This window comes from Protopterus annectens, chromosome 15.part0 (assembly GCF_019279795.1).
Source record: "Protopterus annectens isolate FY-2018-M chromosome 15.part0, PAN1.0, whole genome shotgun sequence".
NCBI classification, from domain to species: domain Eukaryota; kingdom Metazoa; phylum Chordata; order Ceratodontiformes; family Protopteridae; genus Protopterus; species Protopterus annectens.
In genome coordinates, this window is record NC_056749.1 from 310,316,581 (window position 1) to 310,460,759 (window position 144,179).

Below are 144,179 nucleotides of genomic sequence, written 5' to 3' on the forward strand. Positions count from 1 at the left end.
AAATTCCTTGTTTCCAAAATCCATTCTACAAAAGTTTTTTTCAACGACTTGACTACATTATAATTTCACAATTTAAACTGAAAACTGTATATGAATGCTTTGGCTACAACAATAATGAAAAAAATGCTAGATTCCTAATTTGTCAAACATATCTAATAAACTGGCAGAATATGTGCTATCCTAGTCCATAAACCTCTGTATCTATTCAAACATACTCTTCCATAGCTACTGAAACACTGAGTCCTCTCCAAAGCTGGTTTGTCAGTTTGATTAATCAGGGATGTACTTCATTAAAATAAAGTGATTCCAAATGTGTATGTGAATTTAAATAACAAGCCTTGTTTTGGAAGGGATATTTATTATACTTTGGGGATTTTCTGCAACTGCACGTTAAGGCTAAACTTTATTCCAAACATGTTATGCTTTACACTGTTTGCATTAAAGAGATATAATGCTTTGTTTCTGTTAGCTGTATATCAGAGCAGCTTACTGCTGTGTTATGATAAAAAGGTAATGAGGACTGACCTTGCTTTAATATGTCATACCTTTTTTTCTGATGTGTGCTTCTTATTTGGCTGATTGCTAGTACATTATGTACTTTGGCATTTCAGTGTTAATATCACCTGCGTTTATATTCAATGAATAATCTTCATTGATCAGTTTACATTTATATTATAACAATGTAGAACTAGCAGTATTTAGATGAACCATAGTTAAAATATATTCTCTCTGGAGGTACTTATTCTCCATCTACACTGATTGCTTATGAGATTACAGAACAGCTGTCCTTAGCTTACCTCCAGCAACTGGTAAAACTGCATTGATGAACTCCAATATGTAGCATCGTAGCAATAAAATGAAATGATCTGTTTATCATTACATAAATCTGATGCAGAATAAGTGAATGGTTTGTTCAGTTCGATGCTGCATGATGAAAATAGTTTGCACTGAGTTAGCTGTTCCCTGTGTGGGTATTTAACTAGGCTTAAAACAGATCTCATAGTTTTGTTATTTTTGTCTGTATTTATGTGCAGTGCTGTGAATTTCTGAGTCTGTGCGAGGATGGGTCATCATTATAGTTGTACACATGCAGTACCAAGTTACAGAAATCTGCCTTTAGTACATTTTGGCCGAATTTTCCCTGAAAATGAAAAAAATACTCAGTAGAATACAGTCTTGTAGTAGTGCTATTGAAATTAACAAGATTAGTCTGGCATATTCACCTTCAGGCTTTTGGTGGACTTCTACTCGGGTAACAGATTGTTGAAATGGTTTGATCATTTGCCTCTTCCTTTTTTTCATGCTTTTGTAGATAAGCATCTAGCCATCTCCCTTTTCTATCTTGTCTCAAATGAATGGCTCAACTGAAAGTTGGTTCTGTAGTTTGTTGTAATTTTTCTTATAAAAGTCACCAACACAGATTTGGTTTCTGGTGTGGCCTCCATTACAATATTATTGATGGCTATTTTTTGCATTAGAGAGATTTCGTTTTATTTTTGTTGTACACCTGAACTTGAATTTGTTACAAATCCCTTTGTTATATGCTGCCATTTTTATACGACATCTAGGCTGGCAAGTTTTCTTCAGTTAGGACTTTTCGGACTTCAAGGTAAAAACTCAGACTAGTGCCATTTAGATGTAAAATAGAAAAGTGATGCACCAAACCCGATATGCTAACTCTCAATGAGATATAGATTGCTTTCTTCGGCCTCTGCTGAAAGCTTCACCATGACTTACTGTCCTAATACATCATTGCACTGTATATAAAATATAAGCTACAGCATAGAACCAGTTACATTTGTACTCCATTTAGATATTTCCTGAGATTATGTCTCAATTAATTCTCTGTCCCACGTTCTACTTCTTTTGCTGCATTTACTTATTGATTTAATAACTTGCTTTCATTCCTTCTTGTCCTAACTTGCACTGGGTCCTTCACTCTCAGGAGAAACATAATTCCACTATAGAGACTTCATTTGTTCTATTATTTTTCAATAATTTTTATGTTTATGTTTACATTAATAAATGTCAGAGATAAAAAATACATCTTACAACATGACCATATATATATATATATATATATATATATATATATATATATATATATATATATATATATGTGTTATACATTGATGTCAATACCACAGGATATAGGTCGTACAACATATCTATTTACACTATGTACATAGATGGTTTTACTGTTAATTCCACAGTTGTACAGATAGTATATACATTTGTAATATCTGAACTTGTATGTGTTCTTCGGTTACATTAGAGTGTAGTTCTATGTTGCTGTGTGATGAATTATGCTAACATGACATTAAAGGTTTGTTCCCAAATTTCTCTAGATTTCATGTTTTTGTTTCTTTTATCTGTTACTATTTTATGAGCTAAAAGGTGTTGTATAGCTTGTTTAAAACCCTCCCAATAGATATTTATAGTATCTAGCTATTTAAAAGCTATATACAGTTTCATTAGTAGGAAGATTGTTAAAAGTGTATTTGCTTGTTTTCTTGGTATGTTGGATGGGAGAATGTGTAATAGAGTGAATTCCCAAGTTAATGTTGATGTTTGATAACCCATTTTTTGTAATTGTACCTTGAGAGAGTTCCAGAGTTTATAGATACATTTACAGCTCCAAAATACATGGATTAAGTCAGCTATCTGGTTCTTACAGTGTGGGCAGAAAGGTGATTTTGATGTGTTAAATTTGTGTAGTATTGCAGGTGTAAAATAAGTATTATTACTGATCATGAGCTGAGTGTATGCTAACTTTTTGAGGGGTATAATCTTCAGTGTTAGATTGATTGCCTGACTTATTTGCCAATCATCTATGGATGGTTTAATTTTTCTCCAGTCGTTAGAGAAGAGGAAGTCTTTCTGGTATTTGATTTCATTTATCATTTTATATGAATTAGTAAAAGTTTTGTTTGTTGTGATTATAGTTTTCCAAAACATGCTACAAGTTTCTATGTCATTTTTGGTCATAGCATCATTTTGGAGGCAACTGGAACACAGTTCTTTGATTTGTCTTAGGATTATTATGTGTGTTTTAGGGAGGTTTAAGTTGGTCCTCATTTCTTGTATTGAACAATTAAGGTAAGGATAAATATCTAGGTAGATATGAATTTGTTTGAAGAATTTATTATGTATTATTGTCTGTGATGTCATGAATATATACATTAGTCTAGGTAAAATGTTCATTTTGATTATTGATACTTTGGCCAAGAATGGTAGTTTTAGGTTGTTCCATCTTTTGCAGTCTTGCATTATATTTTGCCATTTAAGGTTTACATTGTGTTGGTAGAAGTCTTTGTTACTCTGGAAAAAGGTGATTCCAAGGTATTTAGTTTCTTCTTTTATTTTTATTGTGTTTAACAATGGTATTAGTGAGATGAGTTTTGGTGTTTTTAGGGGGAAAATATTAGTTTTACTGAGGTTTAGTTTGTACTTAGACATAGTCAAGAAATGTTCAGTTGCAGCTATTATTTTGTTTATATCTGAATTTGGTGTAGTACAGTATATGTTCAGATCATCCGCAAATGCTGTGAGGTATATTTTAAAGTTGTGTGCTGATGGAGGATTGTGGTGTGTATTTTGTTTAATGTATAGAAAGAGTGTTTCTAGGTATAGGTTAAACAGGACGGGTGATAATGGGCATCCTTGTCTTGTTCCATTTTTTATTAGAATCCTATTTGACCAAGTTTTATTTATATATAGAGATGTGTATGAGTTGCTATAGAGAGTTTGGATGATCTGAATGAAGTTATTGGGTATATTAAAGTAGGGTAGTCTTTGGAGTAAGAATTCTAGGTTCATCATCATCTTTCGGCTTTTCCCGTTAGGGGTCACCACAGCAGATCATCTCTTTCCATTTCTTCCTATCCTCTGCATCTTGCTCTGTCACACCAACCGCCTGCATGTCCTCTCTCACCACGTCCATAAACCTTATCTTAGGCTTTCCTCTTTTCCTCTTACCTGGCAGCTCCATCCTTAGCATCTTTTTTCCAATATACCCATCATCCCTCCTCAGCACATGTCCAAACCAATCTCGTCTCTCTTGCTTTGTCTCCAAACTATCCAACATGAGCTGACCCTCTAATATACTGATTCCTAATCCTATCCATCCTAGTCACACCGAGTGCAAATCTTAACATCTTTAACTCTGCCACATCCAGCTCTGACTCCTGCCTTTTTGTCAATGCCACTGTCTCCAACCCATATAACATAGCTGGTCTCACTACCCTCTTGTAGACCTTCCCTTTCACTCTTACAGGTACCCGTCTGTCACAAATCACTCCTGACAGTCTTCTCCACCCATTCCACCCTGCCTGTACTCTCTTCTTCACCTCTCTTCCACATTCACCATTACTCTGAACTGTTGATCCCAAGTACTTAAACTCGCCCACCTTTACCAACTCTACTCCCTGCATCTTCACCATTCCTATACCCTCCCTCTCATTTACACACATATATTCTGTCTTAGCCCTGCTGACCTTCATTCCTCTGCTCTCTAGAGCATATCTCCATCTCTCCAAAGTCTCCTCAACCTGATTCATACTCTCACTACAGATCACAATGTCATCTGCAAACATCATAGTCCATGGGGCCTCCTGTCTGATCTCATCTGTCAACCTGTCCATCACCACTGCAAATAAGAAAGGACTCAGAGCTGATCCTTGATGTAGTCCCATCTCCACCTTAAACGGGTCTGTCACTCCCACTGCAGTCCTCACCACTGTCACACTACCCTCGTACATATCCTGTACCACTCTTATACTTCTCTGCCACTCCCGACTTCCTCATACAATACCACAACTCATCTCTAGGCACCCTGTCATATGCTTTCTCCAAGTCTACAAAGACACAATGCAACTCCTTCTGACCTTCTCTGTATTTCTCCAATAACACTCTCAGAGCAAACATTGCATCTGTAGTGCTCTTTCCTGGCATGAAACCATACTGCTAATCTTATTGGCATTTAGTGGTCCATGTCAGACAGTTTAGTTTCATCCACCAATGAAAAAGTCCAAAGTAACCATACTCTGCAAGTTACATTAATTGTCTGTTCAAAATCATCAGCAACAATCTGACCTGCATTTTTTCAGTAGATCTTTATAAAGCATTTAACACTGCTGGTGGATAAAATGCATTTAATCTTAAAGATCCAGTATATATTATAATAGAATAGATAGTAAATCTCATTTCTGTGCGACAGCCTCCACTGCATCTAAATTAAATTTTTCCTGAATGTTACATGGGACCTCAGTTTGTAGATACAGCTAATATATCTTTTCTTTAAATCACCTGTATGTTCCTCTCAGTGTACTGTACCCATGACTTAAACTTACCGCTGATTAATGCATTCTGTTTTACAACTCCTGATCATGCATGTCTCCTACAATCATTGCAACAATATCATCTACTGTTTTGTCCCTTATCAAAGGTCATGCAAAGAGTGATGGGCTAAACACTTTTGAAATTTCACAAAAAATAGTTTTGTTATTAGGGCCAGCCTCAACACATCATCATCAGTTCTTTTAGAAACAAGGCAAAAATAAAGGAGGTTGGATGATGTTATTTGCCAGAATGGATAACCCCCATTCTTATTAAATCTTGATTTGTGGTAGCACATATCTCTTTCTGGTAATAGTAATTAACTTACAAATAATGCAGAGGCTTACAACATTTGAGAATATTCCATAAAGCTGCATATATATTATATATGATGCAGACACATAAGCGGGTGGAAATAAGTAAGCATATTTGCTGACATCTCCCTTACGTGCAGATGAAATTGATATGTTTACTTCTTAAAGCATACAGTCACAAGTAAATCTTAAATTCACACAAGTGTTACTCTTTGGAGATAGCAGACTTGTTTTGTTAATTTAGATAAAACCAAGAATAAAAAAAAATCCAAAAAAAAGTATAAAAAATCTAAAAGTATAAAAGAAAGCTGATCCATGATAGTACCACAAAGTTTAATCTACAAGTTAAGCAGTTTCACTCCATAATATAAGGAACTCCTTCAAAACCGAAAGCTATGTAGTCTTCCTGGGCTTTAAAACTACTTCCTGTTAGATAAAAGATGACATCATCATGCATACAAAATGAATCCGTCATTTGGCATTATCCTTAAGAGTTACAGAACCATTTTAAACCCTTATATTAAAAATACTTGCTTTAGTAAATATAAATTTGAAATATAAATGTACAATTATATATATATATATATATATATATATATATATATATATATATATATGTCCAAAAAACACTTTAAAAGTTAAAAAAATCTAGAATCAGGTTGTGTTGTGAATATAAAACATACATATGGCATTACCAGTAATCAAATCAATACATAAAGTAAATTAAATATGCATGAAGTTCTTTAAAGTGTTTCCCCTCAATGTATTTGATGTGCTTGCCTGTTTCAAATTTGTTTAACTAAGGTGTTCATAATTTTGTTTATATCATTGTTCCCTTTGTTTTATGGAATAATCAGAGCTTTGGAGTAGTCTTTTGAATCTACCTTACTATTTGTGTCAACTACTCTAGGCTCTTTAAGAATGGACTGAAACATTGACTCCCTATATTTGACCACCACTTCAATAATGTCAGTTAGCAATTCACTGGGGTAGCCTTTGTCAAAAAACCTTTATAAGTTTAATCTTTCTGAAATGTAAAATCATTAGAGACCAGTCTAGACAACTTTACCATCTGTTCTTTGACCAAGTTATATTTTTGACAAAATGAATGATTGCTGGTGAAGTAAAAGTATTTGTTTGAGTAGGTGGGCTTTCTATATATATATTTGATTCACACTTCTGGTAGCTGTGATTCTTAACTAAGGCAACACCCAAGTAGATGATAAAATCTGAACCCTATTTACTGGTAAATTGGATCAGTTCAGTATTGTTAACATACCTTAAAATTCCAAACAACTTTTGCTGTTTTGCCCATCCAAATCATAAAAAATATCATCTAAAAATGTAGTTAGATCTTAATATATGATTTATACATAATATTCAAAACATATTTAGTCTCAGAGTATGAAACGATTATATTAACAAACACCTGGAGCTGAATCTGCAATCATTGCAACATTTATGGTTGGTTCACATATTAACCATCAAAAAAAGTTTTTCTTCAGTACCATCTCCATACACCCAACAATAATATTAATGTATTTTTTAGTTAGGATGGGGTTAAGGTAATATGATTCTTGGAACCATTCCAGTCCTAGTTCATGTGGAGTCACTAAAAACAAATCTATCACATCAAATCACAAAAATGAGTCTGTTAAAAATTCTCATCCAGCCACTAAGGTTAAAAACTTTAAGAGTCCTTAAGCCCATGGGTGTGTTACAGAAAAAAGATATGAACTCTCTGCCTTCAGCAGTTATGCAAGAGGCTCAGTTTTCAAGTCCACATAAATAACTATTGGGAGCAGTGCAGGATCCAAGATACTTTTTTGAGTATTGAGGATACAAAATATAGAAGGAATAACTTTTTTTCACATTTAAATATTCACATTTGGTCACAGGGAACATGTTGGTCAAACATAAGTCTTAAATTCAGTTAGCAAACCTTGGACAGGCTATATTGATTTCCTTTTTAGATTGGAGTCTATAAAATCTGCATTCAATCAAATATCCCACAATGTTGCTTAAGTATTTGAAATAATCCAATAGAACAATCCTGCCCCTGTACTCACCTTGATCAGGTTTCATTAACTTGATAAATTTCTCATGTTGGAAGTCAGTTAATAACTTTTTACTCCTTACGTAGATTGTAGTATTTAAGCATTATGTTGTGAGCAACAACTGTTATAATATCATTCTCACACAGCATGTCAAACAAATATATTGGAGGGACCAAAGGGGGTTTAAGGGGTTAAAGCCACCTTTTCATCTCAGCTGATCAGTACCCCTGCCAAAATAATTGAATAACAAATTTTAAGTTTACTGGAATACAATTTTAGCTCAATTAGCAAATCTACTAAATGTATGTTGACAGCAAGGAGAAAGGTGAACTCATTCAAATGTAAGTCACTATAATGTTCTGTTATCTCAAGATGACTACAGTTGAGAATGATAAGCCAATTAAATTATATCACAGTACCTGAGTTTTATGAAGGGCTCACCGAGAATGACCTCTCCATCCTTGTCTCCTCCTATTGCTGTACTCACTGTTCTGCCTGAGAACTGTACCAGGGTCATCTTCACTGGTGTGTTCATCTGATTCCTCTGTGCTATTTTTGGGAACCTCTGGGGGAGATTGCTGGGAAGGCATAAGAAATCATCCTTCTGAATGATATTGTCATACTTCTCCTCACTGGCTTCACCATCATTTGTTTTAGGCAAGGGTGTATTGCAGTTTGAGAACATAACCTTTTTAACCAAAGAGAATAAGCTTTCTTGTTGTTATAATCATTTTTGTCTCTTAAAAGTTTCTTCTGTTTTCTTTTTTTTACAATTTCATAATGGTTGTCAACATGATGGTATACTTCCTGAAATTCAGCCTCATAGGTGTGAAACAGTAAGTCAGAGATAATGTCATCACAAGACACAATAATTTTCTATGGTAGCTTTGTCCAATTCCTTGTCATTGTGCCTTCTGGAATCTTCATATACTTGACTCCCATCTTGTCAAGTAGGTCCAAAATGTCTTGTTGGAGTACTGAACTATTTTGTAATCCATTCGGATACCTCCAGAGTCTGAGTGTCATTGGGACCATATGTACTTGAATACAGTCTAAAAATGAAAATTGACCATTATTTATTTATTGAACATTTAAAAAAAAATTGCCAGTCTACAACTGGATAATGCAGTTTTTCAAAGTTTCTTGTCTATTACCACATCCAGCTTCTGTTATAATATGAAACTCTGCAAACAACTACCAACCACTGAATCTCAGTCAGCATAACAATAACATTAAAGACAAATAAGTAAACACATTAGCTTGACTATTTTTTTTTCAAAAGGGTCAATGCATCCAATTAAACCTTTACAGATATAAAAAATGTAGAAAGGAGGACAGTGGAGAAATATCAAAAATGCCATTGTTTAGCTGGCAAGTCAAACTAATGTGGAATTAAAGGCAACTATGATTTCAAAACCTATGATATTCAGACTTAAAAAATATCTTAATTTAGGGATGAAAGAAACCAAGAGGCGACTCACTGGGCACTATGCAGAGGGAGAGAGATGTGCAAGATAAAATAGAAGTGAGTGCAAAATAAACTTTCAAAATCACAATGGTGTAAAGGAAGAATTTGATAGTCCTTTTAATAACTGCAGTATGTAAATATATTACACAGAGTAGTAAGCAATAGATGATGGGGGGAATAGTACGCTTAATAAAGTAAGTGGTTGATTGAAAAGGAGTGCAACTTCAAAGGAAAATGATAATCATGCATTAATGCACATAATATTAATACAACAGTGAATTTAATATATTTAATTAATAGAAGAATCAAGGAGGTAATATGTTATCAGTATGGGATTTGCAGAATATAGCTAGTGAGATGATGTCTGTGGCAATATTAGGTTTGGATACAGACACATTTTCATTCTCCATCAGGCACGAACAGTTCTATTAACTGCAAGATACATTGAGTTCACAGTTAGTATAGTTACATGGGGACGTATGATATCTTGTCAAAGAATTGAAAAAAACAGCTTACTGCGATGTTGTCGTGTAACTATTTTTACGGCTAAAGTTTCAGCGGCATGATCAGTAGGAGTTCTAAAAGTGGCTATGGAAATTGCTTCCTTTGCTACTGCTTTCATAGAGAAATGACATGAAGTCATTCCTAAAAATAACACCAAATAATACAGTGTTGTCTTATGCAAGAGGCTCTAATTCTAGAAACCTAAGGAAGGACATAGTAACATGTCTGATTAATAACTGTAACTAGTTTGGACAATACAGTTGCATACCTGCAGGCAGAGAGAGTAATGATGATTTCTGTTTACAAGAAAGTGCCACAGCAGAGTCAGTGAAGTTAGTAACAGAGCAGTAGTTCAGTTAATCATTCTGTGTGTGTAGCATTAACAAACGTATACATATATACTGTAATGTTGTAGAAAAAACTTAGTTGGCTATAATGGCTGTTTTTCCCCAAATTACCAAGTTAAAAAGAATTTGTTAGGGTACACCAATACCTTAGACAATCATATATCAGTAGACCTATACATCAGCTGTGTAAATTTCTTGTGATATAGTAGACAAAATTTCAGCAATGATATGGATACATTGGGTGTAAATATTCAAATGGGAAAACAACTTTAATGTCCAGTGATTCTTTCAAGGTATAAATGTTTGCATGAGGGAGACTAAATATAATCGGGTAACCATGATCTATGTAATGCAAGCTCTACATTACCCCAGATGAGGACTTTAGGAATTTTTTTGTTGAGAACAATGATTAGAAACTTGTAGATGTTCAACATAAGGAAATGCATACATTTTTAATTAATTTAATTTCATCTATGAATCAATTAATAAATATATTAATGCCATAAATTGTGCAAGGAGCATATATAGCAATCAGTAAAAAAAGGAATGCAATATATTTCAAAGTGAAATGTGTTATCTATTTGCTATTTACATTCCTCTGAAAAAGAAATAACCGTGAAAGATCATAATCCAATTTGTGAGAGTAAGTTTTCTTGTGGTGACAGATGAAAGGCTTATATACAATCAGGAGGATTCAATAAATCCTACATGGTCTGTGAAGACCATAAGATGCACATGATGGCACACCTTTTTGTATTCAGTAAGCAGCTCTACACAGCTGCACAACCATGGTAAACCCTGGGCATGCTAATTACAGCATAAGTAGCTGAATTGCATGATAATCAACCGATCCAAGATGCAGGAGCTATTCAACAAGCTATAAGAAACCACATAGACCCAATGCTGGATTTCCCTGCAAATTCTAAAACCTACTGGAATACAACCACGGAAAGGAGTCTGCACAGAAAGAATGTTAGGGGCTGCTGTTGCTTTAATCCATGTATATGTGCAACAGGCTGACATCTATGCCGCTTCTGCTTCTAACTGATCATGGCCAAGAAGGAGAAGAGTTTTCAGACCACAGATAACTCACCACAATCTGCATGAGGTAGAAATTGTAGAGCACAACAGGGTAGATAAAGGTACACTGCAGGAACTCTGCAAACTCTGTAATCATCAAGTCAGACTTGGAGCAAACCGAGGGGAGCCAATACCGGTGGAAAAAAAGGTATATTTAACACTTAGAATTTTAGCTGCACAAGCCATTTGGAGACCAACAGGAGACATGCTGGCATCGACATCCAGGATCCTGCAATTACTGAATGCTATACTACAATATACCAGTGACCACAAATATTTTCCCCACACCCCTGAGGACAGGGCCACAGATATGCAACAGTTCTTCCCTGTAGCACACTAACCTGAAGTACTGCATGCCATACATTGTACACATATAAAAATCAAGGCAGCACCACCCAGGGAACAGGGAAGGGTCTACATAAATAGAAAGGTTTTCCACTCCATTAACTGCCAAGTCATGTGTAATGCTAATGGATTCATCTTCAATGTGTGTGCTGGCAAACAAGGAGGTTACCATGACTCACATATCTAGCACACCTCCCACCTGTATCTGATGTTCATTAAGGGTATTATCCCACAAGGTCATTTACTGACAGATGCAGGTTATACACTGGAACCGTGGTTGATGATGCCCATAAGAAATGCACACACACCTGTATGTTTGGGGTGCTGAAGTCACGGTTGTTGTACCTAGATACATCTGGTGGAGCCCTGCAGTACAATCCACATACATATACTGAAATCTTCCATCTGTGCCATCATCCCAACAAAACAGCTACAGCAGGATCAACAGGGGGGAAGGGTCACACATTCAATGTCACCACAGCCATATGCAGATGAGGAGTCAAGGGGGAAACAGCAGCTGCTATGGATGTAGGCATACATAGGCATGGGCAATATGCCCTTACACTAGCTAAGAGACAATGCACAGCACATTCACTCAAACCTAAGGGGCTAAAACCTTCATTCTATACCCATACATATAGTAACACTGGTGCCAGGCAATGCTCACAACTTTTACCTACCCATTTAATGGCTTTGTAATCTTAGTATCAGACAGACTCAGCCCCTGAAATAAAACTGGAGCAACTGCTGTATTTAAAAAGTAAGAGTTGAACCTGGAATGTTAAAAAAGAATTGTGTAATAATACAAATGAATGGCATATCCTTGCATGTTGTTCCTTGGTAATGTAAGTAAGTAAAAGGTGGATGATTTGTACAGCAATGATTTTAACATGTGACAGCAGAGACGTATGTGGATGCATGTGTCCTCTATCAAGTAATATGACTCAGGTATGAATGATTCACACATTCATACGTCTCAAAAGTACTGATGATCACTAAATGTCCTCAGTTTGGCCTCCTACTTTTGTACTTGAAAATTATTAGAGAGAAGTTAGAAAGTAATGAGAGACATTTCAATTTCTGACTTCACAGCCCTGAGAAAATTCTTAAAAATACTGATGCAAAAAACTGTTTTGATTCATTCAACTGTCTACCTTTCTATGACCAAAATATGTAAAAAATATAACCAGCAAAACAACATCACCGACACACGCATACTAAGCTCTAAGTCAGCTATGCACCCTGTGCATCAGACACAAAGCTTATGTATTTCTGAATCCAAAAGTTAGAAAACGGCACAGTTATCATCACTTGCACAGGGCATTTTGTGTGTGGGGTGGGGGTGGGGGGGCAGGAAGCCTAGGCTGACACAAAAGGTAAATGAGTTCATGTGAGGAAGAATGAGAAACAAGCAGACATTTGGTTAAAGTAACAAATGGCCAGTGAGTCAGATGAGCTTTAAGCTTCTTGGATTCACCATCTAATGCTGTGTGTGTCTATGTGGGCCCTCTAGGTGTGTGAGTGTCTGCAAGAACACAGCCACGTTCTGTGCTAGCTGTATGTTTTGGTGTGTTTGACAGGTATGAGCCATGCAAGGAAGGAGTTGAACTGGCATATCCATGTCCCCAGTCAGATGGAATGTGCCTGCACCTCCACGATAACTCTAAATATGTTAAGTGGCATGGGAAGACACACCTGGATCAGGTGGAGGATGGACAGCAGGCCTCCTGTGAGCACCCCTTAAAAACCCCTTGTGGCACATCACCCCCAATTTGGCTATGGTCAGAATCAACAGGCACAGAAGTCACAGAAACCACACTGTCCTGATTGAGTTTCTCACCCTTCACCTGTCCAATATCTGAGGGCTCACTGGAATGGGTTGTCAGAGGCCTACTGGCTATGTTGGATGGAATTATAGGGGGTGGCTGAATGTCACCATCAGTTTCAGGTTCAACCTCTGCATCCCATAACTGTGCCTCTGTTTTACCATCATCATCAGAGTCTGTTGATACTTTGACATCAGGTGGCAGAGTCCCACACTTCCACAGTCAGGATCACCTGTGACAATAAGCAACAAACACTACTATAGTCCAATATATGCTAACAAACTATCAGTGACATCATTATTACAGACAATACAGCAATATTCAGCACAGTTCTGACACCCACATCACAAACTAAATATTTCTTTGAACTGCTGATCAGTACTGACATAAAAATGTTTGGCTTACCATGTGCAGATGATTGTAGGCTCCCTATACTGGATGGTCCTAGCAGAAGTTAGGCAAAAGATATGGACACCATCATTAAAATGAATAGTGACACAGGAGGTTAAATCTTTTTGCCCTTTATATGTCCATTAATGATACTTTTAGCAAGAACGTAGATTACATGTCCACAAGAAGCCCATGTGTAATCAACCAGAATGTGTTATTAACTGTATTAATCTACAACTATACCCTCCCAAAATAAATTTAATGTTAAACATAATTGAAGTATTGCTGTCAATATTTTACTATGCAAGAAGTATTTAATAACTGAGATACGTAGGCCTACCTATAAGGTCCTCCTGGAACATACTTGTCTTCCATGAAACAGCAGCACCAACATCCATGGCATGCTGTTGTGCACTTTCCAGTGAGCTGTCTTGATCCTTGACAGTGGACATGAATTCTTCATTTGGTGTCCGTGGTATCTCTGAAGCAGGCCCCCAGCAGGTAGCCATCCATTCATGGGCCACTGCTCCTGCTCTGCTCTGGGCCAATGAAATCATGTCAGTGACCCTATGGCGCACCTGATCATATGTCCTACTCTGGCCAGCTACTGCATTCACATCAGCCACTATCTGCTGTTAAATTTTTATTCTTTCAGACATATTTCCATGTCACTTTCTCAAGCAGAAAGGCACCAAGTTGCTTAAATACTTCCACAATTACTTCTTTCTCAGTGTTACTGAGAGGGGGTTGGCAGGGACTGGGATGCCTGAGTGCCATAGTTATAGGTGACATAGAACACAAAAAAGGATAATACAAATAAATATCACATAAATAAAAGTCATACTTTGATACGACACATAAAAGGTAGTATTTCACTATTACCCACAGGAGAAACATAAACAGTCAAGATATTCAAATATAAAAAAAAGGAGTTGTGTGGTTGTAAAGTGTGATTGTAAAATATTACAATCACACACAAAGCAAGGTTGGAACCAAGACAAAGGAGTGCACCAATAGTAAAACTTGTTTCTGCCAAAACAGAAATGCAACTTGGCTCCCCTTCACCAAAACAGGTAAATGACACATTTTACTAACAAACCATCAGTGAAATACTCAAAGTGCTATCAAATAAACTATCCCTGAAACGTGTACACATTTACCACAGAATATTCCACTTTATGCCATTGCCAGTAAGGTCTACATGTGGCCAGCCCTTCCATTGAGGTGTGTAAGGGCCATCCTAGAAGGCTAACACCCTTGTATCATTAACAATGTAGAACATTTGCATTTCATAGAAATAACAATAGAAGAGTGTAAAGAAAAAACAGTTGTACCATTAGCACTCAGGATGACAGTTAATAAGGCTGTGCATCTGAAAATGTAAAATGCCCTGACAAACAAGCCTATGCCATCAGTACACTTCTAAGAAATGCATACAGATAAAAGTAAAATTTGTTCATATATATATATATATATATATATATATATATATATATATATATATATAAACATATTTTTCTTACTGAAATTTCAGCATATCCGGTATATAAACAAAAAAATGCAAGCATACTTATACCTTATCAAGATCAGTAGTCTTCTGTGCAGACAAATCCCAAAGAAATATTTTCTTCTCTTATCCACATAAACAAGCCTCCTGATCTTTGTGTTCCCTAGTTGCATAGTTCCCTTTTTAAAGTGTATATTCAGGGCTGTGAGCATGTTGATGATGCAAATGAGGTGTGAACTCATTAGAATTGCTGAATACCAAATACTTTGTTCTGTGTGGTAGATGTAAACATAGTGCAAGCACTTCCAGTGTTTGTTGCTAATGGATTGCAACTGTGAATGATTACTGGTAGGGTGATGGAAAACACAACAGTAATTCAGACTCCCCTACATTCAGTGGGTGTGTCAGTCAGGTTAGACTTCCAAAGTTTAGAAGTAATTGTATCAAGGTTTTAATTAAAAGTAAACAACAAGCATTTCACAGTTTCTGTTCATTAACATCTGACATCCCCTTCATTCCTTGACAACTGTATATTATTGCCATTTAATAATCTCACACATTTGAAGGACAATGATACACAATAACTTACAGACTCCATGTCTCAGGTTACTGATAAGATAAAACAAGAATAAGCAACAAACAGAGAGAAAGGACAGAGCTGCATTTATGCAATCAATAGTCATAAATTGTTGTGTGATCACTGAAAGTAACACATGTACAAACTCTCATATGTTTTGTTAGTACTGTGGATGATGTTGCAGTTGGTTGTACGTATGATGATTTTAGTTCTTTGATGCAAGGCTGTTTGTGTGCCAAGGAAGGATAAAACACCCTTATTGTGTTTTGAAGGTTCCTTAGAGGGCAAGTTCAAATCCAGACCTGTGTATAAATATTTCATGTGTACCAACATACATTTTGTAGTGTTGTTTCTTTAATAGATTTATTTTCTTCATTATATCTCATTTTCCTTTTTGTTATCTTTTTAATGCCAGTGTTTGCATGATGCTTGGCTTAGCACAAAAAGGGGAAATGGAGGAACACAACAAATATCAGGTTTAGCTGTATTTATCTCATTTGTGTGATGCTCAGCAGTGCGCAAACCTGGACTAGTGGGCCACACAGGAAGAAGCAGAACACCTGCAGACAAGGAGCAGACAGAATAAAGGTAAAAAAGGATACATTGTTGCATTCTATGTTTTCCATCCCACACCACCACTAAGTGACATTGCACAGTGGTTAGTAAGCTTTCCCAGCACCTGCAGCCATTGCACACCTGCAAACAGAATTCAGACAGCAACTATTTAAAATGGATACATGCTATTAATCCTGTTGGGCACTGCACAAACACTCTAAGCAGTGTTGCTTGGCAGTTATTACACAAAACGTAAGAATGAATAGAGAATTATACAACTGTTATGTAACAATTTCTGTGGTAGCAAGTATAAGTGTAGGGTTGTAATACAGATGGTCTTGGGCTCTAATACCAGAATTGTAACATACTTTTACTCCTGTGGCAGTCCAGTTTATACTAATTAACAGGAAAATATACAAGTGTTATTTCAATATTCCTGTGGTAACAGGTGTAAGTGTAGGGCTGCCATACACATGGCCCTAGGTTCTAATACAGGAAATTTCAGATGTTTTTACTGTTGTTCCATTTCACATTATATTAAATATCAATTATAACACTTTCCACATAATTATAAATAGTGCAGCTGAGATGAATCATATGTATGAGGGATAAGATACCCTTATCGTGTTTTGAAGGTTTAGATGCATGACTGAGAATATACTATCTACTATGTTTCTGTAAGTATAATTCTGCAATTTGGACTTGGATGGCCACAGCACATACACAAATGAACCTATATACAAGAACCTTGTCAGGTCAAACACATACATGGTTAACACCTCAGTCTGTCATCTGTATATACAAATGATTCATTACTATGTCCAAAAAGCACTTCTTCTGTGGCAAAGATGATAAATCACTGCAGTGGAAGGTAATGCTTTGTCCCTTATGCATAGATTTGGATCCCATACTGTAAAAATCAATTTTAGCAGTGTATAAAGCCAAACATGTTAGGTCAGGACATTCATGCCACCATTGCATGTCAGCAATGTTAAATAACCTAACAGCTACAACAGCAGACACCCCCAAACTAATGTCAAGTGTTAAATTAACCTTCCAGTTTTAAAAATTGCTTTCCTCCCTGCTTACCATTACACAAACATGGTTGGCATAATTTCTTGGGTTTGCACACTTCCAGTAAATACAATAACAGAAACTGGCAGGAAATAATTATTTTCTATTTCTTTAATTTTGGGATTAGACCTGTCTGGCATTAGAGGAGAAGCTGCCCAATGGAAGGTGCAGATGGAGGGTGTTCAGGAGTCCTGAATATTTATTGTACTCCTGGTAAAGCACCACAGCCAAAGGCTTCTGCAGGGGGGACTATTCTGGCTCCCAGTACAAGTCTGAGGCTTAGAATTGTCTGGCCAAGGCTGTATCCAGTATGACTGGCATCACATGCACTGGAGAACACTGTATGCACCACTTCAATGACCTAAAATGCCACAAAAGGGATACACTCAACCAGTGATTGGATGAGTCTTAAACTAGCGACATCCCACCGTTGTGTAAGTATGCTAATAAAGAGAATTTATAATATTTAAGTAAGCTGAATACAGGCAAGACTGGTATGCATAATGGTTTTCTGCTCTTTTTGTTTCACAGCTAATCCTGAAATTGTGACAAATAGGCAAGCTTATGCTGATAGTCTGGAGAGACTGAGGAAAGCAAGTGGTATGTATACAGCACAACTGAAGTATTATTGTAGATTTAAACTTAAAGAAAAATGTTTTTGTTTTCAATGCAGTAGTAGCAAAGTTAGCATGCATATACTAACTGTAAAAGCAAGTATGCATGCATAAGTGTGTAGCACAAACCAAATTTAGGAGTCAAGTGCAAGACTGTTGTCAGGGTTTGTTGGTTCAAATACCACGAGTAACAACTATATGATACTGCAATTCTTTAATAGTAATACATTGTGCACAAATGGCATAAATGCCCTGCTGTTAACTGAGATCTGTACAACTGGACTAAACATATGTACAATATCTGCACATTGCAAGGATTACTTTCAGCAATCAGTAATTATAGTTTGTAGTTGTTAGCAAGTATACTTAAATGTAAAACATCAGATAAAATAGTTGTATTATTGTGATAATGTATTGTATGTCACATGTGATGGTATTATGTTTATTGCTTTACCCCAAACCTTCTCTCTTTTTTTTATTACGTGTTATCAAATGTCTCCATGTCATACATCTGTAACACATCACTAAATGTTTCACAGCACAGTGAAGTGGGCCAACCCCAATGTGTCAGTCTGCCCCCTCATCCACCAGCTTCAGCACAGATGCCCAGCACACCTGTAGTACTGCCTCTGCCGCCCCTGCACTACCTGCACCCCCAGGTAGCAAAACACTGACCACTGGTGCTGTAGTACCCTCTGCAAGTACTGGCAGAGGTAGGGATTTCATCACACAGCAGGAGATGCCAGGGTCCATGCATAGAGTCATACACAGCAACACTGATGTATGTCTATGTCAGATGGAGAGGCTGCTCTACCTCATTGTCTACAGGAGAAGACAGCAAGCACTCCAGCAGCCAGTAGAGTAAGGGGATAGTGATGGCAATCCTGCAGCTGAGGACTAGATTCTCACTGTCCCCATGTTTGATGGGCATGAGCTTGCATTGTCCCTTCCCTCACTCCAGTCAAGGTGTCTCTCAAATGTTTGTGTTCCTCACCATCCCTGTGTCTTGTCTTGTTTGTCTTGGATGTTTGCATTTGCCTCTTTACCTACTCAACACATTTTGCCAAGAAATAGCAACATACCTTGACAAGCATTCCTCTCTCACTGAAGTGAAAACAATGGGCACCTGTCCCACAAAAAATATATATATATATATCCCATACATAGCTATCCATTTCACACACACCTTGACACACGGACACACTTGATTTGTTACAATTGATTATACAACATGATTGTGTTGTTGTCACCCTTCTTTGTGGAGGTAACAGTCCAAATTCAGCTAATATTCTGTACATATTTTCATATTACATTGTTGAAGAAATGGATAGCTATGGTTCTTTCCAAGCTCCCTCTTGCACATTCCTATACTGCTTTCCCTTTGTTCTTCCCTGTGCTTGCCCCCTATTTTACCACATTCCTATCTACCCCATTTGAACTCCTATAATCTGGTCGAAAAATAAACTCACACACAATACACAAATACCAAAAAAATAAAACTAAAAAAACAATGGAGCCCTTCATTTTTTAACCTTTATGTTTGCATGGAGTTTGGCATTGTGCATCAATGCCAAGTGCCTGTGCACGTCTCTTTCGTGGTATGGTTACCTCTGTGCAATGCTACTTAAACAAGCTGTACTTCATCAGCACACAGTAACATATGATGAAGGCAGTGTAAAGTATAATTTCAATGCATTATCACTACTTACTTAAAAGCATTACATACACCTAGATTTGAACACTATATCATCTAGGCTGAAATAGAAATGTGTCATTGCATTTACAACTGTTATCACAGAGTCAGCTAAGCAGTAGGTGTGTCTCATACTCTCAAGTACTGGGAACTCATAGAATTATAGCATTGAGGCTCACTTATGTACACTGCTCAGCTATGTACAAAGAGGGAAATTGGCAGAAATGTGTATCTTGCTTATGCAAAGACTTTCTCAGCCATTGCACAAACGAGCTGCTAGGTGGTGCTCTATGCAATGTGGACAATAGCATGCATTACTTTTATTTACTGTCCATTTAGTGTTCATGACATGAAACAGCATTTGAAAACAGAAAAAATATGTGAATGCTCTAAGACGATGTCACATTTATTTTATTTTACATTTGACTGAGCCAAAAAGGTCCTTTATCAGCAGAGGCTCGGGGAGAAAAGCTCCACACAGAAAAATAATTACAGATACATTTAGATATTTAGATATGATCAGTATACACACAAATTACAATAGACATGTTTTTACAGTGGTATGTAGCACATCAACAGTTACAGTGTAGAGAAGAAACAAGAAAATATTCATTTAAAAATAAAGGTAATTAATAGATTTGTGGTATACAGCAGAAATTTGGAACATAAGTAGAATACATACATAGTACATAGGTACAGTACATACATTGTACATTAGCCCATGTTTGTAAGAGTGAAAATTATCAAGTACTCTAGGCTTAGTATGTGTACCTTATCCGCTTTCTCGAGCCTGGGGAGTAGTCATTGCACTGCCAACTTTACTTGAGATTTTGACTAATGAGGTTTTTAAAGGAGACTATGGATGATGTGTTTTGTATGCTCTTGGGGAGAGAGCTGCATTTTTAGCCATATTTAGAATGCGGACAACTGTTACCTAACCCCCATACACTGCTACCCTAGTCTCTCGGTAATTGTTCACAAATTATCAACTACACTATATAAATTAATTACAAATGTTGTAGTATACACCATGCACATTTTTAGAATGGCATTACACATTATGATTTCCCAATACTTGCAGTAATGTGAACACCTGTTTGCATAAAATTTATAAAGCTGTCTTAAAGTATATCTACACATTGGAACATAACCACCAAATACTTCATATTTCACACTTATCAATCTGATAACATGTATAACTTGAAATATCTTGACAGCTGAACATGCCTACACATTCAGTTCATGCAGGCCTCTCAGCAACATCCAGTGCAGATGTCATCCACTATAAGTTGTCCTGCAACTTTGTAAAAGTCAGACATGTGCCATGGTGCTTACACAAAGTACTGAGTTCTCTAGTCTGTGTCCTTAGATAAGTAGGGGTTTTGTTCTCTATTCACTCAACTGGGAGGAGTGTGTCTTTTCTTGTCAGAGGAGCATAAGTGTGTAACCGACAGTTACCACTCCAGTTCCATGGATTGCCAATATATTGACACTTGCACATGCCTACATTTCCATTTCATAGGTTCATAGGTAGGTACTAGGATATTGGCCCTAGGGGCTATATAAGCCTAGCCAAAGGTACCCTGGCTTTCGCCACGCAAGAAAATTATTTTCCTGTGCCACTGTTGAGCAGAGCCACATAAGTGATCTCCGTGGTGAATTTCCTATCTCCCATCAAATCATCAAGATTTTTCTTGAACAGTGCTAATGAGGAGCTTTGTTTGATATAGATAGGTAGTTTGTTCCAGAATATGGGAAGCCTCTGGGACAGGAATCTATCCCTCAAGCATGAACAATGCAGGTCTCGAACCCAGGACTCTATACACCATAGTCACAGTAGTTAACCACCAAGCCATCACAGAAGTACATTTCATTCAGACCTCCCAACATCTTCTCTCCAACATTCAGTGCTAATGTCATCCACTATAAGTTGTCCTGCAGTATTGTAAAAGTCAAACATGTGTCGTAGTTGCCGTTGTTCTCTAGTCTGTGTACTTAGGTAGGAGTTCTGTTCTCACTACAGTCAATGGGGAGGTGTGTGTGTGTGTATGCATGTGCACTGGTTTGACATTAGGGAGAACATTTTACACCAGCATGTGGGACACTGTTATTACCATTTTCTCCTCAATAGACACTGCTGACCTATAAACTGTTTTCTGACACTCTCCTAGTCAGACTTGAGCTCTGGCACTTTCCTTAAATACAGTGTTCTCCAGGCATTGTACTTAGATGGATTCTCATTGATGCCAATTGGTGTGTGTGTGTGTGTGTGTGTGTGTGTACGTGTGCAGTTGCTTGACATTAGAGAAAGCATTTTATTCCTGCATGTGGGACATTGCTATGAGCAAGTAGGTGAAGAATTTGTAATAAATGGACACAAATTTAAAATGAAAGATAAATGTAATTGTACATCAAAAGAAGTGGTATATGTGAGCCTCTGCCTGGTTTGTGTTTCATTTTATATATGTAAGACTGAACGCACCCTTTAAAAGTGGATGAATGAACATATTTATGATGGGAAAAGGAGCAAAAATACTAATGCTCTAGCCAAACACATTAATGACTGCCCAGGCCATAATTTTAAATTCAGTATTTCAGAACAGGTTAAACATAGTGGGAGGGAGACCATGGACACTGAGACCTGAAGCCAGAAAATTATTCTAGCAACTGCATTTTAATGTCTTATATAGATCTAGTTTAAATGAACACTGCTCTATTTCATATTTATTGAAATTAAAAGCTTTAGAAACCTAGTATGTTTGATTTTTTAGGGGAGACATATATTTATATTATATAATGATGTAAAGAGGTATGTTTGTAAAAATAGTTTATAAAGTAGACAGAGTGCTAATCATTTATGCTTAGTCTTTGAACTGTACTAGCATTGCATAACCAGTTACTTAGCAACCATAATTGTCTGTGTGTTTATTGGTTGGGGTGGCCTAGGGGAACAGCCTAATTGTATTTAGTTCATGGTGTTTTAGTTGTTGAATATGATCTGAAGAAGCAAAAGTGGTTTTGTGAAAGCACTCAACATTTTTATTAGAGTATTGGCTGGTTTTATCCACTCGCTTTGTTTCTGTTGCACTTTTTGTTGTTTTTTTCCATTGAATTTTTAGAACTGAGCAATTTATTGAAGAGGATTTACTTTTTCTTTTCTGATGCTGCTATTATCTTTGGTAATAATGCACTGACAAATGTTGGTTTGCTTGTCATCATTGGTGGACTCTGTGATTGCTCCCAATATGGAAGAATCAACAAAATTGGCAAGCCAAAAGTCGGATACTTTAGCCTTGAGTGCTGAGAAACAGATTCCAAACAGTAAAGAGCCCAACACAGATCCTTGGGTTATGCTAATGGTGACAGCTCTTCTGGTAGAGTTTGATTCACCAACTTTCGCATAATGTGTTCTGTCAGTAAGCCAATTGGTTAATCATCTAGTGATGTAAGAGTTGATCCCCATTTTTTTTAATGTCTCCAAATCTTTGGGGTTTCAAATATCATGATGGGAATGGACCCCATTCCTAAGTCAAAGTATGATAAGAGTTCATGAAATTAGTATTGCTTCACTCTTGTCAGCCAAAAGCTCTTGTTGCAGCACCTGCAGTGTGTCCAGTAATGACTCCTTCTGCAATTCGTATGGAGTTACATGTATTGGTAGCAAATTTAAATAGAATTATAGACTCTTTTTTATAAGACCCATTGCTCCTACCTCTATTGGAACTATTTGGGTATCTTTCTTCCACACTGATCTCGTTTCTGTTTGCAAATCCTGTTATTTTATGACTTTGTGGCTCTCTGTACACAGGACACTGTAGTCACTAGATGTGGTGATTTCAATGATCAATGCTACTTTTGTCTTCTTTTCCTGGATGACTATAGCTGGTTTTCAAGTATCTATCTTTTGAACTGTTGGTAATGGCTGATTCCATGTGATGTAGACCATCGTTTTCTATGATGCTGTGTGGCTCATATTTCCAGTGTTGTTCAGCAACTTCAGTAACATAATGTTTGCACAATGCCCAGTGCAACAGTCTTGCCATGTTATTTTGCCTTTCAGTATAGAGTCCTTCTGCCATTAGTATGTCACAATCAGCAATGAGGTGTGCAACTGTTTCCAGTTCTGTTTTACAAAATCTACATTTGTCTGTTTCTCCCACAAGTTCAATGGACTTTGTAAACCAACATGTATGTAAGCCCACTATCTTGGGCCACCAATATTAACCTTTTATCTCTTGGTTTAAATTCACCTGTCCTTAACCATTCCTGCATTCATTCCTGATCAAAATGAGTTTCTACCAGAACCTTTCTATACTTGTGACTATTTTTATGCTTTTTCCACATCTTGCCCTCTCATCTGGTCTTTCACTTTATAGTCTTTCTTTTGTTTTTTGTCACATTCAGTTGTTGCCTGTTTTTATTTATTTGTGGTTTGATTTCAATTCTTGCTTGACGCCGATATGTTTCTGCTAGCCAAAGCAGGGAAGTAATTTTAGATTTATTTTCCTCATGTTTCAACACTTTCACTATGTTTGAGTCTTATGAGGTCAGCAGAGTTGTGTGGAGTTCCACAACTGAATATCTATACATGCAATCAATTTCAAGGAGGTCCATCCCTCCTTCAGAACAGGGAACATATAATCTTGGTATGCACTGATTTTTAAAAATCATTTGGTGAGCATGAAGCATCCATCTTGTTTTCCTATCTAATCTGTTCAGCACATGTTAGGGCCAGTCAATCATTCCAAAACTGTAAGTTAGGACAGGAAGAGCAAATTGGTTTATAGCCTGGATTTTGTTCCTAGATGTAAAAGCTATTTTCAGGATTGATTTAAGTCTTCTGAAGTGCTCCTTACTAAGTTTAACTTGCATTTGTTCATGTATTTTTTTGTTGATCCTTCATCAATTCCGAAATATTTATACACTCCTTGCTCAAGTTCTTTTATATCACATTCTTGTCCCAAACTGATGTTTTCTTGGTGTTGCTGTTTTCCTGCTTTAAAGATTACTTTTGCACATTTATCAAGACCAAATTACATTTTTATATCATCTGAAAAAGTTTTGATAACTTGCAGTTATCCTTTCATTTCTTCTTCTGATGAGCTATACAGTTTCAAATTGTCAACAATGAGAAGATGAGAAGTCTTCGCACTTTGTTGTTTTCTAGGAGCCAAATTATATCCATAACCTAAGCTGTTAAGTAGACAGCTTAATGGATTAAGGGCAAGGCAGAACAGCAGCGGTGACCGAGAGTCACCCTGGAATATCCCCCTTTGGACTTTTATCGCTCAAATAATAAGTTGTCCTTTATCATGCCTTAATTGTAAAGTGGTATGCCACTGTTTTGTGGTCACTGTAATGTAATCAATGAAATCAATCAGTGTAGAGTGTATCTTATACATTTTTGAGCAGTCTTTTATCCTTGAATGTGGATATCAAACACTTTTTTATAGTCAATCCAGGCCATACTTAAATTCTTCCCCTTTTTACAGTTTTCCACTATGACTTTAAGCAAGAAATGATCCTTTGTTCCATACGACTTTCTTTTGGCCCTTTTGCTGTATTGCCGTAATTGAGCTTTCTTCTAAATGACTATAAACTCTGTCGGCATCAATTCCAGTGTATAGTTTAACCGTCTGAAGGCAAGTTATCAGTCTATAGTTTTTAGGGTAGCTTGCAGGTTCACTCAAGTAGGAGCATTGTTTTTCCTGTTGTTAGCTAGGTTGGTGTCTGTTCTGGGCGCACATATAAATAATTCTTACTCATTGCTAAATCTTCGTGCAAAGATGTTAATACATTAACCAGAAGTTAAGTACTGCATCTGGGCCTGGGGTATTCCAATTAGAAGCTTTTATTAATTTTGTTTCAATCTCTCTGGTGGTTACTTCATCCCATTTTACATCCTGTACCTTTAAACTTCTTATTCTTTTTTTACTACTTCTATCCATTTAACATCTTTATGTTCCACAGGATCTTTAAAGATACTTCTCCAAAATGTATCTATTTTTTTTCTTTTTTTGGTGGAATTCAATTTTTTACTTTATTTCCCAGTTCTCTATAAATTTTTTTGGGTCATCAATAAATTGTTTATTTTGTACTTTTCCTTTATATTTGTCTATGTATCTTCTAAGTTTTTCTGACCGTGCTGAGATTTTTAGTTCATTATTTGTGATAGTGCGTGATAGATACTGATCTGTTCTAATACTGCACATTGCTTTTATCACATCTGTCTTTCTGAGTATTTGCGTTGATCTGTTCCCTCGTTTATACTCTACTAATACTGACACTTTTTGTCTTAGTTGCTTTATAGTTTTCTCTGTTCGATACTTCCATGATGGTATTCGATTTCTCCCCTTTACTACCCTGTGTTCTTGTGGTAGAACTTTATCAGTTATTAAGTTAGCTGCACATTAACATATCCTGTTTACTTCTGTTATATTGCATGAATCTCTATGGATGGTCCTAATTACTGTATTCATTTGTTTTATCAATCTTCTGACGTTTTGGATTTTATTGACCTTCTGCAGTCTATTGCTTTAATTGATCTTAATATGTCTATCTATTAAGTCAAGCAACTCTTCTCTTAGCTCGGTTTCTTTCAGACTGAGGGCAAATTTTTTGCTTTCCATTTCCTGTGGACATTCTATAGAAAGTTCTACTACATCTTCCTGTGACATCCATTGCTCTGTCATATGAGAACTCACTGGCCTATCACTCCTCAACATTAACTGTGTCAGAGTTTCCACAGTTTCCTGTTCCTTCCTTTACTGTCCGGCTTCAAGTGCATGTTTATACTGGTTTTCTGTGGAAGCCTCCGAAATATCTTCATAAGCCACCTGACCAACTGTTTCCCATTCCACTGTTTTTCTCTTAATTTGGTGTTCCATTGCTTTGTCCTGTTGTGGTGCTTTCTGAAAGAGATTTTCTACACTGAATCCTTCACTTTGGAGGTACTTCATGACCTCAGTTTCTATGTCTTTAACATCTCCATTACTGATCTCCTTTTCTACTTTTCATCTTTGTCTTATTTTTTGTATTGTAAAGTTTTCCATGTCTGGATTCCTTTGCCTGTATTACTCTTCAAATATCTTTGGTGCTGCTCTTTTTGTATTTATTAGTTTTGCTTTCACCTTTGCATAGATATTACACCATATTAAATCTCTTTTTTCTTTCATATGTCCATACTTCTTCAGATCTCTCCTGATCTTCCTGTTTCTCCTTACTTTGGAGACTCATTCCATCATGCTCTGATGTAACCTGTGCTAGACCTTCTACATCAAATTCTTCACTTTTCAGGCATTCCATAACTTTAACTTCTATTTTTTTTTACTTCTACTTTACTAATCTTATTTTCTACATTGCCTCTTTGTGATATTAGCTCTCCAGCTAGGGGAGATTGTCAATGAAACCTGAGTGAGGGATTGTGTGCAAACCCTTGGCCAGATCAAGATAGGCAGTATGCACTGACTGACCTTTATCCAAGCTTCTCACACAGCATCAATGGGCTGTGACAACATCAAAGATCACCTATAATGTGACTCAGAATATACTCCTACCTGACACAGTTGGATACAGTCTTCAACACACCCTCCACGTGAACTATGTTCCCGTAGAAGGGTGTGCATCAACATGCATCCATCTGAGTTGGGGGCGGTCATCACCTGATGCATGCATGTATAGACACTTCCTGTGAGGTAGATCAACATATCATCATGAATCTTTTCTGAACAAACACTAGTAATAGCCTGGCTATGTGCGACAGATATATGTGTGAGTTGTTAATGCTACATCCATGTCTGTTACATGTGTTAGATGTCCTCAAAGAGGTCATCGAAGACATGCAAGATGACAACACTATCATCCTGTGGATCATGACTAGGCCAAGGCATTTGACACAAAACTTTCCTGAGGTATGCATTTAACACTGTCAGATGTGGCCATAAACACCTATATCATGAAGTGGGTAGACCAGTGGATGACATATAAGGCACCTAAATAAATGAAATTGAAATGTGTGAAGTTACCTATGTCTCTGGTCCATTGATCAGGTCCATACATCACAGCTGTCTGCTAGACCCTTTTCTGTGCATTATTTATGTTACAGATGCCAAGAATGAGATACACATCTTTTGTCCAAACAGCTGTATGGAGGACTGCAGATTTTGGGCAATCATTGACTCCAGCTGTGATATTAGTATAATGCAAGCAACATCAAACCACACCAATGACTGCTGCCAGAGCCACAATAGCACATGGAATGAAACGCAAACATGGGGGGGGGGTATGTTAGGAAAACAGTTGCACAACCTAAGGATAATGTAGATATCATACCCTATAAGCAGACCAACTGGTATGTGACCTATGTCCTGGGGGTATATGGCATGTGGAACACCCACCAGCATATGGCATCAGTGATGACTACTGCCTTTTATGTAACACAACTACTGAGTTTGTGCAGGACATCCCTCAATAGTTGACAGCCTTCAGCACATCAATGACTGAGTACAATGCACCCTTCTTCATGTATCTCTATACACATCTTCCTGTATCTGAAGTTTACCACCTTTGGCACAATGATCTGTCACACATCTTATTGGCCATACCTACTGTCATAGGTAGATACTAGGCTATCGACCCTTGGGGCCTATATAAGCCTAGCCAAAAAGGTTCCCTGGCTTTTGCCACCCAAGAAAATTATTTTCCTGTGCTCTTGTTGAGCAGTGCCACAGAAGTGATCCTAGAGTGAATTTTCTATTTCCCTTCCAGTAGTCAAGATTTTTCTTAAAGAGGGCCAATTAAGAGCTTTGCTTGACATAAATGGGTAGTTTGTTCCAGAGTACGGGAAGTCTCTGGGATAGGAATCTATCCCTCCAGCATGTTCTGTTTATTCTGGTGACAAGGTTTAGGACCCCAGAGCATGTGGTTCAGAGATATTAGTATTTCTCTAAGTGTAGCATGTACAACAGCTCTGGAATTGACATAGCTTTGTATGTTAGGCAAAGATCACCTCTGAGTAGGCGATATGTGATGGAGTAGAGCTGGAGCTTTTTTGAGACAGTCTGCGTTTGGCATCTGTTTGAGACTGGTAATCCTATTAGTGAGGTATTTATGTGGCCTTTCCAATTGTTGCAGGTGTCTTGTGAGATACATGCCAAATGGGGCATTGTACTCTATAATGGGTCTGATGAGGGATGAGTAGAGAGGAACAATGACCTCCTTTTTTCTGGAGGAGAACCCTTTTGTGATGAGGTGTGCCACATAGAAGGATTTCCTGACTACTGTGCCGATGTGGTCATCAAAGGAGAGACTACTGTCCAGCTTTATCCCAAGGTCTCTTACCACACTTTCAGTGTTTAGTGAGCTACCACCTATGTGGTAGTTCATGGGTACCGAGTTTTTCCCAAAGGGGATGACAATGCACTTCTTGGCATTGAGCTTGAGGCCATGACTTTGACACCAAGCATGTGCCTCTGTGAAGCCCTTTTGTATAATGTCTACATCATTAGGCGATTCTATTATGGCTCACAATTTGCAGTCATCTGCAAGCTTTGTTAGCCAAAGACCTTCTGTTCCGGCCTGCACTTCAGAGAAATAGATGCCGAACAGGAGAGGACCCAGGACCGAACCCTCTGGTACTCCACTCATCAATGGTCTGAAGTCGGACTTGGAGTCAGCTACTTTTACTGTGTGGGTTCTGTCAGTGAGCCAGTTGGCCACCCATCTTGTGACATAGGGATTTATGCCCAATCTAGTGAGTTTATCTATAATTCCAGAGTGGAGGATGGTATCAAAAGACTTGGCGAGGTCAAGATAGGCTGTGTGCACTACCTTGCCCTCGTCTATGCCTCTAATGATTGCTTTAAAGAAGTCAATCAGGGTTAGTAGACATGATCTACCTTTTACAAACCCAAAATGATTGGGGTCCGGTGTTTGGAGGTCACCTATGTCTTTGTTTATAAGCTCCAAGTTGATATGTTCCATGGCCTTGCAGACCAGGCTCATCAGGCTAATGGGGCAGTAGTTTCCGGGGTCCATGGTGGCACCCACTTTGTGGAGTGGGATAACCATCACTGTGCGCAATTCAGTACGCACATAGCCTGAGGTGAGGGTATGATTGAACATGGTACTTAGGTGGGGTGCCAGTTCATGCAGTATGCAGCCTGGGATGTTGTCTGGTCTCATGGATGCTGTGTTCTTGGCTTTGGAGAGTGCGGTCTTTACTTGTTCATCTGTGATTACAGAGGTTTTGCATTCTTCCGAAATTAAGATGGGCCCTTTGGAGGGTGAGAGGTTGGTAAAGTTAGCACTGAACCTATCTGCCAGAATACTGGCAATATCGGTTGGTTCTGTATACTTAGTTCCATTGTGCTATAGCTCAGAGCACATCTGAGTGTTGCCACTGAGATTCTTGACATAGCTGTAGAATACTTTGTGGTTGTCTTTGGAATCAGTAGTGATTTTATTTTCATAACTGGCTTTGGAGGATTTTATGAGGGATCTCAGCTTCTTGCTGAGGCTGACCAGGGAGTTCCTCCAATCTTGGGATTTTACTCTTTTTTGCAACAGCTTCTTCCTTCTGTTGTAGAGTTTGTTTATGGCAGGTGACCAACAGATTGGCTTCCTTTTTTTGGAAGATAGCATCTTGGTTCTGTTGGGGATGGCATGATCCATGCACATGTTTATGGGCTTATACAGTGCATTTGTGTAAGATTCAGCAGTCATACCCCTATTTTCCATCTGCATGGGTGTCGTGACGTTTGCCACTTCTGTCTTAAGAAGCATGAAGTTGGCTTTGGAGTAGTTTTTGATGGTGGTTTCCTCAATGGGAGGTGGGGTTGGGATGTGGATGTCTCAGGTGATTAGCTTGTGGTCAGATCTGACCAGCTAGGAGTTGACCTCTGGCGGTGAACACCGGTTACCCATATTGGTAATGACCATGTCCAGAACATTGCTGCCCCTGGTGGGAGTGTGGACAAGCTGATCCAAGGCATTATGGATTCCAAAAAACCTTAAGAGAATGAGTTGGTACAGGAGTAGTTTTCCCAGTTGATGGCGGGGTAGTTGAAATCACCCATAATTAAGGTATTGGGTTGTACCTTAATATTTTCCAATATCTTAAGAAATGAAGAGTGGGAATCTTGGGGCATGGTGGGGGATCTTTAATTAAGCTACAACCTGGATTGCAGTCTTGCCCACTGTTAGTTGCACTTGGATAATTTTGGATGCATTATGTTGAACAACTAGCCAGTAGGTGTGGATATCCTTAATGAATATGGTCATGCCTATGCCTTTAGTCTTTCGGTCCAGGTTAGGTGGTCGAAAGGTGTGGTATGAATTACAGACTGGTAATGCAGGAGTGCTCTCCGGAGCTTTGAATCAGGTCTCTGTCACTGCACAGATGTTGATGTTCTCCATTTTAAGGAGTGCCTCGAGTGAGTGCCTTTTGAGGTTAAGACCTCTAGCATTGAGTAGCATTACCCTCAGAGTTTGCTTGCTTGTACCTGTTACGGTGGTAAATTTGGCATCTGAACCTTGCCTAAAAAAGGCACTATAGGGGTGGCAAGAGCCTTAGCCAGTATCTAGAATCCCAGGGGCGACAGGTGCAGGCCATCTCTGTCAAAGCATCGTGGTCTGTCGTCCTAGGCAGACAGATACTAGATCCCCTTAGAATGACACCAGAATTGTTGAAGTCACTCATTTTGTTCTTGTAATGTGGTATCATTCTGGGTGATGGCAGGATGCTACTCAGGGTTAGGGTCATACCTGCCTGGGCTACAAGATCCGAGAGCTCCTCCATGTCTCTTTTCATATAGTCCAGGGAGGTATGTCTCAGGTCATTCACACCAACATGGACAATGACAGAGTCATATTTGTACTTGTTGTGGAGTGACCTGAGTGCGTGCATTATGTGGCAGATCCTAGCACCTGACAGGCAGCTGACAGTAACTTTCTCCTTGTTTAGCCTGGTGAGTGGAACATCAGTGTGCCTGACTAAAGAGTCACCTATGACAAGTGTGCTGGGTATGTTGTTTTGCCTTATGGGCTGAGGTTGAGTGGCACATTTATTTTGTGGGCTATGTGTCATTTAGGTAGTTTTGGGGATGTTGCTGGTCTGTGTTTCAGCTTGGGAGGTCTCTGCTGCTTGGGTAGATTTTTATTGAGATCCTCCGTAAATGTGGGTGTGTGCTTTGTGTTTCTATGTGTGGGTTTTGGTAGTGTGGGTTTTGAAGGACTATGTGTTCTTTTTGCTGCATAAACATTACTGCCTGATGGTGCAGAATCCTCATCACAGTGTTATACCTGTTCTAGTGATGCACACAGTACATACATAGCTGTTTGACAATATTGATGTCATGGGTTCATAGGTAGGTACTAGGCTATTGGCCCTAGGGCCTATATAAGCCTAGCCAAAAATGTACATTGGCTTTTGCCACCTATGAAAATTATTTTCCTGTGCCCCTGTCGAGCAGAGCCACAGAAGTGATCCCCGGGGTGAATTTTCTATCTCTCATCCAATCATCAAGATTTTTCTTGAAGAGTGCTAATGAGGAACTTTGTTTGATATAGATAGGTAGTTTGTTCCAGAGTATGGAAGTCTCTGGGACAGGAATCTATCCCTCCAGCATGTTCTGTTTATAGTGGTGACAAGGTTTAGGTCCCTAGAGCGTGTAGCTCGGAGGGATTGGGATTTCTTTGAGTAGAGTATGTCCAACAGCTATGGGGTTGACATAGCTTTGTATGTCAGGCAGAAATTGCCTCTGAGTAGGTAATATGTGACGGAGTAAAGCTGGAGTTTTTTTTAGATGATCTGCCTAGGACATCTGTTTGAGGCCAGTAATCCTCTTTGTGAGGTATTTCTATGGCCTTTCCAGTTGTCGTAGATGTCTTGTGAGGTACATACCAAAAGGGGCACTGTATTCTATAATGGGTCTAATGAGTGAAAAGTAGAGGGGAACAATAACCTTTCTTTTCCTGGATGAGAAACATTTTTGTGATGAGGTGTGCCACGTAGAAGGATTTCCTGACTACTGTGGTGATGTGATTATCAAAGGAGAGACTACTGTCCACCTGTGTCCCAAGGTCTCATCACACTTTCGGTGTTAAGTAGACTACCGCCTATGTGGTAGTTCATGGGTACAGAATTTTTACCAAAAGGGATAACAATGCACTTTTTTGGCATTGAACTTGAGGCCATGGCTTTGACACCAGGCATCTGTTTCAGTGAGGCCTTTCTGTAGGATGTCCACATCATTAGGAGTTTTGATTATGGCTCCTAGTTTGCAGTCATCTGCAAACTTTGTTAGCCAAAGACCTTCTGTGTTAGCTTGTACTTCAGAGAAGTACAGACCAAACTGGAGAGGACCAAGGATTGAACCCTGTGGTACTCCACTTGTCACTGGTCTGAAGTCAGATTTGGAGTCTGCTAATTTCACAGTGTCAGTTATGTCAGTGAGCCAGTTGGCAACCATCTTGTGACATAGGGATTTATACCTAGTTTAGTGAGTTTATCTATAATTCCAGAGTGTGAACCACTTTACCCTCATCTATGGCTTTGGTGACCACTTCAAAGAAGTCTATCAGATTTAGGAGACATGATCTGCTTTTTAAAAACCTGAACTGGGTGGATTCCAGAGTTTGGAGATTACCAGTGTCATTGTTTATAAGTTCCATGATGATAGGTTCATAGGTTCATACTAGGCTATCTGCCCTAGGGCATTTATAAGCCTAGCCAGAATGTGTTTGGCTTTTGCCACCCATTTTAAATTCATTTTGCTATGCTCTTTTTCAAGGTTAGTATACTGTGCCTCTGTCTAACAGTGACACAGAAGTGATACCCGGGTTAAACCTACGATCTCCCATCCACTCATCAAGATTCCTCTTGAAGAGAGTCAATGAGGGACTCTGCCTAACCTGGACTGGGATTTTATTCCAGAGTGAAGGGAGCCTCTGGGTTATGAATCTGTCCCTCCAGCATGTCCTATTTATTTCAGTGCTGAGGTTCAAGTCTCTCGAGCACGTAGCTCGATGGGATTTGGATTTTCTGAGGTGCAGCATGTCCACTAATTCCAGGTTGGACATGGCTTTATACATCAGGCACAGATCGCCCCTGAGCAGGTGGTATGCCACTGAGTAGAGCTGGAGTTTCTTTAACCGGGCAGCATATGGCATCTGTTTGAGCCCTTTGATCCTCTTGGTGAGGTACTTTTGGGGGCTTTCCAGTTGCTGCAAGTGTCTGGTAAGGTGCATCCCAAAAGGGGCATTGTACTCAATTATGGGCCTGATGAGGGATGAGTACAGAGGCACGATGACCTCCTCTGATCTAGATGTGAATCTCTTCATGATTAGGTGGGCTATATAAATGTTTTTCTAACCACTTTGGCCACGTGGTTGTCAAATGAGAGATTGCTATCAACTTGGGTCCCCAGGTCCCTAATTACTTCTTCTGTACTTAATGGATTACCACCTATGTGGTAATTTGTGGGCACTTTGTTTTTGCCAAAGGGGATGACTATACACTTTTTGGCGTTATGATACGTTCCATAACCTTGCAGATGAGGCTTGTCAGGCTAATGGGGTGGTAGTTCCTGGGGTCCGTGGTGGAGTGGAATAACAATCATTGTGCGCCATTCAGTCGGCACAAAGCCTAAGGTGAGGCTATGATTGAACATGGTGCTTAGGTGGGGTGCCAGTTCATTCAGTAGTTTGTGTAGAATGCAGTCTGGGATGTTGTCAGGTCACATGGATGCTGTGTTATTGGCTTTGGAGAGTGTGTTTTTTACCTGTGCAACTGTAATTACAGGAACTTTGCATTCTTCCGATATACAGATGGGCCCATTAAGGGGTGAGAGGGGTGTAAAGTTAGCTCTGAACCTATCTGCCAGGATGTTGGCAATATCAGTTGGTTCTGTATATTTAGTGCCTTTGTGCTGTAACTCTGAGCAGATCTGAGTGTTGTCATTGAGATTCTTGACATGGCTATAGAATGCTTTGTGGTTGTCTTTATAATCAGTGGTGATTTTGTTTTCATAACTAGCTTTGGAGGATTTTATGAAGGATCTCATCTTCTTACTGAGGTTGACCAGGGCGTTCCTCCAATTATTGGATTTTACTCTTTTTTGCAACAGTTGCTTTCTTCTGTTGTAGAGTTTGTTTATGGCAGGGGACCACTAGATTGGCTTCCTTTTTTTGGATGATAGCATCATGGTTCTGTTAGGGATTGCATGATCCATGCACTTGTGTAAGTGCTTATAAAGTACATTTGTGTAGGATTCAACAGCTGTACCTCTACTGTCTGTCTGCATGGGTGTCGTGAAGTTTGCCACTTCTGTCTTAAGGGGAGTGAAGTTTCCCTAATGGGGGGTGGGGGCAGGATGTGGATGTCTAGGGTGATTAGCTTGTGGTTGGATTTGACCAACGAGGAATTGACCTCTGGTGTGGAACACCAGTTGCCCATGTTTGTAATGACCAGGTTTAGGATATTGCTGCTCCTGGTGGGGGTGTGGATAAGTTGATCTAAGGCATTGGAATTTATGAATTCCAGAACAAATTGAGCAAAAGAGTTGCTACATGAGTAGTTTTCCCAGTTAATGGTGGGGTAGTTGAAGTCACCCATTATCAGGGTGTTAGGTTGTACCCTAATATTTTCCAATGTATCAAGAAATGAGGAGTGGGAATCCTGGGGCATGGTGGGGGATCTGTAGCAAGCTACAATTTGGATTGTGGTCTTGCCCAGAGTTAGTTGCACTTGGATATTCTTGGATGCATTATGCTGAGCAACTAGCCTGGAGGTGTGGATATCTTTAATAAATAGGCAATTAGACAATTGTTGAAGTCACTCATTTTGTTCTTGTAATGTGGTATCATTCTGGGTGATGGCAGGATGCTACTCAGGGTTAGGGTCATACCTGCCTGGAGTGCAAGATCGGACAGCTCCTCCATGTCTCTTTTCATGTAGTCCAGGGAGGTACATCTCAGGTCATTCACACCAACATGGACAATGACAAAGTCATATCTGTACTTGTTGTGGAGGGACCTGAGTGTGTGCATTATCTGGCGGATCCTGGCAGCTGACCGGCAGCTGACAGTAACTTTCTCCTTGTTTAGCCTGGTGAGTGGAACATCAGTGTGCCTGACTATAGAGTTACCTATGACTAGAGTTTTGAATATGTTGTTATGCCTTATGGGCTGAGGTTGAGTGGCACATTGAGTTTGTGGGCTATGTGTCATTTGGGTTGTGTTGGGGGTAGAGGTTGCTTGCGTTTCTGCTTTAGAGGTCCCTGTTGCTTAGGCAGATTTTTATTGAGAGCCTCCATGAATGTAGGTGCGTGTTTTGTGTTTCTATGTGTGTGTTTTTGTGATGTAGGTTTTGAGGGACTATGTGATGAGTGTGGTGTGGTGCAAGTGTTTACCTTCTCTTCTTGACTGTCTAGTGCAGTCTTGGGTGAAGACAGCTTTGTTTCCAATTTGGCTGTATAAGTGCATCTCTCACAGGTTGTAGTGTTGGGTGGTAGGAGGTGAGGGTTGTCTGTGTACATGAGGCAATTGCTGCATTGCCCCAAGATGCCCAAATTCATCAGGTAGACAGGAGAAATCACCGGGAGCTGACCCTTAGACATGTCTGGATAGATGCTTATTTATTAAGTACTAAAAACTGTTTTCCTCTAGACAAGTGAGGAAAGTTGAGTGCTGTAGTAATTTGTAGCTTATTTAGTGCTTACCATGAGTTCTGAACAAGTGCTAAGCTCAAAGAAACAGATTTGATTGCCAAAACTAAAAAACTGGCTAGTTCTAAGGGAAAATTTGAAGAACATACTTTTTGGCATCGGGAATAGTTTAACCGTAGCTAAGCGGTGATGCATAAAGTATGAGCTACCTATTGCTTACCATTCCCACTGATAAGGTAGAAGGCTTCCCTCCAACACAGAATGGCTTGGGGGCTCAGAAACTTACAAACATTCCTGAATGCAGCAGATCTGTATCTGGACTAGACTACTTACAGGAAAGGAAGGAAACACGCTTAGAAAAATTTTTTTTTTGTAAGAGAGAAAGGAGGTGCAGAAGATAATTCAAGGTTAAGAAACTAAGTGGGCTGGCCTTCTCAAATGTTCTCCCTGTATTAGGTAGAATGAGATAATAACACTAGACTGGAAGAAATTTCTCAGATCAAATTTACAGTAGGGGTGGGCAACTGCAAAGCCACCAAGTATAAGAACAAGATACCAATATGGAGGGAGGGTGGGAAACAAAAAATCAGAACAAACCCAAACAAATGCTTAACAAATGTAGAAGATTTCCAGTTAATACCTCACACACAGTGAAACTAGCTAGAAAAGTATGCAGCAGACAATAAAAGTGCTATAAATAACTCATAAAAATAAACAAAAAACAGGATACTTAATGTTATATATCACAGATCAGTTTGCTCAGTGTGAAATGGCAGAAACACTCACAAGTTAACTTCTTAAGTAACAGAAAGTTGAAACCTAAAGCAACTTTAAAAAATGCTCGAAAGAACCAATGAGGTGCTTACTCCAAGCCGTAGTCCAGGTAACCCCAATTAGCCAATGACCATAATCACTTCCCTCTCTCTGAAATGCAAGAATGGCTTTGGCTAAACTAAGATGGCCTGGAACATTGTGACAGTGTGGATTGTGCCTTTATATATATATATATATATATATATATATATATATATATATATATATATATATATATATATATATATATATATATATATATGTGTGTGTGTGTGTGTGTGTATATACACACACACACACATACATACATATATATATATATATATATATATATATATATATATATATATATATACATACATACATATGCCATGCACACCAGTCAGCTATCCTGTAGTGACCATAATGTCACATACAGGCATAGCAGTGTCCCTGCTAACACCTCCAGCAGATGTTACAGTGTCAGGACACTGTGCTTGATTACCCTCATAGATTGCTGACGTGTCATAATAGTTGTACAAGTGCATTCATGCAGAGCCATCTATGATCACTCAATCACATATGTTGTGTTATGAGATGGGATTACTGGTGGTATTATTTGATATTGTCCATGATTATGCATCCTTCTCTTACTGTTGTCCATGAGCCTATAACAAGGTCCCTTTTGTTGGAGACCTCTGCTGACATTACAGTCATATTAAAATCAGTTTTCACAGCTTCACAATATGTACCCAATCCCAATTGTATATAACATCCCTGATAGATGTCCTCTCCATTGTGATCTAACCATCCTGACATGAACAAAGACATTCTTCTGCATTATGTCATCTTGTCTAACAGTGACATATGTACATTTTCACTGTGCAGTCCGTACTGTACCATGTTAATATGTGATTAGTGCTCTTGCTACAACTTTTCTTCATTTACATGCCCTCATCTGCTGTACATTAACAAGTTTTGACTGCCCTCTTTTCCTGTTTTCATTCCTACAATTCATTTCCGTGTCCCTATTCAATACACACACTTCCTCTGACTGCTTATTTTAAATGACAGTCTGTGTACCCTTACACTTCATTTACAAAATTTGTACAGAATGACTGGAATAGAATTCCACAATACTCTGCAATTTATACACTGTCCTGTACTGTGCTCGGACCATATACATTACTATAGGATAAACCCTGATAATCATTGTGACACTACTAAACAGAGCAGAAGTATGCATGATTAAGGATTTGTGGCCTAACTGTTGTGTGTAAAGTGAACCACAGACTCTAGTAAAACTCTCTCTTTAGTGTGCACACTGCCAAAGGTAAGTCTGCCATCATGGTTTTCACCAACTCCCCCTTCTTATCTTTCTTGACCCCTTGACAAACAAACCTGCTTGACCTACAACTTTGCTAAGTACCATGTATTCTCTCTCCCTGTCTATATATCCATGTGTGTGTGTGTGTGTGTGTGTGTGTGTGTGTGTAGAACAAGCTGCTCTTGTCTCACAAACTCCAGTTTTCTCTCTGAATTCTGAACACCTTGCTCTGTCACTAACTCTTTTCCAACCTTTACTCCCCTCAACCCACTCACATCTGATTGCATCTTCAGCTTCTTTTTTATCCTTTATTTTTCCTAGCTTAATCCCTCTACAGATGGTAGTCCTTTTCCTACAAGGGTTGTGATAGCTATCTTTAACTTCCTTACCTTCTGACTGCAGTATCTTGTCTCCTCACTGTTTGCTTTCTTGTGAGCTACAACCATGATGGAGGGGCCCCACTACTCTCAGGCTTCACTTTGCACAATAGATTTTCCTATCTCCATCCCAGTTAACAGATCTATTCAAGAATCTTTAGTCCCTTCTCTCTGGAAGCAATGTTTCATTGCTAACTTCACAAAGGCAGATGACCCACATAACTTACAAACTATAGGCACATAGCAATTATGTCCCCTTTCTCAAACTCAAAACAATGTATTTACAAACAACATCTAGAGCATCTCCTAAACATAAATCTAATCACATGAACCCAAGATGGCTTCTGCCCTAACCACAGCACAACTACCGCTCTACTTTACTTCACACATACCATCATTAAGGGTAAAGAAAACAATAACCTGGTGTCCTCCCTCTTTCTGGACATCTTCATAGCCTTTCCCATCATCTCGCCCTATTTCTCCATAAAATGTCTGCTCATGGTTTCTCTGACTTACAACTGTTTGTGTAGCTACCTTTCTAACTGCCAGCATTCTAAGTGGCTTTCCTCTTTCTCCAACCTCCTGCCTATTAACACTGACGTACCACAACGTTCCATTCTTGGGCCAATACGTTTAAACTTCTTCACCAACAGTGTTCATACATCCTGCACTCAGTCTTCCCTTATTCAATACACTGATGACTCTACCATCATCTGCTCATCCGATAATTTTCTACACCTGCAATCTCTTACCCAAACATCCTTTAACTCAGTAGAAATCTGGTTAAATGAAAAACTTATACTTAACCAAAAAAACCTTGCATTCCTCCCAAAGTCTCTATCTCACCCCAAATCATCATTTACCATTGCATGTCTTGATAACACTTCTCCTCTTTACCCTCTTTTACAACTTCTTCTTCTGTATTATGCACTCCCCCACACTCACCCCTTGCCACAATAATTCCTTCAGCATCCCTCCCACCCAGTTATCCTTATCAACCCCTACCAGCTAATCATTATCAACTCACTGACCTGTACCTTAATCCTTTCCCTTTATTTCCATCTTTTTCTCCTTTTTCTCAACTACTACTTCCATTCTTTCCATTTCCTAATTAAAACTTCCATCCTTTCCTTCTCCCTAACTCCTCTCATCCACTTGTACAACCGCAGTCTGATAGTTCAGATCTCCCTGGAAACTATTTTCCCATTGTATTTTACTACTAAATATGGCATTGTTACTCAGACAGCTATGTATAATAGTTATGTGCTGCTAACTATATGTCCCTGTCTTGAGCAACATAATTATGTCAACACTATCGGCATTATTATTATTATAGTTTTGTCTGGAACTTTTGTCCCCAGGCCTCCCCTGAAAAAGGGTTCACAACCATTCTGACTTATCCCAGTTAACAAATGTAAAAATAAATTGGTGCAGTGGTTTGCATTGTCACCTCACAGCAAGAGGTTCTCTGGTTCAATTCTCAGCTGGCATGGAGTCTGCATGTCCTCTCTGTGTTCATGTAGGTTTCCTCCGGGTGCTCTGGTTTCCTCCCAAGTTACAAAGATATGCACCTGCAGCAATTCTCCCAGGCCCTCTGCTGAAAATTGGCTTGTTCCAAGTCAGACTTTCCCAGTAAACAAATGTTAAATAAATAAATAAATACAATTTACCAACCAGGCTTTTAAGAAAAGACACTAGTGATAACAGTTCCCATTTTATTATTCATATTAATGAGGCATTGGACCTTATTTTATGTTTGGATGCAATAATGCTTAACTTGATTATACCATTTGATTTATTACCATATGATAACATATCTTAACTAAATATCAAACTAAGAACACAGTATTTAATTTTATTACCTGTGTTTGACCAGCAGTACTTTTCTCATTTAAAATTCATGTTAAATGAATCGAGTAATGTACAGCAACCACAAACACCTTGCTAACATTTCCCCTCTAGAATGGGACTTCCTTAGCCTTTTGAAAGATTGCAACATAAGAGTTATGAAACCAGATAAAGGGGGCGGGGTGGTTTTCATGGACCACTGTAAGTATATCGAATACATGTCTGAACATTTGGACACACCAGCCTATAGTAAGGTTTCTTTGAACGAAATACATGTTGCATACCACAAAATCAACATTTTGTATGACTTATTAATGGATGGGTTCATTGATGGGGATGCCTATAGATATCTTAACATAGCAGCTCCAAGGATCCCCATTTTCTTTGGGACCCCCAAACTTCATAAACGTTTGAATGCACCCCCTTTCCGCCCCATAGTTGACGGGAGGGGGTCTATCACTTACCCATGTGCTAAATTTATTGACAACATTATCAAACCCCTTATTGATAAGGAGGTGCATATATGTAAAGATTCCTGGTCCTTTTTGGAAAATATTAACAAACTAACGTACAATCCCCAGGCAGTGTTCTTGACTATCGACGTCAAGGACCTTTATACTGTCATTCCCCAAACTATTAGTTTAGCTTGGGTTAGGGAGTATTTATCAGCAAAAAAAGTAAAAGATGACATTATTTATGTCACTTTAACCCTCCTTGAGACAGTTTTAACGAATAATTACTTCACTTTTGAGAACAACTTCTATTTGCAAACCTCAGGGGTGGCCATGGGTTAAGCCTTGCGGTACATTTGCTAATGCTGTAATGGTGAATTGGGAGTCCACACTTCTATTTAAAGATGACTTATTTCAACAATATGTTACCAGGTACACTAGGTACCAGGATGACATATTTTGTATTTGGGAAGGAAACAAAGATCTCATACCTTCCTTTCTGGAAAGGATTACTAGTATGACTGACTTTTTAGAATTCACTTACACAGTGGATGACACTAAGATCAACTATTTGGACATTCTCCTTATTAAGGACACAATTAATCATAGGTTCAAAAGTGTCATATACAGAAAACCCACATATTCTAACTCTCTGTTGCACTTTTCCAGTAACCACCCATACCACCAAAAAAGATCTGTGGTAAAAGGTCAGATTGTCAGGGCAGCACGTATGGTAACAGATGATACAGATTTTAACAGTGAATGTAACAAGTTAATGAGTATGTTTGAATCTAGGGGGTACCCAATCAACTTGTTAACTAGTATTATTTTGGAGGTATCACGTAAGCGAGGAAGGGTATTTTTTTCCCCTTCTAACTGGCCATTATAACTCTAATAACCCTGATAATCACGAAGAAGTTAGTTCTACTATTAGTCCAAATTTTAGGACAAATAAGCAGAGTAGCAACACGTATTGTACTAGTTTTTTGTATACCTTCTCCTTGGATTATCAATTAATCAAGGGGATTATTAATAAAAACTGGGACATAATAAAAAGTGAAGGAACTCTTCTTAATGTATTAGGTGATAGGCCTAAAATCACTTATAGGAGAGGCTATAATTTAAAAGCAATTTTGGAGAAGAACAAGCCAAAAAGGGCACAAAATTTAAATGTGGCTTTTGTGCCCAATGTAGACACATTAAGGTGGCAACACATTTTTCTATTAACGGTAAAGAATATAAAGTCAAGGACCACTATAATCGTGAAACTAAATCGGTCATTTATGCAGCATTGTGTAATTTTTGCAATGCGTTCTACATTGGGAAAATGGAACGCAAGTTAAAAACTAGAATATATGAACATATTTATGCCATTGCTGAGCAAGACCACACTAATGCCTTAGCTAGGCATATTATGGAACACAATGACCACCGTTTTAGTTTTATTATTTTACAGCAGATTATTCCAGACAGCAGAGGTGGCCCTTGGCAAATTCGTCTCGAAATAGACAAATTACTATGGCAGATTCGTACAAGAGCACACATTACCCCTGGTATTAATGATGCCCTTTCTATTAAGTGTGTTTTGAGATGGCTCTCTTATAATAGGTAATACCTTTCAACTATCGTTGATGCTTATGCTTTTATGTACTATTATCTCTTGTTTTGTGACTATTAGAGTTGTTTGCGATGTCCCTTAAATTTGGGTACAGCACATGTGGTGACATCCTAGTTATTTCTAGTCCCTGTGTGCAGTTGAATTATCTACTGTAGTTTTTTATTAGCTTAAACTTCATTAATGTAATCGTTTATTTGTTTATTTATTTATTTATTAGTATAATAATGGATTGTTCTGATTTTATAGAGAGTAATTTTACTTCTTGATTTATTTAAATTTGTTCAATGAGACAAATATTTCACTTGTATATACACAAATATACACATATATATTTTTTCTTTTACCTAGGCTGCTGGTAACACATTGATACTAATTTTTAAGCAAAGCACAATTTACTTGCATATACTGCTTGAAGGTTATTACATTTAGCGAACTTCATTTGCTATGCTTTATTATGTTTACTATAAAACAATGACTAGTATTTAATAATGTAAAGCATATCGCTGCTGTTTTTAAGTTCCCATGGTTTTTTCTTAATTGAAAAATGCACTCGCTCTTGATTTGTCAAATTATTTGAAATCTATTTAAAAGAGGTGTCATTTGAATGATTTATGTTTGTCTGATGAAGGCAGAACACTGTTTCTGCCGAAAGCGCTTACTTTTACTTGGATTTTATTAAACATTTTCAGTTTTTAGCCTGCTCTTATCGTGTTCCAGCTCGCTTTTTTGTTGTTTACTGGGTTTGCGAGTTTTTAAGTTGTGTATTGTTGGGACAAAAGTTTTCCTTAATCTACTTCCTTTTTAACATTATATTTGTTAAAGTGCAATTATTTATTAACTGTTTTAAATAGTATTGCTTGAAGATTTCAATGCAGCATAAATTCCCTTTTAAGCACCACATGTATCTTGTTAGCACACTAAGTGAATATGGCATTATATCATTTTTATTTATTTATTTATTTATTTTTGGTGGAGGGCTGGAATTGGAGAAGTTATAACCAGTCACTGTAACTGAATTTAAGAAATGCAAAACCATGGAAAGGGCATTTGGACCACAGAAGTAGCACAGTCACATTTATTCATGCTATTTTTGTTATTTCAGAATGATTTTCTCCCGCTTTTTTGTTTTACTTTATTCAATAACTGCACATACTAATGCATGTGCCTCCTGCTTCATGTCATCACGATGCCAAGTTTTCTGATGTGATGCCCCAAATGAGGGAAAGCATTGTCAGAAAAGCTTGCAGATGTATGCCATTTTAACTTAAACTTCTATTTATAAGTGTAAAGAGCTTTATATTGTTCTCCATTACTGAGGGCAGCAAGTCAAACAGAACACTGTAAAGTAGGCTGAATCAATATGTTTGATTTTTTTTAGCTGTGAATGTGTTTCAGGATTTACTTTGCAGTCTGTCACTTTCAGTGTGCTAGCTTACAACCTGTCTCATGCATCCTCATTTTAACTGTATAAAGTAAACATAAAGGGTTAAATGTTTTGGTTCATTTACACCCAGCAGCAGTAACTTTAAAGTACTTGGTATCTACTAATATGCATATTAGGTGGCACTATTTTACTTTGTAAATGCACATCAGTAGTAGATCACTGCGCACACAAGGGCAATTCACTGTAAATTGCTTCAGAACTACTACTTTCCTTCTATAAGCACACCCGCCATGCTGATCGGCCATGTGTTATCTTCTATGTGTGTGTGTATTTATGTGTGCGAGAGACAAAGATGATCCTCTACCCTTTTTTATTTATTTATTTTTTCTTCAGTAAACTAAGTTTGGATGCACATATCCCTCCATTCTGTTATGCATGTCCTGACAACTCATTTTGCTAATGTACAAGGTAATTTGCCTCAGAGTAATATTATTTTGTGAAATCCTGACACATTTGTTTGTTTAGCGACCACTTAAGAGCTTCAGACAGATCTTTTTAAAATATATTTTCATTTGAAAAGTGCTATGAGGAAACATTATTGTTCATTCCACATAAAAACTAAATTATTTGTTCATTATTTTTAATGAGCAAAAATAATAAAAGAGAAGCTGTAATACACTTTACGCTCTAGCATTTACTTTCAGTCTCGGTCTTGCAGAAACACACACACACACACACACACACACACACACACACACACACACGCATGCACCAGCTGTGTAGCACAACGCATATTACAAATTTTAGAGCTGTTTCAGCTCCCTGATGATGTTCTGTGGTGGCTGCTATTTATGCTGTCTAAGGTTTGTTGTGCATCTTTTTTTACAACAGAGAAGTGTGTAACAAGTTGTCGTTTTGCTAGTTTTCATAATTACAAAGTTCCATATGCAAAAATGTTTTATTTTTGTTGTATAGTGTGGAAGAAATCTTCATAACTCTTCCTTATTCTACCAAAACACATCTATACTTTTGTCACAAAATTGTCTACAGCCTCATATTTTGTGTGTGTGTGTGTGTGTGTGTGTGTGTGTGTGTGTGTGTGTGTGTGTGTGTGTGTGTGAGAGACCTCTGCTGGTAGTAATGGTGTTTACAGAGGAGAGCCTTTCTGTGCTAATTGTCATACCTCCCTCTCAACTGTCTAGATTTTTGCAGAATGTCCAGATTACTCTTTTATTCTAACAACTTTATAAGTGTATAAGAACAATATTTAAAATCTTTTCCTAATTTTTGGGCCTTTGTCCCCCCATTAGTTCTGGCTTTGTCCGGATTTCTGGTACTCAGGGTGACTGTGTGTGTGGGAGTTTTTTTTTTTGGTTATGTTATCATTACTTGGGGCTCAGTATTGTGGTTATCATCAAGTTGTTGTCACTCGTTATGCAGGGTTTGTTTCACTGGTGGCATTGGGTTCTGTGAAGCTTTATTGTTCCGTCTTTCTGCATTTGGATTCTGGCAATGCACTTGGTGGTTTGAGTAATTGCTTGGGAATGTCCCCGTGTTTTGTTGGTGGTGGTGCTGGAGTGCCAGCTATTGCATTTTGTCATGTGGCTTTTAGCAACATACCTAGATCCCTGCTTTGTGGGATGAAGGTGAGAGGAATCAATTCACAGGATTACAAACAGTCATGGTTAACACTCGTTTCTGCGCATGTGTGGTTGTGGCCAGATCTGTTGGTGAATCTTACGAGCATACCTTTCAACTGTTAAGATTTTCATAGAATGTCCAGATTTTCACCTGGTAATTTTGCTTTGCTCCTCATAATTTTTTTTTGGCATATCATTGGGGATGACAGTCACTAAATAATAAAATACATTTTAGTTTCAGACTTCATATTGTTGCGGTCAGGACTGGACCCTATGTTTTAAGGTAAAGACCTTAACCATTACACAACACAATATCTTTCCTTTCATTTGTTTCCCTGCATAGCAGGTTGGCATGGATTTGTGTGCTACCTGGCAGAACTGGCGGCTGATACTGTGATGGTTTGCTGTTTTAAAACATTCTTTCCTTCTGTAAGGGGAGACTAGGCGATGTGGTGACTGTGGAAAGAAGATGAGATGTGACTGCATGTGGTACACTTCAATTCAAAGGTGTTTTGGTTTAGTTCTGTTGCAGTTGCAGGGCATCTGGTGGGACACAGGAGTATCTATTTGGTAGTGTGGACTGATGGTTGTGACTTTGGGAGCAGTCGTTCGGCGGTGCCTGTTTGCAGTTTCCTGAGATCGGTTGTTTGGGCTTCCTGTTTTTTGATTGTCAATTGCAGTTGGGGCATTTGGTATAGGAAGGGATGTTTGGGCCACCTAGTTCCTCTGTCCCCCTATGAGGGAGGGCCGTTGGTCACACATATTCATAGTGAGTCTAAAGTTTAAATTTGAGTGGGGGACTGAGGTATGTACAGTACATTGTGGGAAATGGTTTTGCTTGTCCTCATGGCCTTTACTTAGCAGTAAAAAATAAAAATAAATAAATAAATAAACAAAATAGGGGAAACTTAATATTGTTGCTGCCCAATTTAGTTGCTGATGGGTGAACGGGATGGCTGCAGGTATCAGCTGCTATCAGCACATGCACGTGGCTTGATTTATGGTTCTGACCCTATGATCACTTGTGTTGGTCTCTCTGGGATATGGTGTGGTTTTCTAGCAGGTCAAGGAGTTCCTTGAATAGTGGCATCCTATTGAGTTTCGGACTGCATGTCCTTCAGAGGGAGTTTGCTAACATAAAACCTCTTGTTCTGATATTGTATTAAGTTTTCAGAGCAATAGAATTTATACTGACTATTGGTTTTTACTGGTTGTGTGTGGTTTGTTGGAGCAGCAGTTTCTGGGTTGTTCACAGGCTGGGAAGCTTCTGCAAGTAAAGTACAGTTTTGTACCTACCATAAATGTAGATGTTCGAAGATCCACATTGCTGCAGTCCTTACACTTGGGTAGTCCGCTGTCCTCGGGTGGCCCGAATATCAAAGTATTATAGGCTGGCGTCGATCAAGGCGACTGACCTTCAGGACGCCAGGGTAAAAATGCGCATGATGACCGGCCGATATCCCTCAGTCTTTCTTGCCCAGAAGAAGATGTCAGAAGAAAAAAAAGAAGAAAAAAAAAAAACAGCAAACAAACAACCAACCATCCTAGCACTAAAAAAATATATAAAATATATATACATAATATATATTGACAACCCAACCCACACCACACAACTCAAACAAACAGGGAGGGGAGGAGTAAATTGGACTGCAGCAATGTGGATCTTGATCATACACATTTGGTATAGGTACAAACTAAACTATTCTTCTTCTCTTCATCTCACATTGCTGCAGTCCTTGGGTAGAAATCAAAGCAGAGGTAAGGGAGGATGGCCAAACTATAAATAAGGAAGCTTAAAATGCCTGCCAAAAACAGCAGTGGCAAAACCAGCCCCTAGATTTAGATAGAAGTAGGTGAAGTAGCCTAGCCTGAAGAGAAGTAGAACTCCAAGTAGCTGCCCAAAATATCAAAATATCCTTAGTTGCAAAAAAGTGGCAGTAGGGTCGAGTGCAGCCCTAGTGGAATGAGGCCTAATATCAGCTGGAATCTCCACATGATTGCCAATCCCAAGAAAGCAAAACATAAATCAATCCACAATCCAATAGTTTGTTTTGAGTTTTGACTCAAATGAGCAAAGAGAAAAGAAACAAAAAACTGCTCTGAACTGCCTGAACCCTTACCCTCTGTCAAATAATATTAGAAAGACCTGTGTGTGTTCTTCTAAAGTGTGCAAAAATTTTTTGCAAATTTTGGGGATTTGCATAAAAAGTAGGCAAATGAATAGTTTGGTTTTTAGAGCCACACTAAAAACCACTTTAGGCATAGGGATAATGAAAAAATGTGAAAGATACCCTATCCAAATTAAATTAAGAAAGGCTCAACCAACCGCCAACAATTAGCACCGAAAAACCAGTCTTTGCAGAGCAATAGGCCAACCAAAAAGTATGTCCATGATAAATATAGTAGCTGCGGGTAGTAGCTGCGGCTCAAAAGGTTGTAGAGTGAGTTTCTCCAACACAAAAATTGTGAGATAAAGCAGGAGCTCTGAGTCTGGGTGTCTTTGCCTTCTAAGTCTTTGGCCTGTCTAAACTATTGAGGAAACAAACAATGGGTGAGCCAGATCAGGGTCAGCCAACTATAGTAAGCCTAAATTTATGCACCTTAAGAGAAGAACTTTGTCCAGTAACAAGTGAAAATTGCTAACTCACTTGAGCTAATCTTAAGAAAAATTCCAAACCCATTTCTCTTAATCCTTCATCCTTACTTCCAGCTGCAAAATCAAATCTTTTCTCTTCAAAATTAGCCTTTTATACTCCACCTCTTTAGCTTCCAAAAGTTGGATCAAAAATAACATTCAAAACAGACTGACCCAGTATGTTTGACTGAGATGAGAAAACAGCTGTTGAAGAAAGATTAGGAAGGTGGAGATTGAACAGGCTTCTGCTCAATGAGACAACAGGTGAGCTCCCCGGTGTGGGCTGCCAGTAATGGGTACCAATGCTCCCGCAGCCAATCTTCTGCAATGCTGTCCTCCCTGGCTTGTCGTGAGTGGCAAAGGCAGTTTAGGAATCAATTGACGAAGAAGAAAGGCCCACCTACCAAGGGAGGGGAGGAGAGGCAAGAAAGAAAAGGCAACCAAGGTGCTCAAAAACCAAAGCAAAGAAAGGTTTCTGACTTCCCAATGAGTGGGTCAATTTCTGAAAGGCATGAGGATCCAATTTCCACCAATTAGATCCTGTCAATAATTCTCCATGATACTGTCAATTTCTGAATCTGTTCAGGGATGAAACCTTGCCTGAAGAATTTCCCTCGTGGGGATCCATGATCTGCCTGCTAAGAGGTTCTGCTAAGGAGTGAAAGTTCCCAGAGAACCTTTTGCTGTAATTTGATAGTGTCTGTTGTGTGTTGATGTGCTTGTTGCATAGAGGATGTTGATGTGTTGCCCTGAAGTTGTTGCCCTCAAAAGAATGTTGACTCCTTGCCTGTTAAGTGTGTTGTCTGTTAGAATCAAAGTAAACTGTGGCTATTAATGCTCCTTTGGCTGCTAATGCAAACTGGACTTGTTGTATCTCCAAGTTGATAGTGAGATGTTCAAGCTTTGGCGGCCACCAGTTTGTCATCCACTTTCCATTCAGATGAGCTCCCCAGCTTGTCTGAGTCACATGTCGCTAGGAGAATGCTCAGCTCAATGGCCGGGTCACAGCAGAATATTTTTTTTGGGTGACATTCCTGAGCCCACCACAACAATTCCTTTACCAAATGACAGTGTTATTTGAATGACTCATATTGTGTCACCATTGTGCTGTGTCCATACATTTTGATACATTTAAGGCTTGGCATTGATGAGCACTTGCATACAAGATGGACTGATACAAGAGGCCATGAGGCCAAGGGGAAAAATCAGCCTTGTGCAGTCAGGGAAAGATTCACATGTACATGAAGAGAAAAAAGTAAAAACTGGATTTTTGTCATGTCCTGAGAAAAAATTAGACATCTTGAGCTGTATTTCACATTTACAACGGTGTACTATGTCCTCCTTGGAGCCATCTACAGGATACCTAGAGCATCATAGAATAATTCTAGGCATTTTAGCATGACTAATATTCTCGTCCCTGAAGAAGCTTTTAATCTCCCTTCCTTGAGCCAGAAGCCAGAAATCATTCAAATAAGGATAGATCTGTATTCCTTTTTAACGCTTATTGAAACCATCACTGAGCCAGAACTTTCGCGGAACACTCTGGATCCAAAGAGGAAGTGATATGAATGAAGAACCAGCTCAAAGAAGAGATCCAAAAAACCATTAATGATTTTTGCCCAGCAGAGTGAGCCTCCTTATCGCGTAAGCCTCTGAGTCCAAAATTGACCATCCAATGACCTTTGCCCCCAGCAGAGGTAAAGCTGTTGTAACGGGGTAGACAGTACTCTGTTGGGAATCCGCAAATTCCTGTTGAGGGTAGATAAATCCTTTTTTGGTCTAGGAACAGGTCTTTTTTGGTATTGTGAAGGCCCAGCCTCTCAATGGAAGGTTGAGAAATCTCTGCTTTGCCAACGATTCTGGCCCCTTGTTGAAGAACTAAATATGTTTGTTTGAAAGCCTCTAATCTTTGTGAAAGAGGGCACCTTATGATAAAGGAAAGGAGGCTCCAAATGATTCTAAACCATGAACCTGGTGTAATATATGCTCCTGAAAAAGTTGGAAAGAATCAGGTCAAATCCCTGTTGAAAAATGCTCTGACCCCTGCCCTCAGAAAATGCTAGACGAGAAGGCTCTGTTTCTGCCAGACTAAGGTCATTGGGCTCTGGTTAGACCTTTCACTGGTGACCCCCCTCACTAGGCCTGAACCAGAACCCCTTTCCACTAGGCTGCAAACTATAGAAGGCTTCTTTCTGGGAAAAATAAGCTTTAGTCCTGCACTGGGAATCATACCAATTTCCTTGCCCACCCCTTGCTGAAGAGACAAAATCAAAACTTCTCGAGGCTGACTTAGCCTTGTCTTTAACAGTCTGTATAGACTGGGCCAACAATTCCATGCCCTTTGATTTAAGACTGGCAAAGGCATGGAAAGATAACCTCTTACATTGATCCAAAAGGGCCATCTCAGATCCCCAGAATCCTGTGCGAGAACTTGCTACCCACATTAACTTACCAGCGTCAACTGAAGAATTGAAAGGAACCCACTCACCCCACTCGAAAAGCTTCATGCAGCATCAAATGGCATAAGAAAGACGTAATCCTTTTCTTTCAGAAACATACAATTAGATCTTGTAACTCAAAGACTTCCTTATACCTTTTTCAAGAGGTTCCGCTTTCTTCAATTGTGAAAGGAAGCCCCTTTGGTAGGAGATAAACTTTAAGTATTTTTCATCTTTCCCACTCTATCTTTAGAAGTATGAACTTTCTCTTCTCATCTATCCGTAAAACCTTTAGCCTCTTATCCTTTAGGCCCTGATTTTAACAACAGAAGCCTTAAATAGGAGAGGGAAGCTCACATCAGTTTCAGGATTGCCCTCTGCAGGAGCAAAATCCGTTATGACCAGAGCAGGAGGCATAATTTAGAATTAAAGAACCTCTGCAAATACCAAACCAATAAGCCTTTAACTGGAATCTAGCTCAAAAACTAAAAGCCCGCTCCCAAAAATAGAGAAGGAAGCTGGAATCCTAGAAAGGAAAAATCAAAAGGCTAAAGCTTGCAAGTCTTCAGAAAAGCCTCTGGCTGTCACTTAAACCTGAAAACATCTGCATCAGAGTCTCTTGAGGTTCCTTAAATCAGGAAGGAGAAGCAGAACCTCTAGAACAATCCACATCAGAATCTGAATAAGAGAATACTTCATGGGGGTCTCAGTCAAGATATTGAAACATCCGTCTCTGCTCAGGAGGGGCTGCCTCTGGAACAAGCTAGTAACTGTAAAGGAGGGGCTAACTACCCTAGGATCAGAGGGAGCACATCTTTGCAAGGTTTTAAATATTGGAACTGGAAGAGAGGCCAGAACCAGGGGTGACACCAACCAAGCTAAACCTGGCCTCCAGAAACCTCCTGGCCTGCCCAGGGAGGCCCGACAGCCTAACCACCCTAGTTCAGGAGGGGACCTGCCTCCTGCTGACCCCACCCGCACCTCCGCCTCCTGAGAGCCTGGCTCGGCGTCCCTCTCTGACGCTAAGAACCTCCCTCCGAACCACCACCGCTCTGCGAACCTTGAAGCGGCCCCCTTGGGGCAGTTCTAAATCTAGCCTAGGCTTCAGCTTCTCCAGGCAGCTTTTCAATCTGAATACACAGCTTATACACATCTACGGATCTAGCTGCTGGCACAACAACACCTTCTATTCAGGTACACCTACATGAATCTAGCCAAGTGCGATTTATCAAATATCTGTCATCCAATACAACCTAACAACGCCTTGCTGACACCCTGTCAACCACCCACAAATTTCAGAACATAAATTTGCGCGTCCAACGCTCCCAGCCAAGCTTGACCCCGGTAAAAAACTGAGGACATGAAAAATTTCAGACTGAGCGTGGCGCTTAAAAAATATGTCCTGCAACGGACGACCGAAAAAAAAAATCTGAGATATGCCTCTGAAACTCCGCTGCTTCTGCATGGCGTCACCAACCAAGCTTGCAAGGATGCGCCTCAGTTCATTAATGTGCATCCGAAGTTGCGGTTGGAGCCACTTAACTGCTGTTTTTGAAGCTAACTTGCTGTATGTACATTAGAAGTACACAATGGATAACTTAAGATGGTATTGCTCACTTGTTCTGCTCTGGGCTGCAAACCCACTAATACACTTTAACAGCAATATGGGACAGGAATAAGAACATTTAATACTTGATAATCATATCTCACACCTGTCCAGATTTTTGCCTCATGATTTGGTCTGTTCCTCAGAATATTTGTAGTTTTCTGGATTTTGGTGACAAATCAGTGAAGAATAAATTCACTGGGAGGTGTCAGACATTTGAGTTTCGGACTTTGTACCCTTCAGAAAGTGTGTAGTAACACAGGACCTTTTACTCTAGTTACTCTCTCTGTTTATGACAGCAGTATTTGAAATTTGTCCCTATTTTGGGGGCTCTGTCCTCCCATTATGTTTGGCTTTGTCCAACTTTTTTGTGCTAAGAGGTTGAGAGCTATGTTGATAATGGTTGTATAGCTTGCATACCTGAAGTAAGAAAGCCTGGTAGTATAGTATAGTTTACATACCTGAAATAAGAATACCGGGTAATATAATTTAGATAACCGAAGTAAGAATGCCTTTTAGATCTTTGATAACAGTCTGCTAAATGTTATGCCTAATCTAAAGTAAGAAATAAAACTAATACACACACACACACACACACACACACACACACACACACATATATAGATATATATATATATGTGTGTGTGTGCGTGTACACACACATACACTATGTATTGCTAATTTTTTTGTTAGGCCAAAGCATTTCTGCATGAATGGAAAGGAAAGGAGATTTGTCTTATTAAAATAAGGAGACCTGTCTTAAAATCTTGGAGTATTGTGAGTTGTAACTCTACAACCTGATGAGCCTTATCAGCTGACTAAATATATCACACCATCCGTCCTCAACCCCTTTTCCCATTTTGCACATGGGGCCGTGGTGTCACTTCATCAGTGACAATCTTCTCAAGCCAAGGTTTACACCACTGGGTTGCTAGTCTTGCCACCAAAACCAAAATATTTTTTATTAATTTTTGACTAAATATATCATACTCAACATAAAAATTATTAAGCAGTATGAACAAAAATGTAGAACACAGCACCACAGCAAACGAATACAAAGCAGATAGCAAAGAGCAGTGTAAAATCCAAATAGAAGGAAAAGAAGAGAAATAATTAAGATGGATTCTTAAACCAGCAGCACGTAGAGGTGCAGGTTTGAATGAATCAGTACCTCTTAAGCCAGTTCTGAAAGAAAGAAAGCTTCTTAAATAAGTATACTGCTATGTGTGTTTTTTATGGCAGTAGCTTTTTATGGTTTCTGTCTTAAAAGAAAGCTGTGCCTTTATGGCTATTGTATTTTAATGTTTTTTATTGGTAGACATTTAATTGACTGCATTTTAAATATTTGAGATGCTGCTGATTTTTTGTATAGTCTGAAGAAGCGATTTTTATCGCAAAAGCACTCACTCTATTTGGATTTTACACTGCTCTTTGCCATCTCGTTTTTACTGGTTTGCTGTGGTGCTGTGTTTGCATTTTACACTGCTCTTTGCCATCTGCTTTTTACTGGTTTGCTGTGGTGCTGTGTTCTACATTTTTGTTTATACTACTTGGCTTGTGGTTGAGCACAGCTTTACAGTCAGCAGGACTTGTTTTATTATATAAAAATTATTAAGCTAAGAAAAAATTAATTTGGAGTAGCTAGCTGACAAACCTATGGCTTTATCTTGTATTATTTAAGTGCTCATTCCAGATAATGTCTTGACCTCTATGAAAGGACTATGGTTAAAATCTGATAAAGTCATTAGCTCAAGCCCAACAAGACAAGCATTAGAGACTGCTACAGTGAATAAGGTTTGATGTAGTTGAAGTCCAAGTATGTCATGGTATAATCATGGTATTGACTTATTGCAGCATAAGAATTAACATCACACCGTGTACATTAACTACTATTCCAAAAGCAGAGACACCCAATGCTTTGAATTTATTAAAAAACATTAAAGTGATCCAATACATTACCATAACAACTGTGAATAAGTATAAAACATGTTTAAATACATTAAGATAGTCATGCAACTGACATTAAAACCAGTCATTAAAAAAGACAAAATGATAAGCTCATGAAAGCTGTTTGAAATCATTAAACAATCACATTAAAATGAATGAAAGAAGTGGGGCAGAATAATAGCTGGTAGAGAGTTCAAATAAAATAACTATATCTGAATAAATACTAACACACATTATGACAAAAACAGACTATTAAAATATGCTAATAATGTCACTAAAAAGATTTTAAATAACCAGCTTAGTAGCACACATAGTCTAACTCTGAAGTGTGACTTGAATTTAGTCATTAACTGTCATTTAAGTCCTTTAGCTACCAATATGCAGCTTAACGATGACCCTCAGACCATCCTCATCTGGTCAAACACACACTGCACTGTTTAATCAAGCCATTTGTATATTTTCTGTAGATGTCACATACACACTCATAAATGCATTGTAACAGGTTCTGTGTTGGCTTCCATACATAGTAACTTATACAACCAGAGCATTTAACTACATAAATGATTCTCAGGCGAATATAATTAAAGTTGTATGTAACACCCAGAATTTTCTATAAATGAACAATGTCCTAGTATGGACCATAATACATGAGCCTACAATAAAGGCAACAACCAGTGGAGCAGATCCCAGTAATTTTATTTTAGAAAGGGGCATCTAAGGGGGGGGGGGTTGATTGGTTGTCATATTATAAGTGGCGTCCAGTCTCTCTTTTATACCAGTTCAGGCAATTTTTCTTTTTAACTTTCAGATATTACACTCTCCATCCACTTATTCTTCTCTGTATCCAGCATTGTTAAATATTTCTGAATTGCTGAATTGGCTTAATGAAGGGAAGACTACAAGAGTATGGTACAACGTTGATACTACCACAGTCTTGGGCTTCCTTTTTGAGTCAATTCTCTGGTCTGTCAGTTAAAGTTATTAACTGACATAGTTAGTTTCAGTGATTTGATACTATCTTCGGTGTCCCACCACCCCCGTAAAAAGACATTTAAATTCATATGACTTGTGAGTGAAAAATATCTTAAAGCTCATTTTAAGATGATAACCTCTACAACAAATGTCCTGCATTTCCACAGATGGACTGCCAAATGTAAGCAAAACTGCTGTTAAGTGAGCTTAGGTTTTGTTATCTAGTACTTGGATTTAGATAATTCTGTGAAGTGCTATAGGTTCCTCCATTTACTCTGGGATTTATGTCCTTTAGTCTCCATTTGCATACTATATGATAAACCAAAATACACTCTAGAACTAGAGAACTGTAACCAACAACAACAGACAACAGCTTCAAATCAGGTGCAAAGTTTATTGGTTTAGCACTTTCTTCTTGTGATAGAGGCTTCCTCAGAAGAAACACACAATGCTAACCCAGCCCTTAAATACCCATTGATCAAGTACCTAATTATATAGTTAATCATATAGTTAATCACATGATAGCGATGACATTAGTAATAAAAACTAGTATACAGGTATCAAAATGTAAACATTAAGACATGTTATGTAAAATATAAAAAATAAATCCCCCTATTAAAACACTACCATTAAGACACTAAAAAACTAGAAAAACTAAAATACTTAACCTGTAAGGTATTTTAATTTTAAAATACAAGCTATATTAATGGCCTCATTTATACCTGGATACTGTGTTGCATCTAATCTAAGTTGTTATTTTAATTACCAATTTAATTCAAGTTTCTGGTAGTTGATTATGTTGCCAAAGATCCACAGGAAAAAAATATTGATGTGCACCTGAATATTTGTGAATTGTTGTTGTTGGTTACAGTGCTACTGGGTCACCCCTAAAAATTATTAATAAATAAAACAGAGTTCTTACAAATGCATACATTTTCTATTCATCTCACTGGACCGCTTGAATAGACAAAGGTATTTTAACAAAATAAACCTTTCACTGTCATAATGTTTCTTCATGGTGTAGTTTATAACTTCTGAATTTTAATGTATTGTGTGTGATGGTGTATTGACTTGATATTAGAATATATTTTTGAGGCTTTTGTGTAGTAATGAATGCATTTTTGGTATTTTTTTGTTATGGTGTTATCATTTGGTATGCTGTTTGCCTTGACTGCTTGCTGCAATAAATAATTTGCTGCTAGCTTAATGGTGTAAGTCTCTAATGACAAGTCTCGAACAGTGCCAGAAGAGATTCACACATTTATGCTATGAACAAGGAAACAAACAATCTGCATAATATAGTCCTTCATGAATTTCATGTATAGTGCATTAAATCCTGACTTCCTGAAGGAAGACATGTTTTGAGAAAGTGTTTCCTTCTAAGTTAGTAGGTCAATGAAGGTACAATATATGAGTGTGAAATTGTGTGTACGTGGGGGCGGGGCATGCTAGCTCTAACAACAGTCAAATGAAGGGGTCTGTGACTGCATATAGTCTTTGTGAGACTGTATCAGCAGAAGTTTTAGAGTAAAAAAAGTGTTGACCATTAATCTTGACTCTAAGCGATAGAGCTTTTTTCTGGCAATTGTGATATTTGTTTGTTTTTAGATGGACTTAGGCTAGATATTATAGGCGAATTGTTACTAAGTTAAAATTTGCAGCGTTTTATAACTTTATTTTTTCTTGCTTTTAAGGTGAAGTCTGCTTAAGGAAGTCTTCATGGCTACTTCATATTTATAAGAATTGAAGAGATTGTTTTAACTCCATCACCGGACTCTAATTTTTAGTCATCATGAGTTAAGTTTGATCATATATTCCTATGCTCAAACAGGAAACATGGTTCACCGAAGCCAAAGGATAATGTTAAATGTGTCTTTCATATTTTACTGATCCATAGCTCAGGCCATTTGAACTGAGGTTCACAAACCCCACAAATTAAGGTCATAAACATGCTTAACAATGCACTTGTCTGAGTTTTGTACTGAGCCATGTTCCAGATACACTTACATACTAGCAAAGTTTGTTCCAGGGACATGAATTGATTTAAGTGTCTTATTTGTGCTCATTATTAAGGCCGTGTTGCTTTGTGACTTGGAATTAATTTACATTTGTAGGACAAAACCGGTCTTCAGTGCTTCTTCATTATAAATCTTGTATGTTAACATCAAGGTTTCTCAAGTATATCTGTAATAAATACTGAACAGTTTAAGCTTTCTTAACTCTGATAATATTCCACATGCCTAATGTTGAGAAGAGGCTTAGTAAATTGCCTAAGGACCATCTCCATGTTTGTAATTTGAAGCTGACAGCACATAAAGAACCTGGAATCGTATTTGAGATTCAGTCTAATAATAACCTTGTATAAACTTACTGAGACACCTGGATATTACAAGTCAATATTTTTTAAATAACAATCCGTGCTTACCTCACTGTGTAGTTTTTAAGTTCTACAATATAATCTTTAAATGAAATTGTGTAAGTAGTTTTAATTCCAATAGATTATTATACTGTTTAGCTTTCTATAAGACTCTATTGCATAAAACAATTGGTCATGAAAATAACTGTTTCCAAAAATCACTAGTTACCTGCACTGAAACTGCATCCCATTATGCATACAACTTTAGGACAATACCTGACTAGCAGTTGTGTGTGTACTTGTTAGCTTAGCATGCATCATGCTGTAGATTTGATGCAAAAGCTAAACTGAACAAAATGCTGGCTGGGGCCACAGAAGAGGACCCCAAGGCACTACAGTGGAAACATATTTCATTCTGGAATGTTCTCTACAGATTACAGCATAGTAGGCTATTTTTAGGTTCATAGGTGTGTACTAGGATAATGGCCCTGGGGCTGTTACAAGCTTAACACATAGTAGTACCCTGGCATTGTGACGACCGTTGTTAGTGCCCAGTGCGTCTTTCAAGTACAGCCACTGGAGTGATCCCCATGGTGAACTTTCTATTTCCCATCCACTCAACAAGATTTCTCTGGAAGAGGGCTAGTGAGGTGCTCTGCTTGACATGTTCAGGAAGTCTATTCCATAGCATGGGCAGTCTCTGGGTTATGAACCTGTCCCTCCATGTTCTGTTGATTGTGGTAATGAGGTTGAGGTCCCTGGAGCATGTGGTGTGAAGGGACTGGGATCTCTTTAGATGTAGCATTTCTAACAGAGCTGGGTCAGACATGGCTTTGTAAGTCAAGCAGAGATCACCTTTTAGTAGAGGATATGAGACAGAGAATAGCTGGAGTTTTTTCAGTCTTTCCATGTAGGACATGTGTTTAAGGCCTAGGATCCTCTTTGTGAGGTACTTTTGTGGCCTCTCCAGCTGTTGCAGGTGTCTAGTGAGGTACATGCCAAATGCGGCATTATATTCAATGACTGGTCTAATAAGGGAAGAGTAGAAAGAAATGATAACCTCTTTCTTCCTGGATCCAAAACCCTTGGTAATAAGATGTGCCACATAGAAGGACTTTCTGACCACAGTGGCAATGTGGTAGTCAAAGGAAAGGTTGCTGTCAACCTTTGTCCTCAGATCTTTTATAACACCTTCAGTATTCAGCGGGCTCCCATCAATATGGTAATTAGTGGGAACCGAGTTTTTTCCCAAAAGAGATGACAATGCAGTTTTTGGCATTAAGCTTAAAGCCATGGTTTTGACACCAGTCATTTGTCTCAGTGAGGTCTTTCTGTAGGATGTCTGCATCACTTGGGGAGTTAATAATGGCTCCCAGCTTGCAGTCGTCTGCGAATTTGGTCAGCCAGAATCCCTCTGTGTTGGCCTGGACTACTGAGAAGTAGATGCCAAACAGGAGATGACCCAGGACTAATCCCCTGTGGGACTCCACTTGTGACTGGTTGGCAGTCTGACTTTCATACTGTGTGTTCTGTGAGCCAATTTGCAACCCACCTAACGATATAGGGGTTGATACCTAGATTGATGAGTTTATCAATAATTCCTGCTTGATGTAGGATGTATGAACTGCCTTACCTTCAGCCACTGCTCTGGTGACTGACTCAAAGTAAACCAGGTTGAGGAGGTATGATCTACCTTTCACAAAACCAAATTGCGTGGTATCTAGAGTTTGCAGATTCCCTAAATCCTTGTTAATTAGGTCCATGATGATGCGCTCCATAGCCTTACATATCAGACTCATCAGGCTAATGGGGCAGTAATTTCCAGGGTCTGTAGTCACTCCTTTTATGGAGATGGATGACTGTAGCAGTGTGCCATTCGGTAGGGACAAAGCCTGAGGTGAGTCTGTGAGTGAACAGAGCACACAGATGTGGTACCACTTCATTTTGTAATTCACATAGAATACAGCCAGGAATATAGTCGGGTGCCACTGAAGCTGTATTCGAGGCCTTAGACAATGCAGCTTTAACCTATGCAGCAGTAATGTAGGGTGCCTGGCATTCCTCTGGTATTGACATTGGTCCTTTGAGGGGGTGAGAGGGGTAAAGTTGGCAATGAATCTGTTAGCCGGTATGTTGGCAATATTGGCTGGCTCAGTATAGGAGGTACCATTGTGCAGTAACTCAGAGCAAATCCTGGTATTGCCATGGAGATTCTTGATATAACTAAAGAAGGCTTTGTGGTTGTTTTTAGTGTCTGCCACAATTCTGCCTTCATAGCTGGCTTTGGAGGTTCTGATGAGAGATCTCAACTTTTTGTTGAGGCTAATCAGGGAATTTTTCCAGTCTTGGGACTTCACCTTTTTCAGCAACAGTTTCTTCCTTCTGTTGTAGAGTTTATTAATGGCAGGGGATCATCAGACTGGCTTCTTTTTTTTGGAGGAGAGCATCTTGGTTCTGTTGGGTATGGCTAGTTCCATGCATTTATGTATGTGTTCGTACAGTGCATTGTTGTATGAGTCGACAGTCATGCATCTATTTTCCATTGGCATGGATGCCTGGATTTAGCCACCTCTGTTTTGTAGGAAAAGTTTTTCATGGTGGATACCTTTGCGAGGGGTGTGGGTGAGATGTGGATTTCCATGGTGATTAGTTTGTGGTCGGATCTAATCAGGGAGGAATTGACTATTGGTTAACCAATTATTATCACACAATGTACAGTTTTATGTTATTATATTGAGGATCTTGATAAATATTAATGTAGGTTAGAGTTTGAAATGCTTTCCCAATCAAGATACGCTACTCTGGTAGTCAAAATCCTGTTATTGGAATTGTGTGAAAAATGGTGCATGTATTTCTACCTTTTGTACCTCTGTGGTTTATGGGACTAGTATCAGTACATTTCAAAGTCATGATAAATTTCAAATTACAGGAACAATTCAAACTTTGAGAATGTAGAAATGTTTTGTTACAAACTGAAAAGATCATTTAAAAATCTGCTAGTACACAGACAAAAAACATACTCTATTCTATTTTCAATTTGGAATCATGCAATATATTCAGATTTTGACAGAGCTGAGAGTTTGTAACAAGTAATGCATGCTGACTTATAAGAATATGTCCACTTACATCTGTAAGGTGCACAGAAGAAGGGGTAACCAAAGTTAGAGTAGCAGCACTCATGTATATGAAGAAAGTACTTCACTTCTTAAACGGAGAAAGGGTAGATTAAATTATTTGGCTATTTCTTATATAGGCCAATACATTCACTGGTGTATTGAGTTTAGAATTTAGAATAAAATGTACTGAATTGAAATCAATAACATTCCATGTAATTAAATAGCTTCAGTCAAATTTTATTCTGAAAAATTATTTAAATCCAGATGAATTGCAATGCAAAAGTCTCTAGAATATAATGAATAACTAGTTTACTTACTTCCCATACTAATTATACTGCCATCATAATGAAAACTTTCTTACAGAATAACATAGTCTAAGGTATCTTAGACATTTTGCCACTTTTTAAGCTGATATAATTTAAGGTAGAAGATATAAAAAAAAAAAAAACATAGAAGACATGTTTTAACTACTCAGAAAAAAATTAAATTCTTAAATGTATGTGCATTCTTCCAGACATATATTTGAAGAACAGCTGTGGCTTCCTACATGGTTCACTATTTGTACTTCTGAATTTAGTTAATGTTCATGGTATTCATTTTCTTATTTAGGTTTGCAATAGAAGAAGCTTAGGTGAACCTATGTATTCAGTTCTTTAAATAAACCTATCCATACATTTACTATTCATAACATATGTGGGGAAAAAAAACGTCTCCATATTAATGATATTCTTAAGTAACGCAATAGCAAAATGGATTTTATCTCCATGTGAGTATATGCAACAACTCAGATGGCATATTTATTACATCTAATAAAGCTAGCTAAATAATGAAAGGAATGTGATATTAATGAAGTATGAAGGCAATGTTTGTTGCTACAATGAAACTATTGATTACAGAGCACAACAAATAAAAAAAGTGTATTTTAAGTAAATGCCTTGGTACAAGTATAATTCTCCATAATATTTTGTCAGTAAGAAGTAACAGAGTACTACAGTTGCAGCTATCATTGGGTAATCATTAAATTTATATCACCTGGACACAAAAGCAATACAAATTTGTAACAGTAATGTGGTCTTTCTCTTGTACACAGGAGAGAATCTGACACGTTTTGTGTGCCATACACCTTTTTAGTAAGCATACTGGAAGTTTTTTTTATTATTAATCTTTTTAAAATGTAGTATTGTACAGGCATTTACTAAATTTTACTGAATGACAAAGTCATCCAAAAAAACAATGAAGCAAATAAGCATTTGTTACTTCCTGCTACAGTTTTTATTACCTTGTAATTGTGCTCATCAGCAACATATATTTATATGATAAAATGCCTGATGGTGCTAAAATGGGACAATTTCATTATTTATATTGCATTTGCATTTTAATCTCCATCAAATAAAGTAAAATCAAAATTAGAACATTCTAAACATTTTTCTTTGGGGAAATCAAGGAATGACATGTGAACATGTATACTTTTATGAATGTTGAGGAATCTGTTCCTCATTCATAACATAAAACATGTTTTAGTCTGTCATTATAGCCATAAAGTTATGTTAGAAATTAATTTGTTTGTAGTTTCATTATCTCAGCAAGAAGAATTATTCCTGAGCTAATTCTATCTCACACAAAAGGTATGATTTCAAAAAGTGACTAATAAGTGCTAGAACACAATAATTACCTTCAAAACTGCAATCAGTATCAAGGAATGCTTGGAAGCATTTATTTCCTATTTATTCTAAAGAGCATATTGATGGTTTCTATAGCAACAGTGCTACAATTTCTTACACCATGTCAAGAAACAATTATTGGAATGCAGTAAATATTTATGGCAGATAAGTAAGATACAAATTGTTCATTCTTTTCATAAAATGTGTTCAGACAACCACAGTGATATGCTTGATTAAACAAGCAGTTCAACTTTCTTATCCACGTTTATATTATACAAATATACCTAACACTTTTTGTTATAGGCAGTTCATAATTGCTACAATATCTTTATTCATTATACTAATAATATCTGGATACTGAGTAAGTTATGTTAAGATACCCTCCTGAGTTTAGTCAGTATAGAGTACAGAAGAAGTCTTTCACTCTGTCATGATGACCCCTAACCTAGCTATATATGACTGCTGTTGTATGACAGTTGGTTCATTTGAGAATAGTTATCATCACAGGTTCTATTACATGTAGGATATCAGAACGGGTCTATATTATTTCAGTGAAAGTGCATATGAGCGACTACATAAAAGTCGACACATAATGCACGAAAGCTGGAAATTGAGAACAGCAGCAAAATCAAATTTTTTCCTAGGGAAAAAATGAATGTGGCCATTCATGAAAAAAAACTAAACTAAAAGCATAAATAGGTGTGGGGGGGGGTTTCACCCCCCACACCCCCCTAACTTAATATAAAAACTCTGAGATTGCACTATAGCAACAGAAAATGCAACTCCAGATAGTTGGCCAACTATCTCCTTGCCCTATGACAAATACATTGAAATGCTCAAATGCATTTTGATGTATTTCTGTCTCCTTTATCGCATTCACACAAAAGCACTTTCGCTGAAATAATATAGACCCTATCAGAACACAACCATACAGAGCAGTTATTAAGGTATTCTCACATTCATACCTTTATTCTTAAGCTACTTGTACACATCGATGTGCATGCAGTTTTATACTGAACTGCAATTTCTTTCTCTGACTTGATATAGGATAAGGCTTTGCTGCTGTTTTGAATGCATGGATTGTGTTGCTACACAATGTTTCTAATGCTGTAATGAGATGCTAAGTAAAAGATGACATTTTTATTTTTCCTTGCTGCTTGTAATAAACAGAATGGTCACACCAAATTGAACTACAGCCACATTTATTTCCAAAAAGGAGTATAAGAACACGTGCACCTTTAATACATTCTAAAATATATATACAAAGCACTACACTATTAAATTTATTATTTATTTGAGATTTGTTAACCGGGTTAGTCCAAACTGGGAAAGGAGCCCATTTTCAGTGGAGACCCGAAGAGAATACCTCCACAGTAATACAAAACAAAGAGATTAGATCAAAGGCATAACAAAAAATGAAAGGATGGTAACATAATGCAGTACTAAGCAGTTACACAGGACAGAGAAATCATTTACAAATTATTCATGCATTGTGTGCAAAAGTGCAACATACACATTGTGATAAATATCCTAAAGTTCATACAAGTCAATTACTTATTCACATCTATCATGGATTACAAAAATTAAAGTAAAATATGCATATAAACTGACCTCACTAGCAGGCACATTCATATACTCCTCACCTACAGTTGTAACAACATTTAATAGTGTAAAACATATACTGTTCACTCTCATCATCACTTACTTTTCCAAGGGCAGTTTCTTAGATGGTACATAACCAACTTCCAACTGACCTAGGACAGGAAAGGAAAGGAGGCTTCATCCCAGCTAAATGTCATTAGCCCCAAATGCTAGAGATTTCACTCTCCCCTAGTTAACTCCCAAGACTTCCTTCAATACATCAAATCTTACTTAACCTAACATCATGCTAACTCCTACAGATCTGCAACACCACCTTGTATCCAGCATTCATACTCTCACCTGCATAAACCTCTTCTTACTCCTACTCGAACCACATGTATTCCTTTGGCTGGCACTCATGGACAAAAATATCTGCCTTGGCAAACAGTCTTTGCCCATTCCCCCTGCCCAAAATGCAAGGATCACACCAAATTGCATTTCATCTAACATTATTCAAATAAGGACTTTTAATACACCCACTCTATATATATATATATATATATATATATATATATATATATATATAAATATATGTGTATATTTATATATATGGTTACCTGTCAAAACATCTACTCTTCATAACATCTGAACTCAAAACATCAAGACCATAACATCTAAACTTCAAAACATCTAAAACTCATAACATCGAATCACAAAACATTTAAAACTACAAAGCAACTATAAATAACATCCCACAGAGTTTTTACTATGTTTATGCAGGGGGGGCAAGCCCCCCTCCACCCCCTATAAATGAAATATACCAACTCCAAGGTCACACTATAGTGGGGGAAAAAGTTAATCCCACTGTAGTGCGAAATTGGAGTTGGTATAGTTAATTTACGTGGGGGTGTGGGGGGTGGAGCCCCCCACTTGGGGGATGCAGAAGGGGCTTGCCCCCCTGCATCAACATAGCAAACAGTGTGTGGGATGTTATTTATAGTTGCTTTGTAGTTTTCAATGTTTTCAGATTCAATGTTATGAGTTTTAGATGTTTTGAAGTTTAGATGTTATGGTCTTGATGTTTTGAGTTTAGATGTTATGTAGAGTAGATGTTTTGATAGGTAACCATTTATATATATATATATATATATATATATATATATGTATATATATATATATATATATATATATATATATATATATATATATATATATATATATATATATATATATATATATATATGTATACACACACACACACATAAATACATACACATGCACTCATGCACACACACATAAACATACATGCACACACATACAATGCACTCATGCACGCACACACACACACACACACACACATGCAAACACATACAATGCACTCATGCACACACACACACACACACACACACACACACACACACACACACACACATAAACATACATACACACTCATGCACACACACATACACACACACACATACACTCATGCCCCCCACACACACACACACACACATACACACTCATGCACACACACATACACACACACACACACAAACATACATACACACTCATGCACACACACATACACACACAAACATACATACATACTCATGCACACACACATATACAAACATACATACACACTCATGCACACACACACACACACACACACACACACAAACATACATACACACTCACACACACACACACACACACACACACACACACACACACACATACATACACACTCATGCACACACACACACACACACACACACACACACACAAACATACATACATACTCATGCACACACACACACACACACACACACACACACACATGCACTCATGCCCACACACACACACACACAAGGTATACCAGTAAATCAAACTTCAAACTGTTTGGCACATTCGTATCCTGCTCACCTGTAAATGTGACACTGTTTAATAACTTAAAGGGAATGAGCGGAGTACATTTTTTCCCTTAAAATTTCAAGGGCATGATCATAGCTGCTTACTCCCAACTTTCAATCTATCCAAGAAATAAAGGGGGGGGGGCTTCCTTATAAAAAGATGCCTATTGCCTGGAGTGCCTTCAAGGATGCCTAAATGGCACCACATTCTCTATTTATTTTTCTGGTTGTAAATTTATAATCTTAATAGCACCACTAAAATCACCCTGTTAACTGAAACTGAATATTTTTCTCAAAAGATATCTATGCATATTAAATAAATCAAACCCACATTTGCTGAGATGAACCTTATCATACCAATTCCGCACAAGTTCACACAAATCTCATTGTTCCAGCAGTAAGAAATCTAAATAGACAGCAGCTCTGGACACAGGCTGATTTGCAAACCATCTTGCTGCCCGAGTAGCAGCTACTTTAACTGCATCTCTCTGCAATAAGGTATTAATGTTAGCAGAACAAATTATCACCACCCCTGGCCACCTCTGTTAAAAAGAGTAATAATTCATGCACTATCCAGGATTATAATTTGCTCTGGGGAGTTACTCCCAGATGCACAGCAATTATACCTGGACTTTGGAAACTTTAATTATACATTGTCCATGACTGACAAATTCTGTCCCCAAAGTATCCCTCAGTGTCATGTGCAACATATGTCCCACTGGCTCAGATCAAAGACCATGAAAATTCTTCCAGGTCTGTTAGTATCACAACTAGCCATCCAAAATATCTAAGAATAGCTTATCATGACCACCTGTCTTTACCCTGCAAAATTAAGCAGTTAATCTAAATGACCACCAAGTATGAAACTCTGAGCATGTCTTTTACAAGCTTTTAAAATCATCAGAACCCCAAGCCCGCTGCTTTTCCGTCACTTAATTTCATGTAGTAATAGCTATTATACCATGATCCCCCCAAAACGTGCACGCTGATTGGCCAGCGTGCCCGTTGTAAATCGAGTTATACTAATGGAAAAAGGTCCAGTCGCCCGGACTTTTTTCCATTAGTATAACTCGATTTTGAACATTGTCTCGCTATGTTAAATGGGTTTAACATAGCGAGACAGTTTAAAATAAGCAATGGAGATCTCCATTGCTTATTTAAGCTGTCTCGCCATGTTAAACCCATTTAACATAGCGAGACAGTGTTTAAACGGAGAAAGCAAGATCTCCGTTGCTTTTTAGTGTTTCGCTATGTTAAATGAGTTTAACATGGCGAGACAGTTTAAAATAAGCAACGGAGATGTCCGTTGCTTATTTTAAACTGTCTCGCTATGTTAAACTCATTTAACATAGCTTAAACATTAAAAAGCAACGGTGATCTTGCTTTCTCCGTTGCTTTTGCCCACAGCTCTGATGTACTGCGCAGGTGCGCAGTACATCAGAACTGCCGCGGATGCCAGACATCTGCGGAAGGGCAGTAAACAGGCATTATACTATGCCATTATTTAAGAAAAGTAATAGTTTCTTTTCTTAAATAATGTCATGGTATAATAGCAATAACCCATGCCTGGGTGTGGGTAATGCTAAATTTACGGATAAAAGAAAAAACGTAGCTGGATGCTGCTGTTATATAAAAACGATTTTATTCCAAATAACCAAACAATCCAAACTTGATTAGCGCTTTCGGGTTATACCCTTCATCAGATCTGGATTGTTTGGTTATTTGACTGTTCAGTGCGTTTAGCTGGGTTTGGCAAAGCAACGACTCTTTTGTTTGGACTAATGCTAAATTTACCCACGGTTGGCTTCGCCCTCGGGACCAAACCACGCCAACCGTGGGTAAATTTAGCATTACCCACACTCAGGCGTGGGTTATTGCTATATTCTTATCATTCTTTTTGTCGAGGTTATCTTTTTAGGTTAGTAGTTTCTTGAATCTGCAATGACCATGTCAAAATAATATCAAATTGCCTCACATGTTCTGGCATACCACTCAAATACCAGAAAACTAACATATTTTTGCCAAAGCTAGCCATATTCTACTAAGTTAAATGTTACCTTAATGAGCACAAAACATTCAATTTATTACGTAGCAACATCAACTGAATGTAAGACAAACTATCAGCCAAAATATTCAACTTGCCTGGAATATGCATAGCCTCCTCTGAAAAAGGGCTCTGGCTCAATCACACTTTCCCAGTCAACAAATGTCAAATAAATAAACAAATATATAAATAGTCTTACACTGCTTTAGGATTAATTTTCTCTAATTTACACAATAAAATATGAGCAGCGCAGTGGTGCAAACGTTAATATTGTTACCTCACAGCAAGAAGTTCTCTGGTTCAATTCTCATATGCAGTGCCTTCTGTGCAGAGTCTGCATATCCTCCCTGCATTTGTGTACATTTCCTGTGGGTACTCCAGTTTGCCGTCACATTCCAAAGACATGCATCTGGAGCATTTCTCCTCAGGCCTCTGCTGAAAATAGGCTCTGTTCTAGTCGGACTTTCCTGGTCAATAAATGTTAAATAAATTAAATAAATAATAAAATATGTACCACCAAAAATCTCAACGACTTGACAAAACCTGCACTACCCACTCATCCAAATGAAAAACTACCTTCTTGTTAATAAGCTCATATTGTCAAACCACTGTTGTTACCCATATGGAAACAATTGTAATATCCTTCCTTAATTTAAGTGACCAATGCTCAGGCTAAGCCACCACAAACCATTTGCTTCTAAACTAGGCACCCATCCCAAATCCTTCAAGTGCATCAGTATACATTTGTAAATCATCTGAGGAAGTCAACTCCTATTGTCACATTGCTATGCTACTAACATTTACAAAAACTCATTCCATATTACCAATCTTTCTTGAGTGCATTTGTAATACTCACCTTATAATAATTTTTCTTACTCCCTCTCAACAAGTTTTGCACTGCTTTGTTAAATAACGTGTTCAGCTTTATCACTCCACATGTGAAGATTAATGGATTTAAGAAGGTGATGAAGCTGCTATGTATAACAGCAGAGAGACTCAGACAATTTCTAATGTTCATTCTTAAATTTCCCAACCAGTCTTGTGGCAAGTGAAAAATGACACTTCATTGACAACTAAGCCAAAAAAAATGCAAATGCCCTAAAAGGCCTTCCTCCTTATCTGTTTATGCTTTCATGTATCCATACTTTGTTGGCTAAGTTAGTCCCACTGGGCTAGTTTTCCTTTTTCAGGGATGACCTGAGGTGGATGGCTATGTTACTAGGAGAAATTTGGTTAGGGCATCAGAACATGTGCTCTACTCTTTTTGGTCAGGTAATTAGAGGACTGAGCCTAAAAGGGAGTGGATGGAGGAAGAACATGCATGCCCTTTGGCACAGAGAGAGGGAGAGAAATTCAAGAATTTTGAGATGAACAATGAAGTAAAGGGAATTTTACAGGAGAGATGCATGCAAATAGTGTGGATTGTGGATTACCAGGCATTACTATTACTTTGTACCAAAAGGAGGGCTGGAAAATGAGGTACTGTGTACAATGTTAATGTGCAATGTGAAGATGATGCCACCATTGCTGTTTTTAAATATTTTAAATATTTGTTTGATGATGCAGAGATGGCAGTGGAAAATGTTGATGTCAGTTTGGATAATGGTAATACAAATATGAGAGGAGGAAAACAAAGAAAAAGCATTTATCAGACTGGTGCAATCAGAAAATACAGTGATACAGTACCTATGCAAAGTACTTTAGTTTATATAGAGGTTGCTGGTAAAGGGGTTAGAAAAAATTTGAATGCCAAGAGATTTGTAAGACAAAGACATGTTGTTTGAATACACACAAATAATTGTAAAGAACTCATACGTACTTCATGTGGGACAATATTTTTTATTCACTAAGTTTTATTTTTGAAAATGTAAGAGCCTTTCTTCAAGGAGGCGATACACTTTTCAGCCTTCTCAAAAGTCACTTTCCAAACTGCTTTATAATGTTATTTGAAATCAATTATTTTTGTCTCCGTGGAGTTAAGTTCTAGTATGGGGGTCTGAGAGAATGTTTAATATAAAATTTAAATTGCAGTTTCGATCCAAAGATGGATCAGGAGGACCAAAAATATTCTCATAGAGCTAGACATGCAGCCACACAGAATGCCACACAGTGTATGGAAAGTTGCAAACGGACTTCAAAACAAGAAGCTTGCAAAATATTTTGCAGCACTTTTAAGAGCACTTGCCCACCCTATGAAATTAAATACCACATTGGTATGGAAAAGCAGTTTCCAGAGGTAGTCAACCTAATGACAGCACAGTTCTTTTATAGTATCCAAGTAATTCCTCTTTTCTCTTTGTCAATGTCTTGGGACTCGCCTGAAGAGGTGCAAATATACATATTTATTTTATTTGTATTTGATTTCCAGGCTACAGCACAGATCTCCACTGACCTTTTTCAGACCCAGCCTGGTACTGGTGTCTGGTTAAGTGACACACAGGCAGGAGGTAGAGGCTGAAAAAATCAAACCTTGAACTACTGGACTGCAATAAAGAGCTTGTTAATAGCTCCCACAGTTCTTTAATCTTCTAAGCCAACTAGCCAGACATGCCAGATATGCCAGACATATTTTACCTCCTTATGTAGTGCTGGAACCTAAACGTTATCCAGCACTCTAAAATTTATAAACTCTTTTGTTATTTATTCTATTATGCTCTTGCCATAACTGCATGTATGATGGAGCCATGCTTATCCATTGAGTAGTAGAATGTGGAAATGAAAAATATGTTGGCAAAATGGTAAACGCTAGAAGTGATATAGAATTTAGTGGTGTCAATATAATGCTAAAACATTTTGTAATATTTTTTTTCTCCAGGAAACTCTGTGGCTGAGATTGACAGGCAATTCTGCACACTATTATGTATAATTCTTAAAGTGGCGCATATTGTGGTGGATTTTATAAACTTCCCTTGCAACTTGAAGTGGTAAAACAACATAAACACAAACCAAGAAACACCAGCTCAGTCCCCCACTAGGCTGTAAAATGTACTGGTAAAATATCAAAAGCAGTTGGGGAAAAATCCACAAAGCCAGGCACATGCTGTCATGGCTTCTTTAATGTACAAAAATTAACATCAAAGATAAAAACACACACCAAACACTTTCATCCCAAGCTATATCAAAAAGGACTTCTTTAGAATGAATTGCTTATTTCTAAGGCTACAGGTTTTTAGTAAAATCTAAAAACCTCATTTAAAAACAATGTAAATCTCCACCCTTAAAGGTAGATGACTTAAAGTGACACTGTTGCATATAGACCTAATATATCACAAGTTAAAATCTAAAACAATAAGCAACAACTTATTTTCCCCAAGCATCATTCAAAACTTTGTGTACATGCTCTATTAAGGATACCAGTTGCAAATCTGAGTTGCCTAAGTTACTGTTAAAGTACTTGCAAACATCATCTTTTTCTCAGTGGGAAAGTCCCATGCCATCACGTGGGGACCCTCCCAGCCCCCTCTTTCTTATGAATATGTTAATTCTAGGGTGTGGAAAGAAAAAAGTACTCAGTGCTGTTTACTGCTCTGGCTGAAGTACCAGAAGAATCATAAGTTATAATTTCTTTAAGTACATTTTATCAGACAGAACCCAATCAAATAACCACTGAGCAATGGTTGTGAAGACATTTAGCTACTTATTTTCAACAGACCTTTATCTCTGGTGAGTGAACTAAGGTAAAGATTATAAATATATCTAGTGAAATTATAATAGTGGATGTTTTTTCTTTACATCTGCTTTCAAGCAACTACTTCAGTCCATAAGATTCTGCATGGGTCAATAAAACTAACATCCAACTGAACAATTGTAATAAATCTTGGTAGTTAACAAAACACTGCGAATATGCACATGGAGAATATTCTGTAAGCAATGTTTTACAATTCACTTAAAAAGAGGTAAAGTTATAATGTATGTTGTTGTGTCTTTCGGCTTTTCCTGGTTAGGGGTCGCCACAGCGGAACTCCGGTCCACTAATGACTGGTAGTTGATTTTTACGTGCCGAGTTACCAGCCCTGACGCACAACCTTCAACGAATGTATGCCCATTCACGCATATCTCCACGCAGAAGATGCTCTAGCTGAGAATCGAACCAGACAGCGCTACCACAGCACCACCATATTAATGTTAAATATCACCCCGTGAACATTTTTTTCTTCTAGGTTGTTTACATAACAAGCATTATGGCAAGATGTCATTGCATATTAATACTCAATCACAGACATCCATATGCTAAAGGAAAATATGAAGACAGGTGCAAAGTGTAACAAATACAGTCAGATAAGAATATTGCCTTAAAAGGTTAAGAAATATGCACCATTTTAAGTTATTCCATAGGCAGACAATAATTTCAGTTGAGAAATAATAAAGAGTTGTTTTCTTCTCTGAGTGACTTTACCCTTTATTTTTATAAACCCCTCAGGCTTTGCCATCAGAGATTTATGTTTTCTTCCACCCCTCCAAGGCAAACATTGCATTATTTACTGAATTCTTCATAATATTAGGCTTCACAGCAGCTGAGAATTCCCATTCTTCAATAGGATTAGTTGTACATTTTATAATGCTTCATTTTCTTCTGAGTTGAGAGTTATGTTTGCCTCTTTTTATTTCCACTAATGTAAGCATATTATTTTTCACACATTTGTAAAGGTGATTATGCAGTGTTTGTAAATAACGCAATGCATGTTTGTATCATTCAGTGGATTTCAAACAAATGTATTGAAGTCCTTTGCTAGATAAACCCAAGAGATTGTTTCATAGTCAACAATGAAATTTATCTGAAAGAAAATGAAATATTCAGCATTTAATACAGCAGAGTATTATGTGATTCTGTAATTCTACTCTGTAGAGCTTCAGCATTTATTTTTTATTTAGGTTTCTGAGTAGGTAGGTAAGGTGACAGATTCCCATGGAACCTGTTTTCTAACATGATAGTACTATAAATTTAAGTAAATAAATGAAAAATAAAACAGGTATTACTACCTCATGGCACATTTAACATCAGAAGTAAAATACATGTGAATAAATTATTGTTTGTCTAAACTGTGCATTAAATTAATCACTCCTTAAGTCTTAAAGGGAATCAGACAGTGTATTGTTACATATATGGCTAAATCATAAATACTTGCAAAGATCAGAGTTTAATATTAACTGTTCATAGTTCAGGGTATATAATGATTTGGAGAATGAGTGTTATCCAGTCAGTAATGACAAACTAATCAATTTAGATTTCAAATTATCCTTTAATTAGTCAAGTAAGGCACTTAGTCAATGAAGTTGTAAAACTGTTGCTTCCTGAGATGCTGTTCATTGTGATATAACCAAGGAGCAAGAAGGATGTAAGGCCATAGTGAAATGTAATATACAGGAAGATTACAGGAATATAGCAAGAGGACTCTGGATATCTATTAATAGAACTAAAGGGAGAGATGGGAATGAGCAAGCAATGAGTACTGACCAAAAAAACAATGTTTATACAGTACAATATCAATGTATGAATAGGTCACAGACAGGCTGAAGCCATTTTGTGCTATTTTCAAAAGGAATGTTATAATGTGAACATAAATATGCTGTTCCTCATAGTCTGTGTTGTAACTATTATATCAATTAATACAGCTGATATAGCGGCTACACATATTTAAAATTACCAAGTGCAGGTTTAAGGCCTGATGCAAGAAAATGACAACTTATAAACAGAGAGATGAAATGAAATTATTTATTATGTTAGTTTGCTTCCAGATGGAATGGAAAGGCAGTGCATGATATCTATCTAGTGTCCCATATATTTATATATATGTAAAATTTTCATGGTTCCAATAGAAGAGCAAGAGATACTACAGTATTGATGAATCTTCTTTATTGTAACTTAACTGCCAGAAAGTATAGCCCTTCAGCTTATACATTTGAAGAAAACTGGTTATGCAGTGTATAGAGGTTTTGTTTCAGGAATAAGGAAACTAATTAAGTTGAGCTGCAACACAAGCAATCATTAAATCATCCACATAGAGGAAATGCTCAATTAACAAAGATTGACTCTTCTCAGCTGAGGTGCCATGTAGCACAGAAGACCATACAAAAATGTGTCTCTTTTAAAAGAAGCAGACATAGGTATTTGAAACAAAATGCACAGACAGTGAAAAAAATAGAAACTGCATTTTTCAAAGCACTGTGGTAGAGATGTTTTATAGTCCTCCGAATAAAACCCGAGTGGTTAACCAACACATAATAATGCCTATTGCTTTAGAGGTTGAGATGGATTTAAATCACAATTTAATAATTCTTTATGTGTGACGAGACCAACATCAAGACTGATGGATAATCTGAAACTGCATCAATAACTGGTAGATCTGACAAAGAAAAAAAAGTCTTCCCATACCTGATTCCACTATCTTTAGAGCAGTTAGTTATAGAACTTATTTTTCCCCCACAGACTGTAAAATAAAACAGTTTCCTTACAAGCGAAGTACATCTACACATACAGTTGCATAATGATAAAATGCATAAATCTGTAATTCTTTAAAGTTCACACATTGCTGGAATGAAAGAAACATGCCATTGCAACAATATTTCCCTTAGATACAACTGAATCCTATATATATATATAAACTTCTTGCCTGGGCCATTAGACCATGTGTGCATGAAGGTAAGTGATGGGCAAACGTGACAGGAAAAGCCCACCTTGTAATATTCTTCTAAGAAATGCTTATTACATTTCAACATGAAAAATAAATGTGCGACTTGAGCCATGATCTTCAGATATTATATACTGTGTGGTTTATCATGTTTACCAGGTGTGCTATACACACTTATGCAGTCTTTTATTATACAATCATCTTGACATTAAACTTAATGCATTTATCAATTTCACTGTGTTTCTGCTAAGCTGCACACCTCACAAATATTAATATTATACAAAAAGTAAATGAAAAAATGCAAAATACATTTTAACACATTACAAATTTCTACAGAGCTCTGGAATTTAACTGTCAGACCACTGAGCATACTGAACACAATAAGGGTGTCTTATCTCTCTGTCACAGAAACAGCTTTTCAGCAGGAATGTAAGTCATTGTGCATATAAGCAAGTCCCATTTCTACCACAGTATTATAAAGACACATAACACTTGTGTACACTGTTTGTGCACATGTTGCTTACATATTTAATGCAATGAATGATCACACCACCATTTATGAGTACTGTTTGCACAGTACATCTTGGTCTTCTCTTTATATTGTATGTTCATTCTTCTCTTATGTGCGCTGCACTACCACACATGCAGTCTGTAGGGCTCATGTATCATTGTCCTTGTGTCATTGTCATTAAAATATATGACAATGTTACAATACAGGAAAATACATTTTTTAATTAAAGGAAGTAGAATTTAGCTATTAGTACACTAAAAATGAGCAATTGTTCATTTCAGTTTCAAAGCTTAGTACAATTACTTTGTGAATGTATTGTTGAAAGCAAGGTGAGATAAGCCCAATGCCAATTTCAGAATACATACTATCATTGTAACTCATTCATTTGTGAATGTATCCTGGGTGATGCATCAACTGCAGGTGGGGAATCTGAATTGTTGTGTATTTCTTTTCCCTCCCACTAATCATTCAGAGTTGCAATCCATTTTCCACAAACAAAGAAGTCATGCCTACACTGTGTTTAAATCTGCTATAAAAATCAAAAAGTTTGGGATTCAGCAATTCTAATGTGTTCATACCTCATTTGCATATTCACTGTGCTCAGAGACATGAGTCTACACCATAACAAGGTAACCACATAGCTAGGGAACTTGATGTTGAGAGGGCCTGTGTATTTGTAGAACCCAGAGGATTTATATTCTTTTATATTTATCTGCAAAGAAGACTTCTGATGTTGTTAAGGTATGCTTGTGTTTTTCAGGTATATGCAAGATTTGTTCAAATTTTAGAAAGAAAACTGTTATATATATATATATATATATATATATATATAGATAGATATGCGTGTGTGTGTGTGTGTATATATATATATATATATGTATATATATATATATATATATATATATATATATATATATATATATATATGCATGAGGGGATTAAACTGTTATCTGTATTATCTGTATTCATTTCTTATACTTCAGTCTTGACACAGACATTTTGCCATGCATTGACTTTCACAGTTAGACAGTGTTAATAAATGTCATTCCAAGTGTTATTGTTGAAGCTGTCACCTTACAGTCTTTTGTATCTTTATTCCTTGGCAATGTGAAGCACTATAGTGTCAATGACACAGGGGTGTTATACTTCTATGATGGCCCAGACACACCACCAGGGGAGTGTCGAGCACAGTGAGAGGTGCCTAGCGATCATATACGATTGACTTTTATGTTGTAAATGTGTAAACATTTTGTAAAAATTGTGTGGAAAGCAATTTTAATAAATTAATTATGTATTATTTTTTGAATTGTAGAAACTGTCATTTTCCAATACTGTTTGTGTGTTGCCACATTAAAAGTTGGGTTTCAAGAGGTTTGTTCTTGTAATTGTGTAGTCATGCTAGTATTTTCATGGTAAACAATACATTACTCCTTTTGTATTCCTTGTTTTGGACTACACATTGTTTTGTGTGTGAGTATATGTTACAAACACAACTTTATATCATACCCCCTTATATTTAGTTACATTAGCAAGTACCAGCATGCATAGGGTGTTGGTTTTACCCCCTTAGATGGTGAACATATGTTCTATCTCTTGCCTCTTGGCCAGGGCAAGGACATACTGTGTACACCTATGTCTACTTACACCCACAGTGGCTGGTGGTTCCTCTCTGACTTCTAATCTGCATCTGGCTATGGTGACCTTGCTAGAGTAGAAATCCTGCATAGTTGGAACTCTGTCCTCGGGTTTAAAGGGAAACTGTACATCATCACTGCCATGCTGTATCATACCATTCATTAATTGACGTAGGATCTCAGATGCCGATGGCTGTGAATATCCCCATCATATGCTCTGTTGGCTTGTGAAAGGTTCCTGTAGCTAATATTCTAAATGCTACACATACCTCAGTCTCCACAGGTAGGGTTCCCTTAGGTTTGCTCATTGTCTCAATTGTGGACAACAGAGGTTGCAGAGCTCCTGTAGTGTGTCTGTATCCAGCTTATAGCGCTCTAAAATTTCCACATCATGCAGACCATGGTAATGTAAAAGGGGTCTAAATACCCGTCTTCTTCTTGGCTGAGGTCTATTTGCAGCAGCAACAGCATAGACTTGTGCCTGTTGCACATTCACATGTATAAGGAACTGTAGTCACTAATATTGCTTCCGTGTTGAGTACTTTCCATGGCTGGATTCCAATAGGTTTTAGAATTCACATGGAAAACCTACACTGAAGTCTACATAATTGCTTTATAGCATGTTGAGTAGCTTCTCCATCTTGAATTGGTTGATTAACATACAATTCATCTGCTTATGCTGTACTTAGCATGCCACCGTATTTACCATGTTTACGTCTCTATACATGGCATGTAGAGCTGTTTACTGAATAAAAAATGATGGACTATCATGTGTGCATTATGCCACAATGTGCACAAGGCATTAGCAGACATTGTAGGCTTTATTGAATCTGCATCATTGTCTAAAGAAGTCACCAAAATTAATAGAATGCCTGCAACAGAATAATAGTATAAGACGTGTTTACAACATTATTGGATTCTAATATCAAAATGAATGGGAAGTGATGAAGATTTATATAAATGAAATGTTATACAATGAGCATTTTACATTCCAGAAAAATTGAAAAGAGTGGCTAAAACAAATATATATTGCTGGTGATTCTTATCTGAGTATTGAATGATTCATGAATTTCTGGACTGATGATTTTCCCTTGACAAGAAGCATGATATTGTACAATAATGCCATGCCTGTTTTTATCACGAAAAAAAATCAGTATTCGCTGTTTTAGGCTATTCATCATGAGGAGAACGGTCTTAAGAAAATGGTCAAGCAGACCACATCCATTTTACTCAGAAATGTTAATATTTTAAAATTGGTACATGACACACAAATAAAATGAATTCAGTTAAGATCTATTACCAAAGCAACTGATTTAAAGTACTGACCTAATATTTCAAAGATATTAGAGCAAAACATAAAATAATAATACTATAATCTTCATGTATTTTGTTTTCTCACCGTACTAAGTTTACTGAGTTGGTTTAAAGATTATGTCTGTAAATACATGCCTGATTTGTATTGTATGAAGTGTGGACAGACTGCATCTCTGAGTAAAAATAACTTTTGTTTTGTGAACTGTTATGGAAAGGTCTGGTTGAAAACAAATCTCAAAAGTGAAATATGCAGTGTTGATGTTCATATTCTTTTCTGTGCAAAATAATGAAAGTTATTTCCGTGGATTTATTTTTCAATTAATTTACAACAAAAAAGTTTACTACTGAAAGAAACATTCTTGTCATGTTAACATGAAAAAAAAAAGAATTAACTACCACCAAAAAGAAATCAGTACAAATAGTAATGTGGAGGATTTACAATTATAGTGTATTCCATTGATGGAGCGGATGTGGCTGTATGTCACGTATAAGAAAAGGTTTGGAGGAAGTGAAGTTTGGATTGTGACACATGTGGCACATGTGGCCTATTGAATGGATATGGCAGAAGACTGGACTTGCTTGTTGACAAGGTTGAGCTTTTGTATGATCAGTAGCTTTTCATGATGCCAGTTGACAGCTCCAATATTTTTGTACATCCATACACCAGGCAACAGTACAATTTTAATGTTTATGCTGCTTGTACTAGTTCCCACATTATGTACTCAGCGACTTGCTGCCAATGTAGTACTTTCTATGTTGGCAAAACAGATCAACGTCTTAAGGAATGTATCCTTAGACATTTAAGGGACATCAAACAGAAAGATCCCAATAATGTCTTAGCAGCCCACATAGTACAGTATACTTCTCATCATTTTGTATTTAAGGCCATAGAGGCAGTCTGTCAGACTACAAGAGGAGGCGATGTTCATAATCGCACAGAGTTAAGGGAAACATGCTGGATAATTAATTTAAGAGCAAACAGATTACCAGGCTTGAATACCATTGTGCCATTAAAACGTGTGCTTAGGAATAGAAGGAATACGATCAGCAAGCTTACCTGAATGTTGCTTCATTCATATAATGTATTCACATACATAGCTACTAGTTTTCTCATATACAATCTCATAGTAAAAAGAAGTACTGCGCCTTTAATTATAATGAAGGAAATTATACCTCTTTGCTAGCTGGCCTACTTTTGGTTTGCAACAAGGGCGTGTTACAGATGAATGGCTGTGATGCCTTATAAATACAAAAGCTGAACAGTCCTTTTTTACGATCTGAGGAAGGCATATTTGCCAAAAGCGCTTATCGGAAGACTGAGGACTGCTTATTTTATGTTATATTCTTTTTTTTTTAATTAAAGTTTTGATTTTATTATCAAGTTTTACTGCCATGGTGGACAACAGGAGTTCTTAGTAGTGGTGCTATGAAAGGATTTATAGGATTTATAAAGTCATCAGTGAGGAACAAAACAATGCCCAAGGTGTGTTTATACGCACTAAAGAGGTGATATAATGAACTCATGGAAATAATTCTTGACTTAGAATAATTCAGGTGTACTTTATATGTTCATAAAACTGCTGAAAAAAATTATTGTCTCAGTTATGGCTGATGAGTATTTCAATGAAAATTTACAGCAAGCATTGATCTTTATTGCTGTTATTGGAGGGTATAATAGACTTTAATCTATGTTTCTTTTTTGGTTGTGTTCAAAGTTTGCTCAATAAAGAGTATTTTATCCTTTACAAATGCCAGAGAAGCAAAGGCTAAATTAATACAGTTGCCTCTGCAATTAGTTGAAGAAGCAATGGAGAATGATAATGTCGGAACTGTGAATCTTGCTGAGTCTTCTAGCTCAATCAAGACAGAGAAAGAAAATAGAAGAATTAGGAGCTGGACAGTGAAGCAAGATTACTTTAGGTAAGCCACCAGGACAAAGCATAAATTAGAGACTTTATTCTGCTGACTCTCAAATTATGCACAAGTCTTTGACTGCAATTCAGTAGGAGACTGATATATTGCATTTGTGTCTGAACACATAACTGTTTTACTAGGAAGGTATCAATAGCTGGGCTGCTCATTCAAATAATTCAAGCAAAAGATTCAACTGACTAACACAATCTATTATTTTAAAGACCTCCACCCAACAAACTGTTAATTGTATTGACAGCATTAATTGTGACTGTGACGTCCTGCTATATCCCACTGGACTGCCACCAATGAAATGAGACGTCCCTTACTACCCTGAGTCAGTAACTAAAATGCTTCAATCCTCACTACTGACTCCAATATGAGATGGTCACTTAAACATAAGTAATATTTCACAATTTTCCTCTAAGAGAACAACAGGAACATGCTCTTTTTTTCTTGGGACTGGACTATATACCTCTGTCCACTCCAAATGAATTTTCTTATTATACACTATAACGCAATGTGTCCCAGTTTAAGAACTCTGATACACTCACAACACTTCTGGGAAAGCCTGACACAGATTTCCAGCACTTTCCATTCCCCAAAATAATATGGTAACACTGCCACCAATCAGTGTGTCTTCATGCACTTCTAAATGGGTGTCCAATTATGAAAATTAAATATCAAAATAAGTGATAGCTTTGACCAGAGCAGCCAGGCCTCTGTGGGGACCTGGTGATTATCAAACAAGTATAAGCAGTTGCTAAGCTCTAAAGAAAAACACAAATTTCCAGCCACAATGTCAAGTAATTAAAAACATTTAATAATAAGTAAAATGATTACAGGAATGCATATCAATAGCTTTCAATAAACACCAGAACTCAATTAGTTTTAGAATTAAACTGCAGGATAGGAGGATCCTTATTCTAGAAAAACTCTATCTTAGTCAGTAAGCTTTCCTAATCTAACTAAAGGATACTGTCCCTTATCTAATTTAATTTGTGACAACAAGGCAAAAGGCAAGCTTACAGTTTTTGGTGAGTTCTCTTTCATGGGTGTCCACTGGCAGCATAGCACTTCACAAACTGCTCAATACTTTCCAAACTGCAGTCTTGACTGTCCTCAGCAGTCTCAATTGTCTAATTTTAAAAATAACAGTCAGCTGTTTGAAAAAGTGCTTCTCCTATCAATCAGCTGTTTAAATAATCATTTAGCACCCAGGAACATTCTAATAATATCACTCACTGCTCAGCTGATTCTCCACAGTACCTTAGAATATCCCTCTCAAACGTGCAATTAGAAGTGTATCAAATCACTGACAGAGTCTCTAAACTTTCTGTATAAACAGGGAAATACTCAACATTTTAAAACTTATTTACATTTTCACAATTAGATATGCTGGCATACAATACAAGTTAATCTGAAAATATACACAAATCTCCTACCAGACATGCTAACACATCATCAAAGACATTCCTTATCAGGACATCTGAAGGAATATCCTCAAACACACCTACTTGCTTACTTCCTCTTCCACCCTCTCAGTCAGGACGAACCCTAGCCAAAGGTATTTGGAATGGGGTCACTCCCAATGCTCTGAATGGAGTGGAATGCCCAACCAAATACTGCTCGTTAACCACTGAGGCTTATATCAGAAGATGTGTCCCTCTTAACAGTTACCTGTTTGCTATCTACTAAGATTGGATATAAATTCCGGTGATAATTTGGCACCCCATTTGTTTCTAAAAAAGTTACAACCTGCAGTTTGTCATTGCCACTTACTGGCTCTCTCACCTTTTGTTTCTCACCTTGCCTCAATGGACATTTGATTACTTTGTGGCCATTCTGGTTACACTTGAAACATCTACTCTCTAACCATGCACTTAGATTAGTAGTTTCCCCCATTACTGGTGTACTCTGTTGGAGTGTTTAGACTGCCTCCATTTGTTCCCTTACGACCATGTACAGCACTGGGCATCTCTCTCCTATGCAGTGGTGCTCTGTTTGTCAAGTAGAAATCACCTTTTCTCCCCAACTCCTCTGCAGAGTTCCACTCAAGGTCTGCTAACCAGACTATCATGTCATCAAGCAAAGTAGTGAGAGCTTGTTCCCTCACCAAAAGGTCTGCCAGCCCCTCAAAAGTGATGACCTGACACTCACTCAACCATCTGTGAAAGTAAGTTCTTAAGTCAGCAGTATAATCATGTACACTTTCATCTGCCTTGTGCCTATGTTCACGGAACTTTTTTCTATAAGCTTTAGGTGTTCATTTAAAACAATCAAGCAAGCAACATTTCACTTTTTCATAAGTCCAACAATCTACATCATTTAACTTTGCTACAACCTTAACAGTTTTATCATGGACTAAGGGAGTCAAAATCCAATCCCATAACTCACAGTCAACATCATATTGTCTACATACCCTCTCAAAAATATGAATAAAACTATAAAAGTAATCTCCATCCCTGTACTAAGGAAAAAGTTTACAACCTGTACAGCTTCTGGGGTCTGGTTATTCCCTTCCCCATTACCTCCACAACCATCTTGCAGGGTTTGAAGCTCCATTTCCTGCCAGCACTGTCTCTCATTGTCCTCGGTTTCTAAACATCTAACCTACAGTTTATATTGCAGGACTACAAGGTGCAGCCTTTCTGTTGATTTCCATTCTAGACAGTTGACTTCCAGTTCTAGACAATTGGCTTTCATTTCATGTTGATGCTGTTTCTCCTCAGCCTCCTGTCATTGCATTCTATACCTTTCTTCAACCTCCAGATGTTGGGTCTCCAGGCGCAGTCTCTCTGTTGATTCCAGTTCAAGATGTTTGGCTTCCAGGCACAGTCTGTCCATCTCCAGATGGATTCTCAGGTCCTCTGAAGAAAAGGTGGACTGTCCCATCTTGGCAGGCTGCACATCATCACCACCAAACTGAATATCCTCTAAACAGCTGTTCTGAGCAGTGGCTGCAACCAAGGCCAAAATTATTGCTTCCTTGGTCTGGTTGCCATGCACCAATCCTCTGGCTTAACACTCCTTAGCCATCTGGATCTTTGTCAGCTTACTAAAATCTTCTGCTGACATCCTTACTTGCTATCCCTGACTATTTAACTAAAAAATAAATATAACTGTGGTAGACTGAAATTCTGAATGTTTAACTTGTGGCTGTGAAGACTGCACACCTTAATGTCAACTACCCACAGGCTACTGGAATCCAGTTAAAAATCCCCACACTGATGGCACCAATAATGTGACACCTGACTATATCCCACCAGACTGCCACCAATAAATGTTACATGTGGCTATATACCACCGTACTGCCAACAATTAAATGAGATGTCTCTTAGTATTCCGGGTCTGCAACTAAGGAGCTTCAATCCTCACTACCGACTTCAATATAAGACTATCACTTAAAGAGAAGTAATATTTCACAATTTTCTGCTAAGAGCACAAAAGGAACATGCTCTATTTTTCTGGGACTAGACTATATACCTCTGTCCACCCCAAATGTATTTTTTTCTTATACACTTCAGAGCAATGTGTCTCAGTTTAAAAACTCTGATACACTCACACTCAATGTAAATTTAAATCTCACATATCCAAACACTTCTGGGAAAGCCTGACACAGATTTCCAGCTGTGTCCCTTCCTCAAAATAATATTGTAATGCTGCCAACAATCAGAGTGTCTTCAAGCCCTTCTAAAGGGGTGTCCGACTATCAAAATTAAATATCAAAATAAATGATCGCTATGACAAGAGCAGCCAGGCCTCTTAATGGACCTGGGAAGTATCAAACTGGTATGAGCACCCTTTGGTCTCTAATGAAAAAACACTGATTTCCAGTCACAATGTAAAGTAATGAAAAACATTTAATAAGTAAAATGATTGCAAGAATGGAAATCAATAGCTTTCATTAAACACCAGAACTGAACCACAGACAATGTAAAATTAAACTGTAGGATAGGAGTCCATTATTCTAAAAAATCTCAATCTTAATAATTAAGCTTTCCTAATCTAACTAAAGAATACTGTCCTTACCTAATCAAACATATAACAGTAAAGCAAAAGGCAAGCTTACAGTTTTTGGTGAGTTTTCTTTAATGAGTGTCCAATGACTGCACAGCACTTGAAAAAAACTGCTCAGTACTTGACAAACTGCAGACTCAACTGTCTAATTTTAAAAATAGCAGTCAGCTGTTTAAAAAAGTTTGTCTCCTGTCAATCAGCTGTTTAATCACTTAGCAACCAGGAACATTCTAATGCCATCACTCATTGTTCAGCTGATTCTGCACGTTAAACGTATATCAAAACTGACAGATTCTCTGAACATTCTATATAAATAGGGAAGTACTCAACATTTTAGAAATTATTTACATTTTCACAATTAGACATGCTGGCATACAATACAAGTTAATCTGAAAATATATACAAGTCTCCTATCAGACATGCTGACAAAGGTGAGTGTTTTCATTTTCCTCACATTTACAGCCTCCTTTTCTTAGAGACAAATACTGCATACAATCAGTACTCACAGGAGCTGTGAAGAAAAACTGTTGAATTACTTGAATTTTAGATCCTTGAGGTATCCAGTAGAATGATGTCAGAGAAATAGTTAATTGCTTGACATGAGTGCTATTAACTTATTTCAGTAATATGAACATCTCTTGCGTAGACTGAGAAACCAGTTAAAGTTTGCATCTAAGCATGACCTTCAAATATAAAAAAAGGTAAATCTTTATTACTCATGTACTCATTATGTACTGTAGTGACACTAACAACACTTCAAAATTATTATGATTGTTGCAACTATGTTTAATGGGATAATGTTATCTTTTTTTTGTTCCACTGTGTTCTATATATGCATTCCATAAGTACTGATTACTGTGTTGTTTTATAGCTGGGCAAAAACTGTCAAGCATTGAGATACCAGCTAGAAAGAAGGAACATTTAAATTGTGAGTGAAAAGGAGACCACAGAATAGAGTATTTCTGTATAGACATGGAAGGGGGCTCAAAGAATAGATGAGGATTAATATAGTTATGAGAGCAACTAATAAAAGAGATACAGAAGAGTATGAAATATTATATTATCAAAAGGCAGTATGTTAAGCATCTCTTTTGGGACACCATCATTTTGAATATCAATGTCACAGTAAGAGCAGTTTCATAACAGTATAAAAGCAATATACCAAATATTTGGAAAATGCGAAAATGTCATATGCCATAATGAAACAGATGAGTTATAGCAAATTATATTAAAATTATTGTTTGTAACCTGATGCATTAATTTTCTCTCACAGTTATGGTCTAAAGAATTATTTTTTATAAGTAATTAAGGATATGAGGAAGAGTTACTATATGAGTAAAAATCACAGAGAGGAGAAATTAAACTGAAAGAATGCTGCATATTTACAGTTGTATCAATTTAAAATGAGTGGGAATACCGGGAGATATTTGGATATTTTTAGACATATAATTTCTGTTTTTCAAGAGCATTTTTGTTTTAAATGCTTTAGTCATTTGCCAGTTATGTAGCATACATTATGTCTGTTGTGATGCATCAAGATGAAAAAGACGACAAAAAATATTTCAGAATCATGCAGTCTTGTTAATTTAAAGGCTAAAATACACTAGATCACTGGTCTCTACTAATAGTGGCTGCTTCTCTAGTGGTTTACAGATCTAAAATCTTAACTACATTTTTTTATAACAGGCAGTTACATTAATTCATCAGTGATTTCAGAAAAAAGGAGGCTTTATACCAAGGAAAAGGACAAGCATGAGAGAATTCAATGAGGACCACACAATGTGCTTTAGTTGCTGAAGCCCCCTTCTGTTACCTAACAATTCTGATCTGCATTGATGATGTAAACTTTGACAGGGATTTGATTTTGTTCTACCTCTAAGTGTAAATGGAAGTTTAGAAATTGATCAAGCCATAATCCTAGAAATTTGAAGGTAGTGATTGATTCTATGGTATGGTATAGTTGTACAAGCCGAAGATAGTTGCAGAGTCTGAAACTTGGTGAATTTTCTGTGGAATTTTAGAGTTGGGTACTTGGTGAATTTTCTCTGGAGTTCAAAAAAGTATAATTTTTATCTTGGATTAGTTGAGAAGTAGGTTGTGGTTTATAAGTCATTGCTGGTGCTCATGTAAGTCTGACTATAATTGTAATTTAATGTTGATGTGTGACTAATTTAATGCTTAAATAACAATCTCATTTTCCATCATCATAATCGTCATCAACCCTCATTTTCCCATTTATTTACAGTAAGCTTTTCTGAATTTTAACTGATGCTCTCTTTTTCCTGCTTTGACTTGTGATGTATTCATTTTGAGTCTTGTTGCAGGTGGGCTTATCAAGTAAAGGTGAATGTATCAGTTATACAACACAACACTGTAAAACTCCTTCAGTAAGTTCCAATAAATATAATCATACCTGGTCTCTGTGTTCAGTTGGTTATAACACCATATTCTCTGTGAAGTACTCTTTACTAAAATGTACTTTCCATCTTTAAATTAAGATCACAGGGCTATGCATATTTGATAGAGTTGAGAATATGGAACAGAGAATGCCAAATTTAAAGCAATATAAGAAAGGCATGGCTGACTGATGGATATTCTTAGAAAAGTTCTGGGCAGTGTAAAATTTAGAGTATATGAAATACCTCAACTTTCACTGCATATGCTGGAATAAATTTTAAGATGATAGGAAGTCATTTTTTACTTACATTTTCATTTTCCAGAAAAATTACTATTCATATCACATTAGGGGGTCTATATTAAATTCTCGAAAGCTGACAATGTTGATTCTGACATTGCGACATGAGAATTACAAAACTGCAGAACATCGAACAAATAAACTCCATAAGGAGAGATTTCCATTTATGTCAATGTAGTGCGGTCTTGGAGGTGATATATTTAAGTAGCGGGGGTGAAGGGTGGCTTGCCCCCCTTCCTACACCATTTAGTTTTTTTGTTGTTGTTTTTATTTATTTTTTTTTGTGAACATTCAATGTTTTAACAGTTCAATCACTAAAGGTCGTCCTTTAGTGATTCGAACTGTTAAATATTCGATGTTCTATTATAGACCCCAATTAAGATGTCGAAAAAGTATTCAGTGAGCTACAGCTTAATCAATGAAGTTAACTATAATTATATGGTTTTTCTCAGTTTAACTTCTCCAAGTCATTTGAGTTTCTAATATCACAATAAAAATTGACCCCATTCCTAAGTCAAAGCTTGTGAAATGAGATCTGGTGTAGCTATTTAATTGCATTGACCACATCTGTACCAATCAGGATACTTTTACATTTAGTTACCTGGCCCATGGAAGCAAAGTATTATAATCCCTAATAATTAGCACCATTTTTTAGTTCAGAGGTAATAGAAGCATTAGCGTTGTTAAACTCAGTACTGTCAGCAGGATAAATATTTTACTGCGCACTGTATATGTAGAAAAAGTAAGTGCTACTGTCCAACAAATTATCTGAATGCTTAATGTTTGAATGACATTGAAGGCTTAGTATCATACTCCCACAGACAAGTGCACACAGACAAGCATGGTTAACCTATGTAGAAAAGGAGCAGGGCAACATACTGGCCTGGTCATATGCTGTGTTTATTTAGCAATAGAACTGCTATTAATAAGCTTAGTAGACACCCACTCGCACATGTGAACAGAGAAGCGTGGCCTAATATTTTCCAATGCAGTAGTGAGATGCTATAACCATAAAGAAAGCATTTCATCTGTTTTAGAATTGTTAGTGCAAAATACCTGAACATTGTTGAATAGTATTGCTATCTGTTATTACACTTGCTGAATTTCATTGTATGGTATTGTCCAGAGTTTTATACTCAGAATGTTATTTGCCAACTTAAGTGGATGAAACCTGTTCAGTTAATTTAAGAACTTATAGTACCCGTTACCCCCTCCTAACTTGCCTCTATATTTTTTCCTTCTCCTTCCTAGGAGCTCTCCAATCTTTCCACCTAACCCAGCCTGCCCCCTAAGAAAGGCTTGCAACATTAGGGACTGCTGTTCGTGTTGTCTCCAGCAATATCACGCTGATGTTTTGTGAAAAACAGTAAAATATACAAGGTTAACAACATTTTATCTCTGATACCTGTTATCTGTGGGACTATTGAGTAGTGTACTGCTCAGGGGTCCACAGCACTAGCAATATCCCTCTAGGCTACTCCATAAACCCTGCAGATGTCTAAAAGTAAATAAAAGTTAGAAGAAATAAATAAACAGTAGGAAATTGGTTGAATACTCACCCCAAGACATCTTTGCAGTTATTGTCCTGCCCTGACCAGTCATATTGATTGGTTTCTGTAGTCTTGAGATCTGGTGTCACCCCCGTCTGCTCGGCTCACTCCACTCCTCTACCCTGCCCCCAATTCCAACCCACCCCCAACACATCTATCAGAACATAGTGAGAGGTCAGACCCTTAGAATGTCACGTCTCACTACGAATGATGAGAGCTATAGTTTAAAACAAGAGATGTTAGTTGAAAATCTATTATCAAGGGGATATAATAAACAAGAAGTGGAAGGTGTTTATCATATGAATAAATTTATGAGGAAAGGAAAAGGTAAGCCCTACTTGTATAAGAATAGGAATAATAATGGAAGTGATAGTAATAATCAATGAATGAATGTTAATAGAATATTAATTCCTTATTCTAATAAGAATTTGAAAATTAAAGAAGTGATTAACAAAAATTGGGATATTTTAACTACAGATGACAAAATTGCTGAGTTAGTGGGATTAAGACCTAGTTTTTCCTATAGAAATACAAAATCACTTAAGAGATTGCTGTGTTATGAGAATAATGTGAAGGAACCCATTTCATCTACTAGACAGGGCACCTTCCCTTGCAGATGGTGCAATCGTGCTTATATGTCTGGTATTGATTGTTTTGTACATCCAGACACAGATTATGAGTATAAGTTTAATTTTTATGCTGATTGTAAATCAAGGAACTTAATATACATAGCTGCCTGTCAGATACGTTCATGCTTCTATATAGGTAAAACAAATAGGAGCCTTTGGGAGCGGCTCAGAGAACATATATATGCAATAAACAGAGAAGATGATCACAACGCTTTGGCCCTGCATGTCTTAGATATGGGTATGTCACATAAATTTAAGTTTAGTGTCTTAGAACTAATTAAAATAACTAGTAGACTGGGGGACAATAAAAATTATACTGAGGAACGTGAGAACAGATGGATAATTAGGTTACAGAGTTACAAAGGGCATGGTTTAAATGAGAAGGTAACTCTTAAACCGTTTTTAGCAGCACACCCCTATGCTCATTAATGCATAGAGATTTATATATGTGTTATTTATGTATGCATATAATATTTTATAAAAATGTGTATTTTTATGAATGGTTCCATTTCATAATATGTTTTATTAAAGTTTTAGTATGACATATGCTGTTTTGCAATGTGTTTTAAGATGGGTTGATATTGTAGTGATGTAATTAAATAGGTGATGATTGGGGGATATGCATTTGTAATACTATTTAAATGTGTGCTTGTTGACAGCAGTTGTTTGAAGTCTGATGAAGCATTAGAAAACGTGAAAGCGCTAACTTTTTTACTGCAGTGAATAAATTGTTTCGTATATCTGCCGTGGTGAGCCTCATCTGTTTTGTGAAGAGTACATCTAGATTAATTTCCTCCCCTCATCACCTGATCACACTTTGCTCCAATCAGACACCTCACATCACTAAGTCTGTCCACACCCCCTATCCTACTCTTTACCTTAAACACATACATAACACCTGTTTGCCATGCCTTCATACTTACGTCTATACTTAAACTCCAATAACACTAACACAAAACTACCACTCTCTCAAAAAAATGCCACTCATGTTAGGATCCATCTTCCTAACCCTTACCCACCTAACCAATGTCACAGCAATATATACTAATATATCACCAGAAAATACAACATTCCATAGAGCACATACTTTTACAAAAACAAATGCACACATACATTTCTCTAGCGCATTCACATTATTCAAAGACACCTTAATACTACACATATATAAGTCTCACATAACAACATCTTACACTAAAAAAGCATCACTTAGATCCAACATAAAAATATTTCACATGATTAAACATATATTGCTTTTCACAAAGAGACTACTTATATCAGGAGACATACACCCAAACCCAGGACCACATAATACACTACTCTCTGCCAAACAAATCACTGACCTACTGATTCATAATAAACACAGGAAAAAACAGCAAACGAGAAGTAGTTCCAAAATTTACTAAAATACATGGACACGTACAAGGCTTTAAGTGCTTTTCGTTTGCACTGAAGCAAACTTCTTCAGAAGACTTTGCAAATAAAACTGCCACAATTTAAAATACATTACTGCTTACATCACAAGTATGATTGCTATACAGGAAAACAGCTTAAAGTTGTAAAACCATATAAACCTGAACTCACTGCAGTAATACCAATTTACACAATTGTAACCTTTCTTGTTGTATCTTGTCATAAAACCTCTCAAAGAGGCAGAATACATGAAAGTGGTAATAAAAATTAAAAAGTGTGATCAGTATAACACACTAGTTGAATCACCTATTCTTAAGCAATAATGAGGAAATAGAATACTATAATAACGTCAAATAAGTGAAAATGCCACATTAACCAAATCCTTTTAAAAACATGGCACAAACCATAATATCTTGTAGCATGGAACATACTATCTACCAAGACTTTTATTTTTCAGAATACCACTGATAGAACACATATCGTTCAGACCAGGAGGTTTGCATGCATCAAGTCTGATTTGCCATGCCAATTCCAATTCTTCTAAAAGGATTGGCAGCGGGCTTCCTCTTGTATATGGAACTATTTGGTCTATAGCCATGAATGTGAAAGTATGGTTAGGAAAAAAATGTACATGTTTCGCAAGTGCATTGTCTAACTTGCCTAGGTTTAGACTAGGCCATTGACTGCTTTAAAAGTACTATCCTCAATGTCCTTAATATAGTCACACCAATTAGGAAAAGTAGATCCAAAGCAAACATGGACCATAGTTAAGTAGAGACACCAGAGCACTACTAAAGTCTAGAGACCAGGCATGGAAAATCTGGAAGAGGGATCTACTACTCTAGCCAAACAAAACTACCAACAACTTAGAAATCAGGGCAAGAGACAAACCAGATTGGACAAACAGAATTATTTCCTTGGGACCCAAAATAAATACTCAAAAGATCCCCAAATGTTTTGGCACTCTATCAACTCTCTGTTTAAACCTTGCAAAACTACCACTCTTGCTCCCAACTCCACCAACAAAGCTAAGGACATAGCCTCCCAATTTAATCATATTTCACAGAATCTATCTTAGCACTATCCTCCCAACTATCCAAAAACAACCCTATATATAACCTAACCAAATGCCTTGATAACATCCCTTCCTTTACTCTCTCACCTGTTCTTACCTCCACAATTAAAAAACTCCTCTTAAAACTGAAACCCACCATTCTTGCCACTGACAATCTACCAGCCCAAACTAGCTGCAGTATCCTTATCTTACCCCATTTCCATCCTTATATCTACCAGCCCAAACTAGCTGCAGTATCCTTATCTTACCCCATTTCCATCCTTATATCTACCAGCCCAAACTAGCTGCAGTATCCTTATCTTACCCCATTTCCATCCTTATATCTACCAGCCCAAACTAGCTGCAGTATCCTTATCTTACCCCATTTCCATCCTTATTTCTACCAGCCCAAACTAGCTGCAGTATCCTTATCTTACCCCATTTCCATCCTTATATCTACCAGCCCAAACTAGCTGCAGTATCCTTATCTTACCCCATTTCCATTCTTATATCTACCAGCCCAAACTAGCTGCAGTATCCTTATCTTACCCCATTTCCATCCTTATATCTACCAGCCCAAACTAGCTGCAGTATCCTTATCTTACCCCATTTCCATCCTTATCAATCGCTCAATCCAGGAAGCATATATCCTACAACTATGGAAGGTATCATATATTATTCCACTCCATAAAGGTGGTAATTCTTATGACTATTCAAATTATTGTCCCATAGCCATTCAATCACCCTTATCTAAACTACTCGAAAAATTCATACACTCTCAAGTTATGCAATTCTTGCACTTACACAATCTCCTCTCCCCCACACAGCATGGCTTCCGGCAACACCACAGCACAACAACTGCTCTGCTTTATTTTACAAATCTGGTCAACCAGCACAGAAATAACTCTGTATCTGGAATATTTTAGACCTTTCTAAATCATTTGACATAGTCTCACATTCCTTACTACTAGCACACTCACCTTCTTATCCTTTGCCCCTTCCACTTTAGCCTGGTTTAAAAGCTGTCAGACAGGCAGCAATCTGTCCAGTGGCAAGGCATGCTATCTCCCTTACTTCCAACTACCATAGGTGTACCTCAAGGCTCTATATTAGGCCCACTTCTATTCTCCATATTTATTAACAATCTACATACCACCACACAGCATGCTACACTCATACAGTACGCAGACGATTCAACTCTTATCTACTCTGCTCCATCACTTGCCACTCTACAACAGCTCACTCACAATTGTTGGATTACTCAGATCCAACTTATACTAAATGCTAACAAAACTAAATTGCTACTTTTCACTCCCAAGAAAACTCTCTACCACTCTATAAGGAGGAGTCCAAAAATGGTACTATCATCTCTCCCTCTGACCACACCAAACTCCTCGGCATATAGACAAAAACCTACTCTTTGATGTCCATATTTCACAAACTATCAAAAAGGTCCACAAAAAAATGGGAACACCATATAGAAACTGGAAATTCCTCTCAAATCAGGCATGAATCGTCCTAGTCCAAACTGACCTATTTTACCCCCAAATGCATGCTGCTCCTATCCTTACCCATATCAGAAAACTTGACCTTGCCAGACTTGAGTCATGTTATAATAAATTCACCAAATTTGCAAATAACTCAACCTTCTGAACCAATGCTGCCAGGCTCTAAGGGAACTACAATGGCTGGAATTGCCCCAGGTACTAAACTATCACCAGCTAGTCATTGCCTACAATATTATACAACATCCTGACAAAACCCCCACACTAGGCCAACTTCTCACCCTTTATAAAGCACATTGTTCTCTCTGCTCTACCAACAAGTCACTTCTCTACATCTCCAGGCTAACAACACTGCAGGAAAAGCACTATTTTCTCACACTATAGCTAAAACCTGGAATAACCTCCCTTCTGCTCTATTATCTGCCTCTTCCACTACTCAGTTCAAAAACTTACTTAAAACACACTTACTGAGTACCTGGTTATGTCCATGCATTACATAATTCCATCTGCTCTTTTTTTCACTCTACATACCTTACCTCCTATTACACCTACTATCCTACATGCTACTGTTTTAAGAAACTATAATTCTGATTTTTAAATTTGTAGATTATTTCTTGCTGGACTGTGTTTATTTCTGCATGTATCTCCCATCTTGATTTCATGTAAGCTTTACTGTGTTTTATTTCTGTATATATATCCCATGTGGTTTCATGTAAGTGTATACTGTTCTTTCATATTTGTTTAATTAATGTTACTTAATGTGGAGCTTTTCTCCCTGTGCCTCTGCTGTAAATGGACCTGTGTCCAGTCGGACCATCTCGATAAACAAATGTAAAATAAATAAAATAAATAAATAAAAATAGTATTGTTTTGATTGTTGATGTTAGCCAAAAGTCTCTTCACAGCACCTGCAATGTGCCCAGAATTGAATTCTTCTGCAATTCATTGCATATCTAAAATAAGACTGCAAATTATCTGTTATGAGACCCATTGCTCCTACTCCTAGTGGAACTATCTGGGTATCCTCCTTCCACATTGCCCTTATTTTTGTCTGCAAATCCTTATATTTTATGACTTTGCATCTCTTGGTACATAACACACTAAAATCACTGGGTATAGCAATTTCAATGATCAATGCTACTTTTGTCTTCTTTTCATTAACTACTTTAGCGGGTTTTCTCACATCTGTTTTTTTGAACCGTTGATAATGGGTAAGGTCATGTGATATCATCTTCATCATTCTCTAAAATCCTTTGGGGCTTATGTTTCCAATGCTTCTCAGCTACTTTAGTACTGTGATGTTTGCACAATCCCCAATGCAATCCCCAATGCAACACTTTTGCCACATTATTATACTTCCAGTATACAGGCCTTCTGCTATTATTGTATCGCACCTGCCAGCAAGATGCATCACTGTTTCCATTCTTTTTTTTTACAGAACCTGCATTTGTCTGTTTCATCCACATGTTCAGTGTACTTTGTAAACCAATGTATATGTAGTCTACTATCCTGGGTTGCTAATATTAACCTTTCATCTCTTGGTTTAAATTCACCTGTCCTTAACCATTCCTGTGTCAGATCCTTTTCGACATGAGGTTGTTCCAGGAGTTTTCTGTACTTGCAGCTATATTTGTATGTTTTCCATGTCTTGCCTTTTTCATCTGATCATTTTCCCTATATTCTTTCTTTTTTTTTTTTTTTGGCACATTCAGTTGCTGCCTGATTTTTGTCTACTTCTGGTTTGGTTGCCATCCCCGCCTGACACCAATATGCTTCTGCTAAACTGAGCAGGGAAGTTATCTTAGATTTGTTCCCTTCATGTTTCAAAACATTACCTATATTTGGATCTGATGAGGTCAGCAGATATGTAAGGAGTCTTACACCTGCAGAACTATACATATAATCAATTTCGAGGAGATCCATACCTCCTCCAGAATGAGGGATGCATAATCTTAGTAGGCACTGATTTTCTCTATGCCATCTGACAAATGAGAAGCATTTTCCTTGATTTTTTTGTTCAACTGATCCAATATCTTTGGGGGCCAGTTGATCATCCCAAAACAATAAGTTAGAACAGGAAGATCACACTGCTTTATATTTTGTTCTTGCTCCCAGATGTCAGGGCTAGTATAAATGTTAGTCTTCTAAAATATTCTTTACTTAGCTTTCTTTGCACATGCTCATGTTTTCTTGTTGATTCTTCATCAGTTCCCAAATATTTATACACTCCCTCCTACTCAAGATCCTTTGTTCTAATCCCGGACTCCTGTTTTCTTGGTGTTGCTACCTTCCTGCTTTAAATGCTGCTTTTGCACATTTATCAAGACCAAATGGCATTCTCATATCAATTGAGAAAGCTTTTATCCACTTCTAGTTGTACTTTCAGCTCATCTAATTAGCTGTATAGTTTTTTTTCAATAATTTTTATTTATTCTTTTCATTAATCTAAAATAGCATATATAATAGCACAGATAGAGGTGAGACTTCCTCACAGTAAACAGTTGTTATACATTGAGGGTAGTATAAACATAAAATAAAATAAAACAATCAACTAATATTATTTACATTATATACATAGATGCTTTCAATATTCAGGGGAAAAAAGGTATAATTCAGTGTGGGTTGTTGTGATTAAGCATATACCTTATAAGATAAGAGAAAAACAAGAAGAAAAGAAAACAAGGAGTAGAAAAAAGGAGACAATGTCTTGGTCTATGGATATAGTTTAATAAGGGATCTCTTATTTGTATTTAAGTCTGAAACGTTGTCATGTGTTAGGCCAGAAGAATATTGCTCCCATAATTTCCTGTGATTAATGTTTTTATTCCCTTTATCGATTAGGATTTTATGTACTAAAAGATGTTTAGTCGCCATTAATTTGAAGTTCTGCCAGGATGAGTTATTTAGGTCTAACCAATTGGTTGCTATATAGTGTTTAAGTAAGAGAAAGATATTGGTCGTAGTAATTGCTCGAGTTTTAGAGATATTATTTGGTAGAATATGTGGAAGAGTAAATTCCCAGGTGAGTGTGGATGTTTGATATCCCATTTTTTGCAATAGAAATATAAGAGAGTTCCAAAGTTTAAATACCCATTTACAGCTCCAGAATAAATGTATTATATCAGCTGTTAGCTGTATAGTTTTAAATCATCCACAAAGAGAAGAAAATAATTTACACTTTTGTCCGGGAGATAAATTGTAACCATGTAAAAATCTGTTAAGTAGACAGCTTAATGGATTAAGGGCAAGACAAAAGAGCAGCAGTGACAAAGCGTGACCCTGGAATATCCCCCTTTGAATTTTTATCACTGGGACAATAATTTCATCTTTATCATGGTTTAGCTGCAGTTTCCAGCTATTTTTTCCTGGTCATTATAATGTAATTAGTCAATGTAGGGTGTATCTTATACATTTCTAAGCACTCCTTTATCCATAAATGTTCAATGCTGTCAAATTCTTTTTTGTAATCTATCCATGCCATAGGTAGATTCTTACCATTTTTAAAAGTAAGATGTTGACATAATTTGGGGACTCAGTGACTGCATGTAGTTTGCAATCATCAGCAGACTTTGTCAGCCATAGACCTTTTGTTTTAGCCTGTACATCGGCGACATAGATTCCAAACAATAGGGACCTGATCCTGTGGAATACCACTGGTTACTGGTCTGCTGCTAGAGGTAGAGTCACCTTTTTCAACTGTGTGTGTTATATCAGTGAGTCAGTTTGCATCCCACCCGACAATATACGGGTTGAGCTTCAGCTGGGTGAGTTTATCAATGATCAATAAGTGTCAAAGGCCTTGGCCAGGTCCAGGTAGGCCGTATGAATGGATATGCCTTCATCCAGTGCTTTCATGACTGCTTCAAAGTAGTACACTAAATTCTAGAGGCAGGATCTCCCTTTAATGAAGCCAAACTGGGTCAAGTTGAATGTTTGGAGGTCTCCTATATCTTTGTTGATAAGGCCTATGACTATTCTTTCCATAGCCTTGCAGACTAGGCTGGTCAAGCTTATGGGTCTATAGTTCCCAGGTGCTTCCTTTATGTAGGATAACAGTTGCTGTTTTCCATTCAGCAGGTACAAAATCAGTGCTTAGATCAGATTACAAAAAAAAAAAAAAAAAAAAAGAAAGAGTACCCAGTGGTGCACCTAGTTCCTGTTTTAATCAATTTACAATGCAGCCTAAGATATTATCAGGTCCCATAAAGGCTGTATTTTTGGGCTTTGGAGAGAGTGTTTACAACCTTGCTCTTCTGGGACATTAGGTGGAGGGCAGGTAGTAGGGATGCTTTGGGGAATATATGTTACAGATGGGGGGAGAAGTTGTCACTTAACCTGCCAGCTAGCAGTTGTGCTATTTCTGCTCATTCAGTTAATGTGGTGCCATTAATGACCAGTTCTGCTATGATCTGGGTTATTTCCTTTAAGGTTTCCGATGTAGATAAAAAAGGCCTTATGGATATCCTTAGCAAAGGAGGCTAATTTGGACTCATCATTAGCTTTGAATGCCTTACAGGGGGTCTTATTTGCTTGTTTCATCGAAGGAAGGAATAGTTCCAGTTCAGAGACCATTCCTTCTTGCTCTTGGACAGCAATTTCTTTCTCTTATTGTATAACCTGTTTATGGCAGATGTCCACCAGGCACAGCCTTGTTCTTTCCTGAGGATCTTGTTTTGATCCTTTCAGGTACGGTTTATCCAATACATTTGTATAGATGCTTATACAAGGCACTGGTGTAAATCCCAGTATAGGCATCCATGCCATCAGTGAGGCAGGGGCTATGAAGCTATTAATGCTGTCACATATTAGATTGTAATTGGCTTTGGTGAAGCTTTTTTAGTCTAGTTGCTGCTAATGAGTAGTCAGATGTTATTGTTACTTGTAATGAGATGAATTTATGATCAGACCTCACTAAGGAGGGCCACACACATGGGGTGGTGCAGCCATCACCCATGTTAGTGAGTACTAGATCCAGAATGTTTGGGCCTCTTGTGGGGGTGTCAAACAACTGGTCTAGGGCATTGCAGTTGAAGTCATGCAGGAACCTTCGGGCAAGTATATAAGTACATGTATAATTTACAAAATCTATGGGTGTTAAAGTCAACTAGAACCAAGGTTTTTCATTTAATCTTGGGAGAGTCAAGTAGATCTGAATATGCAGTGTGGGTGTCCTTGTTCATGGAAGGGGTTCTATATCTGGCAATAATTTGGAGGGGTCGTAACAACAGTCAATTGGACCTGGATTAGTTCAAGTGAATTGTTTTGTTTTAACCAATCTGGAGGTGTATTTATCTTTGATGAATATTGATACTCCACCTCTTTTAGTTCTCGGACTTTTCAGTTTGTAGTCTGAATATATGGAAGGCATTATAACCTGGTATGGCCAGGGTGCTTTCCATGACATCAATCCAAGTCTCTGTGACTGCACAGATGTCAATATCTTCTAAGGTAAGAGCTGCTTCCAGTGAATGCAGTTTTGGGTTTAGACTCCAAGCGTTTAGCAGCATAACCTTGAGGTTGATTTTGAAGATATTTTTATGTTAGGAATTTTGTTGTGGTGAGATTGCAAAAAAGGCACTATGGGGAGGCAAGAACCTTAGCCTGTAACTGAAGTCCTAGAGGTGACAGATGGTCTATCTTCCATGTCATCCCAGGGTGACAGGTACTGAATCCACTTAGAATGTCACCAGAAACTAAGCCAACTGTTGAAATCAATTTTTGTCTTTACATTGTGGTATAATAGTAGGTGAAGGTAGTATGCTGTTGAAGGCTAGGGACATACCTGCCTAAGACACATATTCAGAGAGCTCAGTCATGTCTCTCATCATACAATCCTGTGAGGTGCATTTCAAGTCATTCACACCAACATGAACTATGACAGAGATAAAGGCACTTGTTGTGGAGAGACTTGAGTGTGTGTGTGATCTGGTGGATCCTGGCATCCGACAGCTGACTGTCACGTTTATACTTGGTGAGCCTGGTGAGTGGGGTATCTGTGTCTCTCACTAGAGAGTCGCCTGTTTGTATTAGGATCTTCTTTGATGAGATACTTGTGCTTGTGGTTGTATGTGTACTGAGTGCTGTAGGTACAGTATTAGGTATAGCATGTTTGTGTTTCATAATTCTCTGGTGTTTAGGTACATTTCTGGTGAGTATGATGGTTTACCTGTTGAGAGCACAGTTTGTGCAGGAGGTGTAGTATGTGGGCTGACAATCTGTTATGTGTCACTGTCTTGTGAATGAGAGAGCAAGGATTTTAAATTCTTAGTGTATATGCATCTCTCACAAATTGAGCTTAAGTGGTTTAGGAGTAGTGGGTTGTTAGTGTACTTGAGGCAACTGCTACACTGCCTCAAGGATACCCATGTCAACCAACTGGCAGGAGTAATGGAGGAGAACTGACCATCTATAATACTAGGTGTAAATTTGCTTACTTTAATGAGGAAGTATGTGGTTTAATTGGGGGCTTAATGCTGGGTCTATAGTATTGGGGTTCTCAAGGGGTACGAGCCTATTAAGGATTAAAAGATTTTGGTTGGATGACATAATGCAATATATTCCTATATTGTATTCAAAGTGTATATCATAGTAGGCTTGAGGGAATAAAAAAATGACATTATATACAGAGTGAGTAAAAAAAAAATCAATAATAAATACATGCATTACATTATTGAGTACACATCAGACTTCGCATGCTGAAAGAATTTCAATCAAAAATAGAGTCAGAAAAAGGTATGATGATGGAAGAAGGGAATGGAAAGGTTAATTTCTATGACCAGAGAGATAGCAGTTGCATTTTCCTAGAGTCTTAAAATGTGCTTTTATTTATCAATGGAAGATGAATAAGGAATGATCTTTAAGAAAAAAAGGGAGAGATTCCCATAGTATGGGACCAAGGACTAAAAAATCATGGTCTGTGCAGTACAGCCTGCTTTTGAGCATTTCGAGGAGAGACATGAATGGTTAAGGTGTGTAATGTATGTTGTGCGTCTCTGAATAGTCTATACGATAGAGGAAGGAAGGTGTTATTCTTGATAAATTTAAACATTTGAGAGACCAGTAGAAAGTCATTACGTTGTTTCACAAGTAGCGAGTTCGCTTTATCAGTTGCTTTGTAGTGGATTTCTTCAGGAGAAAGTGAACAATCTGCAAGTGGCATTGGAAATGGACTAAATGGTGGATACATTTCTTATAGAAAGCGAGCAACTAGCAGTAGAGAGTATTCTAGCTTAGCCAGTAAGATACCTTTACCTATGGCATTTCTACAGGGTCCGGAGAGAAAATTATTATGTGGACTGATAATTTGTTTCATTTTGATAAATTTATTTTTGAAATTGAGTTGCTCAGATATCTTAATGTTTTTATAACCATACTTAAATTCTGAAGTAGTAAACCACCACTGCAGGAAAATTAAGTCATGCAATACTACAATACTACAACATTTAATGAAGCATTGCACATGAGGTATAAAATAATTTTTGACAGACTATATTAGAGCAGGCATGCTAATTCTCCAAAAATATTGTGAATTGAATAACTGCAGAGCACTGAAGGTACTTATTGAAACTTGTCATTAACTACACAGAAGACTGAGATGTGATAGGAAATTCACCCTAGGGATCACTTCTGTGGCTCTGCTCAACAGGGGCACAGGAAAATAATTTTCTTGGGTGGCGAAAGCCAGCGTACCTGTTTAGCCTAGTACCTACCTATGAACCTATAATATAGCTGTATATGCAACAGACAAAATCGAAGGTGCAATAATAATTCCAAACAGTAATTAAAGTTCTTCACAAGTCCATATAGGTGTACATGGATAGAAGTAAAATAAATATATATGTTTTTTCTTATCTAGGATCAACAAAGAAAATCAATTTCTACACAAACATTAAAATGGTGAAGGGATAATCTTGATTTCTGATTATTAAGATGACAGAATTTCATCCAAAACTAAATAAAACTTTTTGTTATAAGGCATTGTATTCTGTTATTCATGTGTCCTGAAAAAATACTTTAACAGTTTAGTTTAAATACATATGACATTTATCATATCCTAAATAAAAAGACAGCAGATGAATTCTTGATGGTACAGCATGATGTATTAACATTAAATGTATTTTTACCTAGAATTATGAAGAACTGCCTGCTTGGGTTACATTTTATGAAATGCATAGGAGAAACTTTAGATTAAATGCCTGTTTTTTATTTTCTGCTTGTGAGTCATTTTTGTACAATGAATTCAGTGGGAGAACTAAAAACATGAATTTCAGTGATTACAGTGGAGGAGATTAAAATTTGATGCACTACTTTGGAGTCTTTGGATTGAAACTTTTCCCAGGAGGCAGAGATATTATGGGGAAGAATCAATGGCATTGGTAAAAAATTTGTCAAGAACTGGTGTGATGTAAAATTTACGTTGTCTTGTTACCTCATTTGGTGCAGGCTCAGAGTAATTTGTTTTATGTATAACGTCTTCACTGAGTGAACGATAAATTGTGCTTCCTGAGAAACTTCATTTTCTTTGTTGATGCCATGGTTGTGGTGATTAATATCTTCAAAGTTATGCTTCATGAGACAGTTCTGCCTACCCACGGGCCTCATATCTAAGGATCTTTTTCACTATTTTAAATATTTTTCTATACATTACCATTCTATAGTAATTATACTGCAGAATAATGATTTGATTAATTAAATAAGTACACCAGTACAGCCAGAGTGTCCAAGTATGTATACATTTAAGTCACTGCAGATATAGGGAGCCTCTACAAATATAAATTTAGTAAAAAAATAATGCTGAGACATAGTAAATCAGATTTCAGCTGATTAAATATTAAATCAGAAAATGGTGTTTAATCAATCACCTTTTATTATTTACTTTTTACTTTATTTTTAGTTGTTTCATGATGTGAATAGGTTTTACAAAGAATGCATGCACATACCGCACAGTCGTCAGTTTCTGCTTTGGTAAGGAGCCATTTCTTAATAAAAGTAACAGAAGCACTTTATGCACAAACTCACACAGATACAGTTACAGCTACAGATTTGCATACCAATATCAGTACACTATGTAAAGATGTATAAGTAATTGCATTATAATATATATATATATATATATATATATATATATATATATATATATATATATATATACATACCTATACATAAGTGTACTTGACTCCAGAACATTTACATGACAAAAGCAGCAGCAGTAATTTAGGCAAACGGCGATTATATAGTGTAGTACACACTAGCATAATGCAACTGCAATTATATAGTGTAGTACGCACTAGCATAATGCAACCGCAATTATATAGTGTAGTACGCATTAGCATAATGCAACTGCAATTATATAGTGTAGTATGCACTAGCATAATGCAACTGCAATTATATAGTGTAGTATACACTAGCATAATGCAACTGCAATTATATAGTGTAGTACGCACTAGCATAATGCAACTGCAATTATATAGTGTAGTACGCACTAGCATAATGCAACTGCAATTATATAGTGTAGTACACACTAGCATAATGCAACTGCAATTATATAGTGTAGTACACACTAGCATAATGCAACTGCAATTATATAGTGTAGTACACACTAGCATAATGCAACTGCAATTATATAGTGTAGTACGCACTAGCATAATGCAACTGCAATTATATAGTGTAGTACGCATTAGCATAATGCAACTGCAATTATATAGTGTAGTACGCACTAGCATAATGCAACTGCAATTATATAGTGTAGTACACACTAGCATAATGCAACCGCAATTATATAGTGTAGTACGCACTAGCATAATGCAACTGCAATTATATAGTGTAGTACACACTAGCATAATGCAACTGCAATTATATAGTGTAGTACGCACTAGCATAATGCAACTGCAATTATATAGTGTAGTATACACTAGCATAATGCAACTACAATTATATAGTGTAGTACGCACTAGCATAATGCAAATGCAATTATATAGTGTAGTACGCATTAGCATAATGCAACTGCAATTATATAGTGTAGTACGCACTAGCATAATGCAACTGCAATTATATAGTGTAGTACACACTAGCATAATGCAACTGCAATTATATAGTGTAGTACACACTAGCATAATGCAACTGCAATTATATAGTGTAGTACGCATTAGCATAATGCAACTGCAATTATATAGTGTAGTACGCACTAGCATAATGCAACTGCAATTATATAGTGTAGTATACACTAGCATAATGCAACTGCAATTATATAGTGTACTATGCACTAGCATAATGCAACTGCAATTATATAGTGTAGTACGCACTAGCATAATGCAACTGCAATTATATAGTGTAGTACACACTAGTATAATCCATCTTTAAAACAGAGTTTCTTCGTATTCCACATCCACTCTACTTTCCATATGCTTACTTGTTTCAATTTTAATAGCAGATCATCCACAACTTAAGTTCAAACAGGAACAAAAGTTATTGCAATTATTTGCAAACATCTGACAATATAGCTTGCTGCAAAAAATCATGAGTCCTAACGTAACAGTATCTTAATAGCAAATCTTCAAACACTACATTTAACAACCCTTTTGCAATTTTCCTGAAATTTAAATTGAATGTTGCTTTCATTTCTACATTTTTAAAGAAAGACACTCAGTAACCATAACTGAAAGTCTTAGTACTCACTGCGTATGCATAGATCATTAAAACATACATATTGTGAGGTATTATGCGGGAAACTGAAACTTCTCTTTTGACATTGCTTTTAAATAGCTAGATGACAATGCAGTACAGGTAGTTGTACACTACATGCATGTCTAAAACTGAAAGCTGTGGGAATTGATTTCATTTGAATTTTAAGTGTACATGGCAGAAACATGGATATCTGAGTGCAGAATTAGATAGGTGTTTTAATTGTGGGGTTTGCCATTCTCCTGATGTAACATTATACCAAACTCCCTTCTACAGTTACTGCTATCATAGGTGCATAGGTAAATACTAGGCTAGCTGCCCTTGTGGGTCATTTTAAACCTACTTCATTTCCCTTTTTGTAGGTCCATGAATTCCCCCTACCATACATTTTAACTGCAAGCAAAATGTGAGGCATATTGAAAATTTTACGCTCTGCAATTTCCCTTGGCAACCCAATCTGGCAACTCTCTGACTATACCAGAGAATTTTGTCCTGCTCCTACTTCACCTTACTATTCCATCTGAAATTAAAGCAACCTTAGCCCTGGTTGCAACATACCTAAACCTACCACAGACATCAGCTGCTGCTCTTGAACTGCTATATCCTCTGACACAGCCCCACTAATCAAAGGTTATGCTAAATGCACTTTTCTTTTTAAACCAAGCTCATACAATACAACCCCCTCATGTTCTGTTCCAATACAGTTTCATAAATCACATTCTCACCTTCACCCATGACTGTCTTGTTGCCTACAACACGCTGTAGTTCCATTGAAAACTCGTTCTCTTCTTGTCGCCTCTTCCTTAACATCTTTCTTCCTCTCTGGGAAAATTCTGGCAAATTACTGCTGTATAATTGCTGTTTTCTCTACCATCCACTGGTTTCCCTAGGCTACTTGACATATTTTAGTCTTGGGATGTTAAAGCCATATGTAGGAAACATTTAGCTGCCTGGGACTATATTTCCTTCCTCCTACTCCTCTTCCAGTGTTCCATGGATACTATCCTACAAAGGAAATTAAATCATTAATCACTTTTTATTATATCATTATGTATTCTTTATTATCTTCTTGGATGTGTAATCGATTAATATAATACAACATGCCCTCCTTCACACCTTAACCAACAGTTCACCATATTTAATGACTACCATAATTACAAAATGACCAAACAACATACCCAAAATAAATTGTTTGGTACTTTTTATTTATTTTTTGTATAACTTTATTTTTATAAAAGAGGACTTAATACTGCATGGTTACAATCTGCCTTTTCATTCATTCTCCTTTTTTCCCCATTACATATGTTAGCATGTGCATTAATATATATATATATATATATATATATATATATATGTATATATACACACATATACACACACACATATATATATATATATATATATATATATATATATATATATATATATTTTTTTTATTTTGAGAGATATGATCTCCTTTCTTCTTCTTTCGGCTTTTCCCAGTTAGGGGTTGCCACAGTGGATCACCTGTCTGCTCATGATTGGCAGCAGAGTTTTACAGTGTCAAGTTGCGAGCCCGGTGCCCAACCTTCCACAGAAGGCACACACATGCACACACTCATGCCTAGGGCCAATTTAGAGTGTCCAATCCACCTACAGCATGCCTTTGGGATCTGGGAGGAAACCAGAGCACCCGGAGGAAGCCCACGTGACCACAGACAGGGAGGACATGCAGACTCCGCACAAAAGGCACCCCAGCTGAGAATCGAACCAGAGAACCTCTTGCTGTGAGGTGGCAACGCTAACCGCTGCACCACCGTGGCCGCCCATTTTGAGAGATATGATAATCTGGATATTAAATTTTCTCTGTTTTCTTATTTTATAATCTCTACAGACATACAAACAATATTGTTTCTTTTTTAATTTTATATATACAAAAGTTCAGTATTACAAATTAATTCTCTCTTACTTTTTAAAACATGATAAAGCTCACCATATTCAGACAAGAACATACTCCCTGGCAATCATTAACACCTACACTAATTGTACACTGTTCTGAGTGAACAGAAAGCACAAGTATAACTCACACCTTCTTAGTTCTAATTTTTGTTTTCCTACTGATTTTCTTGCAGCTTTAAAACTGAAGGGGATTCATAAAGGTTACTACAAAATCTAGAGCACATGTACAATTAGTATAATCTTTCTGAGTAACTAGAAAGTGCAAAAACGTATTAGCGAAATTCTTGAATACAGATTGTGTGCACTTACTGTAGGTGCATTGAGTCTGGCCCACTGTGAATAAGATGGTTCAAAGCCTTTATATTACATAATACAGGAATAAGGTGATAAGTAGGGCCATTGCTGCACATTAGCCCCATGAAGGAGAAGCTACAATGCACTTAACATTACAGACAGATATTCTAGCATCATATCATGTGCAGCTTGCCTTTATTTCTTAAACAATGCAAAGCCGTTGCATCCAATCATGACCTCCTTATTTTCAGATACACTTTGAGGCTGCAGCCTTGCATATGCATAAACAAATATTGCCCTTTTATTAAAATGCAGAAATAATCTCAGAAATAGTGTTTTTTCTTGAACTATTTACCTAAACACTATTTAATGAAGAAGCACTGCCTATAATACATTTTCTTCAATGACTATGTATATGTAGTGCAAAGTATTTAACGAAAAGTATGAAACTAAATGCAACTTTCATTTGATTTGTTGAATCTTTCTTTCCAAATTATTAGCCCAGCTTGTACATACATGCATACACACACACAAACACACACACACACACACACATATATATATATATATATATATATATATATATATATATATATATATATTATGGATTCACTTTATAATCTCGAAATACTGAAATATCAAATTTCAGTATCTCAAGACTATAAAACTGAAAAATCAAAAACCCAAACCTTTAAAACCATGAAATTTCAAACCATAAACGTAACACAAACAAAACACTACACCACACAAACACAAATACACCTACCTGCCAACACTACAAAATACCAAATGAACACACACAAACACAACAAAACTAACACACACACACACACACACACACACACACACACACACACACACACACACACACACACACACACACACAAACACAAACAATCTTGCTAAAAGCAGGGGGGGGCAAGAAACCCTGACCCCCCTACTTATATATACTAACTCCAAGGTCGCACTAAACAAACAGACACATACAACACACTACTACCACACACACACACACACACACACACACACACTAAAATACGTATCCAATACCCTTACAAAAACACCACTTACCTCAAACCCTAGCTAAATCCACAAACCGCACCACACATCACGTATGCAAACACATAATGGCGAATGTGACATTTCCGCATTTGCTATTATGCAGTTTTGCTTAACTGCACTTTCGACTTTATAGTCACGAAATACTGAAATTTGACATTTCAGTATTTGAGATTATAAAGTGAAACCATATATGTATATGAATATATATGAATATATATATATATATATATATATATATATATATATATATATATATATATATATATATATATATATATATATATATATATCTAGGACTATTGAACGAATGTTCAATAGTCCGAATCCACAATAACCGAACACAAACTAACAAAAGCGCTTTCACCGAAAAAGCCTTTCATTAAATTGCGTTCTAAAAAAAAAAAAAAAACAATAAATCTTCTTTTATGCCGGGGGGCAAGCCCTCCTGCACCCCCCGTGTGGTGGGCTGTACCCCCCCTCACCCCCCTACTTTTATATTCTCACTCCGAGATCGCACTACAGTTGGGAAAAGGGAATTCTCCCTTAACCGCACTGTAGTGCGACCGGCACAACCAGCATACTTAACCGAAAGTGCTGCATGGGTGAACAGCAGTTTCGGTTATGTATGTTCAGTGATTTCTGCTTTGGCAGAATGCACCGTCGGGGATCTGTGCAGATCCCATATATAAATATATATATATATATATATATATATATATATATATATATATATATATATATATGTATATGTGTGTGTGTGTGTGTGTGTGTTTATATATATATATATATATATATATATATAAATATATATATATATATATATATATATATATATATATATATATATATATATATATATATATATATATATATATATATATAAATATATAAGAGAGAGAGAGACACACACACATACATACACAAACTGTTATCTAGATCAGTAAATATCAGGAAAGTATAAATATAACTAGGTTTGTTAAATATTAAATTGGTTATGAATTACTCCATTTAAGAACTGAAAAGACATGTTCAAATAAATTTTAAACCTCTTATCAAAGATTTAGAAAATAAAATCTTATACTGAATAAACTATTTTTACAATTAGTTATAGGTTGAGCTAGATCAGTTGGTTACTACTGCCAAAAGGATTATATGTAAATAAGAGACATTCATAATATGAAACAAGGCAAATATAAAAGTAATAAATGTTTACCACTTAGCTTTGATGTCAGAATAGACCACAATAGATGCTAGTGACTCCTAACTGTAGAATCATGTGCCATAGAATTTTTAGAGTAAATATCATAGTTCACTAATTAGATATAATTTATTCTGCCTAACTGAAAAAGCAAGGTGTTATGCAAATGTAAGACATTTAAAATGTCAAGTTAACTTTTTATTCTTAAGATATGAAAATCCGGATATTAAATATCTATAGTTTATTGTTTTATAAACTTAAAGACAATATTTACTTTTTTATTTTATATATACAAAGGTTCAGCATTAAAAAAATATATTTTCTCTACTGTTGAACCCATCATAAAGCTCAGCACACTCGGACAAAAACACATTGTGAATAAGGTGGTGCAAATCCTTTATTCCATTCCATGATACAGGAATAAGGTGATTAAACTGGTTTTAATGCTAACCACATTTTCTTCAGTAACATCTGAAACATTTTTTAAAAACCTTGGGTTTATAGAAGAAATGCCTCATAATGATGACATAATAAAACATAAATCCCAAAAGAACAAGATAAATACTAACAAACTCACAGTAAAATGCATGTTTAAATATTTAGGTAAAATTTTGTATTTACAGTTTACATCTATATGTTTGCACTGCATATATTTATTACTACTACTCAAACATGTTTGAGAATATTTTTATTCAAAACATTGTATATGAAAAATATTGTATTTATATGGCTCTCTGGTGATTTTATTTTACTAATTCCTTATCAAAAGATTTGCTCCCTCACCACGCATTTTTTTGGGTATTAAGTAATCACATGTTATGAAGTATCATTGATGTATTTTTATGGTGAGTTCATTATTATTTATTTTGTTTTGTTGATGTTCATGTTTTATGATGTTATCGATAGTAGACAGCTCTCCTTGAAATTCAAAGTGTTTAACAAAAAACTGGTTCAGATATTACTGAAGATGTAGTTTGCATCAAAACCAGCATAATTACTCGCTCCTGTATTATCCAGTATGCTAATAAAAGATTTGCAACGTCTTATTTATATGTTTGTTGCTGCCTGACTATGCTGAGCTTTTTGGCATTCCTTGTTAGTTTTGGGCTCACACACAAGCCATGCAACTTTTCGGTTTGCGGATTACTTATAGTTTGGCTGCTGTTGGGAGACTGAGTGGACGTACTTCTTCCACTGGAATTAACAAGTAATCTTTACTTTTTTATTTCTGAAATCTAGTAGGGCAAGGACAATATTAATGATTTCTTGGTGCATGAAGGCAGTATATCAGAAGGAATTCCACTACAAGGTACTGTTTCATCTCAATTAATTATACATATTCATTATTATAGTGCTCTATTGATTGTCTCTTTAGTCAATTATGGGATCACTCTTAGAAGTGTCTTATATGAGATCAAAAACTTTTAAAAACTTATCAGTGGGGTGGGGGGTGACCTTCCATGGTTTACATATTGCTACTGACCAAAATACAAGTTAATGTTAATAAGATAATTATATCTACTTGGAAATCCATCCGACATACAGCACCTTTATTATTTGCCAGCATGTATGTGGACTTTTAAGATCAACAAATATATGTTTTACAAGGAGAGGTAGATATTGTATTAAAACAGGCTGAATGATTTGTTAATAATCCCTACTTCCTGAAAAACAACAAGAATTAGCTGACAAGTTATAGGCAAAGAACTGAACTGACAATTTAGTCTGTGCATGTATAAACCAAAAGCATTTTGTTTCTCTGAAGATAAGCAGTCATTCAGTAAAAACAAATTTAAAACTCCAGCAAAGCTAAAACTTCCACTGAGTGACCTTCCAAACCTCTTGTGTCAGAGGCACATGGGATATATGCACATGGTCCCTATGAACATCAGGTGTTTCAGCTAATTGTCAATTCTGAATGTCCATGACTTGTTTTGTCATTTTACTGGACAATTTCAGGCCAATGAAGCCAAACCCCACTAGCTCTGGATATGCATATTTTGGCCTTGTTATGACCTCGTCAGCTAGTGGGGTTTGGCTTTATTATTATTATTAACAAATTAAGCAGTCAACTTAATAGATAAAGTCATGGCTACAACCCCCCCCCCCAAAAAAAAAAAAAAAAAAAAAACAAAGCATAAAGACTTCTGATTTTCTTTTTGTGGATGATTTAAAACTGTATAGGTCATCAGATGATGAACTGAAAGCACAACTGCAAGTGCTCACATTTTCCACAGATGACATAAGAATGTCATTTGGTTTTGATAAATGTGCAAAAGCAACCTTTAAAGGAGGAAAACTGCAGCACCAAGAAAGCATCAATCTGCATACATATTTGGGAATTGATGAAGGACCAACAATAAAACATGAAAAACGTGAATAAAACTTAATAAGGGATATTTTTAGAAGGCTTAGATTAATAATGAAAACAGCATTAACATCTAAGAACAAAGTCCAAGCTATAAACTTTTGGAGTGTTTGACTGTCCCCAAAAGTTTCTTAAATAGGTTGGACAGGAAAACAAGAAGAATGCTTCATATTCATCAAATGATTTATAAAAATCAGTGCATAACAAGGCTATATATTCCCCATTTTGAAGAAGGTCTGGGCCTCCTCAAAACTGATTATATGTATAGATCAGCAGTCATGGGACTGCATACATATCTGCTGGCCTCACAAAACTCAAACGTAGGAAAAGTTTAGAAACATGAGGAGAACAAGTCTAAGATGACTTCCCTACTTAGTTTAGCAGAAGCATATTGGTATCAAGTGGGAATGGAAATCAAACCAGAAGTAAATAAAAATCAGGCAGCGACTGAATGTACTGAAAGGCATAATAATGTGGCAAAACTGCTTCATTGGGGATTGTGCAAACATTATGATATTGAAGTAGCTAAAAAAAATGGAAAGATTAGCCACAAAGCATTATAGAAAATAATGCAGTTTATACCACAAGGGATCACCCACTACCAACAGTTAAAAAAAATAGATGCAAGAAAACAAGATATAGTAGTCCATGAAAAGAAGACAAAAGTATAATTTATCACTGAAATTGCTACACCCAGTGACTACAGTGCTTACGTAGACAGCGAGATACAAAGTCATAAACTCAGTGACTACAGTGTCTTATGTATACAGTGAGATACAAAGTCATAAAATACTAGGACTTGCAGGCAGAAATGTGTGCAATGTGGAAGAAGGATATCCAGACAGTGCTAATAGCAGTAGGAGCAATGGGTCTTAAAAATAAGAATTTACAGTGGTACTTAAATATGTTACCGATACATTTACTCCATACAAATTGCAGAAGGAGTCATTAGTGGGCGCATTGCAGGTGCTGTGAAGAGTACTTCTGGCTAACATCATATATTTAAACAAATTTCATGAACTTTATTCATACTCTGACTTAGGAATGCGATCCATTCCTATCATGGTATTAGAAACCCAAAAGACTTCAAAAAAAAAAAAAAAAAAAAGAGCAGCCTAGTGAATTTTTTGGCTGACAAATTTGATTTAAATTTCACCCATTCACTTCCCCTGTCGTCATCCCCCATGAAATACTTACTTGCATAAATCCTCCAACTAAGGGAAAGACCAAAAATGCAGCCTCAATGGACCCTGACAGTATCCTAGGATTCCTGTTAAATAGCTTGAAACATGACCTATCAGGACCACTTGAGTGACTTTTCAACAATAGCCTCAAAACAGACTCTCTACCATGATAAAGGAGGACTGCAATGATTATCCCAATTTCACAAGGGTGGACCATTAACTGACCCTGGGATCTACAGAACCATTAGTTTGACTAGTCTAATATGCCAAGCCATGGAGTGAATCATGGAAATAATCAATAAAGAAATAGGCAACCTTCAGACAATGGATACAACTAATTTGAATTTGCCAAGGGAAGGTCACACCTACTAAACCTGGTGGATTTCTTTGAGAAATTCACCAAGGCAATGAGTGAGGGGAAAATGGTGCATACCGCTTACCTTTCCTGACTAAAACTCTGATGGTGAGGTGGTGAGGTGATACCCTCAAATTATCTGCTGCATGATCTCAGTTATTCTCATTAGGGATAATATATAATTATTGTCCATGGGATGGGTAAGACCAATCTATAACCAACTAGGATAGGTCATTTCAAGAATAAAAAGGGTAAAGTGGAGAAACTCACCAAGCTGGGTATAAATCCCTACATAACTCACTGGATTGCCAGCTGTCTCACAGACAGACCCCAGGAAGTCAGGATTTGTGAGACCACTTCTTCTAAGAGACTGGTCATCTCAGAGTTTCTTGCTGGGACTGAACCTATTTGAAATCTACTTTCTGGAGGAAAAAAGCTATTATCAATGGCCTTTGGATGACGAAGATCACAAATGACTGGAAATTAAGAGCCATCATAGATAACCCCAATGACACAAAAAGACAAACAACAGGTGACAAAATCGGGGATAAAAACTAAATGCACAGAAATGCATTACTGTGCCTTTTGTGAAAACTGTTTCCCAGAATAATTACTCCATTGATAACACACCCCTAAAAGTTGACCCAGTAGTCAGGATATGGGAACATATCTAGACAGAGCCTTTGATCAACATATGTCCTAGGCTGAAAGAAAATCTTTCTAAGTCTCCTACCTTATAAGTAAGGGCCTGGCATCCAAGTCCAAGAAAGTCATAGTGACAATTTATTTGCTCTTATAGAACCATCATTGTGTATAATGTCCCCTCTAGCATGTAGCTGACCAGACATATGCAGTAGTACACATGGTCACAAGGGTTCCTTGCCAGGAGAATCAAGGGTATAGCACATTGTCCTAAATGGATTACTGTAAAGCCCTATATCTATAGCTGATCTACTACAGGTTATGAAGTGGTGATGTATGCATGACATATGAGGTATCCTCAAATTTAGCTCTGATAGACCTTTTGGGAATCTATAAAATGAGCAGCATTAGTACCACTAGATTCAAAGATATACATTTTGCTTGTGACACAAGACATGTTGCTGAGACAGATGAGTGTCTCAGAGAATCTCTGTGCTCCCGAACAGGCTCCCCATTCATGTCAGGCAGGATCTATCCCTAGCCCTGTTTATGCATAACCTTGACCAATGGATGGAAAACTGGAAATTCAACTTGGGTTTGGCCCCCATGTCACTGATAGAGAGAGGCAGACAATAATAGCCAAACCAACATACCCCACACACATAACCTCTAGTAACTTACTAACTAACATACCCCATCCTAATAAATGCCCATGATACAGAGGGACACAAGGCTTATAAAGGCACTGGTGGTCATTAGACTAGTATGTTCCTATGATGATGGATTCACCTGTGAATATTTTTTGTTAAACTGAGTAAAGAAATGAATGAGCACACATCATGGTTGAGAATTAAAAGTGCACATGGAAAAACAGTTCATATCTTACTAAAATAAGTGGAATGTGTTGAAGCTTAGATTTCTCTAGGTAGAAGATGCAAAACTAGAAACAGAATCACTTGCAAGGAAACTAATATAGGCTGTAGCAGGGAAATGCTAAGCCCTGATCATGTAAGATGGCAATATTGCTTGGGATTGGATTAAATAATTTCATAAGACAACCAGCCTGATATGCATCTGAAACAAAAGTTAAGATGGAGAGAAATTTTCAAGTAATCAAACACGAAAATAATAGAATATGTACACTCAAAATGTTTTCAAATGTGTGACTTGGCACAGAAGAAAACAATGTTGTATGCTGTGCTTTCTCTAAACATGAGTGTTTTGCTCATGGCACACCAGGATAGGGTAGGGTTTAATGGAAATGGAGAAATATTACTGGTCCTATTTTAGATCAAGTTATGCTGGACCCAGAAGATAAAAGAGAAAAGATGGTTTTACTTGGTTGAAGATTTGTTTAGATAAGTAAAACACAGAATGGGCACAACAGTGGTGCAGGTTAACTACTGCAGAGGAATATAAATGGTAATAGCAGTGATACTGCTCAAACTGACTGGATCATGAGATGGGGATGGCAATTGGTGCACTTCTAACTGCTGAGATAGAAGGAAAAAAGAGCAGTGTTAGTCAGGCTGATGGGCGAAAATGTCCTTAGCTTAATGGTTAAGCTAACCAAATGCGTAAAAAGGGGAACAAAACAAATGGTATAGCTGAGAAAATAGTCATAATAATTGGTACAGGGCAAGTGGGGCAAATTAGTTGATATCATGCCACAGATGCTACATACTAGCCTGATCAGTTGGTAAATGTGGTATTGAATAATTCAGACCAAGCTGGTCAGATGAATTAAAATCAGCATAATAAATGTATCAGACATTTAATTGGACTTTGTTGCTATGGATGACTAGATGTACTGAACTGAATAGTAACAAGGACAAGATGGCTGATCAGATAAAAATGGGTGCAACTTTTGCTAGGAAGGAAGACTTTCAGAATAGTAATATGAAGAAACACAAGTGTAGCAACTGGTGCAGGCCAACATGGCAAAAGGATGGTAATGTGAATAGCAAATGCTACATGCTAACATGGCTAGGTAGTGTGGCAGGGATGGTTGATAACATATGTATATACCAGGCTGGCCAACTGGCTGGAAAGGTCTTGAGGTCTCAAAGTCAGACTTAAGAAGTGTCAAAGTTTGCAAGAAAATGACATTGGGTGGGTTTCTTTATAATGTCAATTCCTAGTTGGTCAGATCCGACCACAAACAAATCACCTTAGACAGCTACATCCCACCACCACTCCCCATTAGGGAAACCACTGTAAAAAATTTCTCCAAAGCCAACTTCACACTTCTTAAGACAGAAGTGGCAAACTTCACGACATCCATGCTGATGGACAATAGAGATACAACTGCTGAATCCTATACAATTGCACTTTATAAGCACTTACACGAGTGCATGAATCGTGCAATCCCTAACAGAACCAAGATGCTATCCTCCAAAAAAAGGAAGCCAATCTGGTGTTCCCCTGCTATAAAAAAACTCTACAACAGAAGAAAGAAACTGTTGCAAAAAAGATTAAAATCCCATGGTTCAGCTTCAGTAAGAAGTTGAGATCCCTCATAAAATCCTCCAAAGCTAGTTACAAAAACAAAATTGCCACTGATTCTAAAGACAACCACAAAGCATTCTATAGCTATGTCAAAAATCTCAATGACAACACTAAGATCTGCTCTGAGTTACAACACAATGACACTAAATATACAGAACCAACTGATATTGCCAACATCCTGACAGATAGGTTCAGTGCTAACTTTACCCCTCTTTCATCCTCTAAAGGGCCCATCTCTATACCAGAAGAATGCAAAGTACCTGTAATCACAGCTGCACAGGTAAAAAAAACACAATCTCCAAAGCCAAGAACACAGCATCCATGGGACCTGACAACATTTCAGGCTGCGTTCTACATGAACTACAGAACAAAATGGCACCCCACCTAAGTACCATGTTCAATCATAGCCTCAACTCAGACTTTGTGCCCACTGAATGGCGCATAGCAACAGTTATCCCACTCCACAAAAGGGGAGCCACCACAGACCCTGGGAACTACTGCCCCATTAGCCTGATGAGCCTGTTCTGCAAGGCTCTGGAGCATATCATCATGGAACTTATAAACAATGACATTGGTGATCTCCAAACTCTGGACCCTACCCAGTTCGGGATTGTAAAAGGCAGATCATGTCTCCTAAACCTGCTAGACTTCTTTGAAGTGGTCAACAAAGCCGTAGATGAGGGTAAGGTGGCACACACAGCCTATCTAGATCTCGCCAAGGCTTTCAACACCATCCCCCACTCTGGAATTATAGACAAACTCACTAAACTAGGTATAAATCCCTATGTCACAAGATGGGTTGCCAACGGGCTCCCTGACAGAACCCACACTGTGAAAGTAGCAGACTCTAAATCCAACTTCAGACCAGTGACAAATGGAGTACCACAGGGTTCAGTCCTAGGTCCTCTCCTGTTTGGTATCTACTTCTCTGAAGTACAGGCTAACACAGAAGGTCTCTGGCTAACAAAGTTTGCAGATGACTGCAAACTAGGAGCCATAATCAAAACTCCTAACGATGTGGACATCCTACAAAAAGGCCTCACTGAGACAGATGCCTGGTGTCAAAGCCAGTGCCTCAAGCTCAATGCCAAAAAGTGCATTGTTATCCCTTTTAGTAAAAATTCTGTACCCATGAACTACCACATAGGCAGTAGTCTGCTTGACACCGAAAGTGTGATGAGACCTTGGGACACAGGTGGACAGTAATCTCTCCTTTGATAATCACATCACCAAAGTAGTCAGGAAATCCTTCTATGTGGCACATCCCATCATAAAAGGTTTCTCATCCAGGAAAAAAGAGGTCATTGTTCCCCTCTACTCATCACTCATTAGACCCATTATAGAGTACAAAGGCCCTTTCAGTATATACCTCACAAGACATTTACAACAACTGGGAAGGCCACAGAAATATCTCACAAAGAGGATTACCGACCTCAAACAGATGCCTACGCAGACCGTCTCAAAAAACTCCAGCTTTACTCTGTCGCATATCGCCTACTCAGAGGCAATCTCTGCCTAATATACAAAGCTATGTCAAACCCAGATCTGTTGGACATGCTAAACGTAAAGAAATCCCAATCCCTCCGAGCTATACGCTCTAGGGACCTAAACCATGTCACCACAATAAATGGAACATGCTGGAGGAATAGATTCCTGTCCCAGAGATTTCCCATACTCTGGAACAAACTACTTATCTATATCAAACAAAGCTCCTCATTAGCACTCTTCACGAAAAATCTTGATGATTGGATGGGAAATAGGAAATTCACCCCGAGGATCACTTCTGTGGCTCTGCTTGACAGGGGCACAGGAAAATAATTTTCTTGTGTGGCAAAAGCCAGGGTACTGTTTGGCTAGGCTTACTTAGGCCTTAAGGCCAATAGCCTAGTATCTACCTATGAACCTATGAGAAATCATCAGCTGTGTGCTGTATGCAAGAATAATGAATATAGTTTGGGCACAGACTGACTTGCCCAGAGGCTCCTTGAGGTTGATTTGGGGTGGGAGTGTAGTAGGATAGTGATGGGGAGGGTTATATAAGGAGGTATGAAGTGTTAGGTCATTGTTAAAAGACTAGGAGATAAACAGGAAGAAGGATGTGAGGTTATATGGATAGGGTTTTCGTGAATTAACATTGCTGATCAAGTTTATAATCTGTCTTTTGGCATGAGATTTGTGCACTTATTCAGGCTTTACATCCAAACAACCAGTAGATGGAGGCCTGCTCAGTAGGTAGCCATGTGGAAGAAAGTGAGAGGTCTTACTAAAGCGGTGAAGCAGGTAGTTTTTTTTTTCCTTCCAAAGATCCTAGTCATTTTGAGAGGAGAGAAAAGGAAAAAGTATAGGGGGGGGGGTAGGAGAATTGGATGTGGTTTGTGTTTGGTTGCCATTATGGCAGTAGTTCATGCTTTGTCAAGTATCTCAGCTTATGCTTGTGTGTTTCTATTCCACTGGCAAAGTTGAAGGTTTTGGTAATGATCTAGTGCAAATGATGGTCAGTGCATTCCAGGAACTGTGTTGGAGTGCATGCGCTGGGTCTTCCTATGTAGAGAAGCAAAGTTCATAGTCTGTGCATCTATATTTATCTATGACTAAACAGAGAGAGAGAGTGAGAGAAGTAATGGCAGTAAATGGAAGGGAAGGGGAGGTCACTGTTCTGGGTGCTTGATCAGTGGACGCTTGAGGCAGGCATTCCTATAGGGATATGGAAGAGTTACAGTTTTTGTCTTTCCCTTCCCTGGGGGTCAGGCATCATGCTCAACAGAAGGGAGCTCCTTAAGGAGCAACAGAAATAAAAAGAAAAAGAAAAAAAAAACAAAACAACAGAAAGTGGGAGTCTAGGGAATAAAGTTTCCTCAATAGAAAATGAGTGCCCGGGAAAAAGGTTTCCTGTGGTGGATTGGGCATTGTTGCAACACTGAGGAATGTGCTTGCTGGCATCATATCACTCATCTAGCCAGGTTTTCAGAGCATGTGCAGATTTTGCCCATAATGTGGTCTTGTCCTCATAAGATTTATGTTTTTCTTGAACATCATTGGGGTTTGCAGTTACTAAATAGTGACACACAGTTGAGTTTTAGAATTCATATCCTATAGAAAATACATGGTAGCACAGAAATGTTTAGTTTTGCAGTCATCAAAGATATATGAATAATATTTAAATCATTCCATATTTTGGGATTTTGCACCTCCTGCCCCAATTAATTTTGTGTTAAGAGGTTACAGGGTATGCATATCCTGTCTGAAGGCCAAGAAGGTTTAGCACAAACTTGGGTGAACACAACTGGTGTTAGCCGAGACACTAGAGTATGTGTGCGTATTTTATATTAAATTAATTTAACTGGTATTAGTAGTTATGGGCACTGGATTTTAAATAAATTTAGTTTGGAATTTGGAATCTAGGTGAGTGGCTTATATATATATATATATATATATATATATATATATGTAAACTATATATAAAAACTATATATGTAAAACTGTTTGATATGTGTGTGTATATGTGTGTGTGTGTGTGTGTGTGTGTATATATATATATATATATATATATATATATATATATATATGTGTGTGTGTGTGTGTATAGATATAGATATATAAACAGTAATGTATATAACAATTCTAATCAAAGAGAGTGGAGAATAGCTACAAGAAACAGAGAGAGAGAGAGAGAGATTTTAAGGTCACTGCAATGCACAGAATAGAGGAATAATGATGAAGTCAATCAACGAGCTGAGGAATGATGGGTCTGGGACTTTCAGATAGGATTTATGATGGAGTGCACAGGAAGATAGCACTGAATGGTTGCTTTAGTGTATATTGTGGTGGTGATAAGGGGTCAACCTGGGAATGCTTTCAAAATACTGATAGGCAGACTGTAATAATAATGACTAGTAAGGAGTAAGTCGTGACAATAGAGGATGGTGGTTACTAAGGCTGTATTAGTCATTTATTGCGTTTGCAGGTTTAGATGAAAGTAACCTCATTGAAGGAACAATGGGCTCAAATAGTGGCACAGACAGAGGATTTGTTAAAGGATGCAGAGACGCTGTCAGAAGTAGCTTCATCAGGGGAGGCAGGTTATCAATTGAGAGGCCAGAGGAAACAAGACAGATCAGTAGATGGCTGCAGCTGGAGCAAAACAGTCCAGACAGACAGGCAGAGCAGCAGGAATGATGACATGTGAAGTTCTCCTGATGGAACCTCAAATGTCTACAGGTAATGTTAGTAGTGACAACCTGCATTATTGCAAAGTTACAAGGGGGTAGAGATGATAAGTGCATTTTTAAATAGCATGGAGACAAAGGATCATAGTAGGTTGCAGAACCTGTTGAGGTTTGAAGAGCACATTCATGAGGCTAGGAGTCAGTTGAGGGTATTGGCATCCACTGGGACTGCATATGATTTGGAGCCAATATGAGAGGAGGTGAGGTGTCAAAAGTCTCCACTGGGGGTAGGAAATAATTATCTAGGTTCTGGGCCAGGTGAGTGGCTTGTTACTCAATGCTTTCTATTAGTTGGCTTTGGGGTTTTCATTACTCTGCATGTCACTTTTGCAGTAAAAGAAAAGGTTTGGAGAGGGGATTACATGGACATGTTTGATTTGATGGCACTGATGGAGTACAGAGGCTGGTAGAGGCAGATACGCCAGGGACAAAATACTTGTTGGCAGCTTTAGTGGCTATGGGTAGGAAAAGACAAAGGAAGTTTAAAGCCCGGACCTGGACAATTGGACCCTGGGTTTCATGTATTGTAAGGCAGTAATTTTTCAGACGGATGTTTTGCAAGCTTTGCCACTGTTGGCTTGTTTTATTACTATTAGGGAAGCTCAGTGCTTGCATCTGGGCAATGCACTGATGTGGTATGATCAGCATTTTAGGAAGACAAAAGCTGTGGATAAGACCTTGTGCCAAGAAGTTACATGTGCAGATATTTGTCTGGCAGCCATTTTAGACATGACAGGAAGCCAGGCCAGGTATGGTAAGGAAATGTGGTATAGGCTGGGGACTTGATGATCATTGAATTGGGAGTAGGTGTGCATGGCTGGTTTGTTGCTTTGCTCATGTCTGTTCCACTTGTGGGAGAATGCATACAGTGTAAATGTGCTGACAAAGAAGGACAGGTGGGACAGTCAACTACATTGACCCAAGATTTTAGTGGTCAAGTACACTTGGGTGGCAAAATTTTTGCAGGAGAAGGGAATTTCCATGGGCAAAGGGGTGTGACTCCCTTTCATGGAATGGCAAGGAGGGAAGTCTTCCCATTACCTCATTAAGTTAGCAGCACTCCTCTACTTTATGCAAGATTTTCCAAATTCTCAGTTAGCAAAATAAGCCATACATGGATTCCAACAGGTTTTTCTATTAAGTCAGCTGTTGTGGAATAGTAAAGTGTCTAGGAATTTGCAATCTACTCAATAGAAAACATATTACAAGCACGTTAATAAAAAGAAATTGCAGTGGGAAGTACTTTAGGACCATTTGAAAATCTGCCTTTTCATCTTTATAGAGCATCTCCATTGGGTCTGCTGCCCAAGAGCAGGGAGGAAGAATTCCGAATAATTCCCCATTTTTCATTTCATAAAGATGAATCTGTTAATGATCATTCTGCTAGGGCTGATGCACAGGTGCAATATTCATCACTTGATAATGCAGTCAGCCTTATGGAATTTGATGACCACTGGCTTGTGGTGCTTGATGTTGAGGGAATGGTTCAGCAGCTGTTAGGTCAGATGATTGGCCATTGCTGGTTATGTTTGCTAACACTAAGTATTATTTTGATAAAGCTATGCCAGTGGATTGTGCTTTTACATGCTTCAGGTTTGAGACATTTAGTTTGGTGCTGGAATGGGTGATTGAAGGGTAGTCATTATTTGAGTTTTTGTTGTTGTTGATTGCTGAGAGATAGGAAGGAATGTTAGAAGGTTTGCTTACTTTTACATCTGTGTGGGATTAAGTGTTTCCTTGGCAGGTAACAAGTTGAGAGTTTAACTAAATGCTTGGCAGGTAGCAAGTTGATAGTCTGACTAAAACCTTGAAGTTTTTATGTGTAACTTTAGACGTGAAGTGTGTCATCTTTTGTTTTCCTCAGGACAAGTTGCAGAAGTTGTGTGATTAGATTGGCTGGATACAGTTGCAAAAGAAGGTTATGATTAAGGATGTGATAGAATTATTGGACTATCGAACTTTACTTGCAGGGCTATTGGACCAGGGAGGATATTTTGTAAATCTATTGTCAATTTTTAAAGATTGGGTAGGAGTAAGCATCACTGGGCAAGAGTTACAAAAGTGGTTAAGGAAGATTGAGTTTATGGTTGTCTTTTCTGGAATGCTTCAATGGGGTGTCATTTTAGCAGAAACAATAGGTATCTCATGAAAACTTAAGTTTGTTTATGGATGCTGAAGGGGCTCATGGCATGGGAGCCTTTTTTGATGGGGACTGGTTTGTGACACGTTGGCTAAAAGGATGGCCTGATGAATGGAGAGAAGAAGAGCCTTCTTGAGATTATACCGTACGGAAGACCAAGCTAGTAAACAGAAGAGGGATGTTTTCTCTTAGATAACAAAGCCGTGGTGCAGGTGTTAATGAGAAAAACTGCTAACTCACCTTTGCAAGCTTGTGTTGGACAGTTTAATTAATTATTTTTTCTTCTTCAGCAAGGCAGGCACAAGGTAGGGTAAAAAATATAGCTGACAGTCTTTCTGGGTTTCAGTTTTCTAGGTTTCTGCTGCTAGCATCAGAAGTGAGAGAAAAACATTACTGATTCTAGATGAGGTATGGAACATTGGAAAGCCATCCTAGGATAGTTAATATAACAATCTTTGGCTCAGTCTACCTGGAAGGCATATAACTCTGCCTTAGCCTCACTTTCATCATTCATTTATCAATTTTCATTAGAGGATATGAGGTGATCAGAGTTAGTGAAGCTTAATGTGGTACATAGGTGGTGTTTGGATGAGACAGAACAATCAAGGTTCATTTGTCAGCTATCAGTGTAGCTGCTGCTAATTTGGTTGATTTGGAAGGTATCACGAAAGCATGGCTAATAACAAGGATGTTGAAAAGTTGGGAAGGGATGAGAAGCAAAAACAAAGATGGGTGTTTTCCCATGATGAAGCATGTTCTTAGGGTGTTGCTGAAAGGTTTGCACATGGTTTAAGAATTGTTTTAATGCACCAGTTATGCAGTTTTGGAGGCAATTGTGCGTGTTGTAGAATTTAGAGTGGGGGAACTTTGGGTCATCATTGTGGAAGAATATCTCTCTTATGGATTCTGTGAAAATTTTATTTACTTTTTTTATTTGACATTTGTTAACCGGGTTGGTCCAGCTGAGCTTGAAGTCCATTTTCAGTGGAAACCCAAGGAGAAAATCTCCGGGAGATTACAATCAAAAATTAATAGCACATAGAAAAATGTGATTTAAGTTATACAATATAGTAAAAAAATCAAAAGTAAAACATGATATGTGCACAAAAAGTTAAGCAAAATGCAGTTGCAATAAACTAACAGAATGATATCAATTTAACAATACCTGGCAGTTATGCAAGAGATGTTTTAACGATGAGGCATAGAATGTACAATATAAAGGCAGCTAGAAATCAATGTACCATGAGAGTGTCAGTAACTACAGACACAGATGAACTACATACATAATTGCATTGTTTATAGTTGTAGTGAATACATAGAAGCCACAATGCTACACGAGTTTAGCCAAAGCCAATGATTTGGCTTTGACAATCAAAGACTTATCAGATGATGCATTGTAGGTAGGTTATGTTGCCAGAGGATAGAGATAAGTTTTTATACCCTGTAGCTTGGACCAGGCAGTTTGGTAGGATTTGTGGATTAGGCTGAGGATTGTTTTATATTGTGCAAGGAAGCAACATGTTGGCTCTACATTTTGTTAAAATGGTACAATGGGCATTGGAGTGTTGGAAGAAGTTGATTTTCTGCCCATTCATTTGGATTGGGAGGGCTTCTGATATGGCAGAGGAATAGAAGTCAGTTGAGATGATTAAACGGGTAGGACATTGGGCTCTTAGAAGTTACATAGAATATATGAGTTGTGGTTGTTAATTGATTAATTTATTTTGTTTTTGTAGATGAAGAAGTTGCTATAGTTGGTCGCTCCTTTGTATTTTGTGCACAGAGGAGATCACTCATAAGGCATAGAGTAAGAATTCTGGGTCTTTCAAGAAGCAGATTGAGTGTGGCATGTCATGGAATTAGAGGTTTGCACTGCTGACAACATAACTATTGAATAAGATAAAAATGATACAAGCAGTGTCTGGGGTTCTTAAGAATTTTGATTACCCATTTAGTAGGCAACGATTTAGGCTGGGTTCCCAAAAGAAAGTTGCTGGTTTAGATTATTTGTGATTTAGTTAAGCTAAGACAGCTATCTCCTCGGATGATGGTACTGTGGTCAGACAGCACACCCAGATTAATATGGAAGCAGGCTGTCAACTTTATAACTTTGGATAGGGCTAGGTATTTAGTTAATCACAGAGTGTCTAGGATGCAGGTGTGTTTGTGGTTATTTATTCAGATTTTGATGATAGAGACCAGTTTGGTATAGGAAATATAGACTACACTTGAATGAGATAGGTTTGGACTTGTTTAATGTGCAGTTAGCTTTGACTTTACAGTATATGGTTAAGTGGTTGGTGGGTAGAGTAAGAGGGGTTCACGTTGAACCTCTCTTGTATTTCCCCTTCCCCTTTAATTCTTGTGAGGTGAGTGGAAGTATGCTGTCTCATGACTTGGGGTGTTAAGCTGAGGGGAAGGAGGTAATGCTGCCTGTGTTTATTAAGGGTTAGCAGTCAAATGTGCTCATAATGTTAACATTTTATGTGTTTTAACAAAATACAGTGGATGTTTCATTACTTATTGTATTATTCGTATGTGTAAATTTTGGTCAATAAACTGGTTGTAATAGCATAATTTGGTGTGTCTTTTGTGTCAAAGTGGTTTTGGACAACATAATTTCTTGTGTGTGTGTTTGATAGATTATGACATAAAATGATATTAAAATGATGTTTCATTAAAATTCAAATATACAGACTGTCCCTGTCTTTTATAGTAAGAACAAAATCTAGTTGGATTTTACAGATGATAATGTTACTAACTTGTCTGAAATATTGCATGTGAATGCATTAAACCTTTTGAAAGTATAACCATTGATGTTCAGGTATCAAAATATGCAACAAAGCAATCAGCATTTGGGGGACAGTTATTCTCCAAATAATATACTGTAGAGGTTAAAACTGCCTGATCCTTTGAGTCAGTATTTACAATATGTAATCCAAGGAAATGTTTTACTGCAGAATTGCATCTATTATAACAGCTTCATTTGCTTGTAGGAATCACTCAATTTTGCAAATTATAATATAATTTACAGCAGTTATACCAAACTCATTTCGCCCAAGACTAGCTGTTCACCTTTTTGTAATGTGATGTCTATAAATAGCTTCTGAAATTACATATAGTCACATGATCATTTTGTAATTAGGGGACTTAATTAATATTTTAGATTTATTTTCTGAGCATATATTTGAGCTCAATTCTTTTTTATATTATTTCTAAGCAAATCCTCTTCTCTTACATTCTAAATAACTGCACATTCAGTCATTTAATTCACTTAATAAAATACAAGATGTGACACAAAATAGATATTGTGATCTAATACATTAGCAATGAATTATTTACCATAGGCACTAGCTTTACATACTGACTTTTCCAGTAGCTGTATAGATGCTACATTGTTTAGACAGTCTTTTGAATTTTCCAGAACACAATGTGTATGCGATGGAATAAAATATGCTGCAGTTTTATAATATAAAAGAATGTTCAAAACTAAATCAGTCCTTGGAGAGTTCTAAATTAATTTATTAAAGAGAAAGCAGAAGCAGTATATTGATCAAATATATATTTAAATTGTATGGTATAAGACATTTCTTAAGGAAATACATGTAGTTTTTAAAACAGATGTGAATGTTTTCAGATTCAAAAACAAACGGAAACAAAGAAAAAAAATTTTAGATGGCTTCATCCAAAGACACTTTGAAGAGTGGAAACTACATTCCAAAGTTGATGAAGATAGAGAAAAACACGTGTTCCATTTTTTGTGGAAATAAATATTTATCTTTTCCCATATGATGTATATCTATGGAGGCCATACATACAAACATACTGAAATGCAGGGGAATGTGAATTTCTTTCCAAATCTGTCACATCTGCAAAAGCACGTTAAAATGCACACATTCACAAAAACTGTAGACATATAAGAGAATGAAACTGGCAGAAATAAAGGAGTTTTAGATAGCAAAGGGGACCTAGGCCTGTATTCCCCACTTTTAAATATAAGACCTAATCCTATTCAAGCAAACAAACAACTTAAATTGAAACTTTAAACTTTAAATGGTAATTTGAAACTATATTCTATAGTGTATTGTTAGCTGCTGAGGTTATTGTTTTGCAAAACTTTTCATGCAGGAGTTGTCTGTAATTGGTAAGTTTTGGAAAAATATATTAAAGGTGAGAGAAGACAACACAATGATTTTGATGCCAAAACAGAAGAGGTAGACAAGCCTCAACAAGGAATAGTGGCATTTGGGAAATATAACAGAGAAACAGGTAGATAATACAGTCCAGATTCCTGATTCTATGTTCAAATACATAATGTGTCATGGACATTACACGGAAGTTGAATCTGATGGAAGAAATCTTGCTAGAAGCTGTCCTTCTAGTAGTGTGTCATGAAGATGTCAATAAGCTTGAATGTAGCAGTGAAGCTAAACTTAAAATAAACAGTTTGAATAAATTACCCATCTAAGAGCCAGTAACCAACTAAGACATAACACTGCCTGCTGCATAAGAAATGCACTTATGTTCATATGATGGGACTACAAAGACTTCTACTAATTTACAACAGACTTAGTATGGCATGTATTTTTATTCCTTTGGAAATACTTAACATTCTTTATATTACTGCTACTTTCTAAGTCCCTCCATGCTAGATATCATTAAGCCTGTCTGATGAAAGCATTCCATTGTACCATTATTGTTCAATAGGTTTCATAAATTTCAGGTTGAACAGTTTTATTCAATTATTTTTAAAAATAAGCTGTTAAATTGAGCTTGATATATATTTGTAGCTTCACTTATACTCGGCATCTTATAATCTGCTCTTTAAAAAGCAAGCTTGCAGTCTAGATTATTAATAATTATTTCACATGGTGTATTTCCTTTAGTTGAAAGAGTAATTTTAACATTTTTATAAAGCAATATGAAAAGGTAATTAATGCTGGACTCCTTATATGCAGCCACAATTTAACATTAAATCCACCAACCACCACTCAAAGTTAACTTTTTTTTCTGCAAATCCCGATTATACCACATGCATCTCTATCCAGGAATCAACACCTTCCAGTAAGTCCAGTGATTAGCTTACTTGCATAGTTACCCAAACCATCAACACCATTCAGGCTTCATATGATAAATAGAATTTAATGGACTTTATCAATTACCACCATAGTTGTGAATATCCAGCAATTGGCTCGCTCATGTAAAATGCCTAACCTATAACTACACACCCTTGGCAACTAATCAGGTTCCTTATGCTAATTGGAGTTTAAGATTCCAAGAATCATACTCCTCTTTCAAAGGTGCTGGATTGTTAAGATGCTAATTTCAAAACTTCTGTGATATATTGAAACCCGTAAAAATGTTATACCAGTAGAAAGAAAATTTGTATCTAAAGAAGCCATTAGAAGGATGAAAGCACTCATGTAAAAATAAACTTCTATTCTTATTTTTTTGAATAAAAGACTGTCTCAGTATGGATTTTTTTTCAAGATGAGAAACAATACAGTGAGTGAAAGGCTACTTTGTCTTCATAGTGTAGAGAGCTTTTTTCCTTAATACAGTGTTATGATTTATTTCTAATTAAAACATTTAGACAAAACTAAGAGTCTTATCATGACTCTAGTTAAAAATATTTTTTTTTCTGTCAAGGTGATTTTAGACAACATACTTTCATAAGAATTTACTAAAAAGGTTCAAATCATTTCAAATGGATATATCTTTTTAGGTAGCAACAGTAGGCACAGTTGCATTTTTGATGGGCTATTTTTACCATTGAGTTCATATCAAACATAGAAATATGTAATATAGTGACATATAATATAATGTATGTTGTTGTTGTTTGTCTTTCGTCTTTTCCTGGTAAGGGGTCACCACAGCGGAACTCCGGTCCGCTAATGACTGACAGTACATTTTTACAAAACGCCGAGGTGCCAGCTCAATGCCAAACCTTCAATGAAGGCATGCCCATTTACGCATGCATGTCTTTCGAAACGCTACCCAACCATGTGGGAGGACATGCAGACTCCACACAGAAGGCGCTCCCAAGCCAAGCCGAGAATCGAAGGGGAGAACCTCTTGCTGTGAGGTAACAATGTTATTGCCATACCACCGAGGCAGTTTAATATGGTGTAATATATAGACAGAGACGTTATATATGTGAACCATGTCATTAAAGTTGTACTATGCAATCATACCTATAAATATTTCTATGAAAATCTGATATTTTGTAACTGTAAATGTTCTACAAAAACATTTTTAATACCTACAGAGTGATAGCCACATATTCAAGATATCTTCTTACCTTCTGCAAGTAATACAAAGCTTAATTTCCATTTGTAGGCCATGAACATTTTATAGTTTATAAAATAATGCAAACATACCGGCATACATAGGCGAGACAAAATTCAGGTTACAATGACTATAGAAAATTGACAAACTCTAATACTTGCTGAAGAAGCCAATTAACAAAAAAGTCTGTCAGTTTTCTGCAGATTAATAAAAAGTCAACCTATCAGAAACTTATATATATATATAAACGTGTGTGTGTGCGCATGTTTGTGTGTGTGTGCATGTCTACGTACATATGGTTTTCTTTGGTGTGCAGTTGATATCTTATGATATAAAAATGATAGTAAAATAATGTTTCATTAAAATTTAATATACAGACTATCTACCTTTTAGGTAAGAACAGAATCTAGTTACATTTTATAGATGATGTCCCTAACTTGTCCAGAATATTGCACACAAATATGTCAAACCTTTTGAAAATGTAACCACTAATAAATGGTACTCAAATTGGATAAGACTGGGTTTCAAATATGTCGAACATTTGAATATGAATCCTAAAGCTTTACCCTTTCTAAATAGAGATAATATTAAATCATATGCTCTAATGGAGCATGTAAAAATTTATATAACGTTATTACAAAATCTTTTTAGATCATTAAATTTATATCAATATATGATGATGTTACAACCCTTTCACAGAAACCCTAACCTAAGAATTAATAATCAACTCACAGACTTAAAAAACTTCCCACTCATAATCAACTTAACTCTACAAGATATATACCCATATCTGAATTATTCTGCTCATGAACTAAGACAGGAAATGAATCTCACTAAATCGTATCTTGTAATGATGAGACAGATTAAAGAATTATCTTCAAGTTACTTTAAAGACTTAACTATTAATAAAGAGGATCTAATGAAATGTACCTCAATATGGCAAGCCTTAGCACAAACTACTAAATATATAACATCCACATATAAACTGATAAAAGAATTCAAATACCAAGATCACCTTCTCGTATCTAAGTATTGGAAAGAAAAATTACCTTTGGAAGAGGAGAATAAATTAATGAACGCAATTAAATTAACAGTAAAATCGATCTCCCTTCAGAAGTTAGCATTTACCCAACTTATGATATTCAATAATGCCTACTATACACGTCTCAGTTTGTATAAATTTAAATCCAAAGATTCTCCTAAGTGCCCATATTGTAATGATGAAACTGCTGACCTCTTACATATGTTCTGGAGCTGTAAATGTATATATAAACTTTGAAATTCCCTAAAACTACAACTACAAAAGATGGGATATCAAAATTCAATGTTGTCTTGGGAATTTATGATATTACATATCCCTCCAAATAACCTATCTAGATCCCAGATGATCATACTTATGAATATTTTCCTGCTAATGAAACTATATATAGCTACAAATTGTTTGAACCCATCTCAAACTTCCTGGGACAATTTTAAGATCTTAGCAATAAAACATATATTAGCCCACAAATATGTTATCAATAACCAAAGTAAACATTCAAATAATCTGAAGATTTGGGAACAAATTTTCAATATTATATTAGCTTAATGCATCAATCATAGAAAACTCCATGGCTATTTATAAATATAATGTCGAACCCTATTAGGATATATTATTATAAGAACCTATCTTTGTAGATGTAAATTCTTTGTATGTATGTTATTTTAATTGTGGAAGCATTCATGTAAATATTGTATATATGTTGCTAGAATGTTGACAGAAGATTTGTCTGGATATTACCTCTGTATTTCTCTGTTGAATGTTTGTATTAACAAGTGAAAATAATAAAGAACTATTATTGAAAAAAGAAAATGTAACCACTTAGATACAGGAAGCAAACCATGCAACAGAGCAATCAGTATTTTGGGGAAAGTCATCTTTCCAATACTATACTGTGCAGGTTTATACTGCTTGATCCTTTGAAGCTGAGGGGATATTAAAAATTTAGTTGCATTCTGTATTCATAATCAGGAATATTCTTATCACCCACCTAATTCAACATACGATTCCATTTACTTATTGCCAGTATGGTGTTAATGATGTCATCACACTAAATGTTTTGAAACTGATACTGAAACCATGTTTAATGTATTTTTCAAGCACAGATCGAATAGCTTAAAATTAAGGAAATGCTCATAACCTTGTAGTGTTATTTTGGATTGCTAACATACAGAGTGCTATGATTGTAAGCAAGTTATTATGTGCTCGTGACATGGATGCCAAAAACACATAATAAATGTTTTATCTACTCCGTGTACTACCAGTTAAAAAAAAAAAAAAAAAAAGAGCCAGTGAAGCACTCATTAAGTACTGTCACACAGACAGCAAGTAATATGATTGCAGGAAAAAGAGAGAGACAGTTTTTGAATACTGACTTAATATGAGGAAAGCAATTCAGGGATGGTTGAGAGTGAAGGAATGCCCCTTCCATTCTATACAACTGTAACAGCATTTGTGGTATGAATAATAATTGTTACATACCTCTAAAAGTGCAGTTAAAGTTTGGTAATGCTCTAAAGAAGAATATTACAGGTATATCTGTTATTTGATTTTGAAGCATAATAATGGCTCTCCATGCACTACAAAAATGTTAAATATTTTAACAAAAACTTTTGAAAAATCTTATTTCACATTTAAACTATTAATGAGATCACTACTGAGACATGTCAATCTAAACTGTCTTGCAACACACAACTTTAACATATTCAACTAAATCATTCAATCTTTGGCTAGATTCCAAAAAAGGTGCTCTCAGTGTAAGTTTGCCCTCTTTCCAAAAGACTTGCTCTAGAGGTAAGTGACTTATTTCAGTATAAGGCCTTTCTACAAACAGGCTTATTATGGTGACCAGATATAAAAACTTCTGCTGTCAGTGGAAGTGATGACAAACTGAGATAAAGTCTTTTGGAATCTGGGGCATTGTGTTCTTGAAATTATATTATTAAAAATATGCATTACAGTAAGTTAGCTTCCCTGTTGTGCGGTACACTAAGCTGTTACTGTGCAGATTTATCTTAATTTTAAAGACACATTAGCTATCAAAATCTGTCTTCAGTTTAATCCATTACTGATTAGAAGCTTAAAAATCTAGTGTAATGCTGTCTCTTCCCTTTATAAAACACAGCAATCATGTATATGTATTTATTTAAAGATCATACTACGGTTTCTCAGAATGCATTAAAAGCACAATGAATGTCAACATTGCATTTACATTATGCAATACAAGGAAATGTTTTGTTGCAGTACTATATCTATTACATTTATATTTCTCATAATTAGAGTTATGTTTTGCTGACAGAAAGCACTCCATTTTTGCAAATTATAATATAATTTGTAGAAGTTATGCCAAACTAATTTCATATTATAAGACTAACAGCTCACCTTTGTGTACTGTGATGTCCAGAAATAGTTTCTGAAATTAGCTATAGTAACGTGGAATGATCATTTTATAATTGAAAGACAAAATTAATCTTTTAGATTTATTTTCTGAGTATATATTTGAGCTCATCTCTTTTTCTATATTATTTCTAAGCAAATGCTCTCCTCTTACATTCTAACTGTACATTCAGCCTGTTAATCAACTTAATGAAATACATGATGTGACACAGAATACGTACCGAGATATAAAAAATGTTAGTAATTTACCTACGGCATTAGTTACACATACCAGCTTTTCTAGTTGTTGTATAGATGCTGCATTGTTTGGATGGCCTTTTGAATTTTCCATAAGAACACAAAACTGTATGTGACAGGATAAAATATGCTGCTCTTTTACATATAAAAGAATATTCAAAGCTAAATCATATGCACTGCACTGCTAGTTGTTAGAATTACTTTGTGGGTTCTAAATGCGTTTATTAAGGAAGCAGAAGCATTTTTTTCTGCCAGTTATAGTTATATCACATACATCTGCAAGCATCTATTAAGACCTTCCAGTAGGTCCAGTAATTAGCTTACTTGCATAGCTACCTAACCTATCAACATATGCCCTCGCCTGACTACTCAGGCTGTGTATGCTAAATAGAGCATAACGGACTTTTCAATCACCACTGTACGTCTGTATGTTCAGCATTTGGCTTTCTCACCTAAATGCCTAACCTAAAACCACACACCCTTGCTTACCAATCAAGTCCCTTAGGCTATTTAGGGTTTAAGATTCTAAGAATCATACTCCTCTTTCATGGGTGCTAGACTATTAAGATTCTAATTTCAAAACTGCTTTGCTAGATTGGAACCAGTAAAAGTTTTGTATCAGCTGAAAGTAACTTTAGATCTAAAGAAACCCTTACAAAGGAGAAAGCACTCATGTAAAACTAAACTTTGGTTCTTTTTCTTTTAGAATAAAAGACTCTCTCAGTGTGGATTTTTTTCTAGAGAAGCAATACAATGAGAAAAGGAATATTTTCTCTGCATAGTGCCTAGAGTTTTTTTTTTAATACAGTGCTATGACTTTGTTTTAAGTAAAATATTTAGACCAAGCTAAACATAGTCTTATCGTGACTCTTGTTAAAAATAATGAATTGCAGGAGCACAGTGACTAACAGAGAAAGTTAGTCTCACGGAATAACTCCAAGTGTTAAAGTTATTAGAGAAATAATTTTGGAACCTGAAAGGGAAGGATCTATAGGAAGTGGTGAAGAAACAGATGAATCTCTCATTAATTAAGAGTAGACTCAACAAGAATCTACACTTCCTGGAAGCACTCCTCACCTGTATGGAGGTATGCAGGTATGTGTTGATATCAGTGCAGTTACTTAGACATGGGTTAAAGCTGTGGAAGGCGCCCTGGCAGTACAAGGGTATAATGCCTCCCACTCATTTAGACCAGTTACTGCACATGAAGGAACAAAAGGTGGAGGTGTAGCAATCTACATAAAAAGTAAGGACATCTCAACATTGGTCAACAAAAATTACATGTTTGACCTAGTCCATGTCCAACTAACCTTAAGTAAAGTCCAGTACCATATCCTTTGCTAGCTATAGGTCCCTGTCTATGATCCAGGATAACTCTTCCACATACTGGAATGTACTGGAGTCACTCACAATTCAGCCAAACACAATATTCATAGATGATTTCAACTATCCCAACATAAACAGAGATAGCGAGACGACCACTAATATGCAGGCTCAAAGATTCCTGGATTTTGTCAGTGCAAACACCCTTGAACAGCTATTCCTCACACCTACACATAGGGTACAAATATCCTGGATCTGGTCCTCACAAATATGAGGGAACATTGCACCCCCCATTATGTAATGTCTTCACTGGTCAGATCAGACCACAATGCAGTAACCCTTGAAATAAATATAAACAATGAACTCCCATCTAACTACCTCCTATTAAGTGAAGGCATAGCTAAATTCTAAACCCACCCGACTGAGAGAACATGGCAGCTTGTGTAGAAGTGTTTATGAAAACCTGTACAAGCCTGCAAATAACTGCTCAGAAACTGCAGCACCAAACCAAGATAAGCTTAGGGTAAACTCCAAAAACAAGCCCCCTTGGTGGACCCACAGAATAAATAGGTTGTATAACAAAAGAAAGAAAATCCTGTCCAAAAATAGGAAGGGCTAAGGATAACCAAAAGACAAAAAACTCCCCCATCAATCTCAATAAGTAACTTGGGACTAATCAAGTCCACCAAAGCCAACTTCAAGGCAAAATAGCCTTCCAGGTTAAGGATAACCATAAGGCATTTTTTCAGTTTTATATACATATCTTTTCACCAAAATGTGAGATGAAGTTGTGCCCATTTACTTTCATTTCCACTCATACTCATTTACTAGCATCCTTCGCAGTGTAAAGCCTGTGGTCTCTATTTCCAATCCTGACCGCTATTCTACAGGAGCTCTGCTACAAGGTCTGTCTCTCAAAAGTTTTCAATGAAAATGTTGGCATTGTGCCATTTATGTGTGTTTAACATAAGCAGCCTTGCTGTGTATGAACTTTAACTAGACAAATGTGCTACTGCCCTGTACTGGAAAGTAGGTATGGCATGCCCCCAAAAAAGATAGCTTACTAAGATGGGCACTGTGGTTTCTCTTTCCCAGTAGATTACACTGTTTATGCCAGTTACACAGTCTACATAGCTTTCTGGTTCTGTAAGCCTGCACTACTTTATAGCTTATGTAGCAATTAACAAAGAAACACAAAATGATTGGTCTCTTTTACAGTTGACGGGAGGGTGGGAGGGGCACTATAGTAGCATGTATTGTCAAATCTCCCCTCACTATGGTCTCCCCTTCCACTAAATTACCATCTTCCTTTACAGTGCATATGATCATATTTATGCCTCCCCTGTAATCTGCAGCATGACAACGCAGCTGAATTTCTTTGAAGTGTGTCACAGCCGATCTAGTGAGCAGTGACACCAGATGGGTCCAAATATCAGCCATAGTGTGCTGCATACTACCAACATCCGTGTCAGAAGAAGTTGCAAGCATGTTCTTCTCACTCGTAAGCATATTTGTGTACTTTTCTATAAGGTCATATATCTGTCTTTTATCAGCTCATCTCTTAGATCACCAAATCTGCACGTTTTTGCCTTTTTTCTCAAGTCAGTTATATATGCTGCAAAAGTTTCACCAGGCTTTTTATCTGTTGTGTAAAATAGTGCCTTTCCACTGTAATATTCATTTCAGGGTTGGGCAGTTCTATAAATTTACGTTTTAAGCACTTAGAGTCTTCCCGCACTTCAGCCTGTACAACAATATGGCAGTATTCCCCCTTGTCTGCATAAATAGCAGGTGCATACACAAATGAATGTTCTCTCTCAATGGCTTCTGAACCAGCTAAATTGAACAGAATAATTGCTTTTGCATGTGTGTCTTTATCAGAAAAAGCAACCTGTATGAAAATATCATATTCTTGCTCAAACACTCTCCAATTTTCAGCAATATTATTAGCAAACAGAAGTGGATCAGGTTTGTGAAATCCCTCTGCCTTGCCAAATAAGTGTCAGATACACACCAGTTACTTGTAATTATATTCAGCTGCACAACAGACTCTTTGAAATAACTGTACTCTTTGAAAAGACTGTGTGGTAATACTGCACACACTGCCAACACTTTAAATACTTTGAATAGCTTTAGTTAATGTGTAAAAATACAGTTGTTTTCTCTTTTTTTGAACAATTTATATGATTCAGATATTGTTTCAAATGTTTTTGTAATTATTTAAAGTACTTTTTTCAATATGTCACAATTCTGAACATTTTGTTTATTCAGTAATTGGTTTGAAATGCCTTGGTTTATATTCATTGAGAGAAAAAAACATTTAAATGAGTTTAAGAACCTGTAAATATTTTCTGACCTGTTTACGGGTCGTTTGCAAGTCATTTGAGCCACTTTTGTATAGTTCCTGTTGCTATAGTTCTTGCATAGTATTCTGACTGTGCGCTCATAGTTTTTAGAAGTTTTGACTTTGGATCCCATTCTAACAACATGTCACTCGTCTTGTGTACTCAAATAAGATGAGGCTTGGGTGTTCATTTAAGATATTTATTACACACAAACACATCAGGATGGATGACTGGAACATAAAATTTAAACAAACTAGCTGACTGACTGCTACACATATACATGCTTTCACTCCAGCTGCTTACACAAAATGACACTCTGCTTGCACATGCTCAGTACTTTTTATGCATGTGCCCATGAACTACAGTGGCTTTAGAAGTACAACACACACACCATGATCTACATTCCCTGTGTTTGAGTGGGTTTCCTCAGTGTGCTCCGGTTTCCTCTCACATTCCCAAGACATGCTGCAGGTGAATTAGACATTCTAAATTTGCTTTAGGCGTGAGTGTGTGCATGCGTGTGCCTTCTGAAGAAGGTTGAACGCTGGGCTGGCAACTGCACAATGTAAAACTCTACTGTCACTTGTTCTGCAGACGGATGATCCACTGTGGTGATCCCTAATGGACACAGCTGAAAGGAGAAGAAGACTAGTCTTTATAGCCAGACAGTCACAGATAATAATTAAACCAAACCAAACAACAGCACAAGACCTATAAAAACATTATGTCTGTTTTCAGCAACTAAAAATCGAAACCCGAAAATAATTTTAAACAGAACATAAAAAATTGTCAAGACAAAAGTTGGTTGATCATAGATCCACTTGGAGTCCTGCTTGGTGTAGTGGGTTGGGGCATCTAGAGCTCAACTGATGAGTGATGATTTGATTCTGACTAATGGTGGTATGGAGAACCAATGCCATTTATTATACTGCAAGGCAAGGATATGATGTCTAGCAGGCTAGAATTGTCCCAGTGTTAGGAAATGCTTTGGTGGGTGAGAGTCCCACAGTACCAGGGCAGGGCTGGAGTCTGGTCATCATTAGCTTTCACCTCCTTGCAGTGCTAAAAAAATGAAGTAAATTTTGCTCTAGACTAATTCTAATGATCTATTATGAATACTATATGCTATGAGTTATGCTAACATTGTATTATAATTTTTTTTATCCAAATTGCCACTTCAAAGTGTTTATTACCTCCTAACATCTGATGACTATCCATACTATATAGGGACCCCAGAAGTTTTACATCACTCTTTAGGAGGCTTTACCACCCATTTTGAAAATCACTGGTTTAAGCAAAAGTAAATCAAAAGTAACTCACATTTAAGTTTCTAGTTACTAAAAAAGTAATATATTACAATTACTAGTTACTATTTTGATAAAGTAACTAATTATATTACTAATTACTAAAAATTGTAATATATTACAGTAATATATTACTTATTGTAATATATTACTCCCATCACTGCAGGTTGCTGATACCATACAATGTCACATTAAACCTATCACACACAGATCAGATCAAACACTTAGACCTAAATATGCTGAGACTTTTAAAATTGACCTAGCTAAATCATGAAGGCCTCCTAAATGTAGCTTAAAAAAATGAGTACTATCAGCAACCTCACAGACATTTAGCACAGACGGTAACAACCTTGAAACATGCAATGAAGACTACGCTTGCCACTTATTCAGTATTTTTCTTGGCTATCTGGAAATTAGAACAATTTTCTGCTAGTCCAGAAAACTCTATACAAACTCTAGTATGCTGGTTAGAAGCATGGATAGAATGCCAGAGATGGTTAAAAAGCAAACTCTGTCATTTTTTTTTTAATTAAAAGCATCAATAAAGTGATGCGGTGGAGTCCAAAATACTCTACAACAAAAAAAGAAACACCAAAACGAAGAATGCAGCCAACTGGATAATTCTTTACTTCACTTTACTAGATTCTGGTACCTCGGCCTTCGCCTTCAATGGAATAAATTACTTTGTGCAAAGCCAGTTTTTAAATACACCAGTTAATTACATAATCCAACAATTAAACAATTAATTAAATTCATTAATTAAATAATCTTTGTTAAAGAACTTTTTCCATTATCACAAACCAATATTACAATTAATTTTAATATAAATATGAATATTATAACCATTAGTGTTAAATTTCATATTTAAATTTCTAAATTCATCCCATTTGGATACAGGGTTTTATAATTTATTATAAAATTTGATTCCATTCTCAATAATTTTTTCTGAAAATTAAGGTTTGCCCCCCCACCCCCATCAGGTTTGGCCAAAATACTAAATATTAGATCTGCACATCCACCATCATGATACTGATGAAAATGATTAGCTACTGGACTATCCAATCTACCATTCCTAATATCTCCCAAATGTTCCATAATCCTCAATTTTACCTTTCGTTTTGTCTGTCCTATATACCATTTTTTAATCTCACAATTACAACCTATTATATAGATTACCCCAAAGGAATTACAATTAAAGTAATCAATGGCATTATATTTAATGCCATTTATTTTACTACCATCCAAATTCATAATTTTTCTACAAACTTTACATCATCCACAGGCAAAAGCACCTGCATTATTAGCTCTGTCCCTCCTGCCTTTATATCTGACCAACTCTTTTAAATTGCTACACCTGCTATAGGAAAAAATAATATTATTAGGGACTACAGTTTTTAAAAAATCATCACCAATAACAATGGGCCACATATTTAACACCATTCTTTTTAAAATGGGTGAAAAAAGTGAAAACCTATTTACAAAAAATATTTTATCTCCGTCATCTGGATTACTACCATCATTATATGTTGTTTCCAAAATTCCTTTTTTACTAAGTATTGTTTCCCCACTTGTTTTACCACTACAGCTTGTTCTCAAACATTGATAATCCATAGGATCCAAATTTAAATCTCCACTTTTTTCCTATGTAACATAATATTATCCCATTGATATCCTCTGTTTTTTAATTTTTCACAAATTACATCAAATTCCCTCTTAATATTCCTAACCTCTGATGTATTTCCAGCAATTCTTTTAAATTCTCCTAAAGGTAAAGAGTTGATCAAATGAAAACTATGCATACTAGTAGCATGTAAAAAATTGTTGACTGCTGTTGCCTTGTGAAAGGGTTTATGCTGTATTTTTCCATCATAACCAACATAAAACTTTACATCCAAAAACTGGATGGACCTTACATCCACAATAGAAGTAAAATCCAAACCACAAGAATTTAGTTTCAAATTGGATATAAAATCATTGAACTCCAAAGGATCACCCTTGCACAAAAACAACAAATCATCAATAAACCTTTTATAAACAATTACATTTTTTTGAAAAAAAGTAGTAGTATACAAAAATAAGTTTTCAAAATACCCCATGAAAATTATGGCATAAGAGGGAACAAAACTAGCGCCCATTGCCGTGCCTTCCTTTTGCAAAAAATATTTTTTATCAAATTCAAAATAATTGTGAGTAAGACAAAATTCCAAAAGGGAAATAATAAATGATGTTCTAGGTCCATCACCCAGAAGCTTGTGCACTGCATCCAAACCCCACCTGTTAGAAATAGAGGTATATAAAGATTTCACATCAACACTTGCCCAATAAAAATTATCTTGCCATAGTATTCCCTTGAAATTATCACAAACCTCCTTGGTGTTTTTAACATGTGAGGGAATTCTTGTGATATGCTCCTTTAAAACTGAATCCAAAAAGATACCCACATTCTGTAAGAAAGCCCCTTTTCCACTAACAATTGGACGTCCTGGGGGATTGTTCAAATCCTTATGTACTTTAGGTAAAATAAAAAACTTTGCATCATTTGGATTTTTGATATATAATTTTTTCACATCCCCTAAAGAAAAGAAACCTAGTCTCTCACCTCTATCCAATAAATCATGTAGAGCATTGTTAAATTCCACTTTAGGATTATTTGAAAGAGAAGTGTAGACATTGTTGTCCACCAATAAATTTAGAGCTATAGAGTTATATTTTTCCTTATTAAATATAACCCAATTACCTCCCTTGTCTGACTCTACAAAAACATAAGAATCACTGAGCTTTCTTATCTGGCATAGCGCCTGCCATTCTCCCTTCGTTAAATTAAATTACTCTACAACAACAAAAAGAGTAATGCACATAGATCAGATACATAAAAATGTACTAAAAGGGATGACCATCCTAATAACATATCCATTAATGTCATAAAATAGATGTGGATGTGTGTGGAGATGGGTTTGGCCTGGGAGGAGTTATGGGCAGTGCAGAGGGTGTGGCTTTGTCTGATTTTCTGTATCACAAAAGGTGACAACCATAAATAACAGCCACAATGTTTCATTTCAAAAGCCTCCACACAATCAAACATCCTAGTCATAGGTGACTGACTCCATTATGAGACACACTGATGTAGGATGCCACATTAGGGTTGCCACCTTTTGTTGTGGCTAAAACAGGAGTAAGGCCACATGTCTCGCTTTACCCGTGACCCCACCCATTCTCACCCCATCTCCTACCCACACTCCACCCATCTGTGATGTCACTATGGCATCAGTGGGTGGGAACGCCCTTTTTTCTGTTCCTGATGCCTGCTTTCAGCTGATTTACTATTTTTTTTCTGTAAAAGAGCATAGGAAATCAGCCAATTTAACAAACTCTGATAGTCTGTTTCCTTTTTTGAAACAGAATACCAGAGTTTTTACAGTGTTTTTCAGACTACCAGAGAATCAATTTGGTTTCTGGAAAGTCTGGAAAAAATGGATAGGTGGTAACCCTACTCAACAGGCTATGTAAGGAGAGATTCATAGTCAGTTGCCTATCAGGTGCTAATTTTCATCACATAGCACACAAGCCCTTGCAAAACAAGTACACATGTGACACTGTCATAGTACATGCTGATATAAATCACTTTGGATGTGCTTCCCTGGACTCTATGAAGAGAAACATGACAGAGCTGTTGGAATACGTTTCTGAGGCAGGTTGAACTGAGCCCATCAGTAGCATGTTACAATCATAAAGAATGTTGGTGCAATAAGAAAAAAAGATTATTGATTTCAACAATTAGCTTAGTTCAGCTTCTGTGGTGGAATATATATATATAACTATACACACACACACATATATATAAATAAATAGATAGATACATGTATGTGTGTGTGTGTGTGTGTGTGTGTATGTGTATATGTATATATACTAAGGCAGTAAGACTGGGTTGCAGATATTTTTAAAATATAAACTGTTTGGGATTTTTTACCTTTTCAACATCATTAAAAATTATATCCATAACCAAAAAACTAAATAATATATTGTTATTACATACAAACACACAAGCCAGTAATCCTAAAACTTTTATTAAGCATTTTAATTTAGTACATAGAGGGAATAGTAATTGTTTGAGGAATACTATTTTAGAGAAAGTCAAAGCACAAAATAGTTTAGTTTTAAAAAATACAATATTATATAAGGAAACTATATTTTAAAATATAGAACACTGACACTTGCTAGGCTGAATGCAGAATGCAAAGGGAAAGTGTTATTATAATATTGTATGAATCATTTGACTGGATGTTTTTAATTGAACTTAATTATTGAAAGTATTTAATAATGAAATTAGTATGAACTTGTTAACTCCTTGAAGGGCAGTGGTTCGAGGCGCTAGACAGTTTTTCACATTTAAAAGTTTTGGGATTACTGGCCTGTGTGGTAGTATATCATTAAAAATTATATTTGCAACCCAGTCTTGCTGCCTTTTGAAATTAAACATCATGCCATGGTATCTCTGAAACACCCTAGTTTCAGTGTTATTAGTTATTTGGTGTTGTTTTTTGAGACTGATTTAGTACTTTGACATGGTAGATAGTCCTAATTGCTTTGCCAGGGATGGTCTGCAGCTGTCAAGTCAAAGACTTAATGTATTGGTTAAAATCTTGTCTGCCCCCATAGTGCTTTTTTAGGCAAGTTCAGTATTCAAAAACTCCCACCATAACAAAACTGAATCTTGAAAACATAAAGATATCACTGCTCAACCCTATAAGTCTTAACAGAAATCTTCACTCCCTACAAGTAATCTATACCTAGAAGCATGTCACAGGGAAATAACTCATGACCACTGACAGCATCCCATCAATCATTACAGTGTTTCAACAACTACTACATATTAAGACCCAAAGCACTAGATAATGGCACTAAAGTTGGCAGTGACTCCATATTTATACAAGGACACTACACCTCCAGACAAGTTAGACAAGTAATGATCTGGAAGTTTCCCTGTCCAATTTTTCATTAAGAAGACCCCTTTATCACAGCATGGCTAACTCTATGGCCCTTCATCCCATCAACCCTCCCTAACTACTAATAGAATCTATAAGCATCAAGCGAAACAACATTTTCCTAGGGAACATCAACTACCCTTTCATTATCTAGAAAACATAAGCATCCTCTACCATGTATGCCCAGTGAGTTCTGTTCTTCAACAACATAACCTCTATGGACAATGTAGTCCACACATCGACCAGGGTGATACAATCCTGAACTTGATTCTTACTGGTAAGAAACAGCTCTTCTCCCTATCAATTGTAAATTTCTTACTTAGACAAACTGAATTACAAACCAGTCACATTCACCTTTAGATTGAATGTAGAATCATCCTGCAATATATATATATATATATATATCTATATTAAGGAGGGGTGGGGGGGCAAATCCCCCCATATGTTAGTTATATATTCTCTTCTGGAAACAGTTATTCATTGCACTTGTAAGTATCAATGTGTATAATTTAAAATGCTTATAATATGTGAGGGGCTATGCCCCCCACACCCCACTTAATATAAATATATATATATATATATATATATATATATATATATATATATACTAACTTCAAGATTGTACTACAGTGGGGAAAAGGGCATATGTAACTTTCAACTAAATGAGTTTCAGTCAAATGAGTTTTCAGTGAAATCGGCTTTCAGTGAAGTGATCCCACTGATTTCATTTTCAGTGAAGTGTATTTTAAGTCAAATGAAGTAGACCCACATACATACACACACACACACACACACACACATATATATATATATATATATATATATATATATATACATACATACATATACACACACATATGTGTATATATGTGTATATATGTTAAACCAATCTGGTTTTCCAAGACAACATTTTTTTTTTCAGTTTTGTCATGCTGTAGGTATAATGTCATGTTTTCAAGTCATTAAAGATGCATGTTCAAATTCAAACGTAAAACTAAATGGAACTGCTGTGGCTGGAACTGCAGCCTTAGCTGTATTTATAAAAGTGTGTGCTCTGTCAATTCATCCTAAGTGATTTGTAATGAAATCTCATAGGAGACAAAGATGCAGCTCTTCAAAGCCATGCTCCGCTGGCTATAGTTCACTGGTTTTAACAATTCCAGTCTGACATTTTGTCATTTTATTCAGTTTTCACATGGGTGGTATGCCGAACTTCTACTTTTTAAACTTGTGCATCTTTTCCAAGTCATCATTACATAATAAATAAAAGTTTTATTTATACTTAATGAATATACATTTTTTATCACATGACTTACAACCCCCCCCTCAAAAAAATTAATTATAAGAAGACTTCTGAGCTGGAATAATCAGCTAAGTTTTGAGAACTGTATATTATTAGAATCAATTTGCTTATACATTTTGCACAGATACAGAGAAATTGTGCTTTATCATAGGTACTACCAGAATTCTAATAGAGCAATTTGTTCAGGTTGAGGATCATACAAACATGGGAATTACAAGATGAGTAGCTCTGATGACCATATGCATCTTATCAAACACCACTGTCAAGATGTACTGTCAAAATACAGCTAGAACAGGAAAGAACGCAGTTACTGTTCCACTGTCAAAGTTTTGTCTTGAAGGAGGCAGGGGTCTCTGTTAAATATGCTTGTTTAATTTGTTATAGAGATAGGACAACCAATAGATAATGAAAGGTTTTGCAAAATGCTGGACAAAAATGTATCTTGCAAATCTTCATGTTAAGAAACTTGGATAATATGAGAATAATACCATCCATGTGATCATATGAAATAAAAAAGAAAACATAAATAGCATTCATTTCTAGGAAAAAGTAATATTTTGTTTCTTTTTGTATTGTAGGAAAGTATGCATATTTTACATGCTATGAGAGGCTTGCACATATTTAATATTCTGTCTACTTTCCCTAAAACTGTTAGGCTATACAAAACAAAATGAAAATATGATTATCAAAGGGTCATGTCCTAAACATTTCACACAAATATCTTGAAGCAGTATGGAAATATTGTCATTTGAAATTAAAATGGATTTCAGGCCAGAACGGACTTTATAAATCGACTCAGTGTAGCTTTTGCAAAATAGCTCAAAAGCAATTGCATAATTATCATTTGTTTTTCACATCACAATTAAAAGATGCTATCAAAACATAAATGAATAATGTTTGTATGCTTGAACAAATAAAAAGGAGTGTTTCTGCGCAAAAGTGATCTAGTCATTTTATGAACATGTTGTAGCATTAAAAATTATATTAATACACTGATTTGTGTTTCATCACAATCCAAATACAGTTACTCCTGTGTCTTTTTTGTTTCAAATAATGTTTTATTTTCCAAATAATATAATGTTTAACAATACAATCATTAATAAACAAGTATTATAAACCTTTATATATACTATGTACAACTGACCTGAACAAAGGAGGGAAAATTTTATAAAATATATGAAATTAGTAACAAAAATGTATAATATTCAATTAAAAGTATAAAGTTACACATTAATTATTTAGATTCATTTTAATGTCCTGTGTCTTGGATGGTAGTAGGTTACTGCAATGATGCTTTATAGATTCATATCTCAACAACATTCTCAGATAATTTATGATAAATATTCAAACAATGATATATAAACATTTAAATACAAAGCCTTAAAAAAACCCAAGTAGCCAGCTTTCTAGTGACAGAACATCTGAACATGTTATTCAGTTAGAGA